At 34.4% G+C, this 144,179-nt stretch overlaps 1 long non-coding RNA gene and 2 pseudogenes across 2 annotated transcripts; 2 read left to right on the top strand and 1 right to left on the bottom strand.

The window, feature by feature from the left end:
* Positions 1 to 49,030: 49,030 nt before the first annotated feature.
* On the top strand, positions 49,031 to 116,304 carry LOC149580497 (floricaula/leafy-like protein; annotated as a pseudogene).
* A 4,053-nt stretch (positions 116,305 to 120,357) lies between these two features.
* On the bottom strand, positions 120,358 to 121,985 carry LOC149580496 (mitogen-activated protein kinase kinase kinase 20 pseudogene; annotated as a pseudogene). Its single transcript, XR_016357055.1, has one exon. The product of XR_016357055.1 is annotated as a mitogen-activated protein kinase kinase kinase 20 pseudogene (transcript).
* Positions 121,986 to 130,188: 8,203 nt separating this feature from the next.
* On the top strand, positions 130,189 to 130,705 carry LOC149580495 (uncharacterized). Its single transcript, XR_016357053.1, has 2 exons — positions 130,189 to 130,521; positions 130,610 to 130,705. It is a non-coding gene; the product is annotated as an uncharacterized LOC149580495 (long non-coding RNA).
* Positions 130,706 to 144,179: the final 13,474 nt, after the last annotated feature.

Below are 144,179 nucleotides of genomic sequence, written 5' to 3'. Positions count from 1 at the left end.
TTTCATTCATTGCCTCTATTATTTCAGGAAAATTATTCATAATTTTTCTCATCTTATCTACATTTGTAACTGCATCATCCAAAGGACTATAATTTGGATCAAGACAATGAATGAAATCCAAAATTTTAGAAAAGACTTTCCACTTTTCTTTCCTAGTCTCTTGCTCCTGCAAGGAGTACTCATTCCTTATTACGTCTTCAGGAAAATAAAATTCATGCTCAATTTTACCAAGCTTAATTCTCTGCCTCAAAACCAAATGATAAAATCCTTCAGAATCACAAAAATGAGGATGGGAAGTGGCCATCTTATAAGGATTCAAAATCTTGTCCAAAGAAAGCCAACCTCCTTTTGTGATTACAAAATGATGAGCCACTGTGCAAGTAGGAAAAATTGACCCCTTTGTCTTTTCAATAGAAGGGATTCCTCCACTCCTCCTAGTTGCCACAATATCTTAGCAACTCCTACCTTCAAAGGCACTTAGTAGGGTAGTACGTGAGGGCTTCTTTTAAAACCATATATTCTAAATACAGTAGAAATAGAATATGGAATGACATCTCCCCAATTATGTGAAAATTTCAAACCACTTGGGTTGTCCATAGGCCTAATTAGATTCATTAATGCTTTGGGGATTCTGGGATTGTCCCTTAATAGGAGGCATCTCAGCTTTGAAGAAAAATACCTATCAAACCTGACAAAACTGGCATTCTCTGCATCCCAAGTCATATCTGCACTCCACAATTGAACTAGTAATGCTTCCCCACTCTCTTCTCTGTCTAATTCCATTTCTTTACTAAAATATGTTACTCCCTTCAATAAGAACATGTGCATTAACAGAGAATAATGGCCAAAAGTTTTTTCCAGCTTACCCTTAGCAATTCCAATCAGTCCAATGTCAATCTCCTCGGCTAAGTAAGAAGAAAAATCAAAAATTATATCCACACCAAAAGAGGAAATCTAAGTAATCATATACATAAAATCCACAGGCATGAACTCTTCTTCATCTCTCCCAAAAACTTTACACAAGGACCTATATATTTCTATAGCCCTAGAATTGAAGTATGCCCTTTTGAAAGGCTCCCTGGAGGATGCTGTTATTTCTGGCAGTGTTCCAATTCTACCTATGTGTGCGCTCAATGCTCCTTGCCTAACTAAATCTCTCTTAGACATATACTCATTTTCTAACCCTTTCAAATCAATGGGCAAATGATAATCAGTGACAGGACCTAAACTAAAAACTTCCCTAATCTCCTCTCTGTTGATTGTAATCAAGATTTCACCATCAATTCTCCTCACTACCCTAAGGGCTTGGTCGTAATTCTTAGCTACAGCTTCCAAAAGATCATAATCCATGAAAACACTGGGAACCACCATTTTCCCTAGACCAAAATTCCAGATGTTGGCATGTGGGGCAAAAAGGTTCCTCTCTGAAAACCATTTTTTGAATAAAACAAAACTAGTCTGTGAAGCTGTTGCATCCCTAACCTAGTTTCCTTTGTCATACAGCCCATCTGTTATTTTCAGCCTAGGGTTTAATGAAGTTAGCCTCTTAACTTCTACAGTTTCAACAGTGGAAGAAGGGAGCAGTTCAAGAAAATCATCGTGGACATTCCTATCCAAATAGTTCTCTTGACCATAAAACACTTTCTATTTTGGAGCCATTTTAATTAACTCTCAAAGGAATTGAAATATCAGGAGGATTATAATGCAAGTACTTACTTTTAATTTCGCTCTAGTTCTTCTCAGTGTTACTGCAATCTTTCTGCAAAAAAACTGCTTCATAATCTTACCGAATCTAGCACGGTCTTCTCAACAACTATTTCTACTTAGAAATGCTCCAAATCTTTGTTCAAGTATGGTGGAACTAATAAAATCTTCTATGTTATACTCTATTTTTCTTCACATGCGAAGCTTTCATCTCTCATAAATGCACAGGGTGGCATCACCTTCTATATTCAAATTTACATCGTGGATTTACAAAAAATCCTACAATCGAGGGATGCAAGCAAAGACGAATCATGTTCCTCTTGACAAGCTGGCAGTCAACCCAATGAAAATTTTCCATGTGTACCTTTCCTTCATTGTTGGCACCTCTGAACTGGACCCACACAACTCTGAGGACATGTATCACTTAGGCGCTATCTCACTATACATAAAGAGTGAGCACCTTGCCAAAGCGAGATAGTGCCCGTCATTGATCCTGATTTGATCATGTGGATGACATTTGATGCATTGCTCAAAAGAAATATGGTGGGCCCCTTTTCGCCATGTCACTATTTGTAACCTTCATGCAACTTGCCATAGCGAGACAATGATGATCATGGATCTGAGATAGATCTGACTATCAGTCTTTCATATATTTTTTGAATAGGGCGTGGGTCCAATCATTGATGACATGATAAAATCTTGGCTATATTACCTACTGCCTGGGGGCCATATTTGTTTATTTCTTGGTCAGGCGCTATGTCGCTAATGGCAAGAAGAACAAGTTCTCGATAGCGACATAGCAAATCTCGGTGTCTTTGCTTTTCTCGATGTATATGTGTAGCCCATTAGATGCCAGCATGTTCCAAAGCTTTATAATTGATATCTGATGGAGTACTTTCTGGGACCCACTTACTCTAAAAATTTATCATATTACTACTTTTCGTCTGGGCTCTATGTCACTAACGATGAGATACACCAATTCTTTGATAGCGACATAGTGATTTCTAGTGACTCATCAAAATTCAGGGTCGAAAAGATAAAGGTGAGTGAAGTCATAACTACCCTCATTAATGCATCAGACACATAATAAAATAGCAAGTGCACCATGCAGCCTGAAAAAACTTACGATCATCAAAAAATTTAAAAGTGACTGCCGGCCATTATTTTTGGTGAACGCATCATGTCGCTAACGGCGAAGTTCCCAATTTCTCTGATAGCGACAAAGCGACTAATCAAAAAAGCTAAGATTTCTATTGATGCCTTTTGTACCTAATTGTTGTAATTCCTTTTTAGGTTCTGACATGTCTGTTGTAAACGTGATGAAATATCTCTGAAACAATACAATCTTCGGTCACCGTATTTCCACTTGACAGTACCGCTTTTTAACTTAGCAGTGGTCGCTATGTTGCTAAGGGTAAAATATTTGTATCTTTTCATAGCGAGATAGAGATTGCCGTAGATTTTTAGGGATCAAGTGGTTAGAAACACAAAAGAAAAGATGTGACTTAGGGCGCGAAAAGTTTGAAAAGTATGGGAATCTTCGCATATTTTTAGTTTCGCGCCCAAAAAATTTAAAAGAAAACAAGACCTAGGGTTTCGACAAAAATTTGCTTCAAAGACCTACAAAATATGACTTGGCTAGAAACCCTATTCACCATAGGTGGATCCCAATTTGAATTCTTCTATACCTTGGACAAAGGAATTTGATTATGCAAAAATTTAGACCAACAAAACTATCATGGAAAAATTGTGAAGAAGATGCCACCTGCAACTATTAGACTATCATAAAAAAACTGTGATGAAGATGACATTAAAAACTATTGGACTATCATGTGTACAAGTCACAAAATGATTCCAACATATGAAATTAAGTGTACTACATAGGATAGTGATGACTGGATTTCCATGCCCTCCAAATTTGGTGGTTGTAACATTTATACCAATTTCATTTATGACATACACACTCTTTAAACACTCCAGGCAATTCTTGAGTGCAGAGGTTTCAATTCCTTAGTGTCAAAACTTGAATATATTTCACGCTTATCATTTCCTCTAGCAATTCTTACATAAAACATCATTAAAATAATTGTTCCCTTTGACAGCGTCAAAGAGTGTATATATACAATATTTTTGAAGTTGTTTTGTGCTAAATGAACCTTTTGTGATCAAGTCTTGTAAATATCTTGGTTGGTACAACTACAAATTTCTTACTGGCTTTGTACTAGTACCCAAGATTAACATTGATGACATTAGTAGAATTCCAAGTTTTTCTCTTGTATTCCTATTAATTGTACTTGATTTTCGAATATGTTAAAGAAGAAACAAATTCCAGTTAATTTACAGACTGCAACTGACCTGAATTGCTTGATGTATTTTTAAAATGTTGAGATGCATATACTAAGAATTTTTTGTTGTTGCAGGCCAAGCCACAGCTGACAGATAGGTCAAAGCTTCCAACTATTGTGGATCCTGTGATTAAAGAGTTGCTGAACTTGAAATATCTTCAGCAAGTAAGTTGCATGCAAAATATTTCTTTTGAAGGGAATTGACATTATTTTTAAAAATACATTCAGTTTATACAATTTTACTCATGTTTGGTGGATAAAAACTTAACGTTGTTCCACATTTCTTTCCCATTTTATTGCATATCTAAAATAAGACATAATCTTGCCATTTTCCAATAGCTAAATGTCTTTAACTGTGATTGGAATTTGGCATAAAATGTATTTTTTAGGTTAGATTATCAGCTAGTTCTAGTTGATCACCATTTGAAAATTAGAGGTGCTAATCCTTTCATTGAAGATAAAATTTATAGTGCACTACATATCATCACACTTACCCAAAAAAATTGAGCCAAACATTTGATTATCTATATTGAAAGTCATTGTCCACTTCATAATCTTAGCAAGAAGAACACCATAAGTGCTTGTGAACCAATTATTTATGATGAAGCAAGAAGGAAAGAAAAATGAAAAAATGTGTTGAGTCGAGAGATAGACATTGGAAAGAAAGCCATTGATTATAAAAAATATTAAGATCAAGTTTTAAAATAATGTTTTAATTGACAAGCACAAAGCAAGATTAGTAGCCAAAGAGCAACAAATTTTCCTTGTACATCTATGCACTATCTCCTTGATTCCATGTTTGGTCCTTAGCCTCTTTGCAATAACCACATGATCGATGATTTCCAAATAGTGCCAACATACTATGTGGAAAGGCCCTTTCTAGATCATATTTCAATGCAACAATTTATCAAATGATGGCGCTTTAAGAGGACAATGATCATCTTCAACCGTGTGATTTTGGCTCATTGCTTAAAATTTGTTAGAGGATATAGAAACTTACTGACTGTAAACAACAGGTATGTTCTTAGAAAAAAAATACATACTCATTGTAAACAGCAGGTATGGACTTAATGCATATTTCATGAGTTGTGGTTCATAAAAACCCATACTCATCAGCTTGAATTGTTTTTTTAATACCCAATGCATTGAGGTGACGCTTACGATTTGAATTCATAACAACCATTTCTCATCAACTTAAATTGTTTGTTTAGTACCCATTGCATTGACGTGACACTTACAAGGTTGAAGTATTGCAACTTCCTAGAAGGTCTGCCTACTCAATTCCATGATGATCCAACTTTCCTTGATCCTTGGGAGAATGATGCAGGAGCATCAAGGTCAAGGTTGAAGGCATGAGAAGAGATTAAGGTCTCAAGATAAACAACATGACCATGTTAGAATAGTTGATGTAATAAGACCCTATGAAGGTCCTTTTTGATATGTTTGTAATCATTTTAGTTACATTTGAAAACATTAATTAACAAAAACCATATGTGCAGATATAAACATTAATCACAACATGTCCAATTTATTTGTAGGTATATTTTCCTATGAAGAAAGACCATGCCTGACAATATGAGTCTAGATTAGATTGTGTGGAGATTTTTACCATCAATGTTTTGAATCACACTACATGATCCATCATCATGATGATGGATCACGTCGTGTGATTCGAAATGTTGATGGTAAAAATCTCCACACAATCTAATCCAGAAACTGATTTACGTAACTATGATGGATTGTGGAAATTTGATCGCATTAATATGAATCTAGAAGAAAATAATGAGACAATGGCTGCATTGTGGGCTCAATTTCGAAGAAAACCTGATAAATAATATTGTCCTTGCAAAAAGTGTAAGGGTTTAAAGAATCAAAGAATTCTAATCACAACAGCCCAGAGTCATTGTAGGCAATATGGTCATGTTGAAGGGGGCCACGATTTTTGTCCATTTCTAAATGTGGATTTCCTACTAGAGGAACATGGAGGTGTGAATATCTAAGTTGAGGATAACGCTCCCATGGAAGAAGATGATAATGTGCCACAGGACATGATTGAAGAAGATGGTATTGGGGCAAGTGATGAAGAGGCTCACAATGATGGTACTAGCGATCTAATAATAATGATGAAGATGGTCTTGATATACCTTTACTTGAGAAGGCACACGAGCCCTTATACCCAGGCTCCGAAACAACTCTATTGTTGGCTATAGTGTTGTTGGTGAACTTAAAGGTTATGAATAGCATATCCAACGTAGCAATGTCACGTATGCTAAGGTATCTCATTTTTGTCATCTTTAAGGTTAGCATACAATTACTATTCATTATATTAACAATGCATATTTGTTATTGTAGGTTGATTAGTGAGTTTTTGTTACCACCATCAAACATTTTGCCTCATTCGTACCGAGAATTATCTAACATTATGGATCAAATTGGAAAGAAGTATCAGACAATACATGCATGTCCCAATGATCACATTCTATATCATAAACAACATGAATTTGCAACAGAATTTCTTGATTGTCATGTTAGTAGATATCGGTCAGATCAAATAACAAAAAAAGTGCCTCACAAGATTCTTCGGTACATTCCCATTATTCCACTTCTGGAACGGTTATTCAGGTGCGCTAGCTTGGCACAATTTATGGATTACCATGCACGCAATAGAAGTCAAGATGGCATTATGCGAATGCCTGCCGATGGTTCTGCATTTAAAGAGATAGAAGAAACATGGTCACACTTTAAAGAAGAACCTCATAATCTAAAACTTTCATTGGCAGCAGATGGTGTCAATCCATATGGAGATATGAGATCTATTTACTCAGTATGGCCTATTTTTGTTATTAACAATAACATTCCTCCTTGGATGTCCATAAAGAGGGAGCACATAATGTTCTCAATGATTGTGCCAGGTTTTTTTTTTTTATAGTTATCTAAATTAATTTATAAACAGTGCATGAAAATGGTTATAATAATTACGTAATGTTTATGTTCATTCAATTGCTAGGTAAATACCAAGTTAAAGATATGAACGTGTATATTGAGCCCCTAATTGATGAGTTGTTGAAGTTATGGAATGGCATCACTATGTATGACATCTCTAGACCAATAGGACATCGACAATTTCAATTCCATGCAATGCTTGTATGGATAATACATGATGCCCCTAGGCTAACTCATTTTTGCGGTATGTTATATTGTTAAGATCACATATTTTTGGTCTATTATAGTGCTTACACATTACTATCAAATGCTTAAGTTGTGCATGATAATTGTACATGATCCAATTATACATGATCTTTTAGGTCTTCAAACAAAGGGAAAATTTGCATGTCCAATTTGTGGTCCGAAGATGAAATGTCGTCATTCGAGAAGTTTAGAAAAGTAGGTGTTTGATGAGTTTAGACACTTTCTCCACAATAATCATAGGTGTCGAATTTCTGAAAAACATCTTTTCAATGGGAAAGAAGAGACATCATCAAGGCCACAAAGAATGACACCTCATTTATGGAAGTTGGAATATGATCGACTAAATCATCGAGGTAATGTCCAATTTGTCATCCAAAGTTTACAATTTGTATTTCGATATTGTCTTATATTTACTAATGTTGTTACTGATGCTCATGAAGGTCATCAAGGCATCAATGACCAACTTCCTAGAGGAATGAAAAGTTATCCTACTCAATTTAGTAGGTTACCATACTACAAGGATCTCCCAATCGTGCATTTGTTTGATGCTATGCATATTGGAAAGAATGTAACAGAGACACTATGGAAAATGTTGGATGGAAAGCGTGATAGAGAACAAATTGCTAAAATTTGTACTAACATTCATGAATCTAATCATGCACTAAAAGTTTTCATTGAATCAAATAGGAATGGAGATCTCATAAATACAAGTTCCCTTCCTTGGTTGTTAACAGAGCAACAAAGTGATGCATTGAAAGAAGTCATAAAAAAACAAAATTTCCAACAAGATTTGCTGCAAATATAAGCACTCTTCTATCAAAGAAAGGTGATTTTGGGCTAGGGTTGAAGACACATGATTTGCATACCTTCCTCAAGGTAAGTCATGTTTTCTATTTACAGTATATTTGTAAGATTGAATGTAGTACCAGTTGCATTATTTAATAATATATTGAAATGATCATTTTTTAATGATTGCAGTTCGTCCTACCTCTATCCCTTCCACAACAATTTGACAATAGTATTAAACAAGTTATATGTGATCTTGGGAAATACATGAGGTTAAAAGAGTGTTTTTTATTAGATTTGTAGATTTTTATCCGAAATCTATTGTATAATTTTATTTGAAATCTCCTCTATGTGTTTTTGCATGTTGAATCTCATTTAGGTGGTTATCATCTAAAGAAATTGATAAAAAAGATATAAAATATTGGAAGAGAAAAATTCCATAGCTTATGTGTGAAATGCAAAAGTGTTTACCTCCAACGTTTTTCAATGCTCAAGAACACTACCTCATACATCAAGTTGAGGAGATTGAATTGTATGGACTTGTACAAGCTAGATCAATGTGGATGGTTGAGAGGCATTTGAAATTTATGAAGGGCTTGGTTCGAAAAAGAGCACGTCCTGAGGGTTCTATGATAGAGGGATATATGATATACCAGACCATGGTGTATATCAGTGAATATCTTCCAAAGTTTACAACAGGTATCCATCTAGATCGCATTTGGGATCCCAACTGTAATGACAAATTCAAAGGGGAGTACCTGACAAAAAAAGGTAGATTGAGGAGGGTGAGAGGTAATTATAAGTTTTTTTTTGTAATTTAACAATTCTTATCCATCATCAATATATATAAATTGTTTCTAACTAGTGTAATTGTCTTCTTTATAGTTGGTCGTGAGTGGGATGCACTACACTTATATATTGCAAACAATCTTGATTGGATAACAGTGTCGATTGAACAGTCTCAAGAAAATGGTCACTCATTAACATGGGATGGTGTTGCATCGTTGGTTAAAGAAGCTCATCGTAATGGAGATCCCAATGTTACGCCAATGGTACTTGATCTAATATTTGGCTTAAGAGATACAAAGGTATGCATAAGATTACTAATCATGAGACATAAGTTTAATATCAACTCACAGATCAATGAGAAGATTCTTGACATGTTTGAATAATTGTAGGTCAAATAGCACAAAGCTATGTACTACCATGGCTATAAATTTTGCACAAAAAAATTAGATGAAACGAAGAAAACATGTGATTTTGAGATAAGTGTTGTCTTCACAGTCACCAATATTTCATCTAGAACTGACATACATCCTCAACAATTTGAAAATTGATACTATGGCATTTTAGATGATATACTTGAGTGCGACTTTAATTCATTCAAAATAGTTCTATTTTTTATCAAATGTTTTAGGTTATGAATGAATCAAAATGATCCCAATAGGACTGTTATTGAACACGACAGTGGATTTACTATGATTAATACAAGGTCATTTGAGCCAGTCGGAGATGAGCCCTATGTTCTTCCAAGTCAATGCAAGCAAGTGTTTTACTTTGGTGTTCCAGACAAACTAGGTTGGTCATTTGTTGTTAGACATGACCCAAGAGGAAGGCCGGTAAAGTATAATGTGATCGAAGAAGAAGATATTGAAGAAGCACAAGAGGAAGTAAATGATTATCAGGAACAACAGTTACCAAGTGATGAAGAAGAAGAAGATGGTGATGATTTTGGTCATGCTAACGATAATGGTGATAATGATGATGATGATGCTGATGATGATCATGATCATGGTGACGAAGATGGTGATGATCATGGCGATGATGGTCATGATGATGATAGTGATCAAGAGGATGATGATGGTGATGAAGATGGTGGTGGTGACGACAACAATCAAAGTGATGAGTATGATGATGGTGATGATGATGATGATGATGACATGGATGACAATCATGATGATCAATGAAATCTTTAAGTACGATCAATGTCAACTATGATGGGGTCTTGTATGACCAAATATTTCTTTCCAAGCCATATGTGCACATATAAACATTAAGTAGAACATGCCAAATATTGTTTTAGATATAAACATTAGTTACGCTAAATTTTTAACTTAAGACAAATGATTTACATATACAATCTACTTTATTATTAATATTTTTTTTGGTAAGTCTATTACTTTAATTTTGCTGCTGATTTCTAAGACTTACTAAATTTTTTCATAGGGCGATATGGATGCACCATGTCAGACACCTTCAGTAGAGGTAAACATTAATTATTGTAATTTTTAATGTTAATAAAGAAAAAAATTTCCTATTATTATGTTCTTTTCTTTATGTCTTTGGAGTTATTTTGATGAAAGTATACGAATATTTGATGTCACAACTGATAGGAAAAAGCTACAATGATTGCTAATCAAATGCAATCTGAAATACGGGCGTCATATCTACATGACATTGGCCTTAGTACTGACCCTGTATTCATCACCCAACAAATTACACAAAGATACACTGATGAGCTTGTTCAAATTATCATCAAGGGTGATAGAAGTGAGGAGAAAGAGGCACGGAGAATAGAATTGGACCGTAGAATCCAATCTTTGAAAGTAAGCAGTAATTCGACTAAAGCAGTAATAGAAGTTCAATAGATATTAATATTTTATAGTATCTTATGGATCATGATCTCTGATTTTATGTGTTCTTGTATAGACATATGTGCCAGTTGCGACATCACATGCTGAACATGGTCAGGGTTGTTTCACAGTACCTTTGTGTAGGTAACACTTTATTTATTTTGACCAACATTATAACACTTACCTTTTTTTTTTTTTTTTTATGTTTCTTGCTACTATCCCATTTGATCTTTATCCATTGCAAATGTCTTTGCTAACAATATTCTATTCTTCAGCTCATGATGAAGTGCGGACTCCTCCTTCGATTGGTGGTCCACTATTGTCTACTGCATTGTCAACAACAAGGACCATGCAAACATTATCGTCTATGCCCAGTAGAACTGGTAAAACCTTGTTTTTCTATATTTTGTAATGTACTATATTTTGTAATGTCTTTCTACAAGTTGATGAACAATGAAGTAGCACATTAGTGCTTAAATGAAGTCTACAGAAGCTTGCATACACACACCACGCGTACATACATACATACATATATATATAGCCACACATAGAGAGACATGGACATAGGCAGGGAGGTAGACCAACAAAGAGCAGTACTAAAATTGTCATTTAATTGTTATGATGTTTCAGTTGATAGAGCAATAGAGAGCAGTACTACTGAAGCTAATCCATTTCCTGGAGCAGTTCGTGTGATTAGTACTGATTTGTATGAAGGGACATTGTTGCTGAATAAGAAAACTATGTTTCCATTAAGAGAACGAAAGCTTCCAGGTGCTTTAAAATTGATATTTTTTAAAGTGTAAATTTAGTTTACTTTTACATTACTCATTTTGGACTGATAAATCCTTTATGTTTTTGTAGGTAATAATGCTTTCTTTGAACATCTTTTTCATATGACATTGTGACTGTTTGGACCCACCATACGTAAAAGGTACGTAGTTTCATATCATTGCTACATAATTTTTATTTTCTTCTATTTATTGTAATATATTAAAATTATTGATCTAACAATCTATTTGTTTTTAAAAAGGTGGAATTTACAAGCTGGGGAATTAAAAAATCAGTTGATTGCATCCATTGAGGAGAAATTTGGGAAAAACATTTTTGACACTAGCCTACTTCTAAAAAGAGCAGCAAAGCATATAAAGACTGTGAGGGATCAATATAGAAGGGGTCTTAAGGATAACCCAAAGTGCGACCATCCTCCTATGATTCCACCAATGGAGTGGAATGAAATAATAGAAGATGCAAAGGAGAAAAGGCTATGTGAAGATAGAGATAATGAAGCAGCACAGGGAAAAAAGAGGTATGTCATTATAGTATTAAGTACATTGTAATCATGCTTATTGATATTTTTAAATATATAATCTAAGATGTTTGAAATTGTTAATAGATTGCAAGACACATCTGTGGCTACAAAAGCGAGAGTAGAAAATGCTGGCCAACACAAACTTGGCTCTGGTGGCTATATGAATCTGCAGTCTCGACTTGTAAGTAAAGCAATGAATTTTTTTTATTTTTTTAATATAATGTTGCAAACAATTTTGTTTAATGAAACCATACATGGAAAACTAACATTATCAAGAAAAAACCACAGGGTACAGATTTCAATGTGGAGGTCACATATGAAGATAGAAAAATTGCCTTGAAGGAAGGCTATAAAGTTGTGGTTGCACGCCTACGTGAAGAATCTGTAAGCCTTGCCCAAGAATCCAGTGCACCAAATGATATCTCATAGGTAAATTGGTCAGATGAAAAGTACATGAAATTAAATAGTTGAGAAGATTCTTTTTTGGTATTAGTTTTAAACGTAAATTGACTACATAACAATGTGCATAACATTTTACTACAGCCTTCATATCCTACCACAGAACCTGCTCCTGACAAAGTCCATGATGTGCATTATAGTGGTGGAGGTATTAATTTTCTATGGGAAATTAATTATGTGATTATGAATACAATTTAACATCTTCAATTGGAATTTCACGTGTATCCTTTTTTTGAATATTTCAAAGCATATTGAACATCATGCTGAAGGACTAGACCATGTTCCAGGTGTTCAACATGTTGATGCGGTGGCAGATCAAAATGTTAGTGTACATGATGTGGCATTGTCAAGTAAGAAAAATGCATTTTATGTTGTACTCATACTTAATTACAAACTTGTAATAGTTAGAAAAAGAAAAAGAGTATGCCAAATTATCGCATTCACTTGTTCTTGCAACAGAGCCCCCTTTAGTGCAGCAACCTCCTACTCCTCCAAAGAGAAGGAGCCATCGCAATTTGACATTACACATGCCAAAAGAGGAGGAGAATGAAGCAGATATGGATGTCCCTAGGAGCGCTTTTCTTAAGAAAGCTCAGAAAAACAAAAAAAAGAAATGATGTTTTAAAAATCTTCTTTGATAAACCTTGTTGGATAATGAAAGAACTTTTTTTTAAGTAATTATGTATGAATGATGCGTATTAATACAGATTTTTATTTTATGTTAATGAATATTGTTATGTGTTAATGAAGTTTTGATTAGTATTGTGTATTAATGATTTTTATATCATATTAATGAATGTTATGTGATTTTATTGATTGAATGTTATAGTTCATAAATGGATGAATTAATGAATGAAGTATGTAATTAGATGATAATGGGTACTTTAGATTGATGTTAGGGGGAGGGGGGTGAGGCCAGATGAGCTTCCACCTTCACGTAGTTGGCCTTGTTAAGTAGAGAATATTATAGTATTCTTGAAACCAAGTGAAGCTCAAATTTGTTAAGTCTTCAAGCACACATCCCAATTCTCTTTAACGAGATTGAAGTTTCTTCACTTGTAATAGTCTCATTGTAGTCATCTTTTGGTTCCTTGAACATATAGTTCATGCTTAGTTTAAATCCCAATTATTAGATATTTTTCTAGATTGGAGTTAGTTTGGCATAGAAACTTGCATATTTTATTATATATATTTAGTCAATTGAAAGCAATGTAGAAAGCATTCAGATAGTTGATGTCTAACAAAAGAAGACAAGATGCATATACTATTTAGCATGGAAATCCTTGTAGGTGAATTGTGTGTGTCTATACACACACACATATATGTATGTATGTATATAACTTCAAACAAATGTGTAGACTCAATTAGCAAGAGACACCAACCTCAAATTTTGCAATGCAGAAGGAACTGACCTTTGAAATTTAAAGTGTTTATAATATAGGTAGATTTGCCTTAGATCTCCTTCGAGGTCTTCAACAAATCTACCTTGTACTTATCAATAATCCACCAAGATTTGAAATATTTTTTTTTCAATAAATGCTCTAAACTTGGAATATACCTTCATAAAAATTTTGCCTTAGATCTGCTCATCATATTCAAAATAAGCCTTCACATGTCTGTTCACTTAGGTCTGATTTAGGTCTTCCACAAATTTGGCTTATAATTATGCTCTTGAATCTCTTAAAATCTTCTTTGTATTCAAATGATATTTAATGAATTGATTGATACAAATTTCCTGATACTTGAATCCAAATATCATTGTCATTGTCAAACATAACACATACATAAAATCATTTTGGTTATTCGTTTGTTATACAAGTTAGTCTTATCTTTTTGGTTTTCAAAAGTCATGCCTTATGCATCTTCGGGATATCCACAAGCTATTAGAGATGTTTGGATGGTTCATGTCCTTTTTTTTTTTCTGTTGTTTGTAGGGTTTTTTCCATGAAGTCTAAGGACAGACATGTTGGATGTTTGTGATAGACATGTCCACCTATAAGAAAAGTAGCAAATGTAGAAAAAATGCAAAGAAAAGCTTGTAAGGGTTTTAGGTGTCTTTAGGCCTAGTACAGCTCGTAAGGGTTTTAGGTGTCTTTGGAAGGGTTAGTGAAGTTATAAAACCTTTGAAAAGGTTAGTGAAATATATTAAAGGCATATATGATTGTAAGTTGTCGAAGTTGACACTTTGTGTCAACTAGACAACAAATTTCAGTTTATAACTAATTGGTAACAGTCAGATAGTTAGACAGCAGTGGTTGTTTATTGTTGTTTGGTTATTTAGAAGGGATTTGTCGAGTGTTTGGGGGAGAAGTAGAGTTGGGGTGGTGAGACAAGGCAATGTAAAAAAATTATAATCAATAAAATAATCTTGTTCTTTGCAATTCAGTCTCTGTCCCATGGAACAGTGAGTTCCTATGATGTATCAAATGCATTTTGACTAATATTTAATGTGAGAAAATTTTATTATTTTTGTTATCTTGTCCATGCATTCTTTTAATTTTCATTTCGAGTTGAGTAAGGAATAATAGATTGGTGCATTCAAACCAGTGACTAGTTAGGCACAGTCAACTGTACTTATTCTGAAGTTTCTAATGTAGATTCTCTCCTACCACCTATAGTCACTGTTATTGGTGGGAGACAATGAGGTTGTGATAATTTATTTTTACTATATTAACCAAATGTAGGAGAGTGGGAAAACTTGGTGCAAGTGAAGTGTTGGATGGTAATTGCTGATGGAGGTTTAGCCTGGATTAGACACCAATCTAATAGACAGTGGATCATTTCATGTTTGAAGATGTTTGGGGGGTGAATCCTTCATTTTTGGGGGGTGTCTCTGTTACCAAAAATGAGACAGTAGAGCACTGCTAGTGTTATGGTGGGAAAAATATGTCTTTCATTGTAATAGACTATTTCTAAGTCATCTATGTTGTTTCTTGCTATTGTCAAGCAGTCTTTGTTTTCCTTGAGACCATGAACAAAATTATCTACCATTTTTGCTAATGATAAACTTTTGACTTGAACAATGATAAAGTTTATTAGTAATCATTATAATGGAACAACTTTTGACTTGTTCAAAAATTTTAGTCGAAGGTGTTGGAATTGATAGTGAACCCCAAGCTCCTAGAAATCACTTGCAACCAAAATGCATGTTACATCTGTGTTTGAGAGAGAATATGATCCAAAAAGCATGCCTACTTTGGTGATTTGGCTATTATTGTAGCACTACAAAGTGTCTTATAGTGTTTCTCATTTTCTTAAATAATAGGCATTTAGTTCATGATTTCATCATATCTTATAGTGGAAAAACTCCAAGAATCTTGGGTAAATTGCTTGCTATAAGACTTTCTTGTATAGGACACTCAATAATGTGGGCTAAGTGGTGGGCACAAAGAGGAACAAGAAAGGATCTGTACAAGTGCATGGTGCAGTAGAATTCAAAAATGAAATTATCTTAGTTTCATTCTGATTCTCCTCTATTACCCTCACATACATACATAGCTCACTTCAATTCTTCAATGCTCTTAAACTTATACACATCCCTTATCAGCAGATATGGTCATAATTCTCCTAAAATTTACAAATATTCCTGGAAATAGTAGCTACCTAAGACTTAGGAAATAGATATAAATGAGTTGAGACCAGCATTTATAATTCTTGAACAGGATTGAAAATAATTTTGATTTTGTAAGATAATTTGATATGCAGCAGCAGAATTCATCCTTGTTTACTTCTGATTTATAGGACCAGTGCCTTATCCATTGGGCAAGAAATTGACTATTGGTGGGAGATCTAATTCAAATAACTTGTATAAGAATTAATCAACTACAATCACCCATCTCCATTCTTATGCAATATCCCTTTTATGAACTCATAAACCCTACTGATTTACTGAAGCATTTATATAATTGCTTGAACTAAAAACAACAATAAAACCAGCATACAACCCATCTAGACTGCATTCAGCCAAATAAACCTTATTTAAATGACTTCAAAGGAAACAAACCCATAAACTGGAGATAGAAGTTGATGATCCACAGATATAGTGTAAATACCCCTTTGTATTATCCTTTTCATATGACTAATACAATAAACAATAGAAAACCAATTGAATGCCCAGAATAGATTGCCATTTATGTCATTTCAATTTTTTTATTAGAATGTACAATGGAAGCAAACTCAAAACCTCTGCATACTATTGGACTGACTGAATATGTACTCTTCTTGAAAGAAACAAAAAATTGCACAAGTCTCGGACCATCACAATGCCTTGAGAACTCATTTGTATAGCATGAGTTGCAACAAGCACAGGGCAATTGTGATCTGACAAGTGTCCAAGGAACAAAGCATCATACAAAAGACAAAAACAATCACAACAAAATGCTAGGCATATCAAATATTCCTTCAAGTAGGCCCGTTCCAGTTTTTGTTGTGAATCATCAACTTCTGATTTGTCTCTCATTATTTTGGCTCCTCAAAATACGTGGCTACCAAGCTGGCCAAAGAAGGATGATCTTGTTATACCACCAAATCGGTTTTCTCCTGCGGGTTCTCACTACTTTCACCCTGCGTAGGAATTATTACCTTTTCCCCTTCTTCTTTTATCAGTTCTGGTGCAGAGGTGTCAATAACCTACACCTCACCTTCTAGTTTCTCATCATCATCTAAACTGTCCTCCTCTAATTGCTCATCCAACAGAAGATCTGCCATCCAAGGTTCAAATTGTATATCATTCGGCCAGCTGAACTGTAGGATATCATTTTGCTATTTTAAAATATAACCAGCCTCCTTTTCAAAACCAAAAAATTCTTGCTTCAAAGAAACAAAAAATAATAATTGGATTTTAACCAATTCCTCTATCATGGTGGCCCACCAGGCATGCCCCTTTTCATTAATAACATTATTTATCCTTGTGCAGAAAAGGTCATCCAATTCGTTACTCCACTCTTCCTTATTTTTCAATTTCTTCTTTCTATCCAAGGCACATGTACTTATTCAAAAAAGAAACAATTTTCAGTTGCAGAGCAACTCTCCTGTTATCAAAATCTGACAGGTCATTAGCAATATCATACAATTTTTCAACATGGTCATGGGAAGACTTTATAACTGAATAACATAGAAGGGTGATTTCCTTTTCCCTTCTTCCCCATTTATTAACAATAGGCTTCAGCGTATCATCATGATTTTTCAATTCCTCCCATATTTCTATTACTTTTACCAACTGATCAAAGAATAAGGGCCACTCAATTTTGTTCGCTAAATACATTAGAGCCTTTCTAAGCTTATCCTCATACAGCATATTTAACTCTACATGTAAGGCCCATAGTTTGCTCTTCTCTTCTTCAAATTCCTCGGCTGTATAATATTCAGGCCTTTGAGGTGTGTCTGGTATCTCTACAAGGGGGGTGGATTTAAAAGGTTCCACTGGAGGACGGGGGTATGTTATTCTTAGCCTTGTGGATTTTCACATTGCCTTGTTTTCAAGTTCAATTCTCCTTTTTACCTCCCTATTATAGGCCTCAAGAAGTGTTTCATATTTATTCTATAACTCATACATAACCTATTCCTCCTTCTTAGCAGTGGCCAACACAAACTTAGAAGAATTCACATTCCAATATGCTGCCTGTACATGTGAAGTGTCAGCAACCCTTCTTACAAGTATATTTCCCATCAACCCAGACTCATCTGATTGTGATGGTGTGGCTCTAGATCCCTTTCTCAATGACCAACTGACCAATGCAACTTGATCTTCAATGAATGAAGTGCCTTGGAAGTCTCTTCTATTTGGGTCTTGCAACTCCAATCTACTTGAAACAAAATTGAAAATTAATGCATCTGCAATATCCCAATTGGGAAATAATAAAATGTTAGATGCCTTTATCATTTTCCTCCCCTCCTCAGGGCTTATATTTTGCAATTCCTTCATCATTTCTTCTTTAATTTGGTTTTGCATGGAAGTTTCATCCATTTTTGGATGCTTTATTTTCATCTTTTTACATTTCTCCTCAAAAACGTTCATGTTTGTCCTCCATGCAAACTGTTGAAAAGCCCTTGATTTCACAAAACTGTCATCAGTCAAAAATTGATGACTTCCCTGCTCTAATACAGGGTCCAACTCCCTGCCTCTATAATCAGCTATTGTTAGATCCAAACTTGGGAGAGGAAGTTTTGGAGGGTTACCCTCATCTAATTCTACTTGAGTAATAAAAATATCTCTCTGTGATCCCATTTGTTCAACTTGTTCACCAGTGAGCTGCTCTTCTCCAATCCTCAAAGGGGACTAGGTGGGTGAATATTCCTCATCTTGAGGCCTTTCTTCTGTCATTACCTTTTGCCTCTTAGGACTAGGCTCTTCAAGTCTCTCCTCTTGGGCTATACTGGTAGATCCTATTATTTGTTTGCTCTTGTCTATAGGAACCCTTTTATTCTGAATTATAGTATATCTGGGCCTCTTTTGTACAATTATTTTATTAGTTCTCACATTTGGAGTGAAAGCCAACCTCCTCATGACCTCTTTGGACTTATCAGGATATGAATCAATAAAAATTTGTTTCTTTTCATTCATGACCTCCATTATTTCAAGGAAGGTATTCATGAGCTTACTTATTTTGTTAGCCTCTGTAATAGCATTATCCAAAGGATCATATTTATTATCAAAACAATGAATGAATTCTAAGACCCGAGAATAAACTCTCCATTTTTCCTTTTTAGTTTCCTACTCCTGCAATGAGAATTCATTCCTTATAATATCCTCTGGACAATAAGAATCATGCTTGATCGGTCCCAACTTGATTCTATGCCTCAACATCTGATTGAAAAATCCCTCAGAATCACAAAAATGGGGATGAGAGACAGCCATCATATACTACTCCAAAATTTTATGCAAAAAGATCCATCCCCCTTTTGTAATCACAAACTAATGGGCCACTGTGCAGGTAGGGACAATTGACCCTAATTTCCTTTTCAACAAAAACATTTCTTCCACTCCCCCTAACTGCCATAAAACTTCAACCATTCCCACCTTCAAAGGAACTTGGTAAGGCAAAACATGAGGGTTCCCCTTGAAACCATAGATTCTAAAAATAGTATAAATAGGGTAGGGGATGATATCTCCCCAATTATGTGAAACTTTCAAGTCATTGGGGTTATCCATAGGCCTAATGAGACTCATTAGTACCCTAGGGATTGTGGGATTGTCACTCAATATGAGGCATCTCAATTTAGCAGCAAAATATCTATCAAATCTGACAAAACTAGCATTACTTGCATCCCAAGTCATATCTGCACTCCACAACTGGACTGGCAATATTTCCCCATTCTCCTCTCTATTTAGTTCCATCTCATTACCAAAATATGTCACTCCTTTGAACAAAAACATATGCATTAATAGAGAGTAGTGACCAAAAGCTTTTTCCACCTTGCCCTTTGCAATCCCAACTAAACCAATGTGAATTTCTTCACCCAAAAAGGAAGCAAAATCAAAAATAACATCTACACCAAAGGAAGCAATCTAAACCATCATGTACATGAAACCAATGGGCATAAATTCTTGCTCATCTTCACCAAAAACTCGGCATAAGGTCATGTATATCTCTATAGCCCGGGAAGTGAAAAGATTCTTCTTAAAAGGCTCTCTAGAGGCTGTAGTAATTACTGGCAAAGTTCCTATTGTACCAATATGTGCCCTTAGTGCACCTCCCCTAATTACATCCTTCTTTGCTTTATATTCATTCTCTAATTCTAGCAGATTGATTTGCACATGGTAGTCTAATAATGGTTCTAGGTGAAAAACCTCTCTAATTTCTTCAGGAGTAATCGAGACCAGAGGCACACCATCCTTTCTTCTTACAACCCTAATGGCTTGGTCATAATTCTTAGCAATGGCTTCAAACAAATCATAATCCATGAAAACACTTGGGACTACTAACTTTTCCAAATCAAAATTCTAGACATTAGCATGCGGGGCAAACAACTTTCTTTCCGAAAACCACTTTTTAAACAAGATAAGGCCAATTTAAGTAGTTTTTGCATCCCTAACCCAGTTCCCCTTGTCATATAGGCCATCACCGATTTTAAGCCTAGGGTTTAAGGAAATTAACTTTTTAACTTGTGTAGGCTGTATAGTAGATTCTGGGAGTAATTCTAATAAATCATCGTGGACATTTCTATCCATATAATTAATTTTCCTAGAGAATGGTTTCTTAGGAGGCATTTTGATAGTATTGAGAGAATTGGAATGCCATAGAGGTTATAATATGAGTACTTACTTGACTTGCTAAACTTGTTCTTCTCTAAACTTCTAAAATTTCTCTCAAATGACAGAAGAATAGTTTCACGTCTTTACCAGGCTTAACATGACACAATCAATCAGGCTCTTGTGCTCAGAAAATTTGCAATCTCTGTTCATGTGGGACTAGAATTAATGAAAATCTCTGTGTTATTCTTTGTTTCTCCCACACACAAAGCTTTCACTTATCATAAATTCATTGAATAGAAACATAGAGTGGCATCGCACTTTCTTTTTTAAACTTGTGCTGTTGATCCTTGAAAAATCCTACGATTTGGAAATTACAACTAAGCTAACTCAGCTTTCTTCTTAACACATTGGCAGTCAAGCCAATAAAAAACCTCCACCTCTACCTTTCCTTCAAGGCTAGCACTTCAAACTGGGCCCATGCATGACTATGCACATGTGTCATCAACTCGCTAACTCGTTATACATAATTCTCGAGCACCTTTCCATAGCGAGCTAGTGATGATCACTGATCTTACTTTAATCGTGTGGTAGACAATTGAAACAACCTTTAAGAACATGATGGTGGGTCCATTGCTCATTTACTCAGTATACCTAAATTTTGCACATCTCTTTATAGCAAGTCAACGAGCATCATCAATCTAGACTTGATCTTGTGGACAACAATTTTACTTCAACAGTAGTGGGCCACACTTGCTAACTCACTATACTTCACTTCTGAGCACTTCTTCATAGCGAGTAAATGCCACCCTTTGATCCCAGCTCAATCTCACGATCAGAAATCTTTGTACCTAGTACACAGGAAGTGGGTCCATGATATCGTTGTCCATGATATGGGCCCTACAGATTTCTACCAAGCATTGGTCGAAATTTTGACCAATGAATAGTAGAAAATGTGCTAACAACGTCAACATTTTTCGACCACCGTATTCGTCAAAGTTTTGACCAACCTACTAGATGGTCAAATTTTCAACCAAAAAGTTTTCAACCAGTGCCATCTAGTTTTCCACCATGCATTGGTCAAAAGTTTGACCAATGAATGGCAGAAAATGGCTCAGCAACCTGGAAATTTTTTGACCAACATATTGGTCAAAATTTTGACCATCCAGTATGTTCATCAAATTTTTGACTGGAAAATTATCGACCAATTCGTTGGTCAAATTTGGTCAAAGATTGGTCAAAAAATGGGTCAAAATTTTGACCAATAAAGGTCAAAAATTGAGCCCAAATGTACTAGTGTAATAGTATTAAACTCATTTAAATAAGCTACAACAAATCTACCTTGTACCATTTTCATATTAAACAAACCCTTCATGAGAAATACCTTATTCGAAGCAGAGGGCTTTTCATACAATTTTGCTAGGCTTTCCATCAACTCTTCCATCATCTTCACTTTTGTAATGTTAAATGTCACTAATGCTTCCAAGCATAATCGAATGCTTCCAAGTGCCTTTCTATATAAAATCTCCTAGTCATCATCTGATATAGTTCCTTGTTTCTTGGATTTTCCTTCCAATGGCTTCCATAAATCCTTCTGATAAAAATAGTCTTCCATTTGCATCTTCCATAACTAAAAGTTCTTCCCATTAAACTTCTCCACCTTTAGCTTACCCTTGTCAACCATAGCTCCCACTCAATCGTAAGACTCCCACTCAACCATGAGACCTTCCTATAGAGGATTGCTAAAAAATAATGACGATCGTCTAGCTCTAATACCAATTGTTAAGATTAACCTCAAATAGAAATAACCGTTACATGAAAATAAAACCAATACCAAAAAATAGTAGATCACATAAAAGAGAACACAAGACACCAAGATTTGATGTAGTTTACCCAATCCCTAGGATACATCCACCAATAGCAAGTCCAATATCATTATGATCCAATGATTGTAACCTGATTACACTTCGTAATCCCTTACAGCTCAATACCATTGCAAGAACCAATTTTTGCATCACACATTATGAAAATCCCTAACTCTAAACATTTTTATACAATCTTTTTGCCGCTTACAAAATTAGGGCCAGAATGATAGAAAATAATAGCCAACTCCTTTTACAATATAACATCATTTTTGGCTTTAGGGATGCTACCCCTGAAAACCCTACGGGGGTGTTTCCCCTTGATCCCACCCTATACTACAATAGGGAGCACACCTGGGGCACTACCCAAGGACACTGTAGGGGTGCTACCCCTTGACCCCATCTTGGGGGCACTACGCCCAAACCACCATGGAAATAATCTAGAGGTAAATTGTGCCAAATAAACCTCCAAATTTGATTAGGCTCCACATCACAACATGAGCACCACTATTTGGTGACTGAGTCCACAACACTTGGCCAAATACCTCTAACATTGCAGGATGTAAGAAAAATCAAGTGCAGAAATAGCTTCCTACACTAATCCCTTAAGGAAAGTATTGTGAAAATTCTATTTAAATTCTTACAATTTCAGATTTGATATTATGTAAACAACAATATTACAGTCAACCATGAATACAAAAAATAGATAGAGAAAGAAAACACAAACAAAAAGATATGCCAGTGGGGAAAAACCTTTTGGTAAAACAACCCCACCCCTCCAAAACCTGTACAATGTATTATCTTCAACACAATGGTTACAACACACTTGCAATGAGAGTTCTTTTAGGAGATGAAAGACAAATCTAGTCACAACAAAACACTACCAACAATATAGTTTCACTCTCCCTTTTTTGCAACCCTCAAGTTGCTTATATCATGCACTTTCCACTTTAGGGTAACTTCCAAAGAAGAACTGTATTAGGGTTTATCACTCTCTAGAAAAGTAGGAACCCAAAAAAAATTTTGGGGTGATGCCCTGAATCCCACGTGCTAGATGGAGACTCGAGTGTTTAATACTTAATGATCAATTGCCACATGTCTTCACGTCTTCAGCCATCATCATATCTTCCAAAGATATCTCTTACACATCAAAGGAATCTGTCTTAACCATTTCAAGAATGATCTCCTTCCCGAGAGACCTGGATTAAAGTCCCGGCAACAGAAATTTTATTATTATATTTCATGTCATCTTCAACTATAAAAGTTTTATCATTTTAACAAGTAATACGATCTCTTCTAATTCTACCAGCATAGCTGCAAGTGGAGTGACACATCAACATGCCAACTAGACATGTACACTCACACTTAATTACATTATTTGCAAAAAATACATTCACATAACAAATAATAAGAATAGGAATTATCCAAGGTTGAGACACCTTATTACTAACATTCTCCCACTTGTCAAACACCTTGTAAGAGCAACAAGAACATAACATGAACTAACCGCTATAAGTCGAAATGCCCATAGACTTTGAACACCATCTAAACTTCTTTGTGCCCACTAGTTTCATCAATGCATCTGCAACATTCTTTATAATATCTACCTTCTCCAAATTTACCTTTCCATCTTCCACCATATCTCTCAAAAAGTGAAATTACACATCAATGTGCTTCATTTTGGTATGGAAAGTTGTATTCTTTGCAAGGAAAATAACACTCTAACTGTTCCACCAAATAGTAATATATCCTACATCAACACCAATATTAGAACATAATCTCCTAAACCAAATGGCTTCCTTAAAAGAATGAGTAGTAGTCATGTACTCTACTTTTGTACTGGACAAAGCAACCACAGGTTGTCACTTACTCATCCAACTGATGGCACCACCAAATATAGTGAACATATAAGCATTGGTGGATGTCCTACTATAAATATCACCTGCCTAGTATGAATCCACAAACCCATGAATACAAACTAAATTTGGAACTCTAGAAGAGTTACCATGATAAAAAATGGAGTAATCTAATGTACCCCTCAAATATTTGAATACTCACTTAACTGCATCCCAATGTACCCATCTAGGATTAGCGATAAAATGGCTTAGAACTCCCACTACTTGGGCAATGTTTGGTCTAGTATAGACCATAACATACATAAGACTACCAACTGCACTAGCATAAGGTACTCTACTCATGTCCTCCACCTCACTAGGAGATTTTAAAAAATCATCTACATATAACTTTTTTTCTATAGAAATAGGAACACATAATGGTCTACAATCTACCATGTTAAACCTGTCCAACACAGACTTCACATACTTACTTTGTCTCAACCAAAGTTTTCTGGTAGACCTATCTCTACTAATTTCCATACCCAAGATGTACCTTCCTGCCCCAAGATCTTTCATCTCAAACTGTGCTAACAACTAAGATTTAAAATTAGAAATCATACCCTTACCCTTCCCAAATAGCAACATATCATCCACATATAATGCAACAATAAGAAGGTGATGATTTTCAACTCTAAAATAAACACAATGATTTGATTTCGATCTTATAAATCTAATTAAAAACACAAAGACATCAAACTTAAGGTACCACATCCTAGGAGATTTTTTCAAACCATTTAGAGACTTCTTTAATCTACAAACCAAAGATTCTTTACCTTTAACAATGTAGTGCTCAAGCTGTGACATATAAATCTCTTCCTCCAAATCACCATGAAGGAAAGTTGTTTTCACATCCATCTGTTCTATTTCTAAATCATATGATGCAACAAGAGATAAAAGAAATCTAATAGATTTCAACTTTGCAATAGGAGAGAATATTTAACCATAATCTATTCCCTCTACTTGTGAGTACCCCTTTGCAACCAATCTATCTTTGTACCTTTCAACACTGCCATCTACATAGAATTTTTTCTTGAACACCCATTTGCTACCAATAGGTTTTTGTCCCTTAGGAAAAGGTACAAGGTCCCAAGTTTTTTTTTTAATCCAATGAAGCCATCTCATTATCCATAGCCTCAATCCAAGAACTTGCATCTTCCATATCCAAACCCTCTTTCACAAATCTAAGCTCATCAGTGTTAGTAATCAAAGAAAAAGCACAACTAGAATCTAACATAGAATAACCAAACCTTTTTGGTTTCTTTCTTACTCTTGTGGGTCTCTTTAAGGGTTGAGGTTGACATTTTTCTTCCTCTTCTTCTAAACTATTACAGCTACTAGATTTTTCCTCATCATTAGACCCAACATGGTCTTTCTATTCAGTCTTCTCAGGCGTAGGAGGAAACTGAACAATATCTTCCTTCTTTTCTTTTTCATCTGGTTCTAGCACAATAGGAGAAGATGTTAGCTCTCAAAAAATAACATTTCTACTATACAACACCTTGCTATTCATAGGGTCCCAAAGCTTGTATCCTTTCACACCAACACCATATCCGATGAAAATACATTTGATATCTTTTTTTTCCAACTTAGATCTTTTCTCCTTTGGAACATTTGCATAAGCTTCATAACCAAAAACACAAAGATGTCTAATTGAAGGCTTCTTACCAAACCACACCTCCATGGATGTCTTATGAACAAGGGTTGATGTATAAGATCTATTAACCAGATAACAAGCAATGGCCATAGCTTTAGCCCAAAACCTTTGTTCAAAACCAGCTCCACTAAGCATACTCCTAGCCATCTCCATTAGTGTCCTATTCATTCTATTTGCAAATCCATTTTTTTGTGGGGTATAAGGAGTTTTCTTATGCCTCTTGATGCCTTACTCTTTATAGAACTATTCAAACTTTTCTGAGCAAAATTCACCACCATTGTCAATTCTCACACACTTAATCTTCTTACTAGTATAATTCTCTACAAGAGCTTTAAATTCCTTGAACTGATTAAAGACTTGTGTCTTACTTTTCAAGAAATAAATCCATGTCCTACTATAATCATCTATGAAAGCTACAAAAAATATAGACTTGGAGATTGAAGGAACTTTTACAAGACCAAATACATTAGAATGAATAAGATCCAAAACATTAGAAGATTTGTGAGAACTAGAGTAAAACTAAACAAGATTTTGTTTACCATAGACACAATGTTCATAGAATTCAAACTCAAGATTACAATCATTTAACCCCTCAACGAAGATCTTGTTTTTCAAGGTTTTGAGACCCTTCTCACCTATGTGGCCAAATCTCATATGCCACAACATTGTCTTTTCTACAGGAAGCTTTCCTTCCAATGTGTTTGCACCCTTAGGTATACATGTTGTGCTACCATCAAAACCAATAACCACACTCTTCTTTATTGCTCATTCAGATGGTGGGGATGAAGTGATAACTACTCTCTTCTTTGAAATAGAAGAACTATTGCACTACGAAATGCATGCATCAAGATGAAACAAAGTACCTCTCCTAGTACCCTTAGTAAGCACCATAGCTCCTCTCATTGTCTTACATCCATCTTTAGAAAAAAAAACTTGCACACCTACATCATTCAGTATACTTATAGATAATAGGTTTTGTGCCAAACTAGGGATGTGTATTGCCCCATTGATCCCTTTTACTCTTCCATCAAGGAATCCAATACTGACCCGTGCTTCTCCAACTATCTTTAGGTGAGAATCATCACCCAAGTACACCTTCCACCATTGAGAACTTCATACTTTGAGAACCAATTTCGATGAGAGGTCATGTGAAAAGAAGCACCCGAGTCTATTAACCACACATCATCAAATACATGCACTACTAAGGCTGTAATGAAAGCATCACCATCTTCTTGAGTTTTTTTGAACTTGAATCTGAGGCCTTCTTCTTCTTCTTTGGCTCTTTATAGTCTTTGTAGAAGTGCCCAATCTTATCACAATTCCAGTATTTTGCCTTGGACTTTTTAGGAGTCTTTGATTTTCCATGGGATTTGGATCTACCCTTTCTAGACTTGTCATTTTTCTTCCCTCTATCATTGGATCTACCACAAATAGCAAGAGCTTTCTTAGTTGAATCTAAAGACTTTCTCTGCATCTCCTCAAATAACAGCAAAGACACCACATCATTCATTGTGAAAGTTAGTAAAGTAATTCCAAGAGCCATCACAAGATGGTCCCATGAATCCAAAAAGGAACATAATAGGGTCATACATCGATCCTCCTCCTCTATCTTGACACCAAATGGTGTCAACTATGCAATTAGTAAATTAAAAGCATTTAGATGATCTATAAGAAGTCCTCCTTCTTCCATTCTTAGATAATACAATTTCTTCCTCAGGAACAACTTGTTCACTAGATATTTGGCCTGATACATAGACCCAAGTTGTATCCATGAACTATTTGCAGTCTTCTCATCAAGAACATTCAGGAGAATTGAATCAGGTAGATAGAGTCTAATAAGACCCTTAGCTTTTCAAATCTTGAGATCCCAATCTTCTTGAGATATTGTTGTGGGTCTTGCATCAAGTGAATTTGCCTCCAATAGATCAAGATCTTCATGCAAGTCTTCCATATTGAGTTTCCACAACTCAAAATTACTACCATTAAATTTGTCCACCTCCATTTTTTTGTATGATGAACTAACCATCTCAATCTACAAATAAGATTCAGAATGCTCTACAAAAAAAACTCCCACTCAACTTGAGATTAGCTCAAAAAACCCTACCCAACAACTAGGATCAAAGTTTGATCAAGCTCTAATACCACTTGTAAGGAAACTCATGTGCCCAAATAGCTTCCTACACTAATCCCTTAAGGAAATTAATGTGCAAATTCTATTTAAATACTTACAATTTCAGATTCAATATTATGTAAACAACAATATTGTAGTCAACCACGAATATAGAAAACAAATAGAGAAAGAAAACACAAACAAAAAGATATATCAATAGGGAAAAAACCTTTCAGTAAAACAACCCCACTCCTCCAAAACTTGCACAATGTATTATCTTCAACACAAAGGTTACAACACACTTGCAATACAAGTTCTTTCAGGACACGAAAGACAAATCTAGTCACAACAAAACACTACCAACAATACACTTTCACTCTCCCTTATCTGCAACCCTAAAGTCACTTATATCATTCACTTTATATTTTAGGGCAACATCCAAAGAAGAACCATATTAGGGTTTTACCATTTTCCAAAAAAATAGGAACACAAAAAAATTCCAAGGCAATGCCCCCAACCCCACATGTTAGATGGAGACTCAAGTGTATAGTACTCAATGATCACGTGCCACATGTCTTCACATCTTCACCCATCATCATATCTTCCAAAGATAGCTCTTATGCATCATAGGAATCTGTCATAACTATTTTAGTAATGATCTTCTTATACACTATTCAAGATGCTAACACAAGCAAGTGGAGTGACACATCAACATGCCAACTAGACATGTATAGTCACACTTAATTACATTATTTGTAAAAATAAATTTACAAAAAAAATAATAAGAATAGGAATTATCCGAGGTTGAGAAGCCTTGGACTTGTGCACTATTTTTTGGGCCTATAGGTTGTTCATTCTATAGATGGGATAGCCATACTTGAGCATAAGTATGCTCTTAATATGCTTTAAAGATTTAGCTTGTTTTTTATAAGTCTGCTTTCACACCTTTTCAATTGGGTTTTGTTTTATCTACCGCTTTCACTACTCCTATAGTGGATACCACTTTATATAGATAGCTTGTGGATAGTTTTTTGTACTTAAAATACACATGTCCTGATATTTTATTTGTGGTTGGACTTGTCTCTTGATTCTCACATGATCCACATGAGAGTCATTGGAAAGCTTCCAAACATATATTGAGGTACATTCAGGGTACTGTAGGGCCCATTTGCCATTGCACCAAAACCCATGACTGTTAGTGAACATGGAACACCACATAATTAACCACCTATGGGCAGGGGAGCGTGTCGCATCACCCAACAATCTCCCCCTTGATGCGAATACTAGGTGCTTACGCGGGTCGGGAAGGCACCGGAGAGATTTGAACCCATGACCAGGCCAAAACCAGGCTCTGATACCAATTGTAGGGTCCATTTGCCGTTGCACCAAAAGCCATGACTGTTAGTGAACATGGAACACCACATAATTAACCACTTGTGGGCAGGGGAGCGCGTCGCATCACCCAACAGGTACTACATGTTATGGCTTTCACTACAAATGAGGGATCCTCATATTGTTGGTTACACAAAATTGGATTGGATTGGTGATATTGGTGATCAAAAGTCCACTTATAGATTTTTCTTCTATCTTGGTTCTAGTTCTATCACATGGTCTTGTAAGAAGCAGAATGCTCATGCATTATCATCTATAGAGGTAGAGTATAGGGTAGTTTTTCTAGTTAGTCAGGAGGTTTTGTGCCTTTAATAGTTGATGACAAATTTTGGATTTCCTCCTAATAGTCCCACCTTTCTGTGGTGTAACAATCAAGGTGCTATACATATTTTTCACAAACCAATTGAGCATCAATGAACCAAGAACATTGAGAATCACATGTACTTTATCATGCATCTAATTTAAGATGGTGTTCTAAGCATGGAGTACACTCCCACTACTGAGTATGTTGCAAATATCTTCACTAAACCTTTTGCATCCTTGCAATATTTTTAGTTTCTTTCTATGCTTGAGGTGAAGGAAGTTGTCCTTGGAGGGTCTCCGTGATGAGTCCCTTCCTTATTATCTTGCTATCCCTTTTTGGAGTACGGTTTTTCCCATGTGGTTTTTGTGTTTCTCCATTTCATAGAGATTTGATTATGATTGGGTACTTGATCAAGCCTTATTGTTGGGCCCAAGTTTTCTTTCAGCATTGCATTGTAGTTTCCTTTCTTTTTCTACATTGTTTTTAGCTGCATTGTTGCTCATCTTAAGGGTTGGTGTTAGAGTAAAGCATTAATTAAAATTAATTTATTAAATTACCTTTACTCATTTCTTAAGATTTCACTTTATGTACTTTGTATTTCCATTTAATAATCAGTTAGTAATTATTAAATGTCATTTACCTCTTAGGGTTTCCCTTGAAGGTTTTTGATCTCCTTCTATAAGGATTGGTCTTTTGTAAATATCTCTCATTCTTTCAGTTTGATAATAAATTTTTAATAATCTTAGAGAAAATTTCCTTGCCTCTTTTTTTCTTTCTCTTCTCTATGACAGGTTCTTGCATGCACATATTCTTTGGGCTTTGTGGATTTTTATTGCTCAAATCCTTCATGTATGAGATGAGATATGCTAAATAAGGAAAATGGATGGGTTTATATAGGACTCAAAATCAACCTTCTCCCATCTTCCAACTAACCTTGAATTTTGCACCTTAGATTAACCCAAACCTAGTGCCCAAGAAGAGGACCCAAAATAGGTAACAACTAGCATCCTTGATTGGGAAAGCAGGGATGAACTACATCCTTGATTGGACAAAAAGGGATACACTACATCCCTAAATTAGGAGGGAGGCACTACATTCCTAACAACCTAACCCAAAAACCTTTAGGTTTCCCTTGTGGTCCCAAAATAGGTCTCAATTATCAAAAATCAAGTGTAATTTTTGAGAAAAGTCAACTTTGGCAGAGAAATGAGAATCTAACTGATTGGAGGAAGGCAATGAAGGACCCAAGTTTTTAGATCCTACCTCAAGTTTTATGTGACAAAATAAGAATACTAGGGAGTATCGATTAGGTTATATCCTAATTTTTCCAAGGAGGAATGAAGAAAGCGGAGAAGAAATGGGAGAAATGAAAATAAATGATGATATCACATCAAATAGGTGCTAAACCATCATCAAATTGAAGTGCTTCCAATTTGAGATGGTATATATACTTTGTGCACCTACATTTTTTTAATGAGTTTTACTTCTAGAACCAATTGGAAAGTAAATTTGTTTAAAATATTTTTGTGAAACATTGGTGTAGAGAAATGTTTGAAATAATGGATATAAGTTTTGGTTGTTACCTTTATAAGTTTATGTTATCATGGCGTGGATAGTGTGTCTAATTGAAGGGGTGAAAATAGTTGTAGCTGTGCTTCTTACTTCTTCTTGATAGTTTTTTAACAATTATTTTTCATTATGCAGGATCTTTCAAAAGAGAATGATTTTTGTATCTAAAGGCCATTAATAGATTTCACTCTTGATATTGTTGTAAATGTCAATCCCTATCTTTCTATTTTTTCAATGTGTATTTTAGTCTTGTGCAGTGTGAGTCTCTAGAATTTTTGTATTGTTATGGCCCAATCCATAGCTAGTGGTAGTTGTGTGTAGTTTCTTGGGTAATTAGAATAATGGTTGCATTCTTTGGGTTATGTGTATCCCCAGTTGGCCCAATTTAATTTTTTAAAATTAACCACATAGTTTGGTAGATCTAGAGGTTTTTAATTTTTATCATAAATGATTGATGTTGTTTGTCAAAGTGACCCATTGACCAGTTCAACTTGTATCCATAGGTTTTTTTTTTGTTTTTTTCTGGTTGATGTATTGTAGCACCTCTTGATGAAGTTGACCATCTCCATTATGCTTGTTAGACCTTTGTGTGTCAACTCTAGCTAAACTAAGTGTCCTTGGGAGGTATTAGTTGCAAATAGATGGATGGCCATGTCAAAATATTCCCTTTATTTGGAACTTAAGAGTTGTTTGTTAGAGTCATGAATGTGTCCCAATAATCTTGTAGGGGTTCAACATTTCTAATATTCTATACGATTTTCTAGAATTTTTGTTGGGACTGACTATGTCCTTTTCAATGAAAACTTGTGTCTAATGTAATTACAATAGTGAATTTCGGCCAAAGCATGATGGTTGTGGAGTGTGAGACATATATTGTCTTGTCAAGAACTAGTGGTAGTTGGCCTAAGTCATCAACAAGAATGATAGAAATCCCACCAAAAGGTTATTGTTGGCTATGTGGAAATGCCTCACATAAGTGATTGTCTATTTTGATGAGAAGTTTTGGTCCTAAGAATCTGATTTTCTCAATAAGAATGTATTTAATATGTTTAGAGTCTTCTTCCTCAATCATCTTGTAGGGGTTCAACATTTCTAATATTCTGTAGGATTTTCCAGAAGTATTGTTGGGATTGACTTTGTCCTTATTGATGAAAAATTGTGTCTAATATAATTATAATAGTGAATGTCTGCCAAAGCATGATGCACTAGTACATTTCCCCTTTTCTTTTACCTAAATTTTTGACCAAATGCCATATTGGCCTATGAATTTTAATTTTTTTTTGGTTTTTTTGCCCGATTTGGTCGAACAATAGCTAAAAAGAAAAAAAAAAAAGTGGCATCACATTTTCTTTTTTGGCTAGATGAGTTGGTTGGATGTGCTCTATGTGCATGGCAGTCATTTGAGGTAAGAAGTAGCATTTTCCATCACTCAATCCCCTTATATCGTTGTTTAGATTTGCTTTTTGATTTGCCATTGGAGATTTGGTGTCCACATTTGGAAGGAATTTATTTTTATATAAAATTTCTCATATGGTTTGTAGTTTGAGTTGTCATTGCAAACGTTTGATAGGTTTGAGTTGCTTACTTCATTGTTTGACCGAAAGACTTTCTTCAGATTAAAACTTTGGCCATTTTGAGTGATATCGTCAAATGGTAGAAATCTACACCTTTTCTTATCACATAATTTATTTGGCAAGGGTTTTGTTGAATTGATAAATAATTTATTTTGTAAAACATGTACAAAGGAGGAACTTGGGGGATATTTACAAGAAATGTAGCCAAGGCGAAAAAGAAATATGCTTAGGTTCACCAAAAACAAAGGTATATTTTACTCTTTGCTTTCAATTTTTCACTCTTTTTTGATGGTGATGGTGAACTCAAGTACCTAGAAATAGCTTTGCTTGCATCCTTACACATGGCTACAACATGATAGAAGCGTAGTAACTTGTAAAGCTTTCTGTTGTTTAAATCACCTTGGAACCTCTTCATTAAAATCCCATTTTCAAGTTGACGTTAAAATGCAATAGGATTATGGTCCACTAAAATGAAATCCTTCAAACTAAAATCAAGAAAAGCTTTTGAAAGATCCTTTATAGACATATCATGAGTAGTTCTCCTACAAGAATACAGGAGAGTCTATTGTTTTATATGAAGGTTTACATCAAGCTTGTCTAGGATCAAGTCTCCACAACCTCTTTGGAAATCAGTGAAAATTACAATATTATAATCCTTATCCAATAGATCCAAAAACTCATGGAGACTTGGCCTTTGTAACACATGCAAAAGCACATCCTTATAGACATCCTTTCCTAAGAACATTCTTCTAGGTTTCAATATTTACAATAAACCAACACCTAAGTTGTAGATTCCTCATCATTTTCCTCTTGTTTCTTTGATTTGTGAAGTCTAAGGGAATATTTGCACTACTAATCTAATAATTTGTTCATTAAAAGAACAAAAAAAACATTTACAAAATTGGGGCTGATTGAATTGGAATATGGAAATTCATATGTATACCCTTAAATCTCTTCTTCCAGTGGGTTGTGAAAAGATAATTTACAATTATGGAGAGGGGACATAGTTTCGTATTGAAAATATAAACATTTTATGAAGGAGAACAACAACTTAGATACAATCACATGCTTTAAACATTCTTCACAATCTGATTATTGTTTCTTCTTCTCTGTGAACCCTTTTAGTCATCACTTTGAAATGTAGTTCAAAGTCTTCACATTCAACGAAATTTGATTTTTAGTGGGTTCATTTGAAATCATTCACTTTTGTGAACACATAAAATATCTATTAACATTTATAGAAATTTTTAATGCTATTCTATTTTGTACACATTCCTAACAAAATATTTGTCAAGATAACAAGTAAAAATATTTCATTTATCTACCTTATAGTGAGCATCCAAGAAAAGTCAGCTGCCAAAGAATTGGAAATCATCATCGAAAGTGGGTTAGAGGTATTTCTTTCACATTCTTTTGTTTGTCAAATTTTTAAATTTTGTTTCTATTAGTTCCCAATATCACGATCGTCTCTTGCACAATCCTTTCTTCATTCTAATTATAGAAATATTTATGGAAAAAATGCTAACATAATATTGGAAAAAGTAAAATTTCATTCAAACAATTTTTTAGAAAAGATGTGGAATTTCAATGCAAGTTTTATGGATTGAACTATATATATATTTATAGTTTATATGTTTAAACCAATGCTCAGTGAATTATCATTAAAATGAGAAAATAATGATTACTAAATAGTGAGTTTCATATGCACAATTCTATACTCATTATTTCCTCATTCTGATGATGAATATTGGATATAATTCAAAGCATAGATTGAAAATATATTTAATGATATGATTGATATTCTGAGAAAATAGGAAAAAGTCATTTTAATTGGAACCATAATTTTATAAAGATAAGAAAATGATCTATGTCATATACTAAAAAAGTCCAAGTTGTGCCTTGTCATTTCCCTAAAAAAAATTGTATGACTTTTCAAGAATAAGGTTTTGTTAGCACTTGTTATTAATAGCCATCAGAAAATATACTCTTATCATACTAACTGAAGATATGCTTAGTCACTATCCATGGTATCTTCTAGTAATGATGTCTCATTATATTAACGAAAAAAAAATTGACACTTAATAAGATTTTGTTAGAACTTGTTATTAAGAGCCATAAGCAAATATATTGTTATCATACTGACTACAAATATACTTAATCACTCTCCATGGTATCTTCTAGTAATGATGTCTCATTATATTAGTGAAAACAAATTGACACTTAATAAGGAAACTCTTTTAATTATAAATATTGCAAAGGAAAATATACTAGTCAATTTTATGAATATCATATTGTAGAGAAAAATAAAACAACCATTAGTTAAAATGCAGGATAATCATCATTTGATTAATTGTCATAGACTTGAAGATGGTTTCATTTCTATTGGTTGTTTCATAAACTTTTCTAAATTCATGCTTAAGAATGAGAATCATAGTTTCTTGTTCATAGAATTAGCATTTTGTATGAAAAAATGTATTGACATGTATTTTATCCTATATTGGTTTCTAGTGCACTTGACTAGTTCATGGCAATATGCCATTTTGGTTCATAGAAAAGAATGTGTCCGCATTGATGTTTTGGTTGTTCTTCCACTACAAATTGTTCTTCCTTGGGTTCTTAGCTTCTTAAAATAGAGCAAAGTACCTTTCCTTAAATTTTACATAAAGTAATATAAAATATCTATATTTTTAAAAACACATAAATTATTACATAATTCTCTAAACTTCTACAACACAAGAAGTTGAATTCTCCATAGCTAGAATCTACTAGAGAATAAGATTTTTTAGCATGGGAATTTTCAGTGTGATAGAGGCTTTTTAGAATTTTCTGATCACATTTCTAGATGAGAAAAATAAAACACAGTGTGCTTATGAATTGGGTGGGAGGTGAACAAGAGATTTTCCTATATTTCCCCCAGTGAAAAGAGAATTGAATGCTTCCAAGAAGTTTTATATTCCCTCTATCACATCTTCTCTAAATTTGAGTTTACCTTGTTTCATATATCCTCCCACCTCCACAAAAAATTCCTCCATACGATGGAGATACTAAAGCACAAGAAAGCCTTGCATTTTCCCACATTTCCCTACCAAGTTAAATAGATTTCTCACTCTATAACATTCCTTCCAATCCTACATTGATTTTCGTACATGGTATTAGTATGACCATTCTTAAGTATGTGATGTTTGAGCCAATCCCATTAGCACCCCCCATAGACTAGAACAACTCCAGAGATTAGTGAAATGAATTTTTCTTACTTGGTTATATTGAGAAATCATTCAACACAAGGGAATCTTGACATTCATATTCATGTGGTTGAGAATGGCCTCTAGCATTTTCCCTCCCACATTTTCAATGTAAATGTCTATTCCTCTTAGAAAGTACCTATTCACCACTCACAACGTCACTATAGGAAAACTTGTTGATTCTCGGCCAACTCTAAGGTATAGAATAAGGTTATGGTGTGGACAAAAAAATGGAAAAAAATAATAATAATAAAGTAAACCTTATATCTTTCCTAATTTCACATAATAAAAACATGCAAACAAAATGACACTACCCTCTAAAACTATACAGTATTTACTATAAAAAAAATGAGTAATGATATCTTGTTAACAATAAGACCTAGATAATGTATCACTACAAGCCATCTAGTAGTTAGATCCCATTGATCAACATAAATGTTCAAAATGTTATTCAATCTATTGTCATTTATTAAAGATCTTTTGAAATTCTAAATAGACTTAATAATAATAATGCAAAGTGGAACAAGAATAGGCAAGGAACATAATCAAATATTTCTAGATATCAAATTAAACTAGAAATAAAAAATATTAAGTAAATCTAGATGACTATAGAATAATAGAAGTTGGAAGCTACTTTGGATACTAATCCATATAATTCTTTGAAACTACACTAATCTATATACTGCTATAGAATAAAAGAAGATAGAACTAAACTTATGCATCCTTAAAGTGAATATAAAAAATCAAAGAAGTATAAGAATAAAATCATGTAGAGGAACTAGGTGATAATGGGGAGATTGTAGAGGTGGCATGTGCTTGCTTTATAGCAGAGTTTCCCATTTTTGGCAAGGTTAGCATATTAGCTATATTTTGATTTCTTATTAGATATCTTTAGTAGATATTTTAGGGGAAACGTTATTGTAAGATAATTGATTTTTTTCAAGTTTCATTTAACTAGTAAACAAAGTTATTGCATGTTATCTTTTGTGTTTGTATTGCACTTTGATGATGTAGGTTGAGGTCAATGGTAGTGATGCAACCTCTATTTACGAGTTCTTGAAATCAATAAAAGGTGGATTTTTTGGTGATAGAATAAAATGGAACTTCACTAAGTTTTTTTGGAATACTTTAGAATAACTGAGGGGGGGTGGATGAATCAGTTATCCAAGGTCTAGATGTATAAATAAAAATTTTCACAACTTAGTGAACATTTTTGTCTCCTCCATAGATGATAGTTGTAATGACCCTTTTTGGGACATTAGGGTTTCTTACTATAAAAATGTTTTCTCTCGGGTCCTTCCATTTGTAATGACTTTTTAGGGGTCATTCGTTTGTGACTTTTTCTTTAATTTGTATCCCCTTTTTTTCCATATATTTTCTCTGATGTATTTTCCAATGCGTTGATATATTATATATATGAGTATATTCATAGAGTTGTGTCCTCTCAAATTAATATTAATTATATTAATAAGATATTTTATTATTTTATTGATTATATATTATTTTTAATGATTATAAACTGTAGTATTATATTAAATATATTATATAAATTATGTAAAGACTATTTACAATATTATGTAATCTTAGATATTATGATAAATTATAACCATATCATTATTAAACATACCCTAAGATCATTATATTAAATAATGATATATTATTATACGTATTTAGATATATACTGTATATGTTATATCGCACATATTTAATATTATTTATCTTATGTATTATAATTTAAATGTGATAATAATTAGATATATTATCGTCTTATTGATTTACATTGTAATTATAACATTTATTCCTTATATATATTGATATTATTATTATGAATAATAATTTCATTATATTCACATAAATAATATAAATAATTAAGTAAAATAGATCATAAATATTTAATGTTTATCAATATTATTTATTTAGGAATAGTATATGAATTCTTATTATATTTTATCCCATAATTATAGGATTCTCTTTAGGAGGGGTCATGACAAGTTCACACATTTGTTTCACCTTATATAAAGGAATTGACTACTAGATCCCATTCAAATTTTTACTTGTAAGAGTGGTTCATTCTATTCAATAAAAGAGTCACACATGTAGTAGTATGCATATGAATGTATGAAGACACGAAGCATACACATTGATGCATGAAGACACAAAGTAGACACGATGTAGACACATCATACATAACCTTGATTAGATCCTAAAATTAATAATGCACAATGGCTATACTTCTTCATTAGGCTTATGAACCCTGCAACCACAAAATAAGAATCAGTACATGTATATAAATATATATAAGCTTCAAAGAAATTCAAATAATAATAATAAGTTAATCCAAGCCAGTTCCATACTAAGCCCAAGAGCAGAACTTTGGCCCCCTTGGCCCCGGTGGTGGGTGTTAGGCATCCACACGAGGTGGTCTACTTAGTGGATTGCTTGCTTGGCTAGAAAGGTTCTTGTGAAAAGGAGCCATTACTATCTTTCCCTTAACTAGCACTAGAATAGGGTGTTTTCTCCAGATTGCAGACTCCATAGAAAAGTGGTAGGGTTCCCTTTTCTTATTTACATAATCCTTTGGAAGGAATCTTTCTCTCTCTCCTTATTATGATCATCATAAGATGGTAGATTTATGGTGCAAAGGGCGCATGAAACAAGCTACAAGTAGTTCCCTAGAGGATATCTATCATGTGCTCAAATTTACTCTGCCTCTCCCTCCACCCACTCCCTACCTTAGGATATCATAATGTGGATGAGAAGATTAATCCAATGAACATAGTTTTTTGGCACATGAATCTTTCTCTCTCATAATCATCTTGAGATGGTAGATTGACAGTACGAAGGGCACATGAAACAAGCTACAAGCAGTTCCCTGGAAGATATCTGTTAGGTGCTCAAATTTACTCCGCCTCTCCCTCCACCAACTCCCTATCTTGAGAGATCATAATTCGGATGAGAAAATGAATGTTAATCTAATGAATAGGAATCTTTCTCTCTCCTTATTATGATCATCTTGAGATGGTAGATTGATGATGCAAAGGGTGCGTGAAACAAGCTACAAGCGGTTCCCTGGAGGATATCCGTCAGGTGCTCAAATTTACTCTGCCTTTCCCCCCACCAACTCCCTATCTAAGATTGCGTAATTTGGATGAGAGATAGACTCTCTGTACTATAATTGAAATGTATTCTAATTACTATGTTTTCCTTAAATCAGCATATTTATATTTCATTTTTTTCATTTTTTCATATATATATTTTTCATTTTCAAATATTCTGATTTCATTTCTTTGTAACTAGAATCATTGATTGATTATTCAATATTCTTCACAATAAAAAATGTGTCAGTAATAAGAAAGTTACTAATAATGATATTTCATATTAATAATTTTTCAAAATAACAATATAAAGAAAATATCTAACTTACCTCATGCCTTGTGTGATAGGGTGATGATTTAGTAATGTATGACGGTCTTTCTCTCTCATTCCACATTAAGATGTTTATCCCTTAATCATATACCATTTTACCATTGTTTATATTAATATGATTTTGATTTCCTCACAAATGATCATATGTTGTTCATGTGTGCTAAAATGTTGTCACACTTCTATGAATCATTACATGTAAGAAAACTCAAGAATGAGCCCTCACAAATCGATCCATAGCTCTCTACTCATAGAGTGCAAGGGTTTGCAATGGAGGCCCTCAGTTTGACCTATTTTTGTGCCCATGCAAGTACACCATGAGATGAGAGATTCAAAAAGGAAAAGCAAGAATGCTAGTCTCCATGATCTTCAAATATGCATGAAAATAAGATCTAATCTATGAAAGCAAAATCTAATCTATAAATGCAAGATCTAAGCTAAAAGCCCATGATGGGTGCAAGAGAGAAAAAGACAAGAAAATAGAAGTTCTCCACAAAAAGCTTTTGTATTCAAACTCCTTCAAAAATTGGTCTTCAAACCTGCAGCATAACGATAGCATAATCATGGGTGTCTAACATGAGAAGAGGGCTCTCCCTTATAAAGGAAATTATGGAGGTGAGAGGCTTCTGACAACCAATGTGGGATAATAGAGCTTGATCCATGTGAGACAAAATTCCACCAATGAGAAAAGAGGAGTGGTTGAGAAGAAAGTGGTGATCCATGTGAGACAAGATTCCACCAATTAGAAAAGAGGAGTGGTTGAGGAGAAAGTGGAAAGATAAATCCCACTTAGATCACATCTTTAAGTGTAGAGAAATTAAATAAAAAGAATTTATTTTATTTCCTTTTTTTCATCAAAAGAGATATTTAAGTGGGATTTTTATTTAATTAAAAAGGAGCAAGTTATTTTTAATTAAATAGAAGATATTTAATTAAATTAAAAGAGAGGTTTTTCTCTTAATTAATTAAATGTGGATGAACTGTTTAATTAAAAGAGAGGTTTTCTTTTAATTAAATGGGGATTTTATTTTATTTAATTAAAAGAGAAGATTTTCTTTTAATTAAATAAGACTTGGAATAAAATGATCAATCTTAGAAATGAAATAAATCGAATTTGATCAAGGAAATTGATTTGAATTGATTTAATAAAATATTACAAACCATTGATTCAAAAAATTTGATAAATTGATAAATTGAATAATGGGGGCCCATAGTCTAGGCGACCATTTTTGGGTGCATACAGTTCACAAATAGGATCTTCTTTTTGCTCTCAAATTAAAATATGGTAGATGACTTATGAATGTGTTCAAAACTTCTTATATTCCTTCTCAGCTTCATAGAGGTTAGCTTCCTCACATTTTCCTTTATATTTTTCTGATGTAATTGTTGGTTAATAATTTTTGTTGTTGTTGAATATATTCCCTCCATAAGACTTTCATTCCTTTATTTGGTCTCATGTCATTCGGATTGTTATATCCAAGATGCTTTGATAGAATCAAACAAATATTTGAATATAAATCATTTTAATTTCCTATATGTTGTGTTAGTTGTTTTAACTCTTGGTATACCTCACATCATATCCAACTAAGGGGTTGGCTAGTTAATTTTCAATACGTTTCACACTGTGTATGCCACATAAGATAGTATGAGAGGTTTAGGGTTAATCAATCTTCGTTGGCAGTGATAATCAATTGTTCATGTTCAGTGCCTGATTTTCATGAAATATTTCTCATACTTGAGCCTTCGAGGATCATGTCTATCTAGTATAATCACATTCAAGGAGTCAAAAATAAGTGCTTCATGGAAATATAATAGTTGTAGAAGTAGTTATTGATGAAATAAATGTAGAGCATGTGGGAATTCGGCTTTCTCCCTTCTCAACTCATTTTGATGCTTATGACTCAAATCTAAAGGCATTGGGACTTGATGTGGCAGAGGCTCTCAATAAATATAAGATATTTTATGCGCATTTTGTTGAGCCCATATTTTTAATGTGGAGAGGAAATTAGCAATTGAAAAGATCCTGACTTTGATGAGGAAAGTATTGGAGGGCATATTTATGATCGAGATGATGGCAATGAAGTTATTTCTAGTGGCCAAGCCGATCTGATTGAAACTCGATCTGCCAAAAATATTTGAGTTGAATGTGCCCCTCAATAAATATAATAGAGAAACATTTTATACTTCTGATCCTATTGTTGGATACACAGATTATCGATTCCTCCATTTCTTTGATCTGTACCATTATCTATGAAAATGAAATCTCCAAGGATCAAGTAAATTAATGGAGTCTTCTTTTGATGACTTTCAAATCAGCATTGACACCCATTTTGATTCTCTAGATCTCACTTATCCATTGATACGTGGATCCTAATTTTAATGCTCAGTCTGTTATGGAGTGCTTCTCCTTATATGATCCATTAATGTTGTTTCCTACAAAATTGCTTTTACAACCTCATATTCATATTTTGATATTGACAAGTTTGCACAAACAACTATTCACGTGCAAGACCTTTGTAATAATTTTAGACCATCCATCGTGATCTTCCATGTCCTTTCATTCTTATTTATATCTTCATTCAATATTTTTTTTGTCAAGGGAGTTGCCCCTATTAAATATGGAGAGTATCATTTGTCGCATAAAAGTCCTTTCTACCTATTTATACCACTTATCTTGATCATTTCCTCAAATAATCATAATCCACACTTATAGAGGTATTATCAATGGCATTATCATGTGTGTGCAAGGTGTAGATTGAGAAAACATTCCTTATAAAAGTTAGTGTGGTGGCTCTTCTGTAATAGCTGTTGTGGCCAGATCCATTGATGTAGTTGTGGGTGGTTCTACTATAGTTCAATCCACTGTTGGTACATTTGCCTTTTCTTTGTGAGAGGATCCAACTAGCATTGTCAGCATTATTGGACTTGGCTTCTTTATTTTGAATGTACATCTTTGCCATGAGTATTTTCTAGATGCAATGTATATGTATATTTGTTTGATAAGGATTCGACATCAATTTTTTGTTTTCTTCTATATTTGTCAGCTCAATATATAAACTTCCTAATATAGGGTGCACTTCACTATGCAAACAATGATATTAAAGGTTGCATGTATGGAGTCTTTTATTGAATGACTGTTGTGGATGTTTCCTTATTGGTATTTGATGCTTCATTCCTCCTTAACCACTACATTAACTATTAACCTAATTGTCTCTAATCGTTGGAGTATTGTATTGGCAAAAACTTTCTTATTTCTGTTCGATAAAATTCTAGTGCCTAATCATTTTTACAGAATCTTTGTTACGGATTCTTCCTCAATCAGTTCTACTTTTTTCTACGTAATAGGTCTGTCTAACAGTGGTTTGCTAACTCAAATGCATACAAGTCTACAAGCTGAGTTACTTATTGAACCAAGTCTATTTGTTTACGCCACAAAATGAAAGTTTGTCATTTATTCATGAAACCCAACACATATTCAGCCACCTCCTATCAAATTACATTTGATTAACAAGTATATCTAGATTTTAAACCATTGTTCACACTTTGACACACCAACACAACTTTTCATTATTTTCATTTAGAATGAATTTATGTCTAGAGAAGGTAGAATATATTGTAACCATGTCTATTAAACTATAGGAGACAAAGAAACCAGTTTGTCAGTGCCAAGTCTTTGTATCCATATAAACTAGTTTCATAAGTGTCATTCAAAGCCTTTGTATATAAACATTTCTAAGTCACTATCATCTTTTAAATATACAAAAAGTATCTACAGCTTCTCAAGACATATCAAATGCCTGAAACATTGTTGGATCAATAATTTCCTACAGCCATTGAATCTTCATAAACACCCATAGCAACACTATCTCCATAATTGGGATAATCATTGGAAAGTATATTTTCAAATAAAACATTTCTATCTAGTCCTGCATTCTTTTCCATCACTTTCACATGGTAGCTCCAAGCTTGTTTAACAATTATTGTACCAATCTGCAGAATCAACAGATCTAATTTTTAAAATTCTTCATGATTGATTTGCTTGCATTATCATTCACAGGATGGTAGGAACATGCTCTGATACCAATTGTAATGACCCTTTTTCGGACATTAGGGTTTCTTACTGTAAATATGTTTTCTCCTGGGTCCTTCCATTTGTAATGACTTTTTAGGGGTCATTCGTTTGTGACTTTGTCTTTAATTTGTATCCCTTTTTTTCCATATCTTTTCTCTAATGTATTTTCCAATGCGTTGATATATTATATACATGAGTATATTCATAGAGTTGTGTCCTTTCAAATTAATATTAATTATATCAATAAGGTATTTTATTATTTTATTAATTATATATTATTTTGAATGATTATAAACTATAGTATTATATTAACTATATTATATAAATTATAACTATATCATTATTAAACATACCCTAAGATCATTATATTAAATAATGATATATTATTATACGTATTTAGATGTATACTATATATATATATATATATATCACGTATATTTAATATTATTTATCTTATTTATTATAATTTAAATGTGATAATAATTAGATATATTATGGTCTTATTGATTTACATTGTAATTATAACGTTTATTCTTTATATATATTGATATTATTATTATGAATAATAATTTCATTATATTAATATAAATAATTAAGTAAAATAGATCATAAATATTTATAGTTTATCAATGTTATTTCTTTAGGAATAGTATATGAATTATTATTATATTTTATGCCATAATTATAGGATTCTCTTTAGAAGGGGTCATGACAATAGCTAGGTCATCCCACATTTTCTTTGCACTATCAATACCTTTTACTATCATCAAATTTAGCATAGCTTAGGGTAGAGGCAATCTCCAACATTGCCTGGTTGTGTTCTTTCTTCATCTTCATATCTTTAGCAGTTAGGACTCCAACTGGGTCAACATGTTCCACTAAAATAGTATATTGTGCATGATCTCCAAGTCCTTCAAGGTGTAGCTTCATCAAAATTTTCCATGTAGGAAAGTTATCTCTATTAAGCTTGGGTACTTCTCTTTTATACATCTCGATCGTTGTGTTTCTAGTACCTTAAAAGTAGTCCTCTTAAGCAAATGGCTCTGATACCAATTATTGGAATACTTTAGAATAACTGAGAGGAGGGGGGTGAATCAATTATCCAAGGTCCAGATGTATAAATAAAACTTCTCCTAGCTTAGTGAACTCATAAAACATTCATATCCATGCATGCATCCATAAGATTATGCAATCACTAAAACTTATAGGTTACTATCAAATCAACTTGTAGAAATGTAAAGCATGAAACATAATAGATTTAGCAACACATTTGACACAATGATTTACATGGAAACCCAATTTGGTAAAAACCACCAGTAACATGCTACTCATTTTCACTCTTCTAAAGTGATGCCATGTGAAAGGCCAACCCTGTTAAAGGTTACAATGCACACTATTAAATGTGACCTAGTTAAGGGATTTCAATCACCATGTTAGAATTGAGCCTTGTTAAAGGACTTTAGGCCATTCACTTGGAATGCCACCTGGTTAAAGGATTTACAAATGACTATTAGGTCAACCTTAATTCAAAGGATTTACCCTAGATTGATACAATTGTTAGAGAGTAACAGTAGAGCTTTGATCTGATACAACTTACAAGTTCTCTTGTAGATTACAGATCTCTATTCAATCCTCAATTCTGCTTGGCCTTCATACTTTATAGCTCTGATAGCTTGTCCACCCTTTAAGCATCCATCTCCTTAAGCCTTCTTGCTTAACATGTCATTAGAGACTCTTCTCTTATGTCACTTGATGAAGCAAAACCCTTAACTCCTTCTCTTCCTTAGGTTCTTGCACATGACAACTTTGCTTCATGACCAAACATTCCTACAAGTAGGAAATTAGGATATTTTCCTACTCATTTTCCATCATCAAAATTTAGGGTTTGGATGGATTAGGTAGGATACAATGTATCTACCTGGATCTCATATCTCTTCTAGAAATCTCTTCTAAAATCCATTTGAATTCACCTAAAAAAAATTTGCCTCAAATTTTGTGCCACCAACTCATCAACCTTATCTTCCACTTGGTTCACAACATTCAAGAAAACAAACTTGTTAGCTTAGATTCAGTGAATCTTTGATCTTTAAAATAATGCAGTAGCTCAACATTATCAATCTTCTTATGCTCGGCATATACTACATTTCTCGGCATCTATTATGAAATCACTTGGCATCAACTAAAGTTCATTGATGCTTGACATCAACTAAACTTTACTCAGCATCAATTGTCTTGCTTGGCATCCACTAGAATTTTCTTTTACTCGACTCCAACTGACTTTTTGCTTGGCTTACACTGACTTTTCTCGGCACCTACTATCCACTCAGTCAAGCTTGGTAGACAAACTTTGTGTAACTTTTTCTTCTAAACTTTCTTAGTGTAACCAACATTTGTATCCTTAAGTAGATTATCAATACATCATGTCATCACTATCTTAACTGATCCTTGTACTTAATTACATAATCATAACTCAACCTTTCCTCTAGGTTCTTTTGTTACATCTTATTGATCAAATCCTCTTCATCAATCAAGTGATAGTACTTGAATCTTATAAGTAGTTGTCTTACTAGCAAATAGTAGGTTTGACATCATTGACAAAATAATGATTGAAACACGTAGTCTTCTTCAACAATCTCCCTCTTTCAACAATCTCTCTCAATAATTATATTTTCAATGAGATCTCAACAAGTTTTTGGTTGACAATGATGAAAATGTAGTTGATAGATATGCACCCGCAACATCTCTGTTGAAGATTGAGGTACTTGAAAATCATTAAAAAATTTATTTTGTCAATTTATTCTATGAAAATTGCACTTACAATATTTTCAAACTAGTTTTACTTTTTTGATGACACATCTTATAGGAATAATGGATAATATATGTAACCTTATGTTTGTAGGAAGTTGGACAAGGTGGGGGTGTACTAACTCTAGACATATTTGTTGATCACTTCTTCATCAGCCTATAGTCAATATATTCCAGGTTCTCAATTCTTTTCCTTGTTCTTGAAAATGAAATATTTTATTTAAGATTCCTTATAAGTTTAATATAGAGCAATATATTCTAGAAGTCAACTTCCCCCTATTTCACTTGCCTTTGAAAACTAGTTTGCAAGTCCCTGTATCATTTTTGGTTGGGTGGTATGTAGTAGTGTGTAGCTATTTGACATGCATATGAACAAGAGTAAAATAATAGCAAATAAGTTATTTTTCATATAGTTTATGTCTCTATGTTAACAAATCAAATAGGGGATGACACAACTAGATTAGGGAAAAGGTGCTTTATGATGGATTTTGAATTCGATATGGAAGTTTTAGCCATAGGAGGACTTGTAAATCTGTTTTAGGTATACAAATCCATGAACCTGCAAAATAGTATTATTTGAGTATCTTCAAGTTCAAACATCTAAAATTGGAATATTTAATCTATGAAACAACTAAAACTCAATCTCCATTGTCTCCTTGAAGTGGAAATTAGATCAATAAAATTTAAGGTGTCTTCTAGTATCAATTATGACAAGTAAAATTTAGAAAATGAAGAAATTACAGAAGTTTGAACAAAATTAATTACAAAATGTGGTCTATGACATTGTGCTAAAATGGTAAAAGAATATTTCCATCATACGATTTTAGAAAAAGGAGACATATCTAGCAAACAAGTAGGTGTCAAGCATCTTGTTAAACTAATGAGAACTATTATGTGTAACTATTTAAGGATTCAAGAGATGTTGAAGATAAGACTCACAATCATTATAAACTATTACCTAGTTAGAAAATGTAATTTTCTCTGGTCACACAATAATGGCTAGAATTGCCACAAAGGCATTGGTCTATGCACCCAACTTAAAAAATGGAAAGGAATACCTAAGCCTTTGGAGAATATATCTATCAAAAAGTGGCCTATAAAATGATTATAGACATACATTTAATGTTGATTTTGTGAGTAATTTTTTTTGAAGATTTCAGAAATCTTCACAGTTATGCCTTTTATAGCTAGGAATAATCCCTTGGGTAAAACATACAACTGTTGTATGATAAGTAGTTTCAGCTCCCAAATCCAATTTGCAAAATATGATAGACATCTATGGAAGCCATGTAAAAACAATTAATACATTTTGACTTTGTGTGAGAAGTCATGACTAATTTGATGTCAATATCCCTTATCATTAATCCTCTAGAGGGCACAATCCTAATGCACATCATATTTACAACCTTGGACATTAATGATGTTCCTTTTATTGTTTTGAAGGTCACATCTTCCATGCCCACTATAGGATTCTTTTGTGACAAGGCTTTCATTAAGAGCTCTAATCATTACTCCTATTGCTTGGATTTATGAGGAGTAGGTTAATGCAAGGTGGAGTTGTTTATTATCTCAAAATTACCACCACAACATTTATGCATTTCATGATAGACACTATCTAAAATATGGGGGAAACACCTAATTCGTTCATATTTTATGTAAAAATTGATACCACCACATTTGATCAATGGAATAGTAATATGTTTGGGCTAATATCTAGCTATGGTTGCTTGAACACAAAGCTATACATGTACACAAGGAAAGCCAAACAACTGCCAAAATGAATCATACCAAACTACTAAAATAAATAATCACAACTCTGATATGTGCATTCTCCACACTAAATACAAACTTTCCCTACTAAATGACCCCAACTCATGACAAAAAAGGAATAATGGAAAGGCTCAATAAAAGTTGTTGAATTTATGTTAATGAAAGTTGTTGATATTATAATATGGGTGAGTTTGAGCGAGGTGACCAAATTTTTCTTTCAAAGCCATATGTGCAGATATAAAAATTAAGTACAACATGTCCAATACTTTGTTATATATACACGTTAATTCGACCAATTTTTTCTTTCAAAGCTGTATGTGCAAATATAAACATTACGTAAAACATGTCCAGTATTTTCAAAGATATACACATTATTTACACCAAATATTTCTTTCAAAACCACATGTGCATAAATAAACATTAAGTACAACATGTCCAATAATTTTGCAAATATATTTTCGTATGAAGAAAGACCATGCCTAACAATATGAACCCTAAACAAAATAATGAGAGAATTGCTAGATTGTGGTTTGAGTTCCAAAGAAAAGTTGATAAATGTAATTGTCCTTGCAAAAAGTGTAAGGGCTTAAAGAATCAAAGAATTCTAATCACAATAGCCTAGAGTCATCGTAGGAAACATGGTCACATTGAAGGAGGCCATGATTTTTATTAATTTTTGAATGTGGATTTCCAACTAGAGGAACATGGAGGTGTGAATATCCAACCTAAGGATAACACTCCCATGGAAGAAGATAATGTGTCAGAGATCATGATTAAAGAAGATAGTATTGGCGTAGCTGATGAAGATGCTCATGATGATGGTACTAGCACATTTGATAATGATGATAAAGATGGTCTTGATATACCTATACTTGAGAAGGCACATGAGCCCCTATACGAAGGCTCCCAAATAACTCTTCTCGTTGTTGGTGAGCTTGAAGGTTATGAATGGTTTATCCAATGTAGCAATGTCACATATACTAAGGTATGTCATTCTTGTCATCTTCAATGTTAGTATACCATTACTATTCATTATATTACCAATTCATATTTTTTGTTGTAGGTTGATCGGTAAGTTTTTGTTACCATCATCAAACATTCTGCCTCGTTCGTACCAAGAATTATCTACCATTATGAATCAAATTATAATGAAGTATCAAAAAATATATGCATGTCCCAATGATCACGTTCTATATTATAAACAACATGAATTTGCAATAGAATTCCCTGATAGTCATATTAGTAGATATCAGTCAAATCAAATAACAAAAATGGTGCCTCACAAGGTTCTTTAGTACATTCTCATTATTTAGTGCCTTCAACAATTATTCAAGTGCACTAGCTTGACACAATTTATGGATTACCATGTACATAATAGAAATCAAGATGACATTATTTGAATGCATGTGGATGGTTTTGCATTTAAAGAGATAGAAGAAAAATGGCCACACTTTTAAAAAGAACTTTGTAATCTCAAGCTTTCATTGGTAGTGGGCGGTGTCAATCCTTTTGGAGATTTGAGATCCATTTACTTGGTGTGGCCTATTTTTGTTATTAATAATAACATTCCTCCTTGGATGTCCATAAATAGGGAGAGCATAATGTTGTTAATGATTGTACTAGGTATTTTTTCATTGAATAGTTGTCTAAATTAATTGATAAATAGTGCATGAAAATGGTCATAATAATCATGCAATGTTTATATTCATTCAATTACTAGGTAAGTACCAAGTTAAAGATATGAATGTGTATATTAAGCCCCTTATTGACGAGTTGTTGAAGTTATTAAATAGGGTCACTATGTATGACATCTCTAGACCAATAAGACAAAAACAATTTCGATTTCATGTAATATTTTTATGGACAATACATGATGCCCCTAGGCTAACTCATTTTTGCGATATGTTATATTGTTAAGGTCACATATTTTTGGTCTATTATAGTACTTACACATTATTGTTGTCTGCTTAAGTTGTGCATGATAATTGTACATGATATTTTATGTCTTCAAACAAAGGAAAAATTTGCATGTCTAGTTTGTGGTCCGAAGATGAAATCTCGTCATTCAAGAAGTTTAGGAAAGTATGTGTTCGATGAGTTTAGGCGTTTTCACCACAATAATCATAAGTATCGAATTACTAAAAAACATCCTTTGATGGAAAAGAAGAGACAACATCAAGACCATGAATAATGACACCTCATCTATGGAAGTTGCAATATGATTGACTAAATCACTGAGGTAATGTTCAGTTTGTGGTTCAAAGTTTGAAATTTATATTTTGATATTGTCTTTTATTTAGTAATGATGTACCTGATGCTCATTAAGGTCATCAAGGCATTAATGACTAACTTCCTAGAGGAATAAAAGTTATCGTACTCAATTTAGTAGGTTGCCATATTACGAGGATCTTCAAATCGTGCATTTGTTTGATGTTATACATATTGAAAAGAATGTAGTAGAGACACTGTGGAAAATATTGGATGAAAGGCATGATAGAGAAAAAATTGCCAAAATTTGTACTGACATTTATGAATCTAATCATGCACTGAAAGATTTCATTGATTCAAATAGAAATGGAGACTACATAAATATGAGTACCTTTCCATGGTTATTAGCAGAGCAACAAAGCGATGCATTAAAAGAAGTCATAAAAAACAAATTTTTTGACAAGATTTGTTGTAAATATAAGCACTCTTGTATCAAAGAAGATTATTTTGGGCCAGGGTTGAAAACACATGATTGGCATACCTTCATCAAGGTAAGTTATGTTCTCTATTTAAAAACTATTTGTAAAATTGCATGTACTACCTATTGCATTATTTCATAATATATTGAAACGATCATTTGTTAATGATTGTAGTAGGTCCTACCTTTATCCTTCCTACACTAGTTTGACAGCAATATTAAACAAGTTATATATGATCTTGGAAAATACATGAGGTTAAAAGTGTTATTTCTTAGATTTGTTGCATATATATTATATTTATGACTTGCTTTACTTTTTATACAATCTATTGTATAATTTTATCTAAAATCTTATTTATATGTTCTTGTGTTGAATATCTTTTAGGTGGTTATCCTCTAAAGAAATTGATAAAAAAAGATATAAAATATTGGAAGAGAAAAATTCTACAATGTATGTTTTAAATGAAAAAGTGTTTTAAATGAAAAAGTGTCTACCTTCAACTTTTTTCAATGCTCAAGAACACTACCTCATACATCAAGTTGAGGAGATTGAATTATGTGAACCTATAAAAACTAGGTCAATGTGGATGGTTGAGAGGCACTTGAAATTTATGAAAGTTTGGTTCAATAAAGAGTACATCCTGAGGATTCTATGGTAGAGGGATATATGTTATACTAGAGCATGATGTACATTAGTGAATATCTTCCAAAGTTTGTAGAAAATATCCATGTAGATCACATTTGAGATCCCAACTCTATTAACAAATTCAAAGGGGAGTACCTAATAGGGAAAGGTAGATTGAGGAGAGTGAGAGGTAATTATGAAAATTTTATTATAGTTAATTAATTCTTATCCATCATCAATATAAGTTATTTCTAACTAGTCTAGTTGTTTTTTTTATAGTTGGTTGTAATTGGGATGCACTACATTTGCATATTGCAAACAATCTTTAATTGCATGATGGTATAGATTCAACAATCTTAAGAAAATGGTCGCTCATTAATATAGGATAGTGTTGCATCATTGGTTAAAGAATCTTATCGTAATGAACATCGCAATGTTATTCCAATGGTACTTAATCTAGCATATGGTTTAAGAGATAGAAAGGTATGCAGAAGATTACTAATCATGACCCTTAAGTTTAATATAAATTTACATATCGATGCAACTAATCTTAACATGTTTGAATAATTGTAGATCAAACACCACAAAGCTATGTACTACCATGGTCGTAAATTTAGCATAAAAAAGGTTAGAAAAAATGAAAAAACTAGTGATTATAGGATAAGTGTAGTCTTCAAGGTCACCAATATTTCATCTAGAAATGACATACATCTTCAACAATCTAAAAATTGATACTATGGCATTTTGGATGATATACTTGAATTTGACTTTCATTCATTCAAATTAGTTTTATTTGTCATCAAATGGTACAAGCTACAACTGAATCAAAATGATCCTAATAGGACTATTATTGAACATGATAGTGGATTTACAATTATTAATACAAGGTCATTTGAGCCAGTTGAAGAATAGCCCTATCTTCTTCCAAGCCAATGTCAGCAAGTTATTCACTTTGGCATTCCACACAACCTAGGTTGGTCATTTGTTGTTAGAAATGATCCAAGATGAAGGCTAGTAAAGTATAATGTGATGAAAGAAGAAGATATTGAAGAATTAGAAGATGAAGTAAATGATGATCATGAATGATTGTTACACAATGATGATGATGAAGAAGAAGATTTTGGTGATGATGATGATTATCATCATCATCATCATGTTGATGAAGACGATGATGATCATCATCATCATCATGTTGATGAAGACGATGATGATCAAGGTGATGATGGTCATGATAATGATGGTCATAATAATGGTGAAGATGATGATGATGATGGTGATGAAGATGGTAGTAGTGATGACAATGATTAAAGTGACAAGTGCAATGATGGTAATTATGGTGATGAAGATGGTGGTAGTGATGACAATGATCAAAATGACAAGTATGATGATGGTAATGATGATGATGACATGGATGAAGATGATGATCAATAAAATGTCTGTCAACATATAATCAATATCAAGTATGATGGAGTCATGATTTATTTGTAGAAATTTGTTTGACTTGTATGCTTTTATAATTAAGTTATTAGGTGTTGAACTCTACTATCATTGAGTATATATAATGATATTACATAGCTACCACACATAAAGTAGAGGTAAGGAATTATAAAATATAAAATGATTTTGATGAATGCATCATGTAATTTTTGTCTTCAATGTAATTTTTAGTATATAGAGCATTATAAGTGGGAAAAATTTTATTAATTATAATATGGGTGAATTTAATGAGCAAGGTGATCAAATTTTTTTTTCAAAACTATATGTGCAGATATAAACATTAAGTACAACATGTCCAATATTTTTGTAGATATACACATTAATTAGATCAAATTTTTGGCCAACTTAGGATAAATGATTTACATATGGAGGTTATTCAATGCCTTTGACCAAGATCTTGCACAGTCACATGGATCGATAGGTATATGTCAATAGACCCTATAGATGCAATTTTTTATATGCATATCTTCTCTTTACCATCAACATCAACTTTAGTCCTAGTATATCTCTCACTTTATGGATTATAACTATCACCAAATAGGTATTTGTTTGATCTTTCTTCCTCAAGTGAGGATAATGAGGGAATAGAAGACAAAAGTGAGACATCTAGTGGGTCTAAAATAGGGAGATCAACTAGAGGTCAGAAGACTAGAAGAAAATTCAATAAAAAAATGCATTTTTCTCTTGTTGGGGGGGTCATGTTCTTATGATAATGATAATGAAGGTGATAGGAAGGTTCCCTTAAGGTACACACATCTTTAGAAAGAATGGGTACCCAACGAACTACCTCTAGTTAACACTGATTTTTCTATTAATGAAAGGATATATTGCATAGCTCCATCTTTATTACATGGTTTGGGCCTATTTTCCATGGATGGCATTAATGTTTGTTACAATAAAAATTTTGAATTGATGGAGTATGTAGTACCTTTTTACAATTACAAAAATTGGATGCAGATTGTGCAATATAAAAAAAGTATGCGTACATATGCATTGTCACCAAATTATATACAATGTAAAGAAAATAATCAAAGTAAAACATTTTCTATGTATATTGATGGAAGGCCAAAAGAAAAAAGGGAATATTACAAGATCTATAAATAGTTCTCAACCTATGTCAACTAATAAGTGGACGAATTGTATATTCGAGGCACATGAGGGAAATCATATATTTGTATGTGTGATAAAATCAATAAATGTGGGGGAAGAGGTTTTGTCATATTACAATTTGAATTGTGTAGATATAAAAAAATTCCCTATCATAGGACTGGTAAGTATAACATTTAAACCAATTACCTCCAATTAATATTAACTGCAATATATGATCTATTGTTTTATTAATAATATTTTTTGGTAAGTCTATTACTTTCATTTTGTTGTTGATTACTAAGAATTACTAATCTTTTTCACAAGGTGACATTGATAGAACACCATCCACAGGAGGGGATGCACCATCTCACACACCTTCTTCGACGAAGGTAAACCTTAATTATTATAATTTTTCAAATTATTTAGAAACAAATGCCATATTATTATGTTCTTTTCTTTATGGCTTTAGAGTTATATTGATGGAATTTTGATGGTATTGATGTCACAACTTGATACTTATTGATAGGGAAAAGCTAAAATAATAGCAAATCAAATGTGATGTAAAATGAGTGTCATTTCTAGATGATATTTCCCTTTGTTTTGACCCAATATTCATGACCCACCAACTCATACAAAGATATAGTAATGAAATTTTTAACATTATCCTCAAGGGTGACACAAGCGAGGAGATAGAAGCATTGAAAGAAGAATTGATATGTAGAGTCAAATCTTCGAAGGTAAGTAGTAATTAATCTCAAGCAATAATAGATGTTTATATTTTATAGTATCTTATGGATCATGATCTAAAATATTATGCATTCTTCTATAGAAATTTGTGACACCTATGAGACTGCGTGGTGAACATGGTGAGGGTTGTAGCACACAATCTTTGTGTAACACTTTCTCTTGACAACATATTACAATATTATTACACTGTTGAGTTTATTTAAGGAAAATTCAATTATGACTGAGTGTTATTCCATAATTGGTTCTATATTTGAATTAGTTTATATTGTGCTTGACTATGAAAGGTGAGAGTTTTATGACCAATGAGTTCAACTAAGAACTAATTTACTATTAATAGATCCATGTAATAGCAAGATTACACTAGTTAAATCAATGGTAATCTACTAAATTAGACATAGGGTTTCCATACATTGTAATATGCCTTGCACATTCTAGTTCCTAGAAAAGTCTGGTATTTAATTAGACATTCATGGCTATTAATTCATGGTATGTTTGATTTCTTAAAATGCGGCAACACAAGATTCACATGTGATAAAAAGAGGATTAAAGCATCACTATCTAAATCCTCCTTTTTTGAAAGGATATAATTATCTTAATTTAGAATTCACTGATTGAAAACTCTCACTGTTTTAAAACAGATGTCAGACTAGTGAAATTTATATCATATCACATATTATCTTCTTTCAACCCTCTTTAGAATATTCTTCAATAGTCTCAAGAATAATGTACACATCTTAACCAATTCTAGATACATCTAGATTGTTGTAGCAAGAACAATCAATGTTTTTTTTGAAAAATATAGTACGAAAACTCGCAAGAAAGAATATAACCATTTCCACATAACCTATAATAGATCTAAAATAAAGATGTAATTAAAATTCATATGCAAGAGAATAGACAACATACTCACAAAAATTGTGACACAATATATACCATGGAAAACCCTCATTGAGGGAAAAAACCCAGCCTCTAAAAGCATCCTCGCCATGTATTATTCAACAAAAATACCATTGCAATACAACCATGGAAGCCTTCAAATCCATAGTCATTACCAAGAAATCTATGTAAAAAAGCATGAATCCACACATCCCATGTCATGCTTCCAACTTTCATAAATGCTCCCTTGGCTAACTTGTCAAGAATTGTCCCACTCGACTCTTGACTTTTTGCCTTCTTCTTTTCTCTCATACAACAACTACCCTTGTGGCTACTTATATAGTACCAAGTCTCACAAAACTACCAAGTGGTATTACATAAACCATGTGCTAAAACCATGTGCTACCTAACCCCTTGACCCCACATTTAATATTAGAATTTTAATTCTTTTCCCCAATATTAGATAGTTATGTGAAATATTATCACAATGTTACAATACAACTCATCAAGTATATCCCATGGGAGTCTTTACATGTTGCATGTCCATTTAGATGCAACATTACATAATAAAATAAAATAATACAATAGAACAATATTATGTAATGTGTGCAACATCCAATATCTCAACAATCTTCGACTTGTATAGATTACATAGGGTCAATCTATAGCCACATAAATGAACAAGGGAATAGTCCCTCCTAGCACATCCACCATCATGGATCAAAGTAAACCATGTACTCCATCTAGGTACCTACAACAAAGTCAAAGTATCCAACATCTCAAACATGAATGATCTCACCTCCTATTATGCCACTGCCATCGAACATACATATGTGTCATCCAAAGAGAAAGCCACCCAACCTGTCGCATTAGAAGATCATAAAATCTTGTACCAATTGAAATTCCAAGATAAAAAAAACATGATCTAAAAGGTAATCACATGTATCTATAGTTGTCAAAATATCCATAGCTAAAATAACACCCACAGCAAGTGTCAAACCCATCCAACTATCAATACCTCCAAAGGTATACCAAGTGAATCTCACATCATCAACATATCCATTCTAAAACTTGCAATCACAAGCCTCAAAAGCATTACCTGCCACATATATCCCAAGAAGCTCCCACTACAAAAGATAATTTCAAATCTATAACCAATCCACTTACAACATCTTAAATAAGTGAATCCATGTAGTACCAAGGACATCCACAATATATAAACCAATAACCTACAACAAAACCTCTCATAACAAGTCTCCAACAGTCTCCCAAGCTCTCCACAACCAAAAGAGGAAAGATATAACGGAATAACCATGTCATCTCTCACATGACATACATGAGCATGAACTAGTGATCACAATCTCTAACCAATCTAAAATCCAATCTAAGTGAAACCAAACATCCAAGAAGATAACTAGGAACAAAGAGAAATGATGCAAATCATAACCTGTATCATGTCCTTCTACACACACCTCTAGATGTAAACTATGCAAGTATGATCTCCTAGATAAAACCCAACAAGAAGCCTCAACAATACTTAAACCATACCATATAACTAATCATGGATGTAAGCCTCTCACAAGAAGATCAAACTCATAAACCATTCCTAATCTAAGGAATATGCCCAATATAAAACCATTTCCCAAACTCAAGCATCATAACAACATATGAAAATGGAGATAACTAATGTTAAAAAATTTCTCAAATGAACCCTCCTGAACTAACTCATGTACCATAGCTCAAGATTGATATCCATGAAAGATAAGCATAAAATATAATGCACCTAAGAGAAACAATGGCCTATTCCTCTTAAGTAGAAAACTGCCGAGTAGACCAAGAGTGGGGAATGAGAATGCTAATCAAGATATCCAAGACTCCAAACAAGACTCATATAAGAACAATCTCCTCTCAATTTCATATTAGGTGAATGTCCCTTGGAATTCCTGTTGAAACCAATAACTTTCCCAACAAATACTTCTATAATCCAAGAGAAATCAGCATCACTGCCATCTCTAAGTATCCATGAGCACCTATAACCAATCAATTCATGCCAACTTTAAATGCAACATAGCAATATCATGAAGTATCCAACTTATGATCAATGTACTCAATACCAAGAAACGAAACCAAGATCATTGTCAAAGTTTCAAACATGGCCTCAAGAACATAAACATGACAACATGATCTAACCATCCCAACCAAAGAGATAACATGCTCCATATGAACATAGTATAATATGTCAAAACACTAAATGTGTATCAAGAGCATATCATGACATAACAATAAAATCATCCTCACGCCAAGGATAACATGTCAAATGAAAGCATAAACCACACTTTTACCAAGAACCCTATTAGTCCTCAGGATGCAACCATCTCTAGATACCATGAAGAAAATTATCTCCACATACCATGAAGAAAATAAGTGCACTATGTAAATGTGAAAGGTGCTTCTACAGAAATAGGATCTAAAACAAATCTCCAACATCTACAAACACTCAATAAGTATATCAATGCCAAAAACTCCCACTCAACCATGGTACTAAGTCACCTATGGCATCATAAAATCCATCTCCTACATGAAGATCCTCTAGGTCTACACTCACAAAACCAAAGTGTAAGTACAAAGTGAAACCAAGATCTCCAAACCAAGAAGATATAAACCAAACTAGGAACTAATCCTACATTGTCACCTCATCACTATCACAAGCTCCCACTAAACCATGTATCCAAGCTATCCATGAAATCATAATGAAAAATCATCCTCTAACCATGAGAATCAACTAAGGCATCAAACCATCAAAGAACTCAAAGTGCACATCATGACCTCCTCAAAAGAAACTAAATAACCATGATCCTCAACCAAGAAGATATACCACCATAATCAAATTAGGAATCTAAGCTAATGAACATCAAGGATGTACCTGTATATCCAATCATGTCATGCCAAAATCTATGGCACCATGACCATATCCCTAAACTGAGCATCTGACTCTCAATATGTCCAACCTACCAATATAAAATAGTCAACCACAATCCTCCACCATGACTATACTTGGTAACAACATCTCATCCCTTCTACATGAAGAAAAATTAGAAAATCATGTGACTTAGGTCATAGACAACCCAAATCCAAGCTACCAATCTGAATATGCACCAATAATAAAATATCAATGGATAAAGAAAACCCATAATCAAGCTATAAATACAACCTATAAGTATAGACCACCTACAACACTGCACAACTTGTAGACCCAACAAGTCATCATACATATCCAAATCAAATACTGATAACTATATCCCTGTGAGAGCAATCTAAAATATGAACTAAGTATACAATGACATCAAATCTTAAATCTCCAAACATACAATGTCATAAACTTACAATGTTACCATAGTCAATATATACCATAAACTATTCAGATTAATATATCACTAAATAAACCATGCCAAACATGCACCAAATATAAACTAATGTGTAGAGCTCTCCAAGAGCTTTTCCTTAACTACTCGAAGTCCAAAATCTAACTCTGTATGCCCAAGTTATGCCCTAATTTGTGCTCATAATAAATAACATCTGACTTTTGGGCTCTTAAAACTTAAAAAAGTTTCAAAATCATTGAACCAAATCTACACCAAGTTGTATTGATCTGAATTATCTTTCCAACACCTATACGAAGTCTAAAATCTAATATCCTGAGAGAAAGTTATGGTCATTTTACTAAGATAGTCTTTTTACCATTTTCATTGCAAAAAATTTTTGTGACAAAAATTCTAACGGGATTAAATTTGATGACCATCACGGGTTGAAACTAAAAAAATCTTTCATTTCCTTTGAACATGGCCAAATTAGAGAAAATTATGTATCAAAATTTATGGAAACGTCAACCCGAATCCAATGGTGAGGTTTTCTTTTACCCAAGAGGTCATTTCTGCAAGCTACCCCCTAAAACCCTCATTTAAATGAAACATCCAAAAAATCTTTTTGTCCAACAACTTCACATGTCCAAAATCTTTTAATATCCCATCATAATAGCAAACCCAAAACCCTCAGATCTACAATAAATAACTCATATATCTTTCCCTCTCTTTTATCCTCTCATGCATTCCCATGAATTCAATCTAGGGTTATAATAATAAAACCATAGCTCTGATACCACTTGTAAGGAAACTTGCAAAAAAGAATATAACTATTTCCACATAACCCATAATAGATCTGAAATAAACATACAATTAAAATTCACATGCAAGAGAATAGACAACATACTCACAAAAATTGTAACACAAGATATACCCTGGGAAACCCTCATAAAGGGAAAAACCCAGCCTCCAAAAGCATCCATCACCATGTATTATTCAACAAAAAATATCATTGCAATACAACCATGGAAGCCTTCAAAGCCATAACCACTACCAAGCAATCTATGTCAATAAGCATGAATCCATACATCCCATGCCATGCTTCCAACTTTCACAAATGCTCCCTTGGCTAACCTATTAAGCCTTGTCCCACTTGATTTTTGCTTCTTTGCCTTCTTAATCTCTCTCATACAATAACAATCCTTGTGGCTGCTTATATAGTAGCAAGTCCCACAAAATCACCACGTGGTATTACATAAACCATGTGCTACCTAACTCCTTGACCCTACATTTAATATTGAAATTTTAATTCTTTTCCCTAATATTAAATAGTTATGTGAAATATTATCACAATGGTACAATTCAACTCATCAAGTATATCCCATGGGAGTCTTTACATGTTGCACGTCCATCTAGATGCAATATTACATAATAATATAAAATAATATAATATAAAAATATTATGCAATGTGTGCAACACCCAATATCTTAACAAATACCCCTTCACCTATTCTATTAATTTTAATAAAATAATTCATTTAAAGTTAAAATTAATAGAGTCAACCAAGTGACCTAAATGTGAATTCCTTAGAATTTGAATATATATATAATATGCTTTCAGCAATATTTTAAGTGACCATAAGTAAAGAAATAGAGCTTTAAGATGTCTCATAAAAGTTTGTAATTCTAATATAGAAGTAATATTAGAAGTATAAGACGTCTCATAAAAGTTTAAAATTCTTATATAAAAGTAACATTAGAGGTAGGTACCAACAATATACTAAGACAAACAAAATTTATTTAATGCACTAATGTGTTTCGAAAGTTACCTGCACAAGCAAGGTCAATTATGTGTGTTGGCATTAGTAGGTGGACCATTTTGAATGTAGTGAAAAACAAATTGATGTTAATTTTATGTTTTCTCTACTACTAACTAGTACATTCGGTCCCTTTTTTGATAGATTAACAACAAGATTACACCACAGATTAACCTATTTTTCCTTCTTCATCCTATTTAAATAAATGATTAATTCTATGCTTATTGTATTCAAATGAAATATGACTGTTAAAAGTGAATCTTATAATATTGGGTAATTAGTAATTTATCATTCACTTAAGCATTTGTTATGTACTAAGAAGATACAAGAAATGTTTAAATTGAGTGTGTAAGAAATTTATAGCCATTTCACAAATGAACGGTATGTAGAGAAGAATGGCATGGATTTCACTTGTCATTTTACCTAACTTGGTCCTTGTGTTTGTATTAGTAACCTTATGACTATTACGGGTATGTTTGTTTGATTTTTTAGCTTGTCCGACTCAGTGTTGAAATAGGACATCTAATTTTGAAAGTGAAAATGGTGCAACATTGTTTGTTTTCATCAACATTATAACACTTAACTTTTATTTTTGGATGCTTCTAGCTAGTATACCATTTGATATTTATCCATTGCAAATGTCTTTACTAACAATATTGTATTCTTCAGCTCATGATGAAGCATGGATGCCTCCTTCGGTCATCGCTCTAATATTGTTGAGTGCATTGTTGGCAATAAGGAGCATGAAAACATCCTCGACTATGCCAAGTACAACTGGTAAAACCTTTTTTTGCTATGTTTTGTAATGTGATAATCATGCATTATTTTTTTTGTTGGGTGGATTTTATACTCATGTACCTATTTTGTGCACTAATAGATAGACCTTAAGTTGATAGAGCAATAGATACCAATACTATTGAAGTTGATCCATTTCCTGGAGTAGCCTATGTGACTAGTACTAGTTCATTTGCAGGGACATTGTTGTTAAACAAGAAAACTATGTTTCCATTAAAATTACAGAATCTTCTAGATGCTTTAAAATTGTTATTATTTACAATGTAATTGAAGTTTACTTATACATAACTCATTTTGGACTGATAATCCCATGATATTTTTGTAGGAAATAACATTTTCTTTGATCATCATTTTGATATGACATTGAGGCTATTTGGACCCACCGTATGTAAAAGGTATGTAGTTTGATATGGTTACTACAATATTTTTCTTTTCTTTCATTTATTGTACTATATTAAAGTTATTGATCTAACAAATTAATTAAATTTTTTTAAAGATAGAATGACCAGGGTCATAATTTTTTTTTAAAATAGCTCATTACATCTTTTGAGGATCCTTTTGGGAGAAAAAAAAAATTGACACTTCCCTACTTCTCAAAAGAGCATAAAAATATATAAAGACTATAAAGGACCACTATAGAAGTGGTCTAAAGGAGAACCCAAAGTATGACCATCCTCTTATGAGTCTACCGATGGAGTGGAATGAAATAATATAAGATGCAAAAAAGAAAAGGTTACATGATAAAGCAAATGAACTAGAAGAGGGAAAAAGAAGGTGTGTCATGATATTATTAAGTAGAACGTAATCATGCATTAATTAGTGATCTTTGTAAATATATAATCTAACGTGTTTCAAATTGTTCATAGACTACAGAACACATCAGTGGCTACAAAAGAGACAATAGAAAAGGGTGGCTATATGAAACTTCAATCTCGACTTATAAGTAGTAGCAATGGAATTTCATATTAAAAAAATAATATAATGTTGCAAACATTTTTTTTTAATCAAATCATACATGCAAAACTGACTATATTAAGGAAAAAATATAGGGCATGGAATTCAATGTAGAGCCCATGGATGAAGATAAAAAAATTTCCTTGAAGGAAAGCTATAATGTCATGGTTGCATGCCTACAACAAGAATCTCAAAGCCATACCCAAGAATATGGTGCACCAAATGAGACACATGTAAATTGGTCAAATGAAAAGTAAATCAAATTGAATATTTGAGAAATTTCTTTTTTGGTGTTAGTTTTGAACATAAATTGACTGTATAACAATGTACATAACATTTCACTACAACCTTCATATCCTATCACAAAACTTGCATGTGATAAAGGTCATGATGTGCATCATAGTGGTGAAGGTATTAATTTTCTATTGGAAATTAATTGCACAATTATGAATACAAATTAACATCTTCAATTGCAATTTGACATGTAACCTTTTTTTGAATATTTTAGAGCATGTTGAACATCATGGTAAAGGATTGGAGCATGTTCCAAGTGTTCAGCATGTTGACATGGCGGTGGATCAAAATTTTAATGTACATGATGTGGCATTGTCATGTAAGAAAAATGCATGTTATGTTGTGCTGGTTAATTAAATACTTTTAATACTTAAAAAAAGAAAAAGAGTACGCCAAGTTAACCCATTTACTTGTTCTTGCAACAAAGCCCCCTTTATTGTAGCAACCTCATTCTCCTCAAAATAGGAGGAGGCATCATGATTTGACATTACATGTGCCACAAGAGGAGGAGAATGAGGAAGATATTGATGCTCCTATCAGCCTTTTTCTTAAGAGAGCTAAGAAAAACAAAAAGAAGAAATGATTTTTTTTAAATTCTCTTTGATAAACTTTGTTGGATAATGAAAGAACATTGTTTTAAGTAATTATCTATGAATGTTACATATTAATATTGATTTTTATTTCACATTAATGAATATTGTTATGTGTTAATGAAGTCTTGATTAGTATTGTGTATTAATGAATGTTATGTGATTGTATTGATTGAATGCTATAGGTCATAAATGGATGAATGAATGAATGAAGTATGTAATTAGATGATAATGGGAAATTTAGATTGATGTTAGGGGGAGGGGGGTGAGGCCAGATGAGCTTCCACCTTCACGTGGTTTTCCTTGTTAAGTAGAGAATATTAAAGTATTCTCAAAACTAAGTGAAGCTCAAACTAACATACAAAGGATATCTTCCTAACCAACTAATAGTTTATTTTCTTTGAGATAGAGTTTCATGTCCATTCCTTTATTAGTCACTACCCTTTTAGGCTCCTCAATTTCCCACTCTATTTTTTCTTTTACTTCAAAACTATTACCAAAGTAGAAATTTATTCTTGATCATCTTTAGCTTAGTTACCAAGCAATATAATTTTGATCCTGATACCTCTACTTCCTTCAACTATTGTTCTATTGTATTTATTAGGTTTTCATCCCTCACCCACATTTTTTTCAAACTTGAAAGGACATTGTTTTGGGAATGGATCCTTAATGATATTCATCTAAACTGCAAAGTGGTTTGAACTAGAATGAGGGAGGATATGGGTCAAGATAGTATATTGAAATTAATTGTTATTGAGATTATTTAGTTAGTCTCCACTATTTTTCTCTAGGATTCATTATAGCATTGAACTCATTACAACATTAAATTTAAAACTGGCAATATTTTTGTTAAAAAATAAAATCATGTCCAAAACATGCTTACACTAGCCTTCTTGCAGGAAACTAGGCGAGCATTTTCTGCTTGTGGATTGAGGTTGTATATGCAATGTATTGGCTTATATACCAACTTCATACATACAAGAAAACTTAGGTAATATTTTTATTTCTGTTGAGAAATCACTTTTTTTCCAAGCACAAAATTTTAATATTCGGATGCTTGTGAGAGCTAGGAAACTAACTAATTAGCATTGCAAATGCAATTCTTCCTTTCAATAAATTTTATTAAGGAACTTAGTAACAATGTCTTGTATTACACTCTTGGAGATGGAAAACCCAAAAAAAATTAGACTCAAGACTCGGAAAGTAAAGTTACAATCTCTTAAAGAGACATAATTTTTGGTAAAAGAAACACTTTTTTTTTGTAACCACTTTTTAACTTGCCTTGACATTTGATGCAAGGAGGAGGTGTTAATATATTCTTATTACCAAAATCTATAACTAGACTACTTCCAAGCATACCAAACATATTACCATCGTGTTGGTAAACAAATTGTTCTTTCTTTAATAACTCTCAAAATGCCCAAATGTTTGAAGAACAATTGAGTATAACAGTTGGGAAAATGTTACTTGATAACTAATTTCCCTCTAAATTATAGGTACAACTCCCTTGTAGGTTATTTTCAAAGAATTTTTTTGTTTTTGATCCTACTATGGTGTGTTCTTGACTAGTAAAAAGAAGAGGTAAACCAAGTTAGACCTAGGAAGGAATAACTCAGGCAATGGGTTGGTCTTGAAATGAGATCAACTCCAAAAAATCACACATCTTATGATTCCATGTAATTGATTATTTAGTTATGAAAACTTTTAGGATGAAATGATATGAAGTCATGATAGAAATATTCCTTCTAACTTAGTAATTCTCTGATTACTTTGTCAATTCGTTAAATCAAAAATAGAAACAAAGATCTACTTGTCTTCAACTTTCTAATCTAACCCGTAAGAAATACACAAACTAACATATGCATGGAATAGTAAATAAATGGTATCAAATACTTCTATTATTGTCTCTACAACAAAAGAGCATTTCACATAAAAAAAAATCCAACCCATCTATTATCAAAAGAAATTATATTTATAGTTTTTTGTCAACTCTCAATTCTAGTGGAGATTGATTAACAACAAGTTATCATTGAATCCTTAGGAAAAGTTGATCAATTGAGATGCATAACATTGAGCAAGATGGTTGAGATGGGTTTCACTGCCAACATGTTGGTCAATCTGACTAAGCAAGAGCAAGATGACATTGTTAGGATCATGGCTAAAATATACAACCTTGATCTTCTTGTTGGAGAGAACTATGGCATTAAATCTGCAATTAGGGTAGAAAGGAGAAGGCTTGATGAAGTAGAGAGGAAGAAGAATATGGAACTATTTTCTATCATGGATGGAAAATAATGCAAAAGTGATGAGAATTCCTTACACATATTGTCTCAAGAAGATAATTTGTGCCTATCCATTGCTACATATGTTTGAATGAAAGAGTTATCATTATACTTGGTTTTTGTGTGCACATATAGATGCTTTCTAACTCTATTTTGTGCTTGTTTTCCTTTGGGGGACATACGTGTTCTTGAGAAATTAATCAATTATAGAGTTGCACATGATAGATGTAGTTTGTTCTTCTGAGAACACTATTTCATACTCTAAAGTCTATATTTTCCTCATGTTTGCCTCTAGATATCCTCCTTACAAAGTCACATTATTTAGATCATATTAGTAGGTATCCGCTAACACTATAAAAATAGTAAATACTTATAGCATTATATATACCTTTGTGTAGAAACAGTTTCTTAAAATCACTCTTCAATTAAAATGAGAAATGAGAATTGTTTCATTGTTCATATTATTCTGAGTACCAACGTTGCATCATTTTTAAAGACACAATTGTTTTTTATGCTTCAACTCTTTAATGGGTTTTAAAACTTGTCTTCTCTGATAGTGTCAAATATGGTAATTTTCTCTTCTAGGATCAGTTTGGTGATAGTTTTTAGCATTGACATTTCAGATCATACTTCAAGATGTCTTATACGTCATGAGAAAAGGCATTCTAATTATGAATCATGTACTATGATCAGCATTGATACTAAAAACTATCTCACAGTCTATTGAGGATAAGAAAACAATTATCAAGTATAGATTATGGAAATCTAATACACTCTGGTAATTAAATCTGATACATATGTGACATGAAAAATGATTAGTGGCAAAGGGGGTGAGATTCAATAGCTTCTAAGATTCATCATTTCTATATAAATGTATTCTTTGATTTATTGGTTATTTCTAATATTTGGTGAAGACAAGGACTACATATGGATTATAAGGGTCTATTAGATCATGATGATAACTTAGTTGGGTTGTTGATATAGGTCTATTAGTGGAAGGACCTAATGGAGATAACACTACGAATCTTTCATAGAATAACTATCCATTGAAATTGAATATGAGAAATGATCATGTGATGCTGCCCCAAAATACTAGTCACTTGAGTACTATAGTGAGTGGGTTAATGAAACTACCTAGTAATAACAACTATTACAGTGATCGGCAACTCAAATCTTGCAAAAAGAAGAGGAACAAGCACTCAAAAGAGTCTAGAGAAGATGGTAAAGATAGGAAAAGAGAACACCCTTTTATTATAACTGAACTAGGAGAACTTGTAAGAGGAAAAAAGAACAGGCTTGACTATTTTTTTGCTCTCTATGAACAGTGTGGCAAGTTTCTTATGGATGTTTAGCACATCACTAAGGAAAGAGGGGAGAAATTTCCTACAAAGGTATTTGTTTATAATGCTCTACAATCACCTCAAAAAAATAGTGCATAGAATTTAAAACCAAATCTTAGAACTCTTTTATTCAAATAAGATTAGATAACTTATCAAGAGAGAGTGATATTGTTTGTGACATGGATCAAAGTGTATTTACTTGGTTGAAATAGTGTTTTGATCAATAGTGCAATAACTCTTCTTACATGTTTAGAAAAATGCTTGAATGTGTGTTGAAATGCATGGTTGACGTTGTTCAGCATGCTTTTTTTTCCTATATAATTCTCATATTCATATTTAATGCGGTTGTGTTTGCATCCTTGTTATCCATGACTTAATAATACTCTATTATATTGACATTGATGTCTACTATATTGAACAGTTTGGTAGATCTCCAAAAGCCATGGGTGGAACTTGATGGAAAACCATGTGTTGTTGTTGGGAAAAGTGGTCTCATGGCTTGGTATGACAGTCTATTTAGTCAAGCTTACAATAGCCTTAATCTTATTTATGATTTCCATATTTCTTATGCTCAATATATTGTCTTAGGAGATAAATAGGAAAGAGTATTTATTTCAATATGTTACACAAATTAAAGTATGTCTTTGTATTATACAACTGGATGTTGCGTCATCCAAACTTCTTGTAACTAATAATGAATTCAAGGATTCAGAGTTCAAAAAATAATTGAGTGAAATTGTATGTTCTTTGCTAGAGTTGCATGTAGTTCCAAATTTCAATGAAAATGATGTAGTGAGCACAAGAAATGCACCATACAAGGTATTTATTCCTACAATGCATTTAAACCACATGCTTTGTTTATAAGTATGCCAAATTTTTAATTTGTGATTTATTTTGGCTAATTATTTGTGATAGTTTGTTTGAAAATTAGCTTACTTCCATACACTTACCATTCCAAATGGTACATGGACCTATTTTGGACAACATTTAAACATGATAGAAAAATATTGTTAGATATTTCATGAGAAATCAAAATATTGTCTACTAATACATGCATATATCCAAGAGTTGAGAGACCTTCTCAAGTGTTAGATAGAAGATCTATTACAATTTGCTTGCAAAACCTAAGAATTAAGCTCAATTACCTTAAGACCATGAAGGGGAATTCTCAGACTCTTCATAACATATCATGAACTTTAGAAAATGCTAAAAGAAAGTTATTACTGAAATGATTCCCTCTATATCATTACAATATGTCCTCACAAATTACTTAACCTAAACAACTACATCAATGAAGCTCATATATAGATGTTAAAAAATATGGTTGTCACAATAATTGAATCAAACACAATAGAATTCATCAGAGAAGATGATTTTTCATAGAATTCATTTGACTATTTGTGCTCTTACTCTCAAAAAGTCCTTTTGTTTTAGGTAGATGCTTAAATTTTGTCAAACTTAACTAGCTTTTGGTAGTCTCTTGTTCATTGGATTGAATTCTTCTTTTTGAAGCTGACCTTAAACTAATTTCATATCATCATACCTTTTTTATCTTCTACCACCATTGTTATGCATCACTCGAAAAAGCTGTCAACATCCATATGACTATCACTTTACTCTTTACTTGTTCATTATGATTGAATAATGTTTGTTGTATTTTTATAAGGTTCAGAAGGTTATTACATTCTGAATGGATTAAGAAGCAAATGGTCATGGTATTAAATGTTTCAAGTTAAAGTTCATTTACTAATTCATCTCTTAATATATCTACAGTAATACTTTTATTATAGGGAGATGCTTAAATTATGAGTTTGATTATCTTCTGGTTGTCTTCTTCTACATTGGATTGAACTCTTCCTTTCCAAGTTTCCCTCCCTTTTGATCTTCGACTACAACTATTATGTATAACTTCAAAAAGTTGTTGATAGTCATGGGACTATCTCTTTATTTATCAACTATGACTTTTATAGCACATACATAAAAATTAATTCTTTCATGCTTAATGATTTCTCTTGCTGACATGCTCTAGTTGCTTTAAGAATTTTTTAGATCCAATAATCAGAGTCTAAATAGATTAAGCAACAAATGGTCATAGTATTAAATATGTCATGCAAAACATCATTCACTAACAATGCTCTTAATGTGTCATCTATAAAAGGTCTTTCATTTAGGTAGATGTGTAAACTATCATAGAAAATTAAGTCTATCACACTTAATTTCATTGTGGTCTTAATACATCTATAACAATATTTTCATTCTAGTTAGATGCTTAAGCTATTAGGCTTTGAATAGCTTTTGACATTGTTTTCTTGTTCATTGGATTGAGTTATTCCTTTTGAAGCTGCCCTTAGACTAATTTCATGTAACCATATCCTTTTGATCTTCTACTACCATTTTTATGCATCACCTCAAAAAATTGTTAACAACCATATGATTATCTCTTTATTCTTCATTTATTGACTATGACTATTGCACACATAGATACTAATTAATTTTCTCACGCTTTATGACTTTTTTTGTTGGTATGCTCTAGGTGCTTTATGGCTTCTTTTTATTAGGTTTAGTAGTAATAGATTAAGATGAAAATGATCATGATATTAAAAGTTTTAGTCAATAGGTCATTTGACTATTTGTGCTCTTAGTCTCAAATAGTTCTTTTGTTTTAGGTAGATGCTTAAATTTTGTTAGACTTAACTAGCTTTTGGCAGTCTTCTTGTTCATTGGATTGAATTCTTCTTTTTGAAGTGACCCTTAAACTAATTTCATATCATCATACCTTGATCTTCACTCTATTGCAGCCTCACAACAATATAATTCAATTGTGAATTCCTCCATGTCTTTTCTTTGATCCTCTTACATGAGTTCCTATTCTCCAATGTCACAAGTTTAATAGCTTGCTAGAACTTTCCTCTCGATTGCAAACAAATACCAAAGGGATGCAACATAGGTTTCATTGATTTTTTTGGCGTACTCTTTCAAAAGAATATTTTTCTTCTCTAATCTATGTACTTCATGAGAGTGATTCACTTCTTCACACTCATTCCAATCCTCATTCCCTTCCTCGACATAGTACTTTATTATTTCCATGTGCAACTAGGATTCATACTCACCATCTAATGTCCAACTACCTATGGTTTCTCAAAGTTATCATCTAAGCATTGGTTGTGAGCATGAGCTTGCACTGATTTTCTTAAAGATGAAGGTCTAAAGTTTGCATGTTGTGAGAATGATGGAGACAAGGTGATCAGTATTCCATAGGTGTTGGGAGTTTGACTTGTTGATTGAGAGAATCCTTATACTTTCATTCTTTTAATGCTCAAATGCTTTACTTCTCACTGTAAGAATTTGCCTTAGGGAAAAATCACCCAAGACCAAGAAGCTCAATAACTAGCACAAAATAGACCAATAGAGTATGATCAAAATAACAATATGAAATTCAATTGACGTACAAGTACACTAGGAGTGCCTGAATATAAAGGCCTCTAAAATGCTTCTACAATGTCTAGGAGTTAGCAATATGATAAGCCTCACAACTAAGAACATGTCCACCAAGAGTGGATTATCCTCCATTACGCATAGGAGTTAGTGTGATGATGAGAGGATAAGCCTACAAAGGTGTGTCACATAAAATTATGTTGTAGACACCATGTGCTTAATTAAGAGTGTGAATAACTATGTTGTCAACATGACAACTCAGTTAATTATGCAAACTACAGTGTTGTAGACACCATGTGCTAAATTAGAGTTGCTTACTCCTATGTTGTCAACATGAAAACTCATATGAGTACGCAAACTCCTAGGTATCTAACCTAATAAATAATAAAATAATGCATTTATCATAAGTAAACTTAAGTAAAGTGTAAATAATAATTTTTTGCACTAACACCCCCCCTTAAGTGCAACTTAGGGGAATGCACTTAAGCTCACAAAAGCTATGATGAAATGCATAATGGGTCCCGGCTACTAGGCCATGTTAGGTACCCAAGTAAATATGCAACGTTGTACACATAATGCAATGCAAGAAAATGCAATAAAATCTCTTTGAAAATAGAGAAAGAGGGAAAACCTCAAGAGAAAATATCTCCCCCAAAAAGAGAGAAATGTGTAATATAGAAGAGAAGAGTCATGTGACCCCCCTGATGAAAAATCACTCACCCCCAAGAGATCTCGCAAATGAAGTTACTTGACCTACGTGAAGGGCTTAGTGAAGATGTCAATTATATGTTGCTCCCTAGGACAATACTACAATGCAATGACCTGCTCATGAATCAGCTCTTTGATGTAGTGCATATGAACCTCAATATGTTTGGTGCACTGGATGTTTTGAGATCTCAATAGCACTTTGATTATCACAATGGATGACTATGGGTCAAGGTAGATCAAAACCAAACTCCTTCAGAATCTACTACAACCAAATAGCTTTTGTCGCCGCAGTCATAGATCCTTGATACTCAGCCTCAGTCAATGAAAGAGAAATGGAGCTTTGCTTTTTACTCTACCAACAAATGGAGCTGGAACCAAAATGAAACATGTATTTTGAAGTAGACTTGTGAGAATCAAGGTCCCCTGCATAGTCTGATTCTGTATATCCCACTAACTGAAGTCTTGTACCAATTTCATAGTGTATCCCATGTGTATGTGTAACCTGGATATAGTATAAGATTCATTTGGCTACCTTCTAATGAAGTTCATGTGGCTCTTGCATGAAGCAAGAAACCATGCCAACTACAAATGAGATGTTAGGTTGTGTATGGGTCAAGTAGATGAGACTTCCAACCAAATATCTATACAAAGTCACATCAACAAGTGGAGTAGAACACTTTGTTTCTAACTTAACACTTGAAAGAAAGAGAGTAGGTATAGCCTTGTAGTCACTCATGCAAAACTGAACAAGTAGATCAAGAGCACACTTGGGTTGTGATAATATGATCCTTGATGAAGATTGATGTATCTTGATACCAAGGAAATAGTATAGTAGACCCAAGTCTATCATCGAAAACCTATACTAGAAAGTAGCCTTGACACTATCAATAATGGATGTTGTGCTCCCTGTAATGATCAAGTCATCAACATAAAGCACAAGTAGAAAATGAGAATCATCCCTCTGAAGAATGTATACATTTGGATCGAAATGACATCTGGTGAACTCTTTAGAGAGAAGGAAAGAATCCATCTTGGCATACCAAGCTCTTGGAGCTTTTTTAAGTCTATAGATAGACTTTTTCAATTTGCAAACCAAGGTAGAATCCTAGATGAATCCCTATGGCTACTCTATATAAATCTCCTCATGACAATCACCATTCAAGAATGCACTTCTCACATCCATCTAATGAACAACCCATCTCTGAGTTGTTGCTATAGCTAGTGTCAAACAAATGGAGTTCATCTTTGCAACTGGTGCAAAGGTATCACTATAATCAATGTCAGGTACCTAAGAGAAAGCTTTTGCAACCAGTCTAGCCTTATGTTTATCCACACTTCCATCTGCTGTGAACTTGGTTCATTAGATCCACTTACACTGAACCAATTTTCTTCCCTTAGGAAGAAAGACTCAGTCCCATGTATCATTTCTCATAAGAGATTTATATTCTTGCTACATTACTCTATCCCATTCTATAATAACTGATGCTTCTTTAAATGATTATGGATCTGAAGCAACTATAATATAAGCATGTGGGAGTGAGTTGTGTTGTGATCTTGTCCTTCTAGTATCTAAAGGATTACCATCAATGGTCCTACTGCATCCAATGTCTACTTAGCCCATCTAGGTCTAGTGGAAGAAGATGTAGAAGGTATATCCTCAATCTTAACTAGTTGATACCTTTGTTTGGGTCGTGGACAAACATCTTCCAAGTCACTATCATCACTATCACTCTGTTTAATGAAGGAGGAAGAAGGAGGAGTTGAAGAAGTAAAGCTTGGACAAATTTCTTCAAAGTGAATACTCCTCTCAAAGAATATATCATGTCTCTCTAGATCCACTAACTTGTAGGCTTTACGTGAGTTTGCATATCCAACAAAGATGCAAGATTTCTTTGAGCTTCCAATGCCTTGCATTTCTATGGAGGTATTTATGCCCATGTTGGACAACCAAAGACTCTAAAGAGCTTAACGGTAGGTTTCCTACTAGTCCATGCTTCAAAAGGAGTTATACCATCCAAAGCTTTATGGGGACTCCTATTTTGGATGTAGTTAGCACAATTCATTACTTCAACCCAAAAGACATGATCAAGAGACTTGTTTAGTAGCATGCAAGTGGTCACCTCTTTGAAAGTTATATTTTCCTTGCAACAACACCTTTTTGTTGTAGCGTGTATGGTACTGAATGTTGAAGGTCAATTCCCTCTTGAGTACAAAAGCCTATTAGTATTGAGTTCACATGCTCCCCCTATTATCTATTCAAAGAACTTTGATGGCTTTTTCTAACTGCTTTTCCACTTGAGCCTTGAAGCTGAGAAATTTCTCAAACACTTCACTCTTATGATCCATGAAGAAGACCCAAGTAAACCGAGAGTATTCAACTATGAAGGTGAGTGCATAGAAAGACTTGCCAAATGATGGCACTAGAAATAGGCCTACCACATCACTATGAACCAATTTAAGAACACATTATGCTCTCCAAGACTTCCCCTTGTCATACATTTTTTTTGGATGTTTTCCAAGTGAGTAACCTGAACAAACACCTTCTAAAAATTGGACTTGAGGTAGACATTAACCATTTTCTTGTTGCTAAGTTGCTGAAGATATCTATAGTTGAGATGTCCAAATCTGTCATGCCACAGTTTACTTTCTGTATTTGAATGTAGTAACAAGGCTTGTGCATTTGATTTAGGCACAAAGGAAGAGAAAGTGTAAAACCTTGAATCATGATTGGCTTCACCTATTGCAATCATAGAGTCATCTTTGATGCTTTTCACTACTACTAAGTCTGGAAGAAATTCAACCTTATTTCTACCTCCATAGTGAGTCATTTGGTAGACTAAAAGAAGGTTGGAGGTAAGATTAGGAACATATAGAACATCCTTGAATGCTCCATTGTCCATCTCAACTTCACCTTTAACTTCAACTTCCACTTTAGTATCATCCCCTACAAAGATGTGTGGTACCTCTGAATGTGTCATGGAAGAAAAATCTCTCTTTGATGCACCCATATGATGTGTGGCACCTAAGTCAATGACCCATTCTCCCTGACTAATTGTGTTTGTGAGTGAAGCATGCCCTTTTCCCTTAGAATCTGAAGATGAAGATCCTTTCTCTTTATAAGCATTAGGCAGTGGAACATTATGTTTCTTCATGATGTTCTTCAACTCATCAATCTGTTTGTGATAACATTGATGTTCATCATGACCCATCTTTTTACAATAGGCACACTTTTTCTTCTCCTGATTAGTGTCCCCCTTTTTGTTGGTATTTGAGGAAGACTTGCCTTGTTGTTGATTTGATGTTGGTATTGAATTTTTTTTATCCTCTTGTTTTTTTATTCTTCCACTTCTTCTTTTTTCCCTTTCCTATGTTTGAACTTTGACCAGCTGAATTTTGAGAACCCTCATTATTAGCCAACAATGCCTGACTTTGAAGACTTGAGAATCCCCATTGTTGTCAACTTAGTTTTTTCATCCTCTAATAGCTGAGCATAATCATCAAAAGTGATTTTATTATAGGAAGCTCCTAAGGTAATCTTTGTGTTGTTGAAAGAAGAGACAAAAATGGAGTACTCAGATGGCAGCTTATTATGAATGAGATAAATCAACATGTCATCTTTGATAGGACTACCACAATCATCAAGTTTTTTTCTCAACTCCTTCACCTTAATGATAAAATCCTAAATGGAATCAAAGTTCTTAGGATTTATGGAGATTAGCTCATCTTCAATTTTGTAAACATCCTCTTCAATCACTTTACCATATAGGTTTTTAAGGACATCCCAAGTTTCCTTGGATGTATCATACTTCATGATCTGATAGAGGATCTTTTCATCAACCCCTAACCTAAGAGCACTTAGGACTTTCCTATCTATCTGAATTCAAGCATCGATATCACTTTTAGATACTTGATCACCTATTGGTTTAGGAAAGGAACCATCTACATATTGAGAAATTTCTTCATGCATCAATTCACACCATTTTTTAATAAACCATGTGGCATAGTTATGCGGTGTTAATTTTGGAATCTTAAGATTTCCCATGATGTAAGAAATGAAAGGTAATAGTAAGAAAAGATGAACACAACACCAAGAAACACCCCCCTTTCACTCAATCAACAAACCAATCCCCCCCCCCCCAAAAGAAAGATTTTGGCACTTTATACTTAGTGCGTTTACAATAGCCACTTGCCAATTTTGGCCTTAATGGACTTCTAATTTGTTGTTTACAACCTTCTTTTGGAGTTGAAATCTGGAACTTTACAATGTAGCTCAGAAATACAACAATTTTGAAGCAATATAATGCAAAAAAAAGACCTAATCCTACAAAGTGGAATTTATGTCTACAAAAGCCTATAATCTGATTGTAGATCTAGAAAGTAGAAAAAAATATATTCACTTTCAAAAAATATGGAACCTAATTTGGAGTCCACATGAGCCCATACGAAGCGTTTGAAGTTGCAAAATGCAAGATTGGACAGGTATAGTCACCAGAAACTACAATTTTTGACAAATCCATGCACCAAAACCAAAAAAAATAGCACCATTGAAAAATTTAGGAAATCCTAACGAAAAAAATGCACCTAATTTGGAGTCCAGATGACTGAGATATGGCCTCCCAAATTCAGACTATCAAATCAAAACTGAATATGGAGAGGGGTCAGATTAGCAAAATGTGAGGTTAAATTTGACATCCAAATGACTGTCATGATAGTGCAATATGGCCTATGGTTGATGGTCAAACGACCATCAAATTTAGGCTCATAAAAAAGTTGATGTCAGCAAAAAAAGACCTCCCTGGCTGACATGGAAAATTTGTCCTTTACAGTCTGACATTGTAGATGATGTCAGTGTGATGTGTCAGGGATAACTGTGTAGGTATGGACTGTCTACGTGGCACTGAGTTGGATTGTGCAAGTACAATCTATCCAGTATGGCACTGAGTGGGACGATGGAAGCCGACAAGGGTTGGAAGTGTAGTCGACGGGGAGTTTTGAGAAATTGTTGGTGGGGAAGACTAAGTTGCTACCGATGGAAGCTTTGAATGGGCTGGTGGTTACTGTGAATGATGGCTGGCATTGGCAGATTTTTGTCGGGAGTGTAAATGGTCGGCAGGTTGGATAAAGCTATGCTAGGAGGGCTTGCTCGGCAGTGGGATTTTTAGTCCCACATGCACTCAATGTGCATGCCTAGAGTTGTTTAAAAAAAACAAGTTGCAGTGTTTGAAGTGCCTAAGAAGGCCACTAGACGGTTGAATGTTGCTCACCAATGAGTGGTGCTAAGTTCGCCAAGTTGTTTAAAACAAATATGAAAGCCGTCGATTATTGTATGGTGCCCGTCGTGATTTGGGAAGTGGCAAGAAATAATGAAATTTGCCAAAAATGTTGAAACTGCTAATTAAAATGGAATATTAGGGAATTGCAGAGAATATTCCACAATGGGGGCAAGGATTTGATCACCTAATTCCTACAAAAATAAATTATCTACAGGCCTAATAGGCCAAAAAAAACTTGAAAATATAATCTGAAAAATACAATAAATGCAGAGAAAATAAAATGACAAATCTTAAACAATAAAATCACAAATATAATTGATCATACCAAATTCTGCAAATCAAGCCTTTGGGTGCCAATTTGCAAAAAAATTGCCTCAATTTTGACTATTGCCCAACATAGAAAAATTTATAGTCAAAATTCACTAAATCGGTACTCTGAACACAATGGTGAGGTCTATTTTGGCTCTAGACACTCCCAATGACTGTGACACTCTAGATTTGAATCGGTGGCCCTCCAAGAGGTGAAGCAAGAATGGTCTCGAATGGATATGAAATGACGCTCTTATGGCTTTGATACCATGTTAGAATTTTCCTTAGGGAAAAATCACCCAAGACCAAGAAGCTCAACAACTAGCACAAAATACACCAATAGAGTATGATCAGAATAATAATATGAAATTCAATTGATGTACAAGTACACTAGGAGTGCCTAAATATAAAGGTCTCCAAAATGCTTTTAGAATGTCTAGGAGTCAGCAATATGATAAGCCTCACAACTAAGCACATGTCCACCAAGAGTGGATTATCCTCCATTAAGCATAGGAGTTAGTGTGATGATGAGAGGATAAGTCTAAAAAGGTGTGTCAAATAAAATTATGTTGTAGACATCATGTGCTTAACTAAGAGTGCAAATAATTGTGTTGTCAACATGACAACTTAGTTTATTATGTAAACTCCAGTGTTGTAGACCCCATGTGCTAAATTAGAGTTGCTTACTCATGTTTTGTCAACATGACAACTCATATGAGTATGCAAAATCCTAGGTGTCTAACCTAATAAAAAATAAAATAATGAATTCATCCTAAGTAAACTAAAGTAAAGTGTAAATAATAATTATTTATACTAACACTCACCTCCTCCAACCTCTATGTTGCCTGAGTTTTCTTACCTGTGACTTGCAAAAATATTGGTAAGCCAAGACCTACCTAGGCAAACCACAAAACTGCCAAGCAAAAAGGTTTCCCATGGTTGTCAACCTATAATGGGGCAATGGAGTGAAAATATCACAACATGTACTTTGACTTTGTGCGAGTATTTACATATTTACCCTAGAAAAAGACTATCTAGGTCTTCATGTTTTGCATGTTCAAGCAAAGAGGGTGATAAATCTTTATAATTATTGAAGAAAACTAAAGAAGATGAAGACAACCTATTTTGAAAATCTGAGAATCAAGTTTCAAAAATCTAATTTGGGAATCTGACTTTGATATAATTAAAGTTGAGGAAGATTACACTTTTTTAGTTATAAATTATGCATTGCTTTACAATATTCTTAATGTGTTTTTGATAAGAAATATTTTCTAATGTAAATTGAAATGACAAAATATCTTAGATTCTAGTATTGATTTGTGGCTTTTCTTGTGTAAGCGAGCTCTATTATTCGTAACTCATTTCTGATTTGGCTTACTATTTGGTATTGCAAATGATATTTAAGGGAACCAAAATTTCACATTGGTCATGGGTAAAATTCAATCAAGGTGTCCCTACTGGAGAAGTTTGAATTATGTCAAAAACTACTTGACCTATTTAAACATTACTATAAACAATGGATCTTATCAGTCACTATATAGAGATCAAGTGCAATGGCATTATTCCAACTTTGAATATTAAAAGTATAAATATAAACCATTTTAAAGAAAGAAGAGTTTGAGAGAAAATAGATTCCATTAAATTAACGCTAGAATTAGATTACAATTAAGATACATGGAGAGAAGGCCCCACACATAAATGATGTAAAATGAAAAGTGTTACAAAAGTTATTATCTAGTTTGAGATCTTAGTTTTTTTTAAAGTTTACAATATGGGTGTGATCAGTCGATTGATTGGTAGTTACTAAGTCTTTGTAATTAGAAGTCAATGTTTATATTGTAATGATATTTTTTAAGGGTTGATTTTTTATTACTGGCAAGAGGAACCAATTTAGGGGAAACGCCATAAAGAGAGAGCTTCCAAGAAACTACTCTAGAGGTTCCTTTATAAAAGAGTCCTTGTCAATACAGAAATCTTGTAGACACTTGGATGAAACAAGAACATTTATTACCAAAAACCATAAAACCTATCATAAAAGATTGAAATGTCGTGCTTTATGAAAGTAGGAAATTATTAAAAATAATGTTCATATGTCACGCCTCATGAAAGTAGGAAATTATTCAATAGAATTTGCATTAAACATGTGTGGATGTTAAAAAGACTTCATAGATACAAAGCCGCTAGTCCCATGGTGGTTAGCTTTTTCTATATTTAATTTGATATTGACTACTTTAATTATTATCATCTAAATTTATGAAAATGTCTCTATCTATATGAATATGAGCAAAGTAGTAGTACTAGGAGTAGAGTAGAAGGGTGGTTGGACTAGTAGAAGTTATAGAGCCTTACACCGTAAGTACAAGAATGTGTCGATGTGGTAGAGCTAGTAGTTATATCATTTATAGAGCATATTTAGTTTCTTCATTATGTCTTAAATGATACTGACTAAGCTTATGAGTACAATATTTATGATTGAGACTCTCTACCTTAAATTAATCTACCTTTTGTTTGGATCCATATAAAATTTTACTTCCCTTTCTACGTACCAGTTTTGTGCACATAACTAGCTATTAGTAGCCTAATAGAGATCTTTTGACTTTTTGTTGATTTAATATTTACATGTATTCAATGATATAGGTATGATTTATGGCTAGATTTGTTATCATCAAAGACTCGTGACAATTTACATCTAGAAGAAATTTGTAAAATCTCATGTGGGTGTATTTACCACTACTTAAACCAGCATTTCACCCCTTTCTTCATAGTGTTGTTTCACATCTAGGGAGTCATTTGGTGCAACACTAACTCTAACAAATAGGCTAGCTTGAAATTTCACCCCATAGTCTATATTAAAATGGATTTAACCCAACTGCTTCTTGACTCCATTAAGATTTTAAGCCCAAGTTTCGGGTCCATTCAACAGATAATATATGTCAACAATTCTTTCTCATTTATATTTTTAGAAGGAAGATTGTCTTATTAGAGAATGCCCTCATTGCAAACTCCTAACCTCACACACCTTCGATTAAGAACTCCACCCCCAACTCCATATGTAGACAATGATCAAGGTATAATCACATTTGGACTTGTAAATGCAGACAACATCGGAACCTCATCCATCTATAGGCACTTGTAGGGCCATCAATATAGGTCTTTGAAATCTCATCTCAAGGTGGTGGTAGACCCACCAAAGACATGAAAATAAGTATCCAAACTAATCACTGACTAGGCTAGTGATTACTTTGGACATTTATCTTGCACTAGATTTTTTTTAAAAGAAATCAGATTGATCAAAATTTTGACCAATCTTGGTCGACATTTCCACCTAATATTGGTTGAAATTTTGACCAATGCTTTGGTCATGAGTATGGCATGGTGGTCGATCAAAGACCAAAATTGGTCAAAAATTTGACCAACATTGGTCAAAATTTTGACCAATACATTGGTCATACATTTGGCATCCTAGTCTTTGATAGACTAGAATTGGTCAAAATTTTGACCACACTTTGGTGGCCATTTCGACTAATATTGGTCAAAATTTTGACTAATAGTTGGACCATTTTTTGGTGGCCATTTTGACCAAGATTGGTCAAAAATTAGATCATTAGTTTGACCATTGTTTGGTGGAACTTTCAACGAAGATTGGTCAAAATTTTGACCAATTGCCACCAATAATGCTCACACTAAATGTAGCCTATTTTGACCAAATACTTGGTCAAAATTTTGACCAATTGGAGGGTTCATCAAAATTTCAACGACAAAAATTGTGACGCACCACTTGGTCACAAATTCAACCAAAATGGGTCAAAATTTTGACCAATTTTCGTCAAAAAATGGGTCCAAATTTACTAATGATAGTTGTGGAGTTTGAGGAATATATTTTCTTATCGAGAATTGGTGGTAGTTGGCCTAAGTCATTAACAAGAATGATAGAGATCCCACAAAAAGGTTCTTGTTGGCTATGTGGATATGCCTCACGTAGTGATTGTCTATTTTGATGAGAAATCTTGGTCCTAAGAATTATATTTTGTCTATAATAATGTATTTAATATGTCTGAAGTCTTCTTGGAGGTTTATTAATCATTGGCCTTATAATGGATGCATTTCTTTTATTGGAATTTGTATGGATTGTTGAGGCTCGTATGTTATAAGTTGCAACTCTTGTACATGTTAGTGGCAATAATGATTTCTCGTCATTATTTTATGTTATGTTTATAGTTTTCCTAATACAATCAATATAGTATGATTTTCTAGTGCCTATTTCTCCTTGGATAAAAATGCATAGTGGGTTTTTTTGGAATTGGTTTGTATGATATTTGTTGATGATGTCTAAAGCTAATTATTGTTTGGGGACTAGCTAGTAGTTTGTTTATGTAACTTTAGAATTAAAAGTGTTTCCATTTGTTTGTACTTTTCTTGTAGATATAAAATTTGTTGCAAATTCATTTAGTTCATGGAAAATTTTGTTTTTATTCCATTGGTGATTAATATCAATGTCTATCAAGCTCGTTGATTGTTAAGTTTTTTAAGGCACCCATGTGGGATAGTAACTCATATTCTTATAGGTTTGTGTCTTGGTTGATTTCAAGATCATCACTATTAGTGTCATCATTTTGTTTAGTTGTGGGTGTGTTTTCAATTCTCTTAATGTGCCAAGGAGAGTAATTTTTGGTTTGAAGTGTTTTCCAATTTGATACTATTCGTTCTTTTGTAATTCCAATGTTTGTAGGGGTGTGGTAAATTTTTTTGTAAATTAGAAGATTTCTCCAATAAAATGTTTCAAAGTTATCAATAGTTTCATCTGGAATGATCTTGAGCAGGGAGTAGACATTGACTATTCCATTGGTTTTCCTCTTCTTCCATTGATTCTTGTTTCAATTTTAGAGTATGTGTATATTTGGGTTGTTTGAATGAGTAATAAAGGCTTTATTTTGGTGGGAGATTCTATTTACAATTAGATATAAGTGGTGCCCAATTCTTCTTCACTATTTGAACTATTGATTTGGTATAGGAACTTTTTGGTGACATTCAATGAAATGAATGATCAACTACAAATCACAAGGGGGATTTTCGTAGCATATGGCATGTCTCTTGTGCTCTAATATTGCGATCTACAATGATTCGCATAATGAATTTTTGATATGCTACTAAAGCATCATCATTTGTTTGGGTTGTATTTTCTATGCTTTGAAATATATTAGTGTAGATCTTTGGTTCTTTTTTCAATCTTTGAAGCATATTTTGAGGTATATAGTTGAGAACTTTTCTTGATGTGATTGATTGGAAATCAACATTTACTGGCCCAATTGCAAGCATCTATGGGTTGTGGATGTTGAGGAGATCATCATTTATTTTTGCATTGTAAGTAATATTTTTTTCATTATCACATGTTAGTCTTGATGTTGGTTTCTCTTTTGATAGAGAAACCAACATCACTTTTCTTTATGTGATTGGTTGGAAATCAACATTTACTAGCCCAATTGCAAGCATCTATGGATTGTGGATGTTGAGGAGATCATAATTTCTTTTTGCATTGTAAGTAATGTTTTTTTCATTATCACATGTTAGTCTTGATGTTGGTTTCTCTTTTGATAGAACTTTTTGCGATATTCTAATGTGTTTTTGCATTTTTGTAAACATATTTCATTTGTGCATTTGTTATGTCCTTGTATAACATTTAGTATTAGTTTATAATCTAAGAGAGGATATAATAATAATATTTGAGGAGTTTTTGGTAGGCAAGGATCATCATTAGGCATGTGACATGATCTATTTTATCTTTCTAGTAGACTTTGTGGATTCCATGTCGAGACATAGTTGTTGAAGAAATTTTTAGGTGGCATGTAATAGTAGGTTTATGGGATAAAAAACCCCATAATAGAAAACCCAAGAAACCCTAAAAATCTTATATCTCTAGCTATAGCTTGATTTGGGTGACATATACTTGTAGGTTTACAAGATTAAAAAAAACATGTTCCCAAAGCATAGAAATAAAGTCAACCCAAAATATTCTAGAATCTCCCGAAAATAAGTTTTTGTATTTGAATTGGCAATTTTGATGACATGTTCCTACACACAAGAAAAAATAGATTTGTTTGTTGGGGGAGGGTCTGTCTTGGTCAAGCCCTAGATTTAGGAATCAACCTTTAAAGTGAAATAATAGTAATGATAAAGGAAATGCTAACATGGAGTAAAATTGAATCTAATAATGAGGAACAATATTACCTTTGTAGATGCAATTGAATTTAGTATGTAATCAAATATGAAAATGTAATAGCCTTGCTTCATAACAAAACCAAAATGAAAGTCAAAACCTCATGAATAAGGATGTTTATGAAATGCCTTGATGAAAGTCAAAAGTAATTGAAAAAATTGAAGATCTCTTCCTTAGAAGTCAAACTTCACTACCAACTAGGAAAAATAAGTTTGATGCAAGAAGGAAATGCTAGATCTTGATGAATGCCTAAGAAATGCTAGATGTAGATGCTTAAAAATGTTAGCTTGATATCTCATGTACTCATATATGTCAGATCATGTGTGTGGGTGGATGAAAATGAAATTCCCAAGACTCCTTATATACTATTGTTTTGGATAAAAAATAAACCAGGTCACTTGGGGAACAAAATAAAATAATTTAAACACTTGATATGCTTTTGGGCCCCAAGACATGAATCCATCTAGGTATAGGTTGACCTATATTGGTATAGATTGAATAGGTTAACCTATACCTTAGGGCATCTAAAGAAAAGGGGACCTTGAGGTCTCATTTAAAGTGTGGAAATATTTAGGATATAATAAAAATGTCATAAGATGTGACCAAAAAGGTGATAAAATAATACCTAAAAGGCCATTCATATTTAAAATGAGAGATAACCTAGAAATTTGAGTAAGATTGGAAAAAGAGAAAGGGACCAAAACCACACTAAGAAGGGATAGAAGGTATCAAAATGATGTGCTTCCACTTTAAAATGGTACATGTATTCCCCACTTTAGTGGGAGTATGAGGCAATTCATACTCATATGGTGCAAGAGAAGGTGTTTTAATGCTTAGAATACTAAAGATCTACAACTACTAGAGGAAATCTGATTGCGGATTTGGAAACATAATAGAAAACCTAGAAAAACCTAAAATAATTAGATCTTTGAGTATATGTCAATTTGGATGAGGTATATTAGTAGGCTAATGGGATGACATATATGTTCCCAGAGTATAAAAATAAAGTTGACCCAAGATATTCTAGAAGCTTCTGACTGTAAGTTTTAATTTTGAATTTGTAATTTTGATGACTTGCTCCTGGATACAAGAAAAAATGGTTTCTTTTATTGGGGGAGGTCTTCCCTTGGTGAAGCCCTAGATTGAGGAATCAACCTTGAAAATGAAATGATAGTAATGATAAAGTAAATAATAGCATTTAGTCTAACTGAATCTAGCAATGAGGAACACAATTACCCTTTGTAGATGCAACTAAATTCAGTATGTAATCAAGTATGAAAATGTAGTAGCCTTGACTCAATACAAAACCAAAAGAAACTATGAAAGTCAGAAGCTCATAAATAGGAATGTTTGTGAGATGCCTTCATGAAAATCTAAAGAACATGAATGAATTGAAGATCTCCTTCTTAGAAGCCAAACTCCCCTACCACATTGAAGGAAAAAGTTTGATGCAAGAAGGAAATGCTAGATGTTGATGAATGCTTGAGAAATACTTGATGTAGACACTTGAAAATTCTTTCAATTGATGTCAAATGTAGATGTGTATGCTTGATCATGTGTTTGGATGGATGGAAATGCAATTCCCAATCCTCCTTATATACTAGTTTTCATAATTGAAAATAAAGTAGGTTGATCGAGGAATAAAATAAAATAATTTAAGTATCTGAGACACTTCAGCCCCTAAGACCTAAATCCCTCTGTGTATAGGTTGACCAGGTTGATGTATACTAGTATAGGTCAACCTATACCTAAGGGTTTCCCAAGAAAATGGGACCTTGAGGTATCTGGGAAAGTGCAGAAAGATTTGAGAAATAATGAAAATGTCAGAAGATATCACCAAGAAGGTGTTAAAATAGAACCTAAAAGGCCATGCATAAAAATGAGAGATGAACTAGAAATTTGAGAAAGATTGGAAGAAGAGATAGAGACCAAAACCATACTAAGGAGGGCTAAAGGTCTCAAAATGAGGTGCTTCTATTTTAAAATGGTACATCTAGTATACACCTTCAACATTCTTTTTGTGAAAATGATATTCAAAATACTAAATGCAATTATCATGTTAGACACTATGTTATGTTTTTTTGAAAAATATATCTTGTTTTTGTGCATGGAGGACTTGACCCCCTTAATCTTATCCATTTTTAAAAATATTCACCAATTAACAACTTGATTTAGAGTACTAAAGCTCATGTTCTTTTGTTATCTTTATGTTTTTTAGTGCACAAGTCTCAAATTTCTCCTCCAAGTTTAGGTTTAGGATATTTTGAGGCACAAAGGACCACTTATATATGCTCCCTTTTTTTCACTACCTTGACATTCTTACCCTTATAAATTTAGAGGTTGAGAAAAAGGGTCATGTAAAAATCATTTCCTTCATATGATTAGGAGGAAGATATTTATATGCCACAACCAAAGGAGTATGTGGTAAAAAGTAAAAGTAGTTTGGTTTGTAGAATGAAGAAATATATGTTTGGCCTAAAATAGAGTAATAAGATGTGGTACCAAGATTTTGATACATATAATTTGATTTTGGGATTTAAGCATCCAAAATGAGGTCACTTTATTTATTATAAATTTGATATCAATCATTTCCTATACACTACATTATATGATAATGGCATGTAACAATCATTGGTAAAGGGAAATGTAAGATTTTTGAACACTAGAGTCTTTGCCTAGTGCTGAATTTGAAATTAAATGTATTCATGTAGCTAAGAAAACAGATGCATATTAGAAGAGATAGAGTGGACAAAATACTGTGTCTAAGTTAGAGTAGGTATGTGGGCTCAATTTTATAGAGATTCAATGTATGTAGGATTATAGATCATTGTGTGATTCTTTTGCAATTGAAAAAACGATATCTATTTTAGATTGTATTGCATCCTAACTAGAGTTAGAATACATGAGCATAGTATCCTAACAAAATACTAATGAAATGTTGATGTATGTTATGGTCTGTACACTAGACTATATACATTGCCAAAGGAGTGGAGCTCTTTACAAAACATGTCTAATCCTGATAGAGTTCATTGGGATGTAGTTAAAAAAAGTATTTGGATATTTTAAGGGTTCTTCATAGTATTTTTTGTGTTATCTATTATATTTGAAGGGTGTCCATAATATTCATTATTAGGTGGATACAATCAAGTAGCTGATATTTATAGCGAAAGATCCACCAGGACCTATGTTTAATTTATTTGGCAGTGAAATTAGTTGGATGAGTAAGATACAAGATATGGTTGTTGAGGGTGTGTGCACCAAGATGGTGTGTAAAAGGGGGGTATAAGTGGCAAACTTGTCTTTGAAATTAGGCAAACCTGATCTTGGAAGACCCCTTTGAGGGTCATGCACTTAAAATGAGAAAATGTGTAGAACACAAATATTGTAGTACTCTAAATCTATTTTCTTAACTACTAAGGTTTTTAAAACTGGACAATAAAAAGAGGGTCAAACCTTGCATGCACAAAAAATTGTTCTTAATTTTTGTTGAAAAACATAACATGGTTGTTTCTGTGCACTCCACAAAACATATAGTTACATTTAGTATTTTGAAAAACCATATGGTAGGATGATATGTAAGAGTAAGATCTAGAAGTTGTGTATTTTTTCATAATTTTTTGATGAATAATTCTTTTCTATGATTTTTTGAAGTGACTCCATCTTGAAATTGTAGTACCACTTCGTACGCAGGGTATAACTTGTACAAAAAAAATCTAACCTTGACCATTTTTTTTCAAAAAGTTATAAAATCAAGTGTAGAAAAATGATATGTAATTTATTTTCTATTTGATTAAGTATATCAAAATTTATTTTAAAAATGGTAGATGTGTGTCTAAGAGGACTGCCAAGACACTGATATAGAAAAATTAACTTTGCAATGTCAATCTTGTCAAAAACTCTTTTTAAAAATTTATGGTTAGAAAGGTAAGTAAACATGTGAGATTATGGTGATAATTTTTGAGATACCCACTTCACTAGTTGCAAACCCAATGAAGTCAAAGATGACAATTAATCTTAGAAGATAAAAAAATTATCCAAAGCAACAAAAATGGAAGGAAAACATCAACCCAAGCATTTGGGTAGTTTAACATGCCTATTACCAAGACTAAACATGATCACACTTTTTTGTTAACAAAATGTGATCACGTTATGCTTTGTATGATTAAACTATCATACTAGACATAACATGATCACATTATGTTTAATACAACTATACTAGCAATTTACCACGATCGTGTTATGTTTGTGTAAAAGTAAAGTCAATTGTTAAGAGACCTTATAAGCCTAATGAGGCCCAGTTAAAGAAGCAACTACCCAAAAATGAATTTGATTTCATCACATAAATTATTGGATCAGCTAGGGCAGATCTTGAAGTGCTCAATGAAATATGTTGATAAGCACTCTAGTGAATGTATAGATATAATTCTGGAGGTTTCCCTCTCTCTCTCTCTCCTCTCTTGCATCTCCTCCTCCCCGCTCGCCCCCCTCCCCCCCCTATATATCTCACTCTCAATTTCTCTCATTGAGCTTTTGGTTCTACATAATCCAACGGGGTTATGAAGAACTAGATGCAATTCTTCCAATTCTTAATAAAGCAGACGTATTTTATTAAAAATAGTGCAGTCACATTTAAAACGTGATCGCACTATCTTTAACTTTTAATTTTTTAATGTTATTTTCTTAGCTCATTAACAAGCCAAGTCCCATTTTGTAATTTGATGAAAAGTATACATAATGTGATCACTATATGTGTAGTTTTGACTTTTTTTCATGGTGTCTATTTTTTTGCACACTATCTTGGTACATATGCCTCTAAGTTTACTACTGAAATTGAGTATATGGTTGATCGTCGTGCTTGTTTAATATTGACAAATATTCAACACGCGAGGACTCATGCCAATTTTGTAATCTTTGTTTTGATTTTTCTTGCGCTGTTATTTAGAAAAATTATAATCTCGTGATTCATTTTATTTAATTAAATATTTCATCTCTATCTTCAAGCAATTCCGATCTGGCGGCTTGAAATTGTGAATTAGTCCGCTTGTATAGAATGTAGATCAAGTCAAATGTCATTTGTTGGGAGTAGTTGCGCAAGGGAGTCATGTCTCCTCGCCTCTGAATACACGCCACCAAACATGGAAAACATTTGCTTAAGAAGGGGTGAAATTTCTGTGGTTTACCAAATGAAGAGTGAACTCGCCTTCCGGATTGAGTCTTTACCTCTTCCCACGTTCTCTAGAAAGTTGCACGGCGGGCCTCCATATTGCCAGCAGGAAGAAACTTCATATTTTGAAAAAACAAAAAACAAAAACCAAAGTTACCCCATCGGAAATGACATTGTCCACGCACCTTAACTGTGCATGACATCATTTGCTTCTTTTCAGTGCTTTAAACTTTTTAAAGGATTTCTTTTCCAATGTGTTTTTAACTTCCCTATTTTTCTTTGATTTTGAAATTTGGACCCTTCTAAACATACGCGGGTAGAAAAAGGTCTAGAATCTTAGGTTGGGGTCACAGGACTCAGGCTTCTATTTTTCAACTCAATGAAAGAAAATAAATTATCATATCATTATCTAGAATTTTCTCTAAGAAATAGTGGAACTAGAATTTGTTCTTTAAAAAGAAATTCTAATAGTTTCTTCATTTACTTATATTTTGTTGTCATTTTAAAATATTTTTAAAAACACACAATTCAAAAATATGTTATGATTATTTATTTCTTTAATTCAAAATATGGAAGGGGATTTTCTCAAAAAAATTCAATAGATGCTATGATATTTTTAATTTTTAAGAATGGTTTAAATTTATTGATTCCATGAATTTAATATGTTATTTAAAAAAGTAGGTGGTGTCATAGAATCTTCTTTTAATACATATTGATGCACATATGAAGGTCTTTAATGTAAAGTTTATACTAGCAATAATTAGATACCATACCATAAATTTCTTTTGTTCTATAACAAGAGCAAATTTACAAAACAATCAATCATATTAGACAAATTTGACAACAATAGGTAAGCACAAACATTACATAAATAATCTGGCTAAGTAAATGAGCTAGTATGCCAATATTGTGGCAAGCTATAATTGCATATAGTACAAAATTGAAGGCTTTCAACTCATTCTTTGTTTATTCTAGTCTACCATATTGACTAACCAAATGGAATGATGTCTAAATAAATAAATAGTGGCACATACCTATGGAAATCTACATCTCTTTGAGCAGTTCTCTTAAATATTTTAGGTTCTTTGTCTATGATTGTGTGATTCCATATATCACAAGCATGACTAATAGAACATTTCCTATTATTATAAATGGAAAAAAAAAAAATGTCTTACAATAATGCTTTGATGGATGTAAAACATCCTGTTGCAAGCCTCCATTTGAGCATAGGTCAACATGCAAACAAATGTTGCTTCAATGTATTTCTCACTTCAAGTAAACATTTCATTCCCTAATATTAACCCTTTATTTTCCCACTCCACAAAAATATAGCTATTACAAAAATGATTAATGCAGAAAAAAATAAATTAATAATAAAATTTGCAATACTAAAAAACAAGAAAAGATCAAACCATTTCATTATATATTTGAAATTCTTAAGTTGCTTCCAAAATTTGATAGAATATTATAGCAAAATTAAACAACTTAAAACAAGAGCTCTATTTGAGTATGAGTGTGGATAGTATTTGACAACAAATATTCTACATAAGAATTGTGGAAGCATATGAAAATAAATTATCAAAACAATTGATGTGCAAAGACTAGCAAACATTCAAGGTTGTCAAGAGAAAAATGTGAAGAACTTAATGATCTAGATAAAAATAAAAACCACAAAAGAAAAAGCAACACAAATAAATAAATTAAAATCAAACAAAAGGGAAAAAATAGAATTAAAAAATCAAATATGTTTAAAATTAATTTTTTTAAATAATAATAAATATTATAATTAAATATTAAATATTAAAAATATAATGTTATTTATTTATTTTTATTTAATTTTTTTATTTATTCGGTGTGGATCATTTAATTCTGTTTTTGTTTTTCTTGTTGTTTAATTTTTTCAATTTTTTCATTGTTCTTTTATTTATTTTAAATTTTATTATTTATGTGAATTTCTATGCCCTTTCTCTTTTTATAAACTCTATTTATCCAATCTTGTATTTTCTTTCATTTATTTCTTCAGTTCCTCATTTTGCTCTCATTTTCATGATGGATCACATAATTAAATAGTAATACATTATATATTTTACTAACTATGAAATCTAATTAGCCTAACTAAATTATTCACCAAATAACTATAATGATAGATGTCATGAAAAAATTAATCAGCATATACAATCAAGGTTATAAGATTTGACTAAAAATAAAAAAATCTTTTTAAATTTTTAGTCATTATGTAAGGCAAGGAACTTATGTTCCAAGTTTCCCCCTATTATGGCACAAATAAATTCTTCCAAGCTAAGGCTTTAAGCAGTGTATGTTTAAATTCATTTACAATACTCAAAATTCTTTATTTCTAAATCTTTTATTATAAGAAAAGTTAAATATTAAAATGTTTACCAAAAAAAAGTCAATCCAAGATCCTTAATCCAAATCCTTATGGTGGCTACTGACGGTTACAATCATGACCATGCGTTAAAAAGAAAGGACTTGAAAATTTTGTCAAGCCAAGCAATCATGTAGCATTGACAAGAAGTCCTTCACTATATTGTTCATAGCCTATGGAAGTGTTCTAGAAGAGGGCTTTTCCTAGGGTTATGGTGTCTATCACAAAGAATTTGCTTGCTTCAGTTGTAGCTTAAATCTATAAGCAAGTCTTTTACTAGACTTTTGTTGTTGTCTTGTTGCACATCGGAAACCATGAGACTCTCAAAGTCTACATGACAAGTGACTTTTGTGGCCACACCCTAGGGTTTTAAGTCTTATGTGCTTTGTCTGTTCATAGAGACTTCAATTGTATACAAATCATTTTTTTATAATTTTAAGGAAGAGCATGTCAAAAAAACCTATAGAAGAAATGTTATGCATAACATAATCTCCAAAATAAAAATCCTAAATTTTATCTCATACCATTTTGGGGAATTTGTGTCCTATGTTCAGGGGAAAATTGTAGCTCTAACAAGGCATTGCAACCACTATCTTGTGCAAAAAATACTTTGTCAAACCACTTTCCCACTCAAACCAACCTAAGACAACCCTATTTATTAATGGAAGCAATAATTTTTGTGAGCAATAGATTAAAAAATGTTGAACTATAATCAAATATTACTTGAGATGAATAACCATGCCTTTTGTAGTAAGAATAACCACATCAAATGATAAGAAACTCTTTTCTTCTACTACCCTTGTTTGTGATAAATGAAATATTTTTGAAATTGTATTGGACATGCTTGAAATGAGCTACCATGTTATCATATGGAAATAGAGTATCGCATCATATTATACCCATAGCCTTCACCCTTCCCATATTCTCAGCAAAAGTAATTTTATTTTGCTTCTTATTCGATTTCAAACAAATCTTTCATTAGAATGGAATTTTGATCAAAGCATGGGTACCATGCCTCAAATCTCAAGACACCATGTATGGCTTAATAATGCTCCATACAAATCTGGTAAGTTGGATTTTGAAATACTCAAGTCTTTAACAACGGCTAATGAAACGGTCATGCACAGTGCCCCAAGCACTAACTAATCATGTTACCCAACCAAGTTTATGTTTAGCGAGCATATGAATATATTTTTTATTAAATGGCCACGTACAGTGCCCCAAGAACTAACTGATCACATTAGCCACTATTAGTTGGTGTTCATAAACCCAATTTTAAATTTGAAAATCTCATTCTCCTAAGGATCTTCTCCTTGGTTCTCTTGGAATCTCCTCTATTCTATGTTGAAAATGTTGTGGAAAGCGGGTTTCAAATGAAGTTTCATGATAATGAATCAAAAATTTCAAATGCACAAGTTCAAGGCTTTTCTTTGTAAACTTTGTACCATTTGAACTGGTTCAACAGTTCAGAGGTTTGACAAGTTCAAGAAGTTCAATGTGTCAAAGGTTCAAATGGTTTGACAAGTATGAAGGCTTAATCTGCATTTCAAACGGGTTCATTCGTTCAATGTGGCACAACAATTCACCGGTTCAAAATTTAAATTTGCATATTTGAACATTCAAAGTTCGAACTCAAAATTGAAAACTAGCCTTGAAGATTCAAAAAGTCAACTTTCAGATTTAGGATTTGAACACACAAAGTTTAGAGTTCTAGGTTTGATGTTTCAAATCAAGTTAAAATTATTAGAATGCAGATTCAAAGATATTTAGATTCGAGTCAAAGACATGGTCATTTTTCCCAAAAGTATGGATCAATGTAAGCCCATAGCCATGGTATGATTGCTCTTATGTTTTGAGCTAAACTCGTGAGGAATTATCCCAATGGCATCACTTAAGTGAGAAGCTTGTTTGATGAAACACCCTATCCCATGAATGGGTAACCTGAAGCTCATCTTTCATAGATAAAGTGTAGAGGTAATAGACAAAGTATCTTTATCATCAAAAGAACCTGACTGCCACCAACGCATGGGCATAACCAATGGTTAGAAATGATCAAAAGACTAAAAATGAGATTGGGATTTCTTAATCCCCCTTACTCTTTAATATCACTCTTAAATTCCACTAAGGCACTCATGGTGTTCACACAAAATGAAGCATGCTGCCAACACAGTCCCAATGTTCATGATGCTCATGGATGATGTTTTGAGAAGTATCGATATTAATCTTCCATTTGATCTTAAAGACAACATGTGTAGCCTTATGGATGATAGAGATACATCAAATACTTACACTCGTCAAAGAACTCCATACCATTCGTCAAGATAAAGGTGTCTGATGATAGTTAAAGGAACCGCATCTTCATTCAAGCACTTCAATACAAAATGATGATGTAGAATGCGACATGCAGAATGCACGTTAACTGGTTAGCCAAATACCATGTAGTCAATATGGTCATGAGTTGTGTAAATAGATGTCAAAATTAGATCTCTTGTTAACATGAATTATTTCACCATCAAGTGCAGAGGTAATGTACAAGATATCTTTATCATCAAAAGAGCCTGATATGAAGAAGCACGGAAAACTCATGTGAAATGTTTGATAGAATGTTCAGTGGTATTCCCCAATATGCAAAGACATAATGATCACCACAGGCATGAGTTAAGACAAAACCATCAGGAAACCCAACCTAGGCGAGAGGCCAACCCATGTTTTTGTAGCTGAAAAATGCTTCTATGCAAAATATGTGAACCGTCACTTTTGTGATTGATTGAATACACAATCAAGAGGTACAGGTGGATGCATATAAACTTTTTAACTAAATGCCATGGGTGGGAGCACAGTCAATGCACGTTAATTTTTGACAATTTTTGACACCTTCCCCACAAACCAAATGCACTTCGTTCACTTAGCATCAATTGAATAGTCATGGTGATGAAGAGTTTGAATGGGATTACATCCACAAGTGGAGTTCACATTTCATACCACCTATTGTACGAATGACTTTCATAGATGGTCTTGGAGGAACCAAATATTCCATGGAAACACTAGCACATAGTTCCTATGATTGAATTAATCAAACATCAATTTGGGCTCCTTTGTCATATGTATTGTAAACTATCGCAAACCAAGTGTGAGAAACATGAAGATTGCATGTGAGACATTTGACAAAATTCCTAGGCAGTAACAGTGAATTCCCTATGAAAGACTAACACATATCAAGGCTCATATACACTTGGGGTCTGCTCATTCAAAGTTATCAAGAGGTGTAGAATGACAGCTGTCACAAATAACTCAAATTCCACGAATCAAGTCTGAAGGTCAATCTACTAAGATGATCTGATAGTTTGGAATTGTGATTAAGTGAAATTAGAATCTCCACAAAGGTGGGATCAACCAAGGAAATATTGTTTTAATTCCTTTGTCTTTTAATGTTTCTAAAGTATTTGAGTTTCAGGAATATAACCACCTGAAAGGAGTGGAAAGTTAAAAGAAAGTTCCAAAAAGAATCTTGTCAAGAATCGGTTATCGTCATAACCGATATGTTATGGGAAAGGCCAAGTATTAAAGAGGCGATAGAGCAATGTGAAAGGGGTTCAGCTTTTTTTGAAACAAGCAGACTGTGTGCTACATTTTGAAGGGAAAAGTAAAATGTATAGGCAGGGGCAGTTTTTTATGGTGATCAGAGATGTCCTTTTTTTAAATTTAGTTTTCTTCTTTAGTTTTTTGCAAATATTTTGATTGTCATGAGTATTTAGAAATAGTATTATTTTTGGGTTGAATGAAGATTCTATCATTTTGAAGATTGTGTGCTTTAGATTGTTCTAATTCTTGGTTTAGGTGTGAATCGAGATTGAGTAATGGAATTAAGTTCTACTATTGTATTCATTTATTGCAGGGGTTGTTCCTATTTGTTTTATCTTTCTCTTTCTTCAATTTTCAGTGCATGTATGGGTGAGAAGATTTTATGCTTCCATCACTATATGTTGAGTATTTTCTTTCTATTTCAGTTGTAATAATTCACCCCCTATCCAAGAATAGTGTGGGTACCTTTGCTTTCAGGTTAAAAGCATTTCTTAAATCTTATTTATTTTATATCCAATCTGGGAGCTACACCCTTTAAAATTCAGAGAGCACTTGCATAATTCAATGGCAAAGAAACCCAATTGTAGGTATCTTTTTGTGTCTTCATTTTTAGGCAAATAAGGGTTATTCCAATTATTTATTGTGTGAAGACAAATATGTTTACCAGAAGATTTGGTGACTCTACTAGGAAATCCAAAAATGAAGATCAACATCTTTATTTGTTTCCTCATTTTTATGATTATCTCCATGTGCAAGAGATTGATGACTATATATAAAGACCGTGTTGAATGTGAAAGTCATGAGAATACCAAAGAAAGATCCCTCTCTCATGGAACTTTATTTGATGGAGGATAAAGTGTTGCGTGAATTCATGAACAGTTATAAAGAAAGTGTCTCTCAAGCTGTCAGGAACAACATAAGCGTGGAAGAGGATTCCATGTCTTGGTTATTGTGGAGAAGTCTTTGTGTTAGATTCCACAAGTTGAAAGAGCTGGACAAAAAGAATAAAGTGTTGCAAGTATACCAGAAAAGGGTATCACAGCTAAATGAAGAGTTAAAAGATGATGAAGAGGCTCCAAATATTTCATTTCATCCATTTATTTCAATCACCTTGTTATGAATGAACAAGAAGTCCAATCAAATTTACTTCAACCTCTTGTTGATCCAGTTTCAAAAGATGAGAACATATTTTCCAACACTAGAGAAGTGGTAAGCAAGAATGATGAAACATCGTCCCAATTTTATTTTTCTCCTCATATAGAAAGTTTCACAGTTTGTAGGTTGTGATGATCATCTTTTTCTTGAAGATTCTATCAAAATACTTTCTGATAATGCCCAACTGGAATATGAATCTTTTAATGTCATGGAATATGGTAAAAATAGTGAATCTTTGTGTGTGAATGTTGAAGAAGGCCCTATCCTAGACTCTTTTCATTTTGATGTAAATGTAGGAGTAGGTCTTATTGATAATGTTGATATTGAAAATGATGTTGGAGTTTGTTTTAAAAGGGACTTTTTTGTGACTGAAAGTTTGGCAAAAGGGATGAATGTGGAAATGATCGTAGAGTAAGGGATATTTTTAGTTAATGAAAAGTTACGACCTCAACAAGGGAAAAAATAATTGCCCCTTGATACCCATTGTGAAACAATGCTCTTCTACAATGACTTCAGATGTTGATACACTTTCAGCTTGGGATCATGGAATTCTAGACTTGATTGCAGCAAGGAAGCATAATTTTAGAAGTGACAATGATGAGAAATTGCAGCCCCTGGTAATGTTAAAAGCCTTCACAATACCTTGTGTGCAGAAGAGGATATTATGAATTAGTTTTTGTTCTCACTCAACCATGAAGATTTCAGCATGACATATTCTGGTATAAATTCTCTTTAAGTTGTGAATAAAGATGAAATTGTTTTAAACATGATTTCTATAGAAAATAATGATATAGTGCTTGAGAGTGTTGATCCCACGCAAAAAGATATGAAAATTTTTGTTCTAGAAGTGGTATATTTGAGAAGGACAAACAAGTGAGTGTTATAAAGGATGTGCAATGCCCTTTTCATTCATGTGTTGAAAATGAAGTATAAAGCTTTACGCCTTTTGTCATAGATTCTCATTATTCAAAAAGATGTAATGATCAAGATGTGGCACTTTCCTTGTTTTATGATAAACTAATGGTTTGTGTACCTGATGAGAGGAATGCCAAAAAAATTAAGCCTCAAGATGACATGGTTGTGCCCATTCAAAAAATAGAAAAATGGAGGAAAAAGAAGAGTATTCAATGCAAATGATGATTGTTGTCTCAGCCATAAAAGGTAAGATTTGTATAACATGCTCATTTCACACTAATGCTAATATTGGTATCATTTAGGATGTTTTCCTTCGGCTAGTAAATCAACATGACTCCTTAGATATGGTATTTTCACGTGGTTCATTTTTCTATAATAACCATTCTCTTATGAAGACCACCACCCACGCATCCATTGAAGAATTGTACTTGCAGTGAAATAACCACTACTATTGTCATGGATTGTATGATGGAGAAGTAATCAAGTTTATTGCTTTTCATGTGAAAGTAAGTTCATTGTCTAGGTCAGCAAGTTGGATGAATCTTGGTCTATGTCTACGGGTTCTCTAGACGAATTTTTTGTCATATTTGATCCAGGCATAAGGGTTATGTGCATTAACACATCTGGTTCCAACAATGTTGTTGTTCTTTACAAACAGTTCAAAGATGATGTCGTATTCTCTTTTTCAATGTTGGAGCATGGACCCTTTCAGTTTGGAATAGCTAATGTTGCTGAAAATTCTATATTGGGAAACTTGGGGAATTCTGAAATTCATGATGAATCATGGCTCTTTGAGCCAAATCTATGTTTTTCCAAGCTTTTGTGCAACATCAATTTTACTTGCAACAAAAAGGAGTCTATCCAAATGAATTGGTGTTAGCTTCTTTCATGTGGATGCAACCTATTGTTCAAAAAAGGCTCCTACTTCAGTTAGCCAACAAATGGATTTGTGTAAGTCACTCTTTTAACCACATTCTTTATGGTGAGGTTTCCTCACTAGCACATGTTTGTATATAAGCTTTCCTTGTTTCAGTTTGCTCCCACTTTGTTGGTAGTTTAGGCATTTTGGTAGTTTGTTTTACTTTTTGTTTGTCTTTGTTGTTACTTTACTCTCCCTACTAGGAGCCCCTCTTTCTTTTCATGTGCTCTGACTCTCCTACCCAATGGACTAGATAGTAGTCTTTTGACGAGAGATGTTGGATTCTTAATGTATTTTTTAGCACATACTCCCCAATCAGAGCCAATGTTAGTTGGCATTCTAAAACCCAATTTTAAACTTGAAAATATCATCCTCATGATGATCTTCTCCTTGGTTCTCTTGAAATCTTCTCTAGTCTGTATTGAAAATGTTGTGTAAAGAAAGTCTTAGATGAAGTTTCATGATAATGAATCAAAATGCTCAAACACACAAGTTCAAGGATTTCCTTTGTAAACTTTGTACCATCTGAGTTGGTTCAACAATTTAGAGGTTCAACAAGTTAAAGAAGTTTAATGTTTCAAAGGTTCAAATGGTTCAATAGGTACAAAGGCTCAATCTGCATTTCAAATGGGTTCATTGGTTCAATGTGGTGCAATAGTTCACCAGTTCAGAATTTAGATTTGCATATTTGACCATTCAAAGTTCAAATTCAAAATTGAAAATTGGTCTCGAAGATTCAAAAAGTCAACTTTCAGATTCAGGATTTGAACACACAAAGTTCAGAGTTCTAGGTTTGATGTTTTGAATCAGGTTCAAATTATTAGAATACAGATTCAAAGATATTCAGATTCGAGTCAAAGACATGTTCATTTTTCCCAAAAGTAGGGATCAATGTAAACCCATAGCCATGGTGTGATTTCTCTTATGTTTTGAGCTAAGCTCTTGAGGAATTATCCCAATGGCATCGCTTAAGTGAGAGGCTTGTTTGATGAAACACCCTATCCCATGAATGGGTAACCTGAAGCTCATCTTTAATAGATAAAGTGCAGAGGTAATAGACAAAGTATCTTTATCATCAAAAGAACCCAACTACCACCAATGCATGGGCATAACCTATGGTTAGAAATTATCAAAAGAGTGAAAATGAGATTGGGATTTCTTAACCCCCCTTACTCTTTAATATCACTCTTAAATTCTGCTAAGGCATGCATGGTGTTCACACATAATGAAGCACGCTACCAACATAGTCCCAATGTTCATGATGCCTATGGATGATGGTTTGAGAAGTATCGATATTAATCTTCCATTTGATTTCAAAAATAACACGTATAGCCTACCGGATGATAGAGATACATCAAATACTTACACCCCTCAAAGAACACCATACCATTCGTCAAGATAAAGGTTTTTGATGACAGTTGAAGGAGGCACATCTTCATTCAAGCACTTCAATACAAAATGGTGATGTAGAATGCAACATGCAGAATGTATGTTAACTAGTTAGCCAAATACCATGCAATCAATATGGTCATGGCTTGTGCAAATAGATGTCAAAATTGGATCTCTTGTAAACATGAATTATTTCGCCATCAAGTGCAAAGGTAATTACAAGATATCTTTATCATCATAAGAGCCTGATATGCGGAAGCATGGACAACTCATGTGAAATATTTGACAGAATGCTCATCATCATTGCCCAATATGCAGAGACATAATAATCAACATGAGCATGAGTTAAGACAAAACCATCAGGAAACCCGACCTAGGCAGGAGGCCAACCCATGTTTGTGCAATTGAAAGATGCTTCTATGCAAAATATGTGAACCATCATTTTTGTGATTGATTGAATACACAATCAAGAGGTTTCTGCAAATACATATAAATTGTTTAACTAAATGCCACAGGTGGGAGAAGAGTCAATGCATGTTAATTGTTTGAAAAATGTGGACACCTTCCTCATGAACCGAATGCACATCATTCACTTACCATTTATTGAACAGTCATGGTGATGAAGAGATCAAATGGGATTACATCCACAAGTGGAGTTCATGTTTCATACCACTTGTTATACCAACAACTTTCATAAATGGTCTTGGAGGTACCGAATACCCCATGGAAACACCAACACATAGTTCCTATGATTGAATTAATCAAATATCAATTTGGGATCCTTTGGCATATGTATTATAAACTGTCGCAAACCAAGTGTGAGAAACATGAAGATTGCATGTGTGACATTTCATAGAATTCCTAAGCAGTAATATTAAATTCCCTATGAAAGACCGACTTGTATCAAGGCTCATATACACATGGGCGCTGCTCATTCAAATTTATCAAGAGGTGTATAATGAGAAGTGTCACAAATAACTTAAATTCCATGAATTGGGTCTAAAGGTCAATCTGCTAAGATGATCTGATAGTTTGGAATTGTGATTAAGTGAAATTTGAATCTCCATAAAGTTTGGCTCGACCAAGGAAACATTGTTTTGATTCCTTTGAATTTTAATGTTTCTAAAGTATTTGAGTTTCAGGAATATAACCACCCAAAAGGAGTGGAAAGTTAAAAGAAAGAGAAAATGATCTTGTCAAGAATTAGTTATTGTCATAATTGATATGTTATAGGAAAGGTCGGGTATTAAAGAGGTGATAGAACAATGTGAAAGGGGTTCGGCTTTTTCTGAAACAAGCAGACTGTGTGCTAAATTTGAAGGGAAAAGTAGAATGTATAGGTAGGGGCAGTTTTTTATGGTGATCAAAGACATCCTTTTTTAAAATTTAGTTTTCTTCTCTAGTTTTCTGCAAATATTTTTATTGTTAGTAGTATTTAGAAATAGTATTGTTTTTGGGTTGAATGAAGATTCTATCATTTTGAAGATTATGTGCTTCAGATTGTTCTCATTCTTGGTTTAGGTGTGAATCGAGATTGAGTAATGGAATTAAGTTCTACTACTGTATTCATTTATTGCAGGGGTTGTTCTTATTTGTTTAATCTTTCTCTTTCTTCTATTTTGAGTGCATGTATGGATGAGAAGATTGTATGCTTCCATCACTATATGTTGTGTCTTTTCTTTCTATTTCAGTTATAATAATTTACCCTCTATCCAAGAATAGTGGAGGTAGTCTTCACTTTTAGGTTAAAAGAATTTCTTAAATCTCATTCATTGTATATCCAATCAGGGAGCTATACCCTATAAAATTCAAAGGGCACTTGCATAATTCAATGACAAAGTGACCCAATTGTTGGTATCTTTTTGTGTCTTCATTTTTGGGCAAATAAGGGTTATTCTGGTGATTTAGACAAATCTGTTTACAAACAGCCACCTACCATTTTTTGAGAAAATTTATGTTGCACACATTGCATAATATTGTTATGTTGTATTATTTTATTTTATTATGTAATGTTGCACCTATGACCACTTAGATGGACGTGCAACATGTAAAGATTCTCATGGGATATACTTGATGAGTTGTATTGTAATATTGTGATAATATTTGATGTAATTATTTAATATTGGGGAAAATAAGTCAATGTCCAATATTAAATGTGGGGTCAATGGGTTAGGTAGCACATATTTTATGTAATACCACTTGGTGGTTTTGTGGAACTTGCTACTATATAAGAAACCACAAGGGTGGTTGTATAGACAAGATAAAAGGGCAAAAAAACATGAAGAAAAGTCTAGCAAGACAAGGCTTGACAAGTTAGCTAGGAAGCATTTGTGAACATTGGAAGCATGGCATGGGATGTGTGGATTCATGCTTGTTCACATGGATTTCTTGGTTGTGGCTATGTCTTTGAGGAATCCATGGTTGTATTGTAATGGTGTTTTTGATGAATAATACATGATGATGGATGCTTTTGGAGGCTGGTTTTTTTTTTCCTCAATGAGGGTTTCCCAAGGTATATTTCATGTCACATTTTTTTGGGTATGTTGTCTAGATTCTTTTGCATGTGAATTTCAATTACATAATTATTTAAGATCTATTATGGGTTTTGTAGATTATTTTTATTGTATGCTTCCTTACACCACTATGGAAGTCACAAGAGCTCCAACAAAACCTCTTCATCTATCAACGTCAACGCTAGATAAATTGCCTTGTTTCTATTCTCTAGCATGTCTCCAAACTTGAAACTTCCTTACACCAAGATGACATGTCAAATATCGTTAGGATTTTACCCAGAAAGTATGTTTCATTAAGTTTCTAAAATGCTACATTATTGGGATAAGGTGACTCAACCTTATCATGATTTACCATTTTTTAATTTTTTTTTAGAGAGATGCTAAATAAAGACGAAATCTTCCACAACGATGGACTTGGAAAAGAAAATAGAAAGTTTCTCGTTGTCTCTTATTTATTCTTGTTGCTTTGTTTGTAAGGCAAGAGTTGTACATAAAGGAATTTTCTAAAATAATTTGTAGATGCATTAAATGTAGACATTTTAGAAACTATTTCCTCTTGTATGAAAACTCTATAAGTACAAGGTATTGTTGTAGAGAATTATGAGACAAAGAGAATTTTTTAAAGAGCATTGTTATGCTACCAAAATTATTCTGGATTGAGATATCCCAACTAATTACTCTTGGAGAGTTGTGACTCTGGAGATTGTATTGTAACTTTGCTGCTAATAATACAATTGAGTCTAGCTTTGGAGTGGTGAGTTTTTTCCTGAAAGGGTTTCTCACGTATATCTGGTGTTTATGTGTATAATCAATTTTTTGTATGTGATTATTTAGCTTGCAATAGTTTAAGGTTTTGTGAGATAAATTTCAAAATCTTCTCTCCTATTAGATTTAGCATTTTCTAGTGTTTCTACACTTTGACTTCCTTTCAATTGGTATCAATGCCTAGTCAACTTTTTTATTATTGTTGGGTAGACAAGTTTTTTGTGTTGAGAGTAAGGCCATGGTAATGGTTCCCACTTTTCGATTTTTTAAGAAAATTTTGATTTTCAAATGCATATTACTACAAAATCGTAAAGAATTTGATGATGATGTAAACTAGTGATTTTTAACATTTTCTATCTAGTTTCTAAAAGTATTTTAAAATTTGAAAAGGAAAAAAATTAGTTGAAGCCCATTTTTCCATCTCCTTTGAGAAGTGGTTTATATGAAAATCAACATTTTCAAAGAATGACAAGTCATTTGATCAAGATAACTTTCTTTCTTTAAAGATAATGACAAAATTATTTCAAGGATAGAATAGTAACATCAATATCTAGCAATTTTAGTTGGTTTCATTCAATTTCATTACAAAATATAGATTTTATTTAATGGTAAAGTGACACTAATGATAACTTAGACATAGCTTGTTTTTTATCAATATAATTTCAATTGTATTTATCAAAAAAAAAAATTTCTTGATTTTCTAGAAAGGTAACACGCATACCTTTATGGACATATTTTTAAAAAATATATTTTCTCCTTATGTATTTTTCCTGAAGCTTCAAATCCATATTTGTGAAATGGCCAAACAACCTATATTTAATAAAACTAAAAATTAAACATCATGATAAACACAATATATACTAAAAATATAGTCATTGGAAAGATTATTTAGAGTAAAAAAAAATTCTATATTAGTTTTAAAATATGAACCTATTTAGCCCTTGTTTAAGCCCTCGAAAGGAAAAAATTTGATAGAAATTTGAGTAAAATTGTAAAATTTCCAATTTTGGGACCTTCGAATGAAGCCCTTGGAGAAGCTTTGAATGAAGGGGCTTCAATCAAATCCCCCTAAGGGGTCATTTGGGTGGCCCCAAGGGGGTTCAAATGAAGCCCCCTGGCCCACTTTTCAAGCACCTAATGGCCCCAGGGGGGTTCGAATGAAGCCCCCTAGCCCACTTTTCAACAACCTATTAGCCCTAGGGAGGTTCAAACAAAACCCCCTAGCCCACTTTTTGGCCACCTATTGGCCCTAGGGGCTTCGCTTGAAGCCCTAAAGTTTCATTGGAAGTCCATGTGGCTCTTAGCACAAGAGGCTTTGAACGAAGCCCCTAGGGCCACAACTTTGAATGAAGCCCCTAAAAGACATTTTTTCCACTTTTCATCTGATTTCTTCATGATGAAAAGTTGGAACCATTATTGTGGCCTTACCCCTGATCTAATTTTAGTGGGAGGTTTATGGAGGATTTTTTCCATAATCTTATTGCAAGTTAGATATGGAAAGCACATCTAGCAAAGTTAAAATGGATAAGTTTAATGATATAACAAGTTTGAGTTGTGGAAAATTAAAATGGAGGACATGCTTGTGGATAAAGATCTATGGGTTGTGGTATCTTCAACAAAACCCCAAACTACGTCACATAAAGAATAGGATAAGATTAATCAAAAAGCAAAGGGTTTTGATAAGACTGTGTTTGGCTGATTTTGTACTCCTAAATTTTCATGAAGAGAAGACTAAAGTTGTTATTTGGGAGAAGCTTAGTGATATTTATCAAGGGAAATCCTTGGTAAATAAATTATTTCTCAAAAAAAGTTGTATTCTTTGAGAATGGAGGAAGGAGGTTATGTTGCTAATCACTTGAATGCATTCAATATGATAATTGCTCAGTTGAATTATGTTGGTGATCAAATTGATGATCAAGATAAACTCATACTTTTGTTATGTTTTTTGTTGGACTCATGGGATCACCTTATTATGGCTATTGGAAGCACAACGACCACTTTCAAATTGGAGGATGTGGTTGGTTCATTGTCATCTAAAGAGAAAAGAAGAAAATCTTCTAAAATGGCTAAAAAGGCCCTAGTTGCTCACAATAATGGAGAAAAGAAATAAAAAAGGACAAGAAGGGAAAATACACGTCTTCTAGTAAAAATCCAAGGCAAAATGTTGGAACTGTGGAAAACCTGATCATCTTCATAAAGATTGCAAGGAAGAGAAGAAAATAAAGGTAAAAAGGATTTCTTTGAATCTAACACTGATAAATCTTCTGAGGATGATGTAGTTTCTTTTGTTGTAGCCTTGGCAACACATGCATCAAAAGATGTGTGGTTGATAGATTAAGGTGCTTCTTTCCACATAACATCTCATAGAGATTGGTTTTCAAAGTATGAAGAGTTTGATGGTGGAAAGGTGTATAAGGGTGATAAATCTCACCTAAATATTGTTGGTCATGGTAGAGTCAAGATCATAATACCTAATGGTAGAGTGAAGGGGATTGATGGTGTACTGCATATCCCTGGTTTGGCAAGAAACCTACTTTCAGTCAGCAAGCTTGGTGATGTGGGTGTGTAGGTTGTTTTCTTGAGTGATGGATGCAAGATGACAAGAGGCTCTATGGTTCTTTCTAAGGGTGTTAGAATGGGAACCTTTCATAAGCTGGATGCATGCATGATTTAGTGCAATAGTTCTTTTATGATGTCCAAGAAAAGGGCTTTAGATTATTTGTCCTCACCAACAAATCAAGAAAAAAAAAAGATTATTATTTCTACATCAGATGATCATCATTTTTGGGTACCTAAGGATGTTAATACTTTGGAGATGAAGCTCCTTGCTGAGAAGACAATGTTATGTTACCAAAAACTTGGTGACATTGGTCAGAAGGGTCTTAGAGCTACGAAAAATAAAAACCTTGCTGAAGGCCTTGATGATTGCAATATGGATTTTGACTTCTACGAGCATTGTATTTATAATAAACAACATCATGTTTCCTTTTATTTTAGTTCTCATAAGTTTTCTAGGGTTTTGGATTATATTCATTCATATTTGTTTGGTCCAGTTAATGTTCTTTCAATATCTAGATTTTTGTATTTTTTCTCATTCGTAGATGATTATAGTAGAACAGAATTTTTGTATTTCCTCAGAAGTAAATCTAAACTTTTTAGTCAGTTTAAGAAAACTATTGGTAGAAAAATTAAGTGTTTGAGGATTGATAATGGCAGTGAGTTTTGTTCAGCAAAATTTGATAGGTTTTCTAAGGATCATGGAATCGATAGACATAAGACAACTCTATACACTCCACAACAAAATGAGGTTACATAGAGGATGAATATAATGGAGAGGTTAAGAGCATGTCTTGAAAAAAATTTTTGGGTTGAAACTCTTGTAAGGAAACTTTCAAGAAACAATATAACCAATTCCACATAACCCATAATAGATCATAAATAAACATGTGATTAAAATCCACATGCAAGAGAATAGACAGCATACCCACAAAAAATTGTGACACAAGATATACCTTGGGAAACCCTCATTGAGGGAAAGACCCGGCCTCCAAAAGCATCCATCACCATGTATTATTTGGCAAAAACAAAATTGCAATACAACCACGAAAAACTTCAAAGCCATAGCCACAACTAAGCAATCCATGTGAACAAGAATGAATCCACACATCCCATGCCATGCTTCCAACCTTCACAAATGCTCTCTTGGCTAACTTGTCAAGCCTTGTCCTGCTGGACTCTTACCTTTTTCTCTTCTATCTTCTCACACAAAAACTACCCTTGTGGTTGCTTATATAGTAGCAAGTCCCACAAAACCACCAAAAGGTATTACACAAACCATGTGCCACCTAACCCATTGATCCCACATTTAATATTGAAAATTTAATTCTTTTCTTCAATATTAAATAATTACATGAAATATTATCACAATGTTATAATATAACTCATCAAGTATATTCTATGAGAATCTTTCCATGTTACACATCCATCTAGGTGCAACATTACATAATAAAACAAACTAACATAATATAACAATATTATGCAATGTGTGCAACACCCATTATCTTATTAATCTCCCACTTGTTGTATACATTGTACAGGGTCAATTTTTAGCCACATAAATGAACAAGGGAATAATCCCTCCCACCACATCCACCATCATGGATCAAAGCACACCATGTGTTGCATTCTGGTACCTGTGACAAAGTCAAAGTATCCATCATCTCAAACATGAATGATCTCACCTCCTATTATGCCACTGCCACCAAACATACATAGAAGTCATACAAAGAGAAATCCACCCAACCTGTCACATTAGAAGGTCATAAAATCCTGTACCAACTGAAAATCCAAGCACAAAAACCTAATCCAAAGGTAATAACATGTATTTGTAGTTGTCAAAATATCCATAGTTGAAATAGCACCCACAACAATTGACAAACCCATCCAACTATCCATACCTCCAAAGGTATACCAAGTGAATTCACATCATCAACATATCTAATCTGTAACTTGCAATCACAAGCCTCAAGAGTAATACCTACCACATATATACCAAGAAGCTCCCACTACAAAAGATAATGTCAAATCTATAATCAATCCACTCACAACATTTCAAAGAATTGAATCCATGTAGTCTCAAGGACATCCACAACACATAAACCAATAGCCTGCAAGAATAATTCTCATAACAAGATCTCTAACAGTCTCCCAATTTCTCCACAACCAACAAAGGAAAGAGATAAATAAATAACCGTGTCATCTCTCACATGACATACATGAGCACAAACTAGTGATCACAATCTCTAACCAATCTCAAATCCAATGTAAGAAAAACTGAACATTCAGGAAGATAACCAAAACCAAAGAGAAACCATTCAAATCATAACCTATATCATGTCCTTCTATACACACCTCTAGATGTAAACTATGCAAGTATAATCTCCTCCATAAAACCCCAAAAAGAAGCTTCAACAACACCCAAACCATACCATATAACTAATCATGGATGTAAGCCTCTCATAAGAAGATCAAACTTATAAACCATTTTTAATCTAAAGAATATGCCCAATATAAAACCATCTCCAAAACTCAACCAGCATAACAACATATGAAAATGTAGATAACCAATACTAAACCATCTCTCAAATGAATCCTCCAAAACTAACTCATGTACCATAGGTCAAGATCCATATCCATGAAAGACAATCATAAATAAAATGCACCTGAGAAAAACAATGGGCTATACCTCTCAAGTAGAAAACGGTCGAGTAGACCAAAAGTGGGGAATGAGAATGCTCATCAAGATATCCAAGTCTCCAACCAAGACTCATCTAAGAACAATCTCCTCTCAAGTCCATATCAGGTGAATGCCATTTGGACTTCCTGCTGAAACCAAATAATTATCTCAACAAATAATTCTCTAATCTAAGAGAAATCAACATAACCACTGTCTCTAAGTATCCATGAGCACCTGTAACTGTAAGGAAACTTGGCAATAAAGAATATAACCGTTTCCACATAACCCATAATAAATTTGAAATAAATACGAAATTAAAATCCACATGCAAGAGAATAGACAACATACCCACAAAATGTGACACAAGTTATACCCTGGGAAACCCTCATTGAGGGAAAAACCCAGCCTCCAAAAGCATCCATCACCATGTATTATTCAGCAAAAATACCATTGTCATACAACCATGGAAGCCTTCATGGCCATAGCCACAACTGAGCAAACTATGTGAACAAGCATGAATCCACACATTCCATGCCATGCTTTCAACCTTCACAAATGCTCCCTTGGCTAACTTGTCAAGCCTTGTCCTGCTCGACTCTTGCCTTTTATCTTCTCCTTGTCACTCTCTCTCTCTCTCTCTTATCTACAACAACTACCCTTGTGGCTGCTTATATAGTAGCAAGTCCCACAAAACCACTAAGTGGTATTACATAAACCATGTGCTAAAACCATGTGCTACCTAACCCACTGACCCCACATTTAATATTGGGCATTTAATTCTTTTCCCCCAATATTAAATAATTACATAAAATATTTTCACAATGTTACAATACAACTCATGGGAATCTTTACATGTTGCATGTCCATCTAGGCACAACATTACATAATAAAATAAAATAATAAAATAACAATATTATGCAATATGTGCAACACCCATTATCTCAACAATCTCCCACTTGTTGTATACATTGCATAGGGTCAATCTGTAGCCACACAAATGAACAAGGGAACAATCCCTCCCAGCACATCCACCATCATGGATCAAAATACACCAAGTGCTCCATCCTGGTACCCGCAACAAAATCAAAGTATCCAGCATCTCGAACATGAATGATCTCACCTCCTATTATGCCACTCCCACTGGACATACATAGAAGCCATCCAAAGAGAAAGCCACCCAACCTGTCACATTAGAAGATCATAAAATCCTGTACCAACTGAAATTCCAAGCACAAATAACCTGATCCAAAGGTAATCACATGTATCCGTAGTTGTCAAAATATCCAGAGCTGAAATAGCACCCACAGCAAAGTGCCAAACCCATCCAACTATCCATACCTCCAAAAAGTATAACAAGTGAATCTCATATCATCAACATATCCAATCTATAACCTGCAATCACAAGCCTCAAGAGCAAATCCTACCACATATATACCAAGAAGCTCCCACTGCAAAGGATAATGTCAAATCTATAACCAATCCACTCACAACATCTCAAAGAAGTGAATCCATGTAGTATCAAGGACATCCACAATACATAAACTAATATCCTGCAACTCTCATAACAAGTCTCCAATGCTCTCCCAAGTTTACCACAACCAACAGAGGAAAGAGAAATAAATAACCATGTCATCTCTCACATGAAATACATGAGCACAAACCAGTGATCACAATCTCTAACCAATCTCAAATCCAATGTAGGCAAAATTGAACATCCATGAAGATAACCAAGACCAGAGAAACCATGCAAATCATAACCTATATCATGTCCTTCTACACACACCTCTAGATGTAAACTGTGCAAGTATGATCTCCTCCATAAAACCCCAACAAGAAGCCTCAACAACACCCAAACCATACCATATAACTAATCATGGACGTAAGCCTCTCACAAGAAGATCAAACTCAATAAACCCATTCCTAAACCAAGGAAAATGCCCAATATAAAACCATCTCCCAAACTCAACCAGCATAACAACATATGCACATGGAGATAACCAATGCTAAAACCATCTCTCAAATGAACCCTCCAGAACTAACTCATGTACCATAGCTCAAGATCCATATCCATGAAAGACAAGCATAAATATAATGCAACTGAGAGAAAATAATGGGCTATACCTCTCAAGTAGCAAACCGCCGAGTAGACCAAGAGTGGGGAATGAGAATGCTCATCAAGATACCCAAGTCTCCAACCAAGACTCATCTAAGAACAATCTCCTCTCAAGTCTATATCAGGTGACTGCCCCCTCGGACTTTCTGCTGAAACCATCAACCGTCCCAACAAATACTTCTCTAATCCAAGAGAAATCAGCATCACCACCGTCTCTAAGTATCCATGAGCACCTGTAACCAATCAATCCATGCCAACTCAAAATGCAACATAGCAATATCATGAAGTATCCAGCTTATGATCAGTGTACTCAATACCAAGAAACTAAACCAAGATCAATGTCAAAGTTCCAACCATGGCCTCAGGAACATAAACATGACAACATGATCTTACCATCTCAACTAAAGAGATAACATGCTCCATATGAACATACTATAACATGTCACAACTCTAAACGTGTATCAAGAGTATACCATGACATAATAATAAAATCATCCTCACACCAAAGATAACATGCCAAATAAAAGCATAAACCACACCTTTGCCAAGAACCCTGTGAATCCTCATGATCCAACCATCTCCATACACCATGAAGAAAACCATCTCCACATACCATGAAGAACCATCTCCACATACCATGAAGATAACCAAGAACTCCATGAGTCCTCAAGATCTAACCATCTTCAAACACCATGAAGATAAAAAAGTGCACCATGCAAATGTCAAAGACGCTTCTGCAACAATAGGATCTAAGACAAACCTCCAACATCTGCAAAAACACTCAATAAATATATCAATGCCAACAACTCCCACTCAACCGTGGTACCAAGTCACCTATGGCATCATAAAATTTATCCTCTCCAAACCAAGAAGATATAAACCAAACCAGGAACTAATCCTGCACTGTCACCCCATCATTGTCACAAGCTCCCACTAAACCGTGTATCCAAGCTATCCATGACATATAATGAAAAACCATCTTCTAACCATGAGAATCAACCAAGGTATTAAACCATCAAAGAACTCAAAGTGCACATCATGAGCTCCTCAAAAGAAACCAAATAACCATGATCCTCAACCAAGAAGATATACCACCATAACTAAATCAAAAAATCCAAGCTAATGAACATCAAGGATGTACCTGTATAACCAATCATGTCATGCCAAAATCCATGGCACCATGATCACATCCATGAACTGAGCATCTGTCTCTCAAATTGTCCAACCTGTCAGCATAAAATAGTCAACCACAATCCTCTACCATGACTGTACTTGGTAACAACATCTCATCCCTTCAACATGAAGAATAAAATCATGTGACTTAGGGCATAGACAACCCAAATCCAAGCCACCAATCTGAATATGCATCAATAATGAAAGATCAATGGGCAAAGACAACCCATAACCAAGCTATAAATGCAACCTGTAAGTATAGACCGCTTACAACACTGCACAACTTGTAGATCCAACAAGTCATCATGCATATCCAAGCTAAACACTAATAACCATATCATCATGAGACCAATCTGAATATGAACTGAGTATACAATGACATCAAAACTTAAATATCCAATGTCATAAACTCACAATGTTACCATAGTCAAAATATATCTTTAAACTGTTCAGATCAATATGTCAACAAATAAATCATGCCAAACCTACACCAAATCTGAACCAATGTGTAGATCTCTCCAAGAGCTTTCCGTTGACTACTCGAAGTCCAAAATCCGACTCCGTATGCCCAAGTTATGCCCCAATTTGTGCTCAAAATAAATAACATCTGAATTTAGGGCTCTTAAAACTTGACAAAATCTCAAAATCACAGAACTAAACCTATACCATGTTGTAGTACTTTGAATTAGCTTTCCAACGCCTGTAAGAACTCTGAAATCCAATATTCTGAGAGAAAGTTATGGCCGTTTTACTAAGACAGTCTTTTTACCATTTTCAGTGCAATTTTTCATTTTTAATTTGTTTCAGTGACGAAAATTCCGACGGGATTAAATTTGACGGCCATCATGGGCTGAAACCAAAAAACTCTTTCATTTCCTCTTAACATGGCCAAACTAGGGCATATTATATATCAAATTTTATGGAAATGTCGACCCGGATCCAATGGTGAGGTCTGTTTTTACCCAGGAGGTCATTTCTGCAAGCTACCCCCCAAAACCCTCATTTAAATGAAACATCCGAAAAAATCTTTTTGTCTAACAATTTCATATGCCCAAATCTTTTAACATCCCATCATAATAGCAAATCCAAAACCCTCAGATCTGCAATAAATCATTCATATATCTTGCCCTTTTCTTTTATCCTCTCATGCATTCTCATGGATTCAATCTAGGGTTACAATAATAAAACCATAGCTCTGATACCACTTGTAAGGAAACTTGGCAATAAAGAATATAACCGTTTCCACATAACTCATAATAAATTTGAAATAAATACGAAATTAAAATCCACATGCAAGAGAATAGACAACATACCCACAAAATGTGACACAAGATATACCCTGGGAAACCCTCATTGAGGGAAAAACCCAGCCTCCAAAAGCATCCATCACCATGTATTATTCAGCAAAAATACCATTGTCATACAACCATGGAAGCCTTCATGGCCATAGCCACAACTGAGCAAACTATGCGAACAAGCATGAATCCACACATCCCATGCCATGCTTTCAACTTTCACAAATGCTCCCTTGGCTAACCTGTCAAGCCTTGTCCTCCTCGACTCTTGCCTTTTATCTTCTCCTTGTCACTCTCTCTCTCTCTCTTATCTACAACAACTACCCTTGTGGCTGCTTATATAGTAGCAAGTCCCACAAAACCACTAAGTGGTATTACATAAACCATGTGCTAAAACCATGTGCTACCTAACCCACTGACCCCACATTTAATATTGGGCATTTAATTCTTTTCCCCCAATATTAAATAATTACATAAAATATTTTCACAATGTTACAATACAACTCATGGAAATCTTTACATGTTGCACGTCCATCTAGGCACAACATTACATAATAAAATAACAATATTATGCAATGTGTGCAACACCCATTATCTCAACAGTAACCAATCAATTCATGCCAACTCCAAATGCAACATAGCAATATCATGAAGTATTCAGCTTATGATCAATGTACTCAAACCAAGATCATTGTCAAAGTTCCAACCATTTCCTTAGGAACATAAACATGACAACATGATCTAACCATCTCAACCAAAGAGATAACATATTCCATGTGAACATACTATAACATGTCAAAACTTTAAATGTGTATAAAGAGTATATCATGACATAATAATGAAACCATCCTAACTCTAAGGATGCATGTCAAATGAAAGCATAAACCACACCTTTACCAAGAACCCCATTAGTCCTCAAGATGCAACCATCTCCACACACAATGAAGAGAACCATCTTCACATACCATGAAGAACCATCTCCACACACCATGAAGATAACCAAGAACTCCAAAAGTTTTCAAGATCTAACCATCTTCACACACCATGAAAATAACCAAGTGCACCATGCAAATGTTAAAGATGCTTCTACAACAACAAGATCTAAGACAAACCTCCAACATCTACAAACACTCAATAAATATATCAATGCCAAAAAACTCCCACTCAACCATGGTACCAAGGCATCATAAAACCCATCTCCTACATGAAGATCCTCCAAGTCTACACTTACACAACCAAAGTGTCAGTACCAAGTGAAACTAAGAAGATACAAACCAAACTAGGAACTATTCATACACTATCACCTGATCACTATCACAAGATCCCACTAAATCATGTATCCAAGCTATCGATGACATCATGCTGAAAAAACCATCCTCTAACCATGAGAATCAACCAAGGCATCAAATCATCAAAGAACTCAATGTACACATCATGAGCTCCTCAAAAGAAACCAAATAACCATGATCCTCAACCAAGAAGATATACCACCATAAATAAATCAGGAACCCAAACTAATGAACATCAAGGATGTACTTGTATATCCAATTATGTCATGCCAAAATCCATGACACCATGATCACATCCATGAACCGAGCATACAACTCTCAATGTGTCCAACCTATCAACATAAAATAGTCAACCACAATCCTCTACCATGACTATACATGGTAACAACATCTCATTCATTCTACATGAAGAAAAATTCGCAAATAATGTGACTTAGTGCATAAACAACCCAAATCCAAGCTACCAATATGAATATGCATCAATAATGAAAGATCAATGAGCAAAGACAACCCATAACCAAGCCATAAATCCAACATGTAAGTATAAACCGCTTACAATAGTACACAACTTGTAGACCCAACAAGTCATCATACATATCTAAACCAAATACTGATGACCATATCATCATGGGACCAATCTAAAATATGAACTGAGTATACAATTATATCAAATCTTAAATCTCTAAAATATGCAATGTCATAAACTCACAATGTTACCATAGTCAATATATACCATAAACTATTTAGATTATTATATCACCAAATAAACCAAGTCAAACCTACACCAAATCTGAACCAATGTATATAGATCTATAAGAGCTTTTAGTCAACTACTTGAAGTCCAAAATCTAACTTTGTATGCTCAAGTTATGTCTTAATTTGTGCTCAAAATAAATAACGTCTAACTTTCAAGCTCTTAAAACCTAACAAAATGTCCAAATCATAGAACCAAACCTACACCAAGTTGTAGTGCTCTAAATTATCTTTCCAGCACCTATAAGAAGTTTAAAATCCAACATCCTGAAAGAAAGTTATGGCCATTTTACTAAGTTTTTTTACCATTTTTACCGTGATTTTTTTTGTGACAAAAATTTTCACGAGATTAAATTTGATGGCCATCATGGGCTGAAACTAAAAAACCCTTTCATTTCCTCTAAACATGATCAAACTAGGGCATATTATATATCAAAACTTATGGAAATGTCAACCCAGATCCAATCGTGAGGTATGCTTTTTCCCAGGAGGTCATTTCTACAAGCTCCCCCTAATACCCTCATTTAAATGAAGCATTTGAAAAACCCTTTTGTCCAACAATTTCACATGCCCAACATATACCAGTATCTCATCATAACAGAAAACCCAAAATCCTCAGATTTGCAATAAACAACTCATATATCTTGCCCTCTCTTTTATCCTCTCATGCATTTCCATGGATTCAATCTAGGGTTACGATAATAAAACAATAGCTTTGATACCACTTAAGGAAACTTGCAGAAAGAATATAATTGTTCCCACATAACCCATAATAGAGTTGAAATAAATATGTAATTAAAATCCACATGCAAGAGAATAGACAACATACCCACGAAAATTGTGACACAAGATATACCTTGGGAAACCCTCATTGAGGGAAAAAAAACCCATCCTCCAAAAGCATTCGCCACCATGTATTATTTGGCAAAAACACCGTTGCAATACAACCATGGAAAACTTCAGAGCCATAGCCACAATCGAACAATCCATGTGAACAAGCATGAATCTGCACATCCCATGACATGCTTCCAACCTTCACAAATGCTCCCTTGCCTAACCTGTCAAGCCTTGTCCCACTTGACTCTTGCCTTTTTCCCTTCTATCTTCTCACAGAACAACTACCCTTGTGACTGCTTATATAGTAGCAAGTCCGACAAAATCACCAAGTGATATTACATAAACCATGTGCTACCTAACCCATTAACCCCACATTTAATGTTGAAAATTTAATTCTTTTCTCAAATATTAAATAATTACATGAAATATTATTACAACATTACAATACAACTAATCAAGTATATCCCATGGGAATCTTTTCATGTTGCACATCCATCTAGGTGCAACATTACATAATAAAATAAAATAATACAATATAACAATATTATGCAATGTGTGCAACACCCATTGTCTCAATAGCTCTAGCCATTGCATGTTATTTAATTAATAAGTCTCCTACTATAGCATTTGCTCAGAAGACACCCATCGAAGCATGGTCTAGCAAGAAACCGTCACTAAGACATTCACAATCTTCGATTGTGAGGCATATGCTCATGTGCCGAGTGAGAAAATATCAAAGTTGGAGAAAATGATATGCACGTGTATCTTCATTGGCTATGGTATCAATGTGAAAGGTTACAAGCTTTGGGATCCAACTATAGAGAAGGTGCTCCATAGTAAAGTGTGATATTTCATGAGTTGAAACACTCCACAGTTGATTTACAACAAGACAGAGAAGAGAAGCAAAATAAAGGAAGTAGTTCATATTCCTCCTACCTCTAAGGAAGAAGAACTACAAGCTCCTAATGGACTTGGTAATGAGTAAAGCCTAAGAAACTCTGAAAGTTTTGAAGAAGAGAAAGAACATGAACCTCAAACTTTGAGGAGGTCTACTCGTGATAGGTAGCAGCTTGATAGATTTGATTATTCACTTGAGAGGTTTGGATATTCTTTGTTGGATTTCAGTTGTATATTTTCTTTGATTTCTAACACTAATGAGCTTAGGACTATTAGAGAGGCTATGGGTATGAATGATGTAGATTCTTGGATGGAAGCCATGAATGAAGAGATTACTACATTGAATAAAAATGATACATGGGATTTGGTAACCTTTTCTTAGAGGACTGAAACATGTTGGATGTAAATGGGCGTTCAAGAAAAAAATGATAGATAAGTGTATCTTTATTGGCTATGGTATCGGTGTGAAGGGTTACAAGCTTTGGGATTTAGTAGAAAAGAAGGCACTCCATAGTAAAAGTGTGATATTTTGTGAGCTGAAATTTTCACAGTTGATTTGCAGCAAGAGAAGGAAGAGAAGCAGAAAAAGGAAGTAATTCATATTCCTCCTACCTCTAAGGAAGAAGAACTACAAGCTCCTGATGGACTTGATAACAAGGAGAGCCTAAGAAACTCTGAATGTTCTAAAGAAGAGAAAGAGCATGAACCTCAAAATTTTAGGAGGTCTACTCATGATAGGCAGTAGCTTGATAGATTTGGTTATTCACCTGAGAGGTTTGGATATTCTTTGTTGGATTCTAGTTGTATATTTGCTTTGATTTCTAACACTAATGATCTTAGGACTATTAGAGAGGCTATGGGTATGAATGATGTAGATTCTTGGATGGAAGCCATGAATGAAGAGATGACTACATTGAATAAAAATGATACATGGGATTTGGTACATTTTCCTGTAGGAGGGAAAGGTGTTGGATGTAAATGGGTTTTCAAGAAGAAAGTGAATCTAGATGGCAGTGTTTAGAAGTACAAAGCATAGTTGGTTGCGAAGGAGTATTTACAGGTGGAGGGAATTGATTATGGTGAGATATTCTCTCCTATAGTGAAGCTGACATCCATTCGATTCTCATTATCATTTGCACCAGCTTATGATTTTGAAGTTGATAAAATGGATGTGAAGACAACATTCCTTCATGGTGGTTTTAAGGAGGAAACTTATGCCATATCCAAATCATTTCATTTAGAAAGGTAAACAAAATCTTGTTTGTAAGTTGAAGAAATCTCTAAATGGTTTGAAACAATCTCCTAGAATGTGGTATCAAAAGTTTGACACCTATGTGTTTTCCTTAGGATTTATGAATCTAACGATTGTGTATATTATAAATATGACAATGGTCACATTCTTATCATAGTCTTGTATGTGGATGATATGTTGTTTATTGGGAATGGTAAAAGAATTATTTCAGATTTGAAGTCTCAATTAGTAGCATAATTTGAAATGAAAGATCTAGTTTAAGCTAGATATATTCTTGGGATTGAGATCATTAGAGGTAGAGCTAGTAGAAAGCTTTGGATGAGCCAGAGGAAGTATGTTAACTCTAGATGTTGGAAAAATTCAACATGACACTTGAAAGTAGTTAGTTGTTCTAATGTGACATGGATTGAAGCTTTCCAAGGAGGACTGTCCAAAAATATCCTATAGAGATGGAGGACATGTCTCGAGTACCATATGTGAGTGTTGTTGGTAGCTTGATGTATGTTATGGTATGTACAAGGCCAGACATTGCCCAAGTAATGTGATTCCTTAGTCGGTATATGGATAATCCTAGAAATGTGCATTGAGATGCAGTTAAGAGAGTGTTCAAATATTTGAAGAGCACATCTAAGTATTGCTTATGTTTTCATGGTAATCCTATTGTATGTCGTAATTCTATTTGTGTTCATGGATATGTGGATTTAGATTGGGTAGGTGACATTGACAACATAAGATCCACTAGTGGATATGTTTTCATGATGTTTGGTGGTGTAATTAGTTGGATGAGTAAGTTACAAGATGTAGCTGCTTTGTCCACTACAGAAGCAACTAATCATGCTTCTAAAGAGGCCATTTGGCTTAAGAGATTTTTTTTTTAATTTTGGTTTTGATGCAGGACAAATTACTACATGTTGTGATAGCCAGAGTGTTATATGTTTAGCAAAGAATGCCACTTTCATGCCAAAACAAAGCATATTGATGTAGAATATCACTTTGTTCATGATATGGTGGACGATGGAAAGGTTGTGACTTTGGATGATATTGCAGATGCATTGACAAAGCTAGTTAGCACTAAGAAGTTTAGATGGTGTGTTGGTTCTATGGGCCTTGGGTGCTATGTTCTGATACAGTAACTCCTATAAGGTCTTCATCAAGTGGGAGATTGTTGGGATAAGGTGACTATGCCTTATAATGATTTACCATTTTATTTATTCTTTTTATAAAGATGATAAATGAAGATGGAATCTTCCACAAGGATGGACTTGGAGAAGAAAACATAAAGTTTCTCATTTTCTTTGATTTGTTCTCTTTGCTTTGTTTTTAAGGCAAGAGTTCTGCATAAAGGACATTTCTAAAATAATTTGTAGATGCGTTGAATGCAAACTCGTTAGAAACTATATCCTCTTGTACAAAAATTCTATAAGTACAAGGCTTTGTTGTAGAGAATTATGAGACAAAGACAATTGTTTGAAGAGCATTGTTATGTTGCTAGAATTATTTTGGATTGAGTTATCACGATTGATTACTCTTGGAGAGTTGTGAATCTGGAGATTGTGTTGTAACTTTGTAATTGATCATACAATTGAGTCTAGCTTCGGAGTGGTGGGTTTTTTCCCAAAAGGGTTTCCCATGCATATATGGTGTTTATGTGTATAATCAATTTTCTATATGTTTTTATTTAGCTTGCAATAGTTTAAGGTTTGTGAGATAAATTTCAGCATCTTCTCTCCTATTAGATTTAGCATTTGGAAGTGTTTCCACACTTTGGCTTCCTTTCAAACACGGCATAACAACAATTGCATTGAAGGCATTTGTTTAGTCTTCCACCAGACAGACATCGATTGTTGAAGATCAAGTAGCCTACGACTCTCCAAGGCAAAAAAAAATCCCCCACCATGAAGTGCTAAACTACAATTTGTATTTTAAAACTTAGTATAAAATTTAGTATGCAACAAACACTACAAACCTTGGAAAAAAATTGTCCAAAATATTTTCTAGGCTACTGTAAAATGAACATGAATTTGTCTATACCTCAGGGTTTTTCCAAGTGTCACGAAGCTCTCTAGGGGTAGATATTGTTTATGGAGTTGAAAATAGAGGTTGTAGGAAGAACAAAGGAAGCTTTTAGACAAACACAAGAAGTAGCTTCTAGACAATTTTTCTCGAGGAAATTGGCCACATGCCAATAAAAAATAAGAATTTTGAGTATTGTAAATAAATTTAAAAATACACCATTTAAAAACTTAGCTTCCAAGAATTTATTCGTGCCATGAAAATCAATAGGAGGAAACCGAGAACATTAGTTCCCTACCTTGTATAATGCAGGGATTAATAAACATAAAATAATTTTTATATTGCAAAGTAGATAGGACACAATACTATTTTTTTGGTGCTATCTTTTTTTATTGTGAAATGTGAATTGAACATATACAAAAGATAAGATGTGAAAAATAATCTTCTTTCTAAAATTTTATTTTTGGAGGTTATATTTTTTGGTAGGAATATAAATAAAAATAAAAACCATTTCATTATAGCAGTATGAACATGAAACTCTAAGTGGTGAATAGTGAATGGAATTATGCAAAGAGGCGCACTATTAGGCAATTAACTTGAAAGATACAAGTATTTACTAGGGGAAATGAGGCAGTTGTTGCCCATGTTTGTATTAATGTTGTGTCTACCACTACCCTCCCCCTCACCACCTCCCTCCCTAGTTACTGCTCATAAAAGATCGAAAAAATGATCGTATGTGTACTTATAGTTGATCACATACGTACTACTAGTTGATCATTTTTTAGTTTTCTTGGTTGTTGATTGGTCCATTTGTGCAAAAAGTACTATTTTTGAGTGAGCAACTATTGGGGGGTCTTAGTGGCGAGTTTCAAGAGAACATTTTAAAATGACACTTTTAGCCCACCTAGCACTCTATGAGTTCTACAGAGGGCTTTGTAAATGTGGGAAAGCTGAAAGGTTAACTTTAAGCTCTTCACTCACTTATGGAGGTTCACCACAAAATTTAACAAATTTTGACATATAGATTACGAACTGTAAATGCGTAAAGTTAGCTTGAATGGCTACTAGGTTGTTTCCCCTACCTTATTGGTACAGATCATTTGTGTGGAGACTAATACTAAAAGACCTCGCTCAACAAGGTTTGCTTTGGGTACAATAAAGTAGATGGCCTAGTAGCTGCCCACATTCCAATGACCTAGTGTCTATACTGGTTGTCAATTGGTCCATTTGTACAAAAAAGTACCTTTTTTTTTTTGAGCAACTATTTGGGGTTGACCGTTGAACATAATAGACTAATGTTTTTAAATGACACTTTTAGACCACCTTGCACTCTACGAATTCTACACTAGATAATTTGAACAATTCTATATTTTCAAATACAAGTACAATCTATATTTTGTTTTTAATTGTTATTAGTTAGGTCAATTGTAGTTTGGGGTTTCTTTTTATTTATTTAAATATTTACGTTTATATTTAAGTATTTCTGATCTGGAATCCTGAAAACTAGTAAAAAATAAAATATAGCAATGTTTTCTAGGTAACTTTGTTGTTTGAAAAAAGAGTTTGCAGCTGCGTGTTCCGCAAGCAAAATTTAAAATTCTTTCGAAACAAACGAAGGGCACCAAAAATGAATTTAAGGATATTGACCAGTTTTACCCAAATCAAATGAATTAATTTTAATTGTGCAATAAAATTACAAAGTGGCGTCTCCGCCGTTGAGTTAATATACAGTTGCCCTTTCATGGACATCTTGGGGCAATGTTGCCCAACAAACTTTACACAATGAGTGGCACTGGAAGCGCACACTACTACCCTCCCCTGTATCCTATCATGAATTTTTGAAGAAAAGTGATTAGAATGATTTGTACACGGTTCCGAAGGTTGATTGATCAATATATCTGAAGGAAGCTCACATCCATATTTAAATTCTTCTCCTGAGGCCTCAGGCGCTGCACTTTCATGCGTGAATTCTCGCTTTTCCCCATCACCGACTTCCATGATGGCTTTGCTTTCTTCCCCTGCCGAACAATTTGATCTAACAACAATCCAGTTGCCACTTGGGGGGCTTGCGCACCAATCAGGCTTCTGAACACCTACAGCCAAAGCCGCCAATCTGTCCTTGGCTGAAAGTGAAGGCCTTTTCAGGGGCTCTTTTTCCTCCTCTGCTTGAGCTTTCGCACAAGGCCTTGCAATGGCCAGAGACAAAATCGGTACCGTAGAAGAAGAGGTCGAATCCCAATTAGGGCTCCCAAAATCCAAAGTACTGGTAGGAGACAGGGGAGCCCTTTTCTCCTCTGTTACAGAACAGCAGAGATCGATCTGGGAGAGGAAAGGATGTTCCAACAGCTGTGCAGCGGTCCACCTCTGTTTCGGATCTCTACGGAAGCACTTCTCCAGAAAATCCCGACCTTGAGGCGAAAGACAAGCAGGCAGTTCAGGCAACTCGTCTGTGCAACCGATTCGGTACATGGCTGCAAGGGGGTTCGAACCGGTGCCCCAAGGCGCCCTTCCGGTGGCCATCTCCACAACCGTGCAGCCCAGAGACCAAATATCTGAAGGCGGCCCCTGCTCCACGTGGTTCACCACTTCTGGAGCCATCCACAGTGGAGTGCCTCTCAAAACACTTATTACCTCCTTCTCCTCTCTTCTCTTAGCGGATCCAAAGTCACCGAGCTTGACAAGGCCACCGCATCCCACAAGCACATTCTTGCTCTTGATGTCACAGTGCACAATCCCCTGCCTGTGAAGGTAATCCAATCCACGGAGGATGCCACGAGTGTAGCTCCTGATCACCGATTCGTCCAACTGTCCTCCGAATTTGCTCAGCAGATCTCCCACGCTGCCGCCTGGCATCAACTCCATCATCAAATTACACGTCTCCTCACCGTTCTCATTGCTGTACTCCTTCCCCAGGCATTTCACAACGTATGGAGAATCCAAACTCTTGAGAATGTTGAATTCGTTTTCTAAACAAGAAACAGAGTCCCCTGCTGCGGACTTAACTGCGAAGAGGTCGCCATTAGAGTTGTTGATGGCGAGGCTGACTGTGCCAAACGCTCCAGCCCCAATTATGGTCCCCTTCAACCATTCCATGCTTTTGGTTCCCATTACAAGAATTTTTTTTGAATGCGGTAAAATGTCTGATTGCATTAACAGGCAATGGGGAGGTGCTTATAAAGCCGTGGTAGGTGCGTTACAAATGGATTAGGAACGTGGGAACAGTGGAAGGAAGAATCTTCCTAAATCCCAGAACCACGTAGTTTGTCTCTTTAGTCCGCGTTTAAAGATGAAGTCAAATGTCATCGGTTGGGAGTGGCCGCGCAAGGGAACCGTGTCTTGCTCGCCTTTGAAGTTTGAATACACACCAAACACGGAAAGTATTTTGCTTTAGTTCGTGAAAATTCCGTGGTTTTATCAAAATCCAGTGTGAAAAGAACCCGCCTTCCCCGATTGACCATTCGGGGAAAATAAAACGTGTGTGGCACGGTGGAATCCGTCATTTGCTTCTTTCCACCTTCCGGGAAAGTTGCATGGGGGGCCCCACGCCCAAATGTGATTTTATCCGAAGTGAAGTCATCCATGCCATCATGGCCTCAGTTGGAGTTGGTTATTGAATTACACCTATAATTTACCTGCATTGGGATCGGGACACTTGCTTTGTCCTAACTACAACGTGGGAAATGACGTTTTTAAGTCACGACCTTCCATTGCCACTTCTTCTTCCCGGCGCCAATGTACGCAGTTGCGGCATCCTAAAGTTTTGCTTTTCCAACGTGTCATTGAGTTTCTTGTTTTTTTTTTCAATTTGGAACTCTCCGAATCTTCTGGGAGTATAAAATGCGTGTGGAATATTATTAGCTGTGTGCTAATATCACATTGTGCCGGATAAGTTTTCCAAATCTTATACCTTAACTTTTCTAGATGACTGAAGAAGATATCCAAAATTTTAAAAAAATAATAATACCAATAATAAATCATATAAAATTTGACAGTGGGGGTCAACTTTGCCTCTCTAGAAAGGATATTAAATTGCATACCAGACACAACATTGACTGCCCAGGGTCAAATTTAATATGATTTTCTTGACGATAACTTGATACAATGTGAACAAGGTACCAAACTTAACAGCCACAATCATGCAAAAAGTGACACAGGTGGCAGCATAAGGTGGAACCAGGCCAACATGAAATGCAGGGCACCTAAAGTTCGACAGCTGAAAAATCGGTGCGAATTTCAATCGTCATGTCTTACGTTTTAATCAAAAGTCTGCTTTCCGTACTTTATTTCCGTACTTGTACACAAATTCAGTCATTACTTCTTTCTGGTTGGAAAACATAGGTAATTGAGCTCCGTTCACACATAAATAAATGTGGGCTAAAGAGAACAAGATAAAGGGCCACGTTGCATCAAGATGGATAAATAAAGGTTTAAATGCACCTCTCCTAGTCGCCTCTCCTTTTTCATATTTCCTAAAATAAGATCAAACAAGCTGTAGTCTGTTATATTTTACAGAAATATATTTTTCATGCTGTTAAATTTTATATCCATGTGCGTAACGTTTCGATTTCTAAATTAGTGCATGGTTCATAACTTGAAAAAAAAATATGATATGCATTTAATCTGAATATTGTAAACGATAAGAGAAGGGATTTTTTAAAATACATATGTTACTATATTTTATTAATAGAATTATGAAGTGAATTTTGAAAATGTGATTAATTTTATTATTTGTTTACATTGACTAAAAATTTGAAAAAAAAATTAGTTGTGAAGTAAAATTTATTTTATTTTTAATTTTTACAAAAGATTCAATTTGATTTTGTTAGTAGAGTGTATTTTGATTTGCATGTATTGCTAATAATTCTTAACATTAGCTTAATATATTTATTTTAATACTATATATAACATGCATAAAGAGATATCTTTCTGTAGGTGCTTATTACGCCTCATAGTAAGTAAAAAAAAAAAGGAGCTCCAAGGATGTCTGTTAATGTTTGCTTTCTATCATTAAAAGCATCAAGAGGGTGTTGGCCCGTGGAACAAAACTAGTGTATTAATAGCACTAGCACATTTTTAGCACAAGCATCAACCCATAGTTTTCCTCTATCAAAAACAAAAACCAAATAGTTCAATGTATCTACGCCATTCAAAGCAGAATCTTCCAACATAATAATATAAACAAAGTATCTACATCACGCAAGGTGGGTAATAAAAGGTCTAAAGCCATCCCGACTATTAATTAAACAGAAGTAGAAAACCATAAGACTAACAAGCTTAATTATCTCCCAGTGGCTTAGAAAGTGGCGTGGAAGTCCATTCTTTTCTAAGGAATTGGAACACATCCTTATAGTCTTCGTCAGTCTTAGGCTTGGACCCATAAATCTTCTCATGCAACACTCACAGTGTCACAGGACAAGCATGCATAACTTTGATGGCAAGCTTGTTCGAATCCTTAATCATTTAATTGAAGCTACCAACCTCCCTTCTCATCTTGTGCATCATTACTTCTTACTTCTCAAGCTTGTGCAACATCGCTTCATGCTTCTCAAGCTTCTCTTTCATCTTCCCCAGCCACCAGCAAGCATTGAGCCAACAATGTCCTTTGGAACCTCCATGAAAGGAACCTACATAAAAGTGGGGTTGGAGATGGGGTTTTTATCTAGGTATCAGAGGGGGAGGGAAGGGGGTGTTCTTGACATTAGAGAGGGGGGGAGTCAAGGGACTTTCTTGAAGAATGGACAGACAATTCCTCTCCAAATTTAGCAACTGAATTGTCAGAGTATGACCCTTCAACAATTTCCAAAGTTTGCTTGCATTTCTCCTTAGCAAGCCTATTAGACCTATGAGCTCTAGGGGTTTCAATATTATCAGCTGACTCCATAGTATACACCTCTTTCTTGCTTTGTTTAGGTGACCTAGTAAGCTCACTGGTTTTTTCACGAGGGTCGAGCGAGGAGGAAGACTTAGTTTTGGCCCTTTTATTGCTAGGCTGAGAAGGATCAACTTAATGGGAACCAGGGGGAGTGGCAACATAGGTGACAATGGGCTCAATAACATGAGGGTGTAAAGCACAATGGAAATTATATAGTCTAAACAACAACCCTTGATGCAAAATCATAGTCCTTGCCTTTGCAGTTAGCTTCAATATTACTTTCAATGATGCAACAGGTAAAAAGGAATAAAAACTAAGGACTTTATGGTACAAACGGTTAAGGAAAGGGAGGCAGTAAAAGTAATACATCATAAACTTACCTTCAAGGGTGAAGTATTTCATTATGATGTGGAAAACATCCTTCTAGATACCCAGGAGATCTTCTCTTCTAAGTCCTCCTTGCTTCTTGATTGATTCCTCTAGAGGAATGAAATATTGCTTTAGGGTATCATAATCCCACGTCTTGCTGAATTTCTACAATTTTATCCCTTCCATAGCAAGGCCTGTGGCTTTAGCAATGATCTCCTCATTGATTTCAAAGGTTAGACCTCTCACCACAACCCTTGTGTCATTCCAAGATAAAAGAAACTATTTCGAAGTACTTTCATCATGCCCATTGGTCATACATTCCATATATTAACAACCCTCCCTCTTCGCACACAAACATGGCCTTCACAATTTTCCTGAAGGCAATATCGATTATGTTGGACTCAATGTGAACCTTGTTACCAACCATGGTTTTCAACTTCAAACACTTGAAGAAATACAGAGAATGAAACTTAACTTTTTGCAAAGCAGAAAGAATGTCAAAATTCAAAAAGTCCTTTTTAATGCGGTTGTATCATTTATTTTTCTTGCAATAATGACGGAGATAAAAGTACCATCTAGTTAAGTAATTTGATTGTTCGTACACATACAAAGCCTTAATTTTCTAGAAGGGCATGGTACTAACCTTGCCATTTTTATTAAAATATTTTTTGGGTGTGTTAGAAATATAATTAAACAAATTCTTTATTTAATGATGTGAAATCATTAAACCAGATTCCTATACAAACTTGAGTCAAGCTCAATTTTTCCTTTCCAACTCATAATTAAAAAATTCCAAGTTTTTTTTCCTAGTTGATGCTTGTTAAATATAATATTAAAATAAATATATATAAGCTAGTAGCAATTGTCACAATCAGAAAATGTAACTATTGATTTATGTTATAATAATTATAAAAGAGGTCTAATGCATATACCATAAAGAGTTTAACCAATAGAAATACTAGTTAATAGTTTATGATGAGAGAATGTGATCTATGGTCTGTTCAAATATTATATTTAAAACACCGGACCATGACTATACCAAAATCATAAACAAGACAAAATAAAACAACATACTATATTCAATTATCCCTTGAACCATGATGTCCAAGGAAGAGGTCTATCTACCCAACAGAGTCTAAAACCATCATGTTCAATAACATTGTAAGGGTTGTTGAGAACTACTTCCCATGGAAAACTAGGAGGATTGGGGACAACGATAATCAGAATACAGGGGGTCCTATCTGCTTTGAGTTCAACTACATTTTGTTGCATCACAATGGCATTAGATGGTCTATTATCTAGAATAAGACTGATCAATACCCCTCTTACTTCTGATCTCTGATTATTAATCGATGTTGCTTTAGTTGGCCCTTTTCCATGCATTGCCTAGTTATTCAACTCTACAATTCTCTTCTTCCTAATGATTTTATCTAACATCTCCTTCAATGTGAATTCAATATTAATTTCTTTGACTTCTTTGGATTGGATTTCATATTTAATTCCTTCCTTCTTGAGAATATCAATGCATTCTTTGATTACTTTAAGAAACTGTTGCCCTTTGACTTTGAAGCTCATTGTAACCTACAAGTAAATATGATGTTTTATGAGACTCCACAGAGACCCAATAAGAACCCAATATCTACCTTAGAAGATGTCCTCATTCCTAAGAATCCACAACACCCAAACCAAATGAGAAGAGAGAGTGATCCAAAGAAGGTTAAAGTGTTTCGATAAGTCAAGTATGATCCCAAAAATAACACAAAAAATAGAGACATCTTGCCTGTTGTCATTGCAAATAAGCTCCAAAATCCTTGGCAAAGTTGTAATAAAAAAGTATATGATAAACTAAATCTAGTTGCTGATAGAATGAGCATGGGTAGGGGTCACCACCAGGTTAGATAATAGGAAGTTTTTGGAGTACATTTTGCCAGGGAAAGCATTGAATATTGGGTTCCACAACTCTATGATAGATAGAGTTAGAGAAATTGGACCAAAATGTTTGGTCATTGGTAGTATTCCATTTAGCATTGAGGTAGTTAGAAATATCAGTAGAGTTAGAGAGTGAATTGTAGATATTTTTGGCTTTGGTTATTGACAAGGGGGAGCCATCTAACCATTTAAGTTGTGAGGGGGAGCGACGGGTGTAAGCTGTCTATGTTCTCACCACATTCTATTGGTAGTTTATATAATCCCCAGGCTTCCTTCAACATGGAATGGTTTATTTTTGGGTAAAAGGGATCTTATATTTATTTTTTAACTCTTCCCATGTAAATAGTTTTCTTTCATTAACTAGATGACTGAAGTAAGTGATGCCCAATCTAAACCATGACCTAGTAGAGCATCCTTAAAGTAATGGTAATGTTTTTCCATTCCTTTCCAAATTCCACCAAGGAGATTTTCTCCAAAAATCTTGAATTTATGATCTATTATACTAGCTCTAGATATCCATTATCTAATATGTTCCCAACCCTTCCAAATGGCTTTAAATACTCTAGAACCTGCCAACTTGATCTTCCATTTCTTGGATATAGATCATGTGTGTGAAGATTCCTCCAAAATTTTCCTAGGTGTGGCACCTCCTACCTATATTGTTTTGAATTAATATTTCCTAGGGTTTATTACATTGAGTAGATCTAGCCACCCATTTAACTACTAATGCAATACCTTGCCACCTTAGGTCTTTCAATCTTAGGCCCCCTATCTCTTTCCTCCTTACACACAATTTTTAATTTACAACAAGTCTTTTTTTCTTTCCTTTCCCATCTGACCAAAGGAGGTCTCTTATTATCTTTTACACATAATTAATATGAGATTGATTGAAAATTCATGCAATGAAGTAATAAACTATATATGCTAACAATATTTTTTGGCATACTTGGAGTATGTCAGCCAAGAGACATAGTTATTATTCTATTTCCATAGTTTCTTCTCGATCTTACTCTTAACCCAGTTCCACTTGATATTTAGATTAGGGGATATGGAAAAGGGTATACCTAAGTATCTTACATAGTGATTAGGGCCTCCCCAAGAAATTCCAAATCTAAATTATACCACTCAAGGGGTTGTTCCTCTCATCCAAGCATTATGGATTTTGCAATGGAAGTTTTGTTGCCATATGCTTTACCTAGAACATGTCCAATTTGGCGATAAGATGCTTGATATTACATTCAAATAGTTCAATTAGTAGAGAGGTGTCATCTGCAAATTGGACATTTAATATAATTTCTCACTCATGTTGTATGACATTTCCTTGAAATAGTTCCACTTTATTCAATTTTTTAATCATTACTAGCTTCCATATTTTCTATAATTGTTGTTATTTTTATGTCATAATTGAATAACTCTCACTTTACTATTATTGAATCATTATCATGACCAATATCTACTTCAATGTTACATAATAGTTTGTTTAATAATAACTCAAATAAACAAAAATTCAATCCATTTATTTGAATCACGTGGAGGAATGGATAAAAATATTGGAAAAACTCTAATGATAGCTCCTTTTTTCCTTGGTCCTTATTTGTTGTCTCCTTTTTTTCTAGGATTATATATCCAGGATCTAGCAACATCAATTAGTGTGATTTCTTCTAGAATGAAATCTTGTTTTATATCCATATATAAAAGATTTAATTTGTTCATCATCATTTTCCTCACTAGATACTAGAGTAGAAGTTTAAATACTTCACATGATACATTTAAACCTGAATATCTTCTGCTACTCTTCACTAATGAAAGTTCTAACAACATATGACATGTGGGCATATGCACCGAGTTGTGGTGCCAAAAAGGTGACAACAAAATTTTTTTTTCCTATTTTAAACAGCGCGCACGCACTATAGCGCGTGCGCGCTTTAAAAAAAATAAAAAGTATGTATGATGGGCTGCAAACCCGCAGCCCATCATTTTCATTACCATTTTCTTCTACTCCTACATCGAGCAGCGCGTACGCGAGTTGAAGACTCAACATTTGCACCACCATTTTCCAAAATGCCTCCTCGTCGACGAAATCCAAGACCACAAGCGCACCCACGACGATGCCGTAAGTGATATAAACCTAACTTTGCATTGTTTGATATATTTTTCATATTGTTTTGTAAGTTTTTTATATTCTTTTGTAGGGTTTTTACAAATTTCATTTAGATTTGTTTATTTATTTGAATTTCAATTGATTTTTTATCAGGAAATGTTCATAATCAACCAGAAAATCCACAAGAACATCAAAACCCTCAAGAACGCCAAAACCAAAACCCTCCTCAAGAAAAAGAACAAATTCCACAACCCGAACCAATTGCAAGACCTCCACCAGGCACACAAGAAAATCTAAGAAATGAAATAGAGAGATGCAAAACTGAATTAGAAGGAATCATTGCTCGGTTGAAAGAATCCGGACAAACCAATCCAATGAGGGCTCAATTGGCATCATCCCTCGAATCCATTAACACTCAGATAGCCTCAGTTAGTGGTCAGTTAGATATTTGGCGGGCTAAGAGGGATGAACAAAAAAGATTTTATGCAAATAAATTGTCATATGAAGATGTTAAAAAAAAGGAAATACCAAAAGGTAGTATATGTGCATTATTTAGAAAACCCGGTGAGCAAAATACTGTTAGAGAGGGTACTAAATGATTCCCCATCCATTGGTGCATACATGATGCTATTAGAAATAATTTTTGGGATAGATGGTGAATGGTTTTTGATGCCCCTCCTTGCAACAATCACGAGGTCCCCATGTATTTTTTGAAGAAATTATATTGTGAGTTTGTCCTTGGGGAGATCCCCAATTATTTTGATATGTTAGTCTCCCAGGGTAGAGGTGGGGGGTCATCATTTGAGAGGCCCGGAGCACGTCGTGAGCCTAATGTAGTTAGGGCACCCATGGTCCATCCACAGTGTGAGCATGTGATTATTCCTTCAGTTGTGAAGGAACATGTAGAGGCCAGCACTCTAGGGACCATTAATGCTTTGACATAGACCCTCATCCATTCCATGAGCCCATTAGTTGAGGGGTAGCCTTCTATACATCGTGGTGACATGTGCACTTCATGCGAATCCCTATGCACATTTGGCACTCATGTCGGAGATGGTGCAGATGATGGGCTTGTCACCGATCAGTTCCTGAATGAGACATTTGGCATTGACACATAGGTAAATTACTAATTTGATCACATTTCATACGTATAGTGAATGATTAATTAATTAGGATTTATTGACATTGTTCAAAATTTAGGGTCAAAGTGTTCCTGGGCCTAGCAGTGATCCTCTAGGCCCATTTTTTGTCCCTTCGACGAGTCCTGAGGTATGTATCAATTTAATCATTTTAATTAATACATATATTTATTACGTAATCATATTAAGGATTGACCAAAAAAAATATGCATGTGCATCAGTTCTCCACAGGACCCTCAACCTTTACCACAGACGCAGAGCAAAGACATCATACGAGCTTCACACAGGTACAGTTGTTTCATGTTAATTTAATTCATTTGATTATATTTATTCCATGTTTCATGTTAGATATAATGTGTATTGTATGACGTGCAGCTCATGATGTCGGACACACCTCCTCATCTGCGACAGTCTGTTGATAGTGGAGTGGCCGCAGCTGTGGCTAGCTCACAGCCACTGACGAAGGTATGAAAGAATTTTCTTCGTTTTAGTTGTTGTTTATAATAGTTAATCTGAAAATTTCTAATGTTATTTATAAGTGATTATATTTATTGAATTGTTGTAGGGTCTTGTCATGCCTGATCGTCCACGAGCATTTGATCGTCCACGAGCATTTGAGGTGGACTTACAGAGTGACTATTTGTTGGCGGTAAGAAAATAATTGATTTTGTGAGTACATATATTTGATTTCAATGTATAATAAATATTGATTCATATCTACTTTCTTTATATTAGTTGGACCTGGAGAAGAGCCTCAACAAGAGGTCAAGTGAGTGTGTCAGGAAGGCCCCGTCATCTCCACTGTCTCCCTCCACACGACGGCAGAGGACGTCAAGAGACTTGTTTCCTTCCCCTCGTGGGAAGGAAAAGATGTAGTTGAGATATTTGATACATATATATATATAGACTTGTTTCCCTCCCCATGTATATATATAGGCATCTGAGAGACATATTCGATACACATTTGATGTACATATGACATTCTATATTTGATGTATGACATTATTGGTTAATATATGATATGTTTGTTCATATACGACATTATTGGTTATCATAATATATTATGTGTTTGTTAATGTATATGACATTATTGGTTATCATTTTATATTATATGTTTGTTCATGTATGACGTTAAATTAGATATGTTCGTGTATGACATTAAATTAGATATGTGCATGTATGAAATTAAATTCAATTGCTAGAGAGTTGCCATTATGTCTACCAACTAGTAGATGTTCTTTTTTTCTTTATTAGTATTTCTCAAAAACTGCAAAGAAGTTGTTTTTGGTAGTATCTACTATAGTCCTACTCAAATATGTTTTCAAAAATACTTAGTATGGCAAAGAAATGTCTATGGAAAGCTTGTCAAATAGGATATTAAAGAACTAAATGTGGATAGTCATTAGTACCCATCAATAAGAACACGGACATCTTTCTCAAGCAAGCCATATGACATTAGCAAGTAATTTATAAATTTCCTTTGCAAATAACTAGAAGATGCTATGAATCTTAATACAGAGTTAATCACGAACTCATTATTCCATCCAAGAAGCATATATCACCCTAAGCCAATTAACCGATAGGATAAAAATTAATTCAATTTCAACAAAATTTTGAGTATAACAAGCATCTTAGGGATTCTTACAAGAATTAACACGATGTTCACAAGAGCATTACAAGTTCTTGTAATGCTATTTCACATATTGTAATCATATTCAGTTTTGAATGGCCATTTGTGTTACAAGCATAAATGTTCTTTAAGGTCTTTTAATTCTAGACATGAATTTTATTATGAAGCTTTTTTATGCATATATTGTTGTTCCACATTATGCTAATTTGACTCTCATTGGTTGATTTTGGTCTAGACATGACGTTATTCACTACCTTTTTTATATATTATGTTTTTGTAGTGAGGTTCTGGCCTGAATGAATGTATTAATCATCGAAGTTGTGAACCTTGGTCGAGATCCTTACAAATATATTTTCAAATTGGACCTCAAATAGTTTTCTCAGTCACCCCCTGTACACAGATACTCAAATTGTAGTTAATTACAAAATTAATACTGAATTAACACAAGTTTAATTGAGAAGTATTATGTACCTCAATAGGCTAGATTATTATTGACCGGGAAGCTTTATCTTAGAGCAGTTGGTTTCCTAAATCTTTAGCGCAATGGCAGTCTTATGGAATGTGGAATTAGGTCTGCTAGCTAAGGAACGTTCTTTAAAAGGTGGAGGAAACTCAAGACTCACATGTTTCCAATCAATATAAATGTTTACATCGCTTCTCTAATTTTTTCTATTTATGATCGTCTTCAAACTTAACTTTCTAAATGTATTGATGGGGAAATAAAGATCTTCTAGGAACTAAAGGCTAATCATGTTTAATACTTACAATTCTCTGTTTTTATCTAATAATTTAAAAAAGATTGTACAAGTGTTTTCAAAGAGCAACACTTGTCACTAACATCATAAGAAGGAATATCCAAGGAGTCTTACCACTGATCCCCCACCACCAAATTCAAGAGAAAACAAAATTCCACTACTAAAGAGATAGTAACAATGATCATCCCTAGTCTCTCCCTTATCACAAAATGATTACCATCAAAATTTGCATTTCCAATTGCGTCATGTGCGTTGAAGTGATAGTAACATTTTCACTCTCTTACCTAATGTCTCCCATTTCTGAAACTCCTGGGGAAGGGCAAGGCCATCTTCTCAGTACTTCAAAATACAACGAGTTCCATTTTTTCACATATTGATAATCGTTGACTTAAAGTATAGTCGAAGTATTGACAACCCATAGATATGCCCCGTCAAAGATCGCAGCCCTGTGGCATTTAGTGACCCTTAGGGACATTCTGGTTCAGCGTGCCTGAGAACGTTCGAGCATTGAAGGGGACAGGAAGAGGTTGGGGATAGGGTTTACCCGACCACCCGGAGCTAATGGAGTAGACAGTTTGATCCCATGACGAAAGATGAGAGAGATTTGGCAGTTGGCAACTTTGTACTGGCCAACACTACAAGTTTCAGCATCACTCGACATGGCATTGTAGAATGAAAATGGAATGTGATCTCCAAAAAGCGAGAGAGGTTATTGTAGGTCTCTGCAATACAGTCCTGTAGGAATTGGAATCTCATCCATAGCTTGCACGAGCTCCGAGATATGCCCCGTCAAAGATCGCAGCCCTGTGGCATTTAGTGACCCTTAGGGACATTCTGGTTCGGCGTGCCTGAGAACATTCAACCATTGAAGGGGACAAGACAAGGTTGGAGATAGGGTTTAACCGGCCACCCGGAGCTAATGGAGCAGACAGTTTGATCCCACGATGAAAGATGAGAGAGATTTGGCAGTTGGCAACTTTGTACTGGCCAACACTACAAGTTTCAGCATCACCCGAGATGGTGTTGTAAAATGAAAATAGAATGTGATCTCCAAAAAGTGAGAGAGGTTATTGTAGGTCTCCGCAACACGGTCCTGTAGGAACTAGAATCGCATCCATACCTCGCACGAGCTCTGAGATATGCCCCGTCAAATATCGCAGCCCTATGGCATTTAGTGACCCTTGGGGACATTCCGGATTGGCGTGCCTGAGAACGTTCGAGCACTAAAGGGGATAGGACGAGGTTGGGGATAGGGTTTACCCGACCACTCGGAGCTAATGAAGCAGACAGTTCGATCCCACGACGAAAGGTGAGAGAGATTTGGCAGTTGGAAACTTTGTACTGGCCCACACTGCAAGTTTCAGCATCACCCGAGATGGCATTGTAAAACAAAAATGAAGTGTGATCTCCAAAAAGTGAGAAAGGTTATTGTAGGTCTCCGCAACACGGTCTTGTAGGAACTGGAATCACATCCATACCTTGCACGAGCTCTGAGATATGCCCCGTCAAAGATCGCAGCCCTGTGGCATTTAGTGACCCTTAGGGACATTCTGGTTCAGCGTGCCTGAGAATGTTTGAGCACTGAAGGGGACAGGAAGAGGTTGGGGACAAGGTTTACTCGGCCACCCAAAGCTAATGGAGCAGACAGTTTGATCCCACGATGAAATATGAGAGAGATTTGGCAGTTGGCAACTTTGTACTGGTCAACACTACAAGTTTCAGCATCACCCGAGATGGCATTGTAGAATGAAAACGGAATGTGATCTCCAAAAAGAGAGAGAGGTTATTGTAGGTCTCTGCAACACAGTCCTGTAGGAATTGGAATCTCATCCATATCTTGCACGAGCTCCGAGATATGCCCCGTCAAAGATCGCAACCCTGTGGCATTTAGTGACCCTTAGGGACATTCTGGTTTGGCGTGCCTGAGAATATTCAAGCATTGAAGGTGACAAGACAAGGTTGGGGATAAGTTTTAACCGGCCACCCGGAGCTAATGGAGCAGACAGTTTGATCTCACGATGAAAGATGAGAGAGATTTGGCAGTTGGCAACTTTGTACTGGCCAACACTACAAGTTTCAGCATCACCCGAGATGGTGTTGTAAAATGAAAACAGAATGTGATCTCCAAAAAGCGAGAGAGGTTATTGTAGGTCTCCACAACACGGTCCTGTAGGAACTAGAATCGCATCCATACCTCACACGAGCTCCGAGATATGCCCCATCAAAGATCGCAGCCTTATGGCATTTAGTGACCCTTGGGGACATTTCGGATTGGCGTGCCTGAGAACGTTCGAGCACTAAAGGGAATAGGACGAGGTTGGGGATAGGGTTTACCCAGCCATCGGAGCTAACGGAGCAGACAGTTCGATCCCACGATGAAAGGTGAGAGAGATTTGGCAGTTGGCAACTTTGTACTGGCCCACACTGCAAGTTTCAACATCACCTGAGATGGCATTGTAAAACAAAAATGAAGTGTGATCTCCAAAAAGTGAGAGAGGTTATTGTAGGTCTCCGCAACATTGTCCTGTAGGAACTAGAATTGCATCCATACCTTGCACGAGCTTTGAGATATGCCCTGTCAAAGATCGCAACCCTATGGCATTTAGTGACCCTTGGGGACATTCCGGATTGGCATGCCTAAGAACGTTCGAGCACTAAAGGGGATAGGACGAGGTTGGGGATAGGGTTTACTCGGCCACTCAGAGCTAACGGAGCAGACAGTTTGATACCACGACGAAAGGTGAGAGAGATTTGGTAGTTGGAAACTTTGTACTGGCCAACACTACAAGTTTTAGCATCACCCGAGATGGTGTTGTAAAATGAAAACATAATGTGATCTCCAAAAAGAGAGAGAGGTTATTGTAGGTCTCCGCAACACGGTCCTGTAGGAACTGGAATCACATCCATACCTCGCACGAGCTCCGAGATATGCCCCGTCAAAGATCGCAGCCCCTATGGCATTTAGTGACCCTTGGGGACATTCTGGATTGGCGTGCCTGAGAACGTTCGAGCACTAAAGGGGATAGGACAAGGTTGGGGATAGGGTTTACCCGGCCACTCGGAGCTAACGGAGCAGACAGTTCGATCCCACGACGAAAGGTGAGAGAGATTTGGTAGTTGGCAACTTTGTACTGGCCAACACTACAAGTTTCAGCATCACCCGGGATGGTGTTGTAAAATGAAAATAGAATGTGATCTCCAAAAAGCGAGAGAGGTTATTGTAGGTCTCTGCAACACAGTCCTGTAGGAACTGGAATCACATCCATACCTCGCACGAGCTCCGAGATATGCCCCGTCAAAGATCGCAACCCTATGGCATTTAGTGACCCTTGGGGACATTCCGGATTGGCGTGCCTGAGAACATTCGAGCACTAAAGGGGATAGGACGAGGTTGGGGATAGGGTTTACCCGGACACTCAGAGCTAACGGAGAAAATAGTTCGATCCCACGACGAAAGGTGAGAGAGATTTGGCAGTTGGCAACTTTGTACTGGCCCACACTGCAAGTTTTAGCATCACCCAAGATGGCGTTGTAAAACAAAAATGGAGTGTGATCTCCAAAAAGTGAGAGAGGTTATTGTAGGTCTCCGCAACACGGTCCTGTAGGAGGTAGAATTACATCCATACCTCACACGAGCTTCGAGATATGCCCCGTCAAAGATCGCAGCCCTGTGGCATTTAGTGACCCTTAGGGACATTCTGGTTCAGCGTGCCTGAGAACATTCGAGCACTGAAGGGGATAGGAAGAGGTTGGGGATAAGGTTTACCCAGCCACCCGGAGCTAATGGAGGAGACAGTTTGATCCCACGACGAAAGATGAGAGAGATTTGGCAGTTGGCAACTTTGTACTGGCCAACACTACAAGTTTCAGGATCACCCGAGATGGCATTGTAAAATGAAAATAGAATGTGATCTCCAAAAAGAGAGAGAGGTTATTTTAGGTCTCCGCAACACGGTCCTGTAGGAACTAGAATCGCATCCATACCTCGCACGAGCTCCGAGATATGCCCCATCAAAGATCGCAGCCCTATGGCATTTAGTGACCCTTGGGGACATTCTGGATTGGCGTGCCTGAGAACGTTCGAGCACTGAAGGGGATAGGATGATCTTAGGGATAGGGTTTACCCAACCACGCGGAGCTAACAGAGTAGACAGTTCAATCCCACGAGGAAAGGTGAGAGAGATTTGGCAGTTGGCAACTTTGTACTAGCCGACATTGCAAGTTTCAGCATCACCCGAGATGGCGTCGTAAAATGAAAACGGAGTGTGATCTCCAAAAAGTGAGAGAGGTTATTGTAGGTCTCCAAAAAGAGTGTTTAAAAATGCAAAAACAGCGGGGGGTCCTTTGTATGGTTTGGGAGTTTGACCATTAAAACTAGAAATTGTCCTAGTAGTAAGTGCTGGTAATAGTTTTGAAATTTGATTGTTGAGTGTTGAGAAACCTCAAGTTTGGGATTTTTCTTGTTGGTTTGAGTCTATAATAACCATTTCCATCTGAAAATTCAATTGTTGAAACCATTTAAGAAGTATTTGCATAGTTTTCCCTAAAATTTGAGTGCATAAAAAGGGGTATGTGATTGCTCCCAAGGTGGATTTAGTGTTTTCTCCAAACAAGAGTTGCATTTTATGTTTGAAGTCATCTAATATAACCAAAGTGAAGGTGGTTGAACCATTTTGGGGTTCTAGAGACGTTGCAAAGTAAGAGTTCTAGAAAGCCCTAGGGTAAAGGGGCTAGAAAGGAGGGTTTTGTAAAAACCATTGTAAAGTTGATCATGAGACCAAAAAAATAAAAGAAACCTTGCATTTGAGTCGTGTCTTAATACTTTTTTGGGTCATGGGAGTTCCAAAAGTCAAGGGATTGTGAGTTGCTTTGTAAATGGCCTCAAACTAAGCCTAGTTGGCAGACTGAAATAGCCAGTTTTGAGTGATATTTTACAAAACAAGTGTAGTTGGTTTTGGAGTATATTTTAGAGTGAGGAAAAGGGTATTTTAATCACCCAATAGTTTAGGACTGGCAAGGGCTAGTTGGAACAAGCCTAGAAGAGGCAAAATTGAGAAAGTGTAAGAGATGAGTTGCAAGAAACAACTACTGTAGATGATGCAAATATTGATGAGTCGTAAAGCGAGGGGGAGGAAATCACTATTGAATCCTTCCTAAAAATCAATGGCTTATTAGATGAACCAATTAACACTTTGTTGAGGAGTTATGGACAAAATATGAAGGGACTAGGTACAATTGCACCTAAAAATACCCAACCAGAAAACCTGAACCAGCCAGTGGACTATTATAGGAGATAAAACCTTGAGCATACAACAAACATTGATATTAGATTAATCTTGCTAATGCAAGATTCACAACCAGATTGGTTGTAGGAGGTTGTCACAAACCTTGGGTAACCAAATACTTGTGGGGATGAAAATGTTTCCAATTTAATTCCATCCCCACCACATGTTGACCCCAAGGACGTCATCTAAGGCTTTGCAAATGGTGGCAACCATGATGAAATAAATAGTTAACAATTTTTTGATACCCAGGCCCAAAATGACTATGATGGAGATGATGATTTTATACGTTACATGCCACTAGACAGAAAAAAACATAGTGGTTTACCTAGTAGATTCCTATAGCTACCAAAGAAAAGGATACAAAATTCTAAGGAACAAGAGAGACTAAGAAGTTATTTGAGGCTAATGCACTTTACATGAAGGAGAAGATCAGGGATAGGAAAGATGGGAGAGAGGAAAAGATTGCAAGAAATGAGATCTTATATGCTATAGAGAGGGGAAAATGAGTTGCGGAGAAGGTTGCACTAAAGGAATAGAAGAGGAAAGAAAGAGAGGATAATCTAAATTTTTGAAAGAGATATAGACCAAATGTTGGAGGTGCACCTTCAACAACTATAGAAATTATATTTACAACACTAGTGGAAGGAGATGTAATTGCACTAGCCCTAGAATCAATTAGTATGCCCAACATACCTCTTCTCCCATAGCATAAATCACATTCTGATATGTTCAATGCTCTAATCCCTAGATTAGGAAATATTCTTACTTAATAAGTGTAACCCCAAGCATTGTCACCATAGTTGGCAACAAATGGTGAGAGTCCCAATCAACTAGTGAAAAAAATGACTAAGTTGATGGAGCTGAATCCTACATTACACACATCTCCTAGTAGTGGACAAGAGGATGTTGGGATTGGGAGCATAGCACCTATTCCCTTTCCTAGTTTTATGGACAATTGATGGGAACTCAAGTAGATGAGAGAAATTCCAATTTTTTTGAAGCGATAAAGTTTTGTGATGTATTTAGAATATCTAAGATACACTTATTTTTTATGTGAACTAAACCATTCTTACATTACTATTTAAATGTATTTGTATTGTTATAATAGTTTGATTGTTGGTCATGGCGTAAAATATGTAAAGTTTAGAAATATAAATAGTTCATCATAGAGATATTATAGAATTAATTTATTTTAAATAATAGAAATAATCATAACAAATAGATAGAAATAAAAAATAATAATTTTATACAAAAAGTTTTAATTTATTTTAAATAATTAAATAATAGAAACATCGTAGAATTAATAATTCAGTATAATCATAACAAATAGACACTAAACAATCCCAAATTCAAACATACGAAGGTCCAACTAGAATAATGACTTTAAATAACCAAATACCAAAGCCAAACAAAGGAAATGGGACTTTTACCTTAAATGAATAAATTACATGAAGAAGGGTGGCTGGCTGTTTGGAAATCTACTTATTTTTCTTCTCTCCCTCCTGTCATCCAAGAGAACATGCAATGAAAGAAAAATATCGTCACAATAAGAAAATATGAAAAATATTGTTCTAGCTTTAAAAAAATTGGAGACATCAAAACATAAAATCTAGATTCTAAACAAATCAAAACATAAAATCTATGATTTAAAATAAATCTCATCACTTACGCATCATAACAATACGGTCCACCTTAGTCATGTGGACAGTCTTGGGGAAGAGGTTGCAACAATGTATTTGGATCCAGTTGATCACTCTTTCTCTCTCTCCCTCTCTCTGTATTCAATCTAATGAGCCAACTAGATCTGCTCGACATTTTAATGTCTCAAGTATTGCCTCGTGGTCTGACTCGCGAACTCTCCAAAGATTCTTATTATGTGGTTTTCCATCATATTTTATCAAGTGGACATTTGATGTGACAACAAGATTTGAATAATGAAGAATCTTCCTCTCTATTTGCCAATTCTCGAATAACCACAAGTTAGGGTTCTTTATAGAAAATCGTCTAAGCCATGTGTCGGTTACAACCACCGCACCGACATGGTACTCTAAACCTTCACCATCTATAACCGAGTGATCCAATTTTTGTTCGGCTTGAACACAACGACACAAATAATAATCTGTCCCTTCTTCATTGTCTTCAGGTGCAATAACAGCAAAAACATGGCCTACAGTGACAAATGTACAAAATGCGGTCATTAATTCATAAAATACTTGCGTAAAAGTTATAAAGTTACATATTGAAATTACAAAGATATATAAATATATATATTACCAAGTTGCACTAGATCAGACAAGCGGTCAAAGTCAATAGACGATTCCATCTGTACCATTTCCAGTGCTTGTGGGGGACGATAGGTTTCAATTGGGTCCAAAACCTGTATATCCCATTTGTCCACCCATTCAGTCAACTCACAGTCATCCCAATTTTCCTCTGCACATGATGGACAATAGCATGCCATTTTTCGTGTGTGGATACTCCATGAACCTGCATCAGAGCTTCTAAAAGAGTGCAACTCACTGGATCCTGTTAGTGTGCAACAATCCTGATATGGTGCAATGTTAGTATTATCTATCAACCAAAAAAATCTACGAACCGTAGACTCACCTTCCTTACCTGGACCCATTGTAGCGCTACACCACTGAACGATGGATTTTGCATCTGTCAATATTGCTCCATCTTTGTACTTTAGTTCTTCATGAGCTAAGGCTCTTTTGATGTATGCGCCTGCACCATCGTGCTCTCCCTTTCCATCACCAACCTTTGTGAAATTCCACATGTATTGAATTCTACACAACTTGTGCATCTTGCTCAACCAATAGAACATTCGTGCATTCTTGAATTGAGATGCACAATTGTCTGACCAAATAATGTGCTGACGATATGTGATGCCCCTGTTAGCCAAATCTCCATATAATAGTTGAAAACAACCATGTACGAACTCTGTAGAATGTGATCGATCATCGCTGACGTAAAAATGGTACTCCCTAAAAATCTTCCTGTCATCCTCTGTACTTGTAGGTGAATGCATGAAGGTTATGTGAACAAATATGAAAACCGGTTGAGAAGTATAATACTTTGCTTGCACCTCATTTTGTGGTTGTAGTGTGTAGTTCTCTGCGAAATCTACAACTAAAACAATGGTATCCAGTGGAAACATATCCTTGCACAACTTGAATTGCAAATCCAGCCATCGAGCTCTATAGGTATGCCTTGCATACTCGAAAATAATCTTTTCACGAAAAATCTTCATGAACTCATACACTGGAATCTTTTCAATGACTAAATCACATCTTTTACCATGTTTCCCATCTTTTAGAGCATATGTCACTGTCTTAAATTTTCCATAATCTACTATTTCATTTCCAATTGCATGTGTACTATCCATATGTTGACAAGTTGATAAAAGTTGCAAAGAACCACAAAATAAGCACGTACCATCCAAGCATGATGTCTTGTAAAATTGTTGGCCATCCCTTATTTCACATAAAATGTTGGATATGAATTCCTTTGAAGATCTTGGTGGCTCATTTATGTCACAATTCTGCAAAACAAACTGAGAATGCAAAATTATGCATATATGCCTAAAAACATCAAAATGGTTAGAAAATTCAATATGTATCCTACAACAACAAGTTGTGCGTGTGTGATTTATCTTCACATAAAAAGGTTTACCCATCTCAAAAAATCTTTGACTTATTCGAATTTGAGGATACATACCAATAAATTTTGCAAAAAATTGTGTCTGAGTTGTGTCCAAAAAATGTTTTGCATGTGGCTCGCGATTTTGGCTACCAATCCTCCTTCTTACAACATCTCTTTGATTAGGGGAAACACGTGTGTTATTTTTCCAAAAATCTTCGATCAATGATTTCAAGGCTTCACTAATTTATTTATCCTTTCACGGTAGTCTACCGCTAAATGTCCATAACTCATTTTTTGTTGGATCTCCCAATCTCTCACGCCTTAGCATGGCTCTCCTTAGAGTACCTCTACCAATTTTTAATGTTTTGCTTGTCTTTCTCATGAGTCGAGCTTTCTTCATTTGGCTACTTACTATTGTCAATGTAAGTACTCGTCTTGCGATATTACTATCTTTGGTGCTTGATTTAGAACCCACTTTGTCATAAGAATTCATTAGATTCTTTACAATGTTTTTTTCATTTGAATCATCCATCGTTCTTAGCCCAAGAATCTTCATGATAGGCCTAAATTTTAAATTCTTCATCATTTCAACAAATAATTGGCATTGACCTGTAATATTTAATTCATTAAAAAATAATCTCCACATACGATTAACTTTTCTTTGACAAGTACGCTTGCTAATCTTGTCAGGCATTGATTTCAAAATGTTACTATCAATATCAATCAAATATTTTGGTCTTCTAAAACAAATTCTAGAAGGTTTTATAATCTCTTCAATTCTCTCAACATTTTGAACATCAACATAAGGTTGAGTGTATTGCGTACCTTGAACCGAAGATGATGTGCCTTGGCAATAAGATGCAAAAGATGGAATATCACCTACTTGATGTGTTGATGTTGTGTCTTCAACATGACATGATGGAGTGTGTATATCGTCGGATCTACAAATCGGTGTCTCTTCAACATGAGAGGACGATATGACTTCAACATTGGAAGATGGTGTAGCGGACGATATGACTCCAACATTAGAAGATGGTGTAGCTTCACAATTCAATTGTCTTCTTGAGCGTAACAGTCTCATTCGTTCTCTTTGTCTTTCCAATTCTTCCTCTTTGTTTCTTGGTACCGGTGGTTCTTGATCCTCTTCAAAAGTCAATTCTTCATTATTGCTTTGCAATTTTCTTTGCTCACGTAGTAATTTCATTTTATCTCTTTTAATTGCCAAATCTCTCTCCCTATCTTCATTTGTTTGAACTTTTGGTTTCTTCCTTGGCATGATGATGATTTCTACATGTCAAATTATTCAAACATTTGAATTACTTAAACTGTGTAAATTACAAATTATTGAAATACATATAAAAATTGTAATTATTTGAATGAATACACAATATATATATAAAACGACTTGTCAAATTTCTAACCATTTCGAAATAACATTTCATTGAAACATACAAATTTCAATGAATTCACTATATATTAAACAACATGTCAAATTATAATCAAATTTGTATCTATATATCAACAAACAATATTTAAAATAGATTGGACTAACCTTTTTTATACAAGGAATATTCAAAAAGTCTTCAAATCGTGTATCCAATGATTGAATTTGGTGTTTGTTAGCTTCCAAAAGTGTTTGCCACCTTGAAATAGTGTTTGTTAGCTTGAAATAGTGTTTGCCACTTTGAAAGAATGTTTGCTATGTTGAAACCTGCGATTTCTGTCGGGATAACAGAGTGCAGAATAGAACAAAAGCAGAGAATGAATGAAACGGGCCCCAAAGTTGTTTTTTGACCATTTTTAGGTGATTTCACATAGTGCGTACGTGCTATATGAGAACACATCACTCTCCACCCTCCCTACTCTCTCTGTCTCTCCCTACTCTCTCTCTCTTCCTACTCTCTCTCCCCTCTCCCATCCCCTACACTCTCTCTCTCTCCCCTCTCCCATCCTTTACTCTTTAGATCTCTCACACACACTCCCATCCTCCCTCTCCCACTTCTTACTCTCTCTCTCTCTGCCACCTCCTACTCTCTCTCACACTCTCTCCCATCCCCTACTCTCTCTTACACACACTCCCATCCGCTACTCTCTCTCTCCCCTCTCACATCCCCTAAACTCTCTCTTTTGCAGATACACACTCCCATCCCCCTCTCTCTCTCCCCTCTCCCTCCCTTACTCTCTAGATCACTCACACGCACTCCCATCCCTCTCTCTCCTCCTCTCCCACTCCCTCTCCCACCACCTACTATCTCTCTCTCTCAAGTTCTCTCTCTCCCTCTCTACTCTCTCTCTCTCTCTCCCATCCCCTACTCTTACTCTCTCTCTCTCTCTCTCTCTCTCCAATCCCCAACTCTCTCTCACACTCTCTCCCATCCCCTACTCTCTCTGACACTCTCTCTCATCCTTTCACTCTGTCTCTCTCATCTCATACTCTCTCTCTCTCTCTGTCACCTCCTACTCTCTCTCACACTCTTTCCCATCCTTTCACTCTGTCTCTCCCATCTCGTACTCTCTCTTTGCCACCCCCTACTCTCTCTCACACTCTCACACTCTCTCCTATCCCCTACTCTCTCTCTTTCACAGACACACACACACACACTCACACTCCCATCCCCCCTCTCTCTTCT

The sequence above is a fragment of the Cupressus sempervirens genome, chromosome 1 (assembly GCF_028749045.1).
Source record: "Cupressus sempervirens isolate cs-2001-9-10 chromosome 1, ASM2874904v1, whole genome shotgun sequence".
NCBI lineage: Eukaryota > Viridiplantae > Streptophyta > Pinopsida > Cupressales > Cupressaceae > Cupressus > Cupressus sempervirens.
The sequence above is the reverse complement of the archived record's forward strand: the minus strand, read 5'-3'. Positions and strand labels throughout refer to the sequence as shown.